Genomic DNA, 144179 nt, shown 5'->3' on the forward strand with positions numbered 1-144179 from the left:
TCCCCCTAGGAGAAATCCCTCTAGGAGAATTTCAGATGGACCACGTAGCAATATCCGTGAAAAACACTAGAGAAATAATGAACTTATGAACTAGGAAAGGAGTTTTTGAATCTGATCATCATCATCTCCAAATCAAAGCAAAACTTACACCCAACAGACAAATGAAGAGAACCAACAGACCTTTCACAACGGATCCAGAGTACCTGCAACTAAACAAGAAAGAAATAATAGAAGAAATTACGAAAATCAACAGCAACAATCGGACAGAACTGTCGGAAAAAATGAGAGAACTGATAAAACTGGGGCAACTACTGAGAAAAAGGAAACATCGATGATAGAACATGACATGCAACAGAGTCATAGAAGACAGAAAAAAATTAATAGCCATAGAACACAAGAGAAATGGGAACAGTTCAACAGGATACAGGAAAACACTTCAAAAACAATCCGCAGAGATAAAAGAGGTTACGAAAACAGCAGGTTGAAGGAGATAGAAGAGGACTTAACCATAAACAACACACGGATTTTTTACAGAATATTCCGAGAAAATATGACAGGATATCAACCTCCAAGCTTATGCTTCAAAAGACAAGATGGAACACTGGAGACAAATCCGAAGAAAAACTGTGAAATATTAGCCAGATACTTTGACACATCACTCAACTGCGATGAACCAAAACAGAGATTACAGTTTACAAAACCAGAACCTAACCAGGACTCCAAAACCCCAACATACGAAGAAATAGTGAAAATAGTAAAATCATTGAAAAATAACAGAGCACCAGGAGGAGATGGACTGATTGCAGAAATATGGAAATTGGACCATGAAAACATTACACCCAAAACACAGAATAATCAAAAACATCTGGAAAACAGAAAAGGTGCCAGAAGAATGGAAGTCAGCCCAAATACACCCCCTCCACAAGAAAGGAGACAAAACAGACCCTAGCCGGCCGCGGTGGCCGTGCGGTTCTGGCGCTGCAGTCCGGAACCGCGGGACTGCTACGGTCGCAGGTTCGAATCCTGCCTCGGGCATGGGTGTGTGTGATGTCCTTAGGTTAGTTAGTTTTAAGTAGTTCTAAGTTCTAGGGGACTTATGACCTAAGATGTTGAGTCCCATAGTGCTCAGAGCCATTTGAAAACAGACCCTATTAACTGTAGAGGAATTTCGTTACTGTCTGTGACATACAAAATTCTATCCAGAGCTCTGTTAAATTGCAGACAGATCCACATATCGGAGAGTCCCAAGCAGGGTTCAGGATGGGAAGATCGTGCAGTGAACAGATCTGGTGCCTGAGAACGATATTAACAACGAGAAAGTCCAGAAACACCACATTAACATCTTTTGATTTCAAAAAGGCCTACGATTCCATAGACAGAGAAACACTTTTCAGTACACGGGAAGAAATGAAGGTAGACAACAAGACCAGGAAACATTAACAAATAGAAAATCCGAAGTGAAGTGCATGGGAGAGATCTCAGAACCGTTTCGAAATCAAGACAGCACTGAGATAGGGAGATGGCTTGTCACCCATTTTATTTAACGCAGTTGTAGAGAAAATAATCAGGACATGGGACAAAGGAGTCAATGGGGTAAAGATGGGTAGACACAAAAATAGAACCATCAACATAAAATGTCTGGCCTTTGCCGATGATATAGTCATCATAATAAATAACAGAAAAGAGCCAAAGAAGCCCTAGAGACACTACATGAATTCGCGGCCAGACCAGGATTAAAAATTTCGTATGAAAAAACGCAGCACATGGACACAAAATCCACAGACAGAAACCCATTGGTAGCATAGTACGGAAAGAAAGCACAAGTAGAGAGTTTCAAATACCTAGGAGAGATCATACAGAAAACAGGACTAAACTGGACAGCCAAAGAAGAAAGAGTTGCAAAGCTAAAAAAAGCATACAGACATACACGGAACCATTACAACAAAAGAACTATTTCAGTTAATGCCAAATTAAGACATTACAAAACAGTAGTCTTACCAGAAGCCTTGTATGCCTCAGAAACGACAGTAATCAGGGGAAGAACGAAAATCAAGGGAATGGAAAAGCTAGAGAGGAAAATTCTGAGAAAGATCAATGGGTCATTTCAGAGACAGGGGATCTGGATAAAATGACAGATGAAATAACTATACAAGCAGACACAGACAGTTAACAGATATCAGAAAAAGAAGGGCTATATTCTATGGGCACATTTATAGGATGAACGAAAACAGGCTGACAAAGAAGATTTTTAAAATAGTGATGAGTAATACGATGAAAACTAACTGGGCATAGGAAACCATGGAAGACCTAAAGAAAATAAATATGTCCACAGGAGAAATAACGATCAGAGAAAGATGCAGAGAAAAAAATCAGGAAACAGAAATTCGAGTAAACACCAAAAAAAAAAAAAAAGAAACCAGGAAAGAAGTGGACAGAAGAGAGAAAGAACATACGCAGTGAATGTATGAGAGGTTTTTGGAAAGAGAAAATAAAGATACAAAAAAAAGTGCCATGAAAATTGATTCTGTTTTAATGCTCTCCTAAATGGGGAATTAACGACAATAATAATTACGTCATTTGAGATATGTTCGTGAACAACGTACTGTTGGAAAGAGCTAACTTCCCGCTAGGTAGCAGCAGTGTGCGCCCACTCCAGTTCTAGTAAAAATGGTTCAAATGGCTCTGAGCACTATGGGACTTAACTTCTGAGGTCATGAGTCCCCTAGAACTCAGAACTATTTAAACCTAACTAACCTAAGGACATCACACACATCCGTGCCCGAGGCAGGATTCGAACCTGCGACCGTAGCGGTCGCGCGGCTCCAGACTGCAGCGCGTAGAATCGCTCGGCCACTTCGGCCGGTAGTACATATGGCGTCGGGGCAACAGAAAGCGTTTTGTGTTCCACGTTTTGCGCAGTATGGGTCAGTAATAACTGTTCAGCGTGTCTTTGGTACTAGGTATGATGTGGATCCTCGTACAGCACAGAGCATTAGGCGATGGCACGAACAATTCCGAGAAACAGGATGTTAGGGCAAATCGCCGGGCCGTCCCCGAGTGTCTGACACGACGTCGAACGCGTCCGCCACAGTTTCACAAGGAGTCCTCAGAAACCCTTTCGCGTGCAGCTCGACGGCTCAGCATGTACCCGATGTCCGTCTGGCGCGTGTTGCGTCTACGTTTAGACGTGGAACCGCACAAAATCCAGCTACTGCAAGCTCTTGGTGAAGGTGACAAACAAGAACAACTTGTGGAGTTCTGTAATTTCGTTCTTGGCAAGATGGAGGATGACAGTTTTCTTCCACGCTTAGTGTTTAGTGACGACGCAGCATTACATTTAAATGGAAAGGTGAACCGTCATAATGTGAGAATATGAGGTACAGAACAACCCTATGAAGTTGTACAACACAAGAGGGACTCTGCAAAATGTAATGTATGTTGAGCAGTTTCACGGGAAAAGGCGTACGGTCCATCTTTCTTCGCTGACAACACTGTTACTCGAAGCACATATCTCGATATGTTTAAGAACTTTCTTTTCCCACAGTTGGAGTCCGATTCGAATAACTTCATCTAGCAACAGGATGGGGCACCGCGACGCTGTCGTCAGGAAGATGTGGTGTTTTTTCTTTTTTTTAATTATATTCTGCTCAAATTATTATTCTCTTGTGAAGATTCAGAAATATGTTGTGAGTTTTGCACCACTTATTGGCGGGAAGAGCAAAGACTTTTTAAAAAACGTAAGTACTGTAAGTGATAGTTTATATTTCACCTGAAATCGTTTGCAGAAGGCGTAGCGTTCTCAATATTAAGAACAGAGTTCGCATTGCCACTTAATTTATCATGTTCGATCACGACCGGATATGAGACACAGCAACTACGAACAGAGAAACCTAAGGGACCAGACAGAGCTGCTAATTTTCTTTGCTATACTACACCACACATTAAAAGAAGTTGGATTTAAATCACAAAGACGGTAAATAGCAATGCGCCTTCTGCCTTAACTATGACGTTTGCCGAGATGCAGTGGGTCCCTGGTAGCTGTATGGAAACTATAAACCCACCGTTATTTCTGTTGACATTAATAGGAGATGGATAGTATAGAAGTACTTTAAGTAATAAGCAGGCACTACAGCATTTGAGAGCACAATAAACCAATTTAATTACCTTAGTCAGTATTTCTAACAATAGGCTCCGTACATTTCAATTTTATATCTTGCTGGCTGTTTCTTTAAATAAAGTCCTTTAATATTTACGACATTTCATCTTAGCTGCACACATAAATTCTTACATAGCACAGCACAATAGTAATATTTTATTATAACTAGTTAGTGATTGCGGACCACCGTCCGCCGTCTTTAAATAATATCACGACTGTGTTAAAAGAAGAGGATTACAATTCTTCAGCTGTCAAAAGATAAGAAACACAAAATATCTCTAGCGATACAAATTATGAACAATTCGTATTCTGCGCCGTGGCGCGTAAGGTATTCTTTGAAATATCAGGTGGTCGCTGCTCAGCGACGATCTAAGAAACCTTTACACAGATGGGTTTTACGAACCTGCATGGTTAGATTATCGAATGTAAATTTATTTAAGTTATCGAAACAGATACTAATATTACAGTGCCTCCCATGAGGAGGGGAGGAATATCGTCCTCATGTCACTCGTAATATTAGTGGCTTTTAATACATGTCTATTGCTGAAATTGTGTGGTCATATAGTACTATACACTTGACGTTTCATAAAGTTACGATACTAGAGAAAACAGTCATTATTAAGATCATCAGTAAAAATTGTCTTTGTGCACTTATTCTGCATCTGTGTTTTGGTCACATGGTTTCTTAACATCTACAACAACATGGGAAGTATTACTATTCACAATACAGAGCTATATACATTAAGTGGACATGACAGGCATTGTCGCAGAAAAAAAATACATACACATAGAAGTACCTATATAATCCTAAAATGCAACAAACTATGAATTTGGCATGACATTTTCATTATTCTTTCACACGGTTTCCAAATTTTCAATGTGTCTACAAGCTCGATAGGCTCGTGTTTATTCCATCGTAATATTCTTTCTTATTTTACACACATTGTACATTGGTTCGTGGATCACACTGTGCCGTCGAGTTATTTGTCAAGAATCTCTCACGATGAGAGTCCCTTTTCCACCACTTCACTGAATGGAGTTTTCCATTCTCCGTCAACTCATGGAATATGGAACATAAATAGAGAATACTCTGCATTAGTATTACTTAAAATTATCGGTTTAATTACAATAGGTTCAGGATGGCTAAGGATCATTTCTTTCTTTCTTTCATTTCGCACTGATTTCTGCTCTTGTTTACGACAGCGGTTAAGGCAACTATAAATCTCGTTCTGACCGTGACCGAAATTTCTTCTAGTAGTGACCGTATTATTATTTGCTTAGTACAAATCGTTCTCTATCAGTCTCTAAAATATGATGTTTTCTATGTACATATAGAACAGTGTCCTTCAAAGTAGTATGATTATTGCCGGAGCGAGCCACGCGGACCTGGCCATTAAAGTTTCCAATATCCATTATTTCGTCAGACGCCGCTGCGCGGCGATGTTGACAGACCAACACCGGCCAGTATGGCGCGCGCAATCGTAGACTGTGTGTGTGTCGTGTTGTCCGCCGACAACGTGCTGCGTTTAAAGCACGTTGTTTGAGGGCTGCTGCTGCTGCTGTTGCGTCACCGAGGGAGCCTGCACGAAGTCATCTCGTCGTTCCACTCGCCAACTGTCTGTTAAGGACTCACAGGTAAGTGAATACAAGTTATTCTGCTGGCTTGCGTGGGCTGCATGGCGAACGATACTTATTCACTGACCGTTGCACACGTTAAAAATAAACTGATGCACACAAGGTGTGGTTTAAAGAGTCGTGACACAGACTCGCTTTTGGGCGCACAAATTTTCACTTTCACTTTCACAGGCGTTCGTGAACTAAACGTCGTCCTTCATCTCACTTTCTCTTTGCAAAAATAACACTTTCACAGAAGGATAACAAGATACCTTGCCTAACAATATTTACATAGTTTGTTTATATATACATATATATTCTTAATCTAATTGTCACGTCCGGTACAGAACTGCTGTCGATAATTCTCTTTATGGCTCTCTCTCTCGTCTACCAGTTAAAATTAACTCAGCTACCAGTTTCATTTATTCTTTACCGTCCAATTCTTATAAAAATTTTTAATTGTCTCAAAGACAAAGTAATAGACTTTCTCTTTGAGAACACGCCTCTTTTTATTACTCTTTTCATTTATGTGTCCATTAATTTGTGTTTACTGTGTTGTTTAAATTGAGGGCAGCCTCCATACAGAGAGACTGCCTCCTTTTCCATGCTGAATACTATTCGCTTCAAAATATACCGGCGCTGACGGACTAATCGCTTGTTACAAAGACAACAAACTCAACTGCATGCCAAACAAGTGGCTTCACTCTAATTTGCTTCAACAAGCAAAATTTAACTGATCTCGTCGCGAACCTACACGCTTTTCATACGAGTTTGCTTCGCCTAGTACAAGTAAACCTCTACGAGCTGATCCTTGGAATAGGATGTTTGAAGGATTATCAGGGGTCGGTATTTTGGATAAGATTTTATAAAGGAACACAAAATTCAGCCTTTAAATAATCTGGACATTATAAAAATTATCATACTAAACAAGAAACATTTGTATGCGATCGCTTATGCTGCTGCAGTTGCTTTTTGCGTGTCATTCACTTAGAAAATATAACTGATTCATTTACATGCCTCTATGGATGTGCTTGTTTGACCAATTGTTTACTTGGTTACTTGACTCTGTAGTCTTCTACAAGAAGCTGTCATCCATTCATTTTATTTTTCATTTACTTTTTTTTTTTTTTTTTTTTTTTTGACGCATCACTTTTTAAAGCATTGCGGACTGCTGTTATTAATCGCTACATTTAGTCTTGCGGCTGGCATTTCTCAAGTATAACATTTCCGTGGAACTTATAGTGTTATCTCTACCCCTTCTTTTACTTGCTACACCTTCGAATTTGCGTCAGCATAACTTATCTGCCATAGAATTTAAAACTCTGTTCCTAATTAAGTTTTCCCACATACATTACTTCTTCTAAGCATCCGATCTGACACATGATCTTTAGCATATTATAATTTACTCCCTTTCTCATTTACGTAATGTGTCGCTCTCATTACGATATCCTCTGTTATTCTTTGATTCTAGTCACGAAAAGTTATGACCCCGGCCGGCCGAAGTGGCCGTGCGGTTAAAGGCGCTGCAGTCTGGAACCGCAAGACCGCTACGGTCGCAGGTTCGAATCCTGCCTCGGGCATGGATGTTTGTGATGTCCTTAGGTTAGTTAGGTTTAACTAGTTCTAAGTTCTAGGGGACTAATGACTTCAGCAGTTGAGTCCCATAGTGCTCAGAGCCATTTGAACCATTTTTGAGTTATGACCCTTTATTTTACACAGGACTACAACTTGTCCTCCGAGAGACTTTAGTTTCTCAAAAAAAAAAAAAACACGAGCATGCATCATATACTTATGTACTAAGTTCTCTCTTTATTAACTGCTGGCTTGTCATTTTTCTTGAGTGATCATTCGACGTCGACGACTTACCTTGTTCTCTGATGATGCTTTGTAATCGCCTCGTACTAGAAATACTTGTAAATTTCTTGTGTTACCATTGTGGAATTTTCTGAAGTCACTATGGTGGAACAGACCTTTAACGGTTCCAGTGACGGGGTCGGCTAGCAAGTAGCTTCCTGTGTGCGGCTTCCCGACAATAACAGATGGGCCTTCATAAACGCGCTGCCACTTACGATTTTTATTTCGTAGCTTCGATGGTTTAAAATGAGTCCTTAGTAAGATTCTCTCACCTTCTCCATATTCAATAACCTTATTTACCTTTTTGTCAAATGCTTTCTTACGGAGGTTTGTATACGTTGTCGGTGAAATCAACGCCTGCCTGATTTTGGTGTCAGCTTCTTGTGGAGGCTAAAAACTGCTGTTTCTAGTTTTCTTAATTGTAGTGGTTATCCCTAGCGGATATCGCCCTTAACGTCTCCTCTCTTTCGTGTTGGTGTTGTGACTGTGGCACGAAGGGTGCTGGACAAGGATCTTGTCCCGTGTTCGATCCACTTTGCGCATAATAGATTTCTGTAGTCCTTTGCCGTTTAGGCTTCGGATTTCCTGCATAATCATTTGAGGGACCGGAAAAATTCATGTTTGTCGGAGGTCGAAATGTATTCTGGGCCATGTAGTGTATTGTGTTGTTATTATTAGCAAAATGTTGTTGTCTTCCACTTGTCCCATGCCATTTATGTGATTTCCACTCACGCGTCCTGTTAAAGACTGGTCCGCACTGATAATTTCCTTTGGTGGTTTGTTTCCGTACTGATTCTGTGGATAATTGTGTGTTGAGTTTCCGTACTGTGGCCGTTGTGTACTATCCACTGGATTGTACCGTTGTTTATTATTACCCTTCGGTCGAGACTGTCCACTTCCGTGCGACACCTGTTGATTTCTGCAGCCGCCGGACAGTTGGCAGTAAGCGTCGCTTCCGCGCGCTCTTCCCTCATTGCCATTGTTGGCCGCGTAAGGCCGGTATTACACTATCAAATTTCTTTGTCAAATATCTTTGTCAAAAAACTTTGTCAAAGATATTTGATGGTGTAATAGGAACTTTGTCAAATGTCGTCCAATATTTGATCAAATATAGGATCTCGCTGTAGATTTGATCAAAGAAGTCGCTTGTCTTCTGTTCACTGCAGTGTGACATGTTACCAAATGGAGCGCTAGCATCGCTGCAGCGTTCTGCCGTCTGTAGTGTTTTCATAAACATTGCCGGTAAATACAGTTGGTGTGTGCCGACAACTGCAAAATTAATAGTGATGTATGAAGCTGATGAGGCGCTTTACAACGTGAGGCACCCTGAATACAAAAATAGATTAAGAAGATTGGAGACCTGACCTGACCTGACCTGACCTGACCTAACATAACATAACATAACATAACCCTCTCCTGTAGCAAGGAATCGGAGTGTTACAGTGAGCCTGTCTTCTGCAGATGTAGCAGTTCTTAAGTGAGTATTGTGTTTTGTGATATGAGGATACACTTCACTGAGCACATCCAGAAATGTATGCTCATCCATTCTTAAGTAATTGATGTACGACTTGGCGTCTTCCACTGTAAGCTCACGTAACAAGTTTTGTTGAATGCTTTTATCGTGTCGTCGTAAAACCCACGGCTTCGCCCAGATTTTCGTTCCATAGATCCGTGCTGAGGAGATCCTCGTGGATGTGGAACATGTCAATTTTTTAAGCTGAAATAACAATACTAATAGTATGAATAAATACAATACATCATTTGTTTCTATTAAAAATTTCGTCAATGGAGTAGGAGTGGGCCACTAGTAAGTCTTTCAGGCTCCTTTTAAACTGATCTTTATTTGTAACTAAATTTTTTGTGTTTGCTGGCAAACTATTGAAGATTAGTGTTCCTGAGCAGTGGACCCCTTTTTGAACTGAAGTAAGTGCTTTTAAGTCCTTGTGCAGATCATTTTTGTTCCTGGTATTGTATGTATGAACTGAGTTGTTTGTTGGAAAAAGAAATATATTATTTAGGACAAATTTCATTAAGGAGTAAATATACTGAGAGGCAGTAGTTAGAATACCCAGTTCTTTGAAGAGGTTTCAGCAGGACGTCCGTGAGTTTACTCCACAAATAATACGTATTACACGCTTTTGGACTATGAAAACTTTTGTTTGACTTGGAGAGTTACCCCAAAATATTATACCATATGGCATAATGGTATGAAAGTAGGCAAAGTATGCAAGCTTTTTCATTTTTATGTTGCCTTTGTGTGCTAACACTCGAATTGAAAATACAGATTTGTTAAGGCGTTTCTGCAGTTCTGTGGTGTGCTCCTCCCAACTGAATTTATTATCAAGTTGTAATCCCAGGAATTTAAAACTGTCAACCTCGTATGTATGGTCCCCCCCCCCTTCTTTTCCGCATGTGCACACAATGCAATTGCGGTACGTGCAACTGCTGCAGTTAATAACAAGTTGTTGTCGGCCATCTTGAACTTTGACGAAAAATTTGATGACAGTGTAATACCCCTTCTAGCGCTTCGTCAAAGATCTTTGTCAAATATATTTGACGGAATATTTGATCACATCTTTGATCAAATCTTTGACAAAGAAATTTGACAGTGTAATACCGGTCTATTAAACTCCACTGTTTCGGCTGCTCACTTCATTCGGAGCGCTACCAACATTTGCTACCGTGTCTTTGCGAATCAAATGCAGTGAGTCCAATATGGAAAGAAATGCTTCAGTATCGTCCTCTCCCTTATAGAGATGGGCAATTTAGTTTTCAAAATCATGATCGCGTCTTTATTTGTAATTGGCGAGTCCCAGAATTTAATTTTTGCTAAATATTTTTCTAAATATCTTCTGAGGCTGCCGTGTTTCGAACCGAACATTTCGGCATTGAACACTTCTTTTCTTAAGCGCTGCTGAACACCATCACTCCAAAATTTGTTCAGAAACATCCTCTCGAATTCATTATAGGCTCTGCACTTGTCTGTCATTTCTGTTCCCCATAAGGCGGCATCTCCTGTTATATACCTCGTTACGAACTGTATTCTTTGCTTGTCTGTCCAACTGTTCGGAAATACTCCAGATCGGGTGTATGAGACGTTTTTGCGGGTGAAAGGTTGGAAATGTTTTGTTTCAATACACTTTCTTCCTGCATTTGGGTTATGAGTGTTGGTGGGCTGTTCACTTCAGTGTGGTTCTGCACTGCGTCTGTCGGACTGTGGTATGACGTGCCGTCAAGTGGAGAGCGGTAATGATTTGCCTATTGTCATTTCGGTATGGGGAGTGATTCCATGCGCTACCCATCGGATGTGAGGGACTTTCCACTTTGTTCTTTAGTGTCTGCACCTCTTCAGTGACCTGCTGCTTCCATTGAGGAAGGTCTTGTGCCAAAGTTCGCCTTATCTGTCCTAGCTCAGAGAACACGGTGTTTCACAATTTTCCTGGTTCCGCCAAAAGATCGTAAGTAACTTCCCTCACTACTTCCTACAGTTCTGTCTTTATCTTTTTTTCTATCAGATGGTCTTTGGTTTTTATCCACTCTGTGTAGTGGTCGGATAACGCTTCGGCGTGAGCCTGTACCGTAATTTTTACCTGCTCCTCTATGCCAAGGGATTCTACTTGTTTCGTCAAATCATCTGTCTCCTTTCCCATATTAATGACAACCAGTTTCACGGCGCTGACCTTCTTTGACTTGGTATCACAATTACCCTTTAATGCTATAGTTTCGTTATGGTATGCTTCTACCGTGGCATTAACCCTTTCGTGGGCGAAATTATTGAGCAATTGTTTATAATGAATGGAGAGCAGATAGTAGTTAACAGATAGGTATATTTATCATAGAGAATATCAAATTTGCTCCAACTGTGAAAGTGAGGTCACACAACAAGGTGGGAAGTATTCTTCGCACTGCCCTTCCTTGGAGTTAAATGACAAAAACAACTTTTTCAATATATGTCATATTTATTTGATAAATTTACTTCTCTTGTTACAATGCTTATTCACAATTACATGCCATGAAATTTTCTGAAACTTGGGTCTATACAAAGTAGTATTTGACAATATGTACAAACACAGCAAGTGCGCTTTTCCGCAGCTTTGGTACTACAATCATGCCACCTCCTGTAGGTTTCTCCTAAAATGGCTTGATGCTCCCCTACAGCCACATGACGAACACTTTCAGGTACTTTACCCCTTTCTGCCAGAAAGATTTTTGTCCACGCCTTTTTCGGGATGAGAAGCCAGCGATCAATTGTCTGGCTACATGGATCCTGTATGTGAGCTGATCATGCTGTCGACTTTCGCTGTTACTTATTTTCTACAGGATAAAACTGTTCACTACGGCAACGCCCACCAGGAAACAAAATATTCTGTGCCACCATTTTACAGAACGTTTGCCAGTAGCATACCTTTCTCGTAATCGATAAAACTTATCGACACCACCCATTATTTTGTTGTTTACAGCCACAACTTCAGGACAAGAAATCTCTGTACTAGTACCATCCTTGTTTTCCCTTTTCACTGTGGCTGTTGATCTTGGGTCATGAATTGAGGACAAAAAAGTAACTGGGCGGCTATCCATCCATTTTACTGCAGAAATGGCTCCTTTTGTTTCAAACTGGAATTCTCCTCGTTCCAATTTTACGTTTTCCTTCATAAATTTGGGTAAATCTTTCCTTTTGGTCTTCACTGTCATTCATCCATACACACCCTTCTTCAAAAGTGTTGACATCAATTTCACGGTGGTGAAGAATCTGTCAAATGCAACTACATTATTTTTATTATTTATTTCCTTTGTTAGATCTACTACAGCCCTTTCGCCCAATGAAAAGTCACTATCTGCCTATACTTCCCTGTGTAAACATCAAAGTTCATTATATATCCAGTGAGTGAATCTGACAAGCACCACACTTTGTAGCCTCGTTTCACCGGCTTCATTGGCATATACTGTTTCACAGATGATCGTCCTTTGAAAGGAATCATCGATTCATCCACTCACATAAATGATGAGGGCTCATAATTATTCTTACAGCTCTGCAAAAGCTTTTCAATCAATGGCAATTTATGCATTTATCATATTCTGGACGATTTCTTGGCTTTGCAGTTTCGTTGTTATTACAGTGGACATTCTCTACAATCTTTTTAAATCTTTTACTTGTCATTTCATTAGCAATTGGCTCTACTTTTAGTATAGGGTCTGAACTCCAGAAGTTAGAGAGCAAGAAGTTGGTGAATTCCCATTAGAATAAGACATCCAAGCGCTCATTTCTTGAGTAGTGTTTGATTGACATATACTACCACGATTTTGTTTTTGCATACAAGTTTGTTTCATTTACAATAAGAGTGAAAGCATCGTCATCAAAGAACTTAGAAAAATAAGTGAGCTCCCGATCATTGGCACTACAGAGAAATTTTGGTTTTCCTTCCATTCGTGTTTCAAAGTTGTTCTTTCCATTGTTGAAGTAATAACAGTCGCCGTTGCATTCTTCTTCACTTTCACTGTCCAACGTATCACTACTGGCAACAGACGGAAGCACGAATGATTCACTGTCATGTTTATCACCATAAATGTCTTGTTCCACAGAAAAATGTCTTGAATCACTGGTGACTGTATTACCTAGAACATTCAGTTCATCTGCTGCACCTTCATCTCCTTCAGGTTCTGTCATCAGGTAATGAAAATAATATATTGTAAATTTCGTTAACATGTTTAGGATTGCTGAGGTCTAGGGAATGAGACATCTGAAAGGAAGGCAATGCAAATAAATAGAGAACTGGAGAGTGTAAAAAATACTAGGACAGATTCAACGGAAGCAAGCACTTGGTTTGGTATGGTAAACTTGACATTCTTTAGTAACATAATGATCAGTGCATTATTTCTGAAACCCACTAAGTCAAAAGTGTCAAATAAATGTGGCTAAATATAGAAATATTCGTTCTAGAGACGTAAAACAATGGGCTACCAAAGAGGCGGTGGGACGGACACTTCCCACCAACAAAATCAAATATTACAAGTAAAGTCCACAAGTAATGTAAGTAAAACACATTTTACAACAAACAGGGAACAGCAGATAATAAGACACCATAGCAAAAATCAAAAGTATCACAAAATGTCACGCAAACAGCACTGAAAGGATCCTCTACAGAGCAACACTCAGCTATACTAAGCCTCTGCGCGAAGGTACAGCAAAAAAACAGTGGGAACTGTGAATCCCACGGGACTAGGAGCTAGTTCATTGTAGTGGGAAGCATGTTTCCCACGGATCACGAAAGGGTTAATTTCACCCTTGGCAGCTCCTAGTGCTGCATCAAATTTATTAGAGACAGATTATTTATTAGAGATCTCAGCCTCAACCTGTTTACAGATCTCAGTTTTTACTGCTTCGATTTGCCCACTTATTTCCGACTTGACCTTGCCCAATCGGGTATTCAGATCAGTTTTCAAGTCGGTAGTTATTTCAGTTTTTACCACTTCAAATTGTTTATTTAAATCGGTAAAAGCTCGCATTAGTTCTTTTTGTTTTCCTCCTCTCGTTCAGCTCTCTCTCTTGCTTTTCGTTCTTTTTCTAACCGCAATTGTCCCTTTTACCTATCATTATTTTCCATCCAATTTTGGATTTGAAGACGCGTAGCATTCGTATCTACAGTTGGGTTGCTACCCGCAGGAATCGTTTGAATTGTTTGGTCTTTGTTAATCGTATCACCGGCGTTAGCCCCCGCCTCCACTCGCATGCTAATTGCACGTGAGCGCAACGAATATTGAGTGCTGTTCATATTGTCATTGTCACCTGCTGTCGGGATTAATTTCTGTTTACCCTCCTCCATCTCGCGGTGTCTGTTCGTCAACAGTATTACGTCAGCTACACGCGGTCTGCTACGCGGGTCGTCTGTCCTTTGCTTGTGACGTCAGGTCACGTGCTGTCTGTCAAGTATGGGAGTTGCACTCACCTAACAAGCGACTGTGAACTGAAGCGGACAAGACAAGATGGAAGACGGGTACACTAAACAACTGAATTAGCACACAGCGCTAGCATTTTACATGTAACACGACGCCATATTTAAACATTGACATCAAGCTCAACAATGGAATTCCGACACTACGTTGCAAAACCTACTAAACTCTGACTAAAAAAATAAGTTTAAGCTGATTTTATAAATGTGCTGATGGAAATAAAAGGAAGAATGGTAATGTAGGTCGAAAGACAACTGTACTACTGAAGCGTCACAACTGCATATGAAATTTTTTCTTAATTTACGTTTGATGTCTTGGAAGTCGGCAACTGGGTATAAAATTTCTCCTTTTTCCGCCGTCGGCTCGCCTTTCCTCCTTGAAATTTACATCCACAATTTTTTAAGCGCGTAGCGTCCGCATGAAAAATAAATGTATTGTTAGATACATCTTTATTAACAGCAAAGAGGACAGATTTTCGTGATTTCAGTCAAGTCCCTGTTCGGGCGCCAAGTGTGGTGGTATTTTTTTCTTTTAAAAATATTATATTTTGATCAAATTATTATTCTCTTGTGAAGATTCAGAAATGTGAGTTTTGCATCACTTATTGGCGGGAAGAGCAAAGACTTTTGAAAAAACTTAAGTACTGTTAGTTATAGTTTATCTATATATCACCTGACATCGTTTGCAGAAGGCGTAGCGTTCTCAAGATTAAGAACACAGTTCGCATTGCCACTTAATTTATTCGTGATCATGTTCGGATATGAGACATAGCAACTACGAACAGAGAAACCTAAGGGACCAGACAGAGCTGTTAATTTTCTTTGCTATACTACACCACACGTTAAAAGTAGTTGGATTTAAATCGCAAACAAGGTAAATAGCAGTGCGCATTCTGCCTTAACTATGACGTTTGCCGAGATGCAGTGGGTCCCTGGTAGCTGTATGAAAACTATAAACGCACCGTTATTTCTGTTGCCATTAATAGGAGATGGATAGTATAGAAGTACTTTAAGTAATAAGCAGGCACTACAGCATTTGAGACCACAACAAACCAATTTAATTACCTTAGTCAGTATTTCTAACAATAGGCTCCGTACATTTCAATTTTATATCTTGCTGGCTGTTTCTTTAAATAAAGTCCTTTAATATTTACGACATTTCATCTTAGCTGCACACATAAATTCTTACATAGCACAGCACAATAGTAATATTTTATTATAACTAGTTAGTGATTGCGGACCACCGTCCGCCGTCTTTAAATAATATCACGACTGTGTTAAAAGAAGAGGATTACAATTCTTCAGCTGTCAAAAGATAAGAAACACAAAATATCTCTAGCGATACAAATTATGAACAATTCGTGTTCCGCGCCGTGGCGCGTAAGGTATTCTTTGAAATATCAGGTGGTCGCTGCTCAGCGACGATCTAAGAAACCTTTACACAGATGGGTTTTACGAACCTGCATGGTTAGATTATCGAATGTTAGTTTATTTAAGCTATCGAAACAGATACTAAAAATGGCGTCGGGGCAACAGAAAGCGTTTTGTGTTCCACGTTTTGCGCAGTATGGGTCAGTAATAACTGTTCAGCGTGTCTTTGGTACTAGGTATGGTGTGGATCCTCGTACAGCACAGAGCATTAGGCGATGGCACAAACAGTTCCGAGAAACAGGATGATAAAGCAAATCGCCGGGCCGTCCCCGAGTGTCTGACACGACGTCGAACGCGTCCGCCACAGTTTCAGGAGGAGTCCTCAGAAACCCTTTCGCGTGCAGCTCGGCAGCTCAGCATGTCCCCGATGTCCGTCTGGCGCGTGTTGCGTCTACGTTTACACGTGGAACCGCACAAAATCCAGCTACTGCAAGCTCTTGGTGAAGGTGACAAACAACAACGTGTGGAGTTCTGTAATTTCGTTCTTGGCGAGATGCAGTATGACAGTTTTCTTCCACGCTTAGTGTTTAGTGACGACGCAGCATTACATTTAAATAGAAAGGTGAACCGTCATAATGTGAGAATATGAGGTACAGAACAACCCTATGAAGTTGTACAACACAAGAGGGACTCTGCAAAATGTAATGTATGTTGAGCAGTTTCACGGGAAAAGGCGTACGGTCCATCTTTCACCGCTGACAACACTGTTACTCGAAGCACATATCTCGATATGCTTAAGAACTTTCTTTTCCCACAGTTGGAGTCCGATTCGAATAACTTCATCTAGCAACAGGATGGGGCACCGCGACGCTGTCGCGCGGAAGTGCGGGAGTCTTTAGATCAAAGGATTACTGAACGATGGATCGGCCACACTGGACCAAATGATTCAGCCTTACATTAGTGGCCTCAAATGTCACGGGACCCGACCCTATCTGAGTATGTCTTGTGGGGGCTTATAAAAAAGTGTTTATGTGCCTCCGTTACCGACAACAAGGAATGAACCGAGACATCACGTAACAGCTGCTTTGGAAGCTGTAACTCGAGGCATGCTCGCTGCAGTGTGGGAACAGTTTGAACACCGCATCTCGAGGGGGTCATATTGGACACCTATGAAAAGGTATGCGAAAAACTTTTCGAGTTTCCCGTTCATCAGAAACCAAATTCATTGTATATGTTTATTGGTTTTAGAAATATAGACGTGCGAAATCGGATGATTCTCTTTGGTACATCCTGTGTTTGGCGTCTTGCCGCTTCTGCACGACTTGTCTAGCAACGGGCCTGCAACACAGGGGTGTCCGAGCTGTGCACACGGGCTGAGCAGCAGGATATTTTCTTACTTCTATCCACACAGACCATAGCTCTGAAAGCTCCAAAACTTCGTATGAACAGATAATTATACTGTTCTTGACTGTTTCTGCGAAACTAATGAAGACGATGGGGAACAGGACAAACGTTTTGTTTAATTGCGTACATTTCCTCACAAATGATGTTCAAAACGCTCGCCGTCGACTGCAACGCACATAGCGTCTGTAGCGTCTGTTGCAGGCAGCGGCTGTGTTCCTCGCCTGAGCACACGCAAGTGAGCTACGCCTTGAAACTGTCACGCACCGCGACACTACGTAGCCTAATGTCACTTTGGTTGTTTCGCGTGTGAGTGCTTGCGATGATGCGCGTGGTACTTACACCCGTGATTTTCAAACAGCTGTATCAGATATGGTGAAGGTAAAGGGCAAATGTTCATTTGAAGCTTTTTTGTTCACGTCACCAGTACTGACACCAGTCAAAGCGTGTACCTTTCCTCCTGAGTCACCTTGTATAACAGATACAACGAGAAAAAGGAAGATTACATTTTATGGACACTTAAAAAGGATGGGTAACCAGAGGCTGCCGCCATCTTGGATTACGCCATCGCCGCCACCTTGAATAAATTTGGCAACAAAGCAGCGTGTATTGACGCATAGGTTGCCCTACTACTTATATATTGCATTGTAAAGTTCCTGTGGTCAATGTTGTGGCATGACTAGAGAGGATGACTGTGTGTCCTATTGTGAGGTACGTATGGATTCAGCACATCGATAACCGTGAGAGATTTTTTTACATGGAAAATTATGTGCGCTATAGATGCTGAGATTGGTTCCAGAAGCACAGCTGTGAATTGCAGACATTACCTATGCATGGATCTGTGTCAGACTGTAGCAGCAATGGTAATATTTAATTGTAGTTACACTGGTAATAATTTAGTTCCTGGCTTCCATTATCCTTGTGAGTCTAGTATGTATTTGATGATCTATAGACAACTTTAGGGGTTTAACTGTGAATGCACTTTAGCGATCTGTGCAAAATAATTTTACCACTGAAAGTCTCGCCTGCAGAAAGAAAAGGTGGATGGTGCTTCGATACCGACAACAGTAATTTGGTGGGTACATTCGGTTAGAGGCAATCATAGTGCTCGATTCATTCACGTCCTTTGTGCTGGGATATAGGAGCCTCTACATAGCAGTGAGAACATTTGCGTATGTTGAGAGCAGGGAGCGTAACATGTGATGGAGTGGGTAGCACGTTACATCCACGAGGAAGACTGCATTCGACATTATTCTGCGTTATTTTCGTAAACAGGTTCCGTTAGGGCAGGAATTTTTGTGCATACAGGCTGAGACATCAAGAAAGCGAGCGTTAACTATTTCTGGGGCAGTATACAATTTGTGTGAGGTCAACCCAGTTATTGTTTTTTACACAGTCACGTGATATGACTATAAGACTGAGAACATTATTAGATGCGTTTGCGAAGGTTTGTGGCTACTCTGCCATCAACAGTGAAGACAGGCGCTGCCGTGAAGTGCCCCGCAAACAGGGGCTGCGCCTTGGAGTTCTGTGACTTCAGTATAACAGCGGCTGTATACCTGAAAATAGATGCAACTTCCAACTGCATTCGGCGGTGGCTCGCGTGTGTTACAGATCGTGGGTCCCTGGCTGGTCGCACCAGCAGCAGTGTCTAGGTGAACACGTATTTGGATAGCAATTTCCCTGCTGTCAATCTCGCTTCCCACGCTCGGGTTCCCGGGTTCGATTCCCGGCGGGGTCAGGGATTTTCTCTACCTCGTGATGGCTGGGTGTTGTGTGCTGTCCTTAGGTTAGTTAGGTTTAAGTAGTTCTAAGTTCTAGGGGACTTATGACCACAGCAGTTGAGTCCCATAGTGCTCAGAGCCATTTTGAACCCTGCTGTCAAGTATGAAAGGGGCACCACCACCTCATGTGTGCGGGCCCTTATTGGGCGTCTGTGTGTGGTTTGACAGCTGATAGCTGCGTCACTTGGCAGGGGTTGTCGCTAACCTCCCGTGGGCTCTAGTGCATAGGGGGTGGCGGTGGTGCTTCTAAGTGTTGATTGCATTATTTTGCGCGTAGGGCTGTAGGCTGTGCTATGCGTTATTTGGACAGTTTATGAGTACTGAGCATGTCTACACATCACTGTGCTGCAGTTTTCAGGTCTGTACTGAAATTATTTCGGTAAATTAGGAGTTGTTTGTGTGTCTGCAGACTGTGTATTGTGACCCCAAGCACATCAGGGGGAGTGTTTTGTGTCAGTGTGATAAATATACTCCAGCCATAAATAAAATGTTCCAAAATAAACAGAGCGCACTCCTTGCTTACTCTCCCCAGCAGCCCAGCACAGCCTGAATCATTTTTGTGCCATTTTCCCCCTACAGATCACAAACTGAGATAAGGTCGCAGGAGGGATGACAGTGCCCTCTGGTGGCAGTAATGTGTACTAGGTCAGTTGGAGTCTTGATCTAGTGGTGGAGACATTGCTTGCAAAATAAAAACTTATGTCCATCATAGGCAGAGGCGTTTTCCTGCCAATTCCCCCACCATCTTGGATGGCGCCATGTGCTGTGCACATTATCACACGTTAGTGCATGTTGCACTGAGATGTCAGTCGGTTGAGGATCCTGGTGGAGAGTTTAACTATTTCCTTCCAAGTCAAGGTGGGCAAGCCACTCACGAATGTTCATTACAAGTGCACGGTAGTTCTTTCTGGTGGTGTCAATATGTACTAGGCCTCACAATCTATGCCGCCATCTTTAATAGCGGTAGTCGCATCATAAGATGACGTCATGGACGACAGCAACCTCTGGTGCAAATACTGTGTACTAAGTCAGTTAGGGTCTGCAGCTCTTGGTGAACACAATGTATGGCGCCATCTTGGATTATGTCACAGCTGACAGAGCCCTCTGGTGGGGGCGCTGTGTACTAAGTCAGTTGGAGTCTGGAGCTCTTGGTGAACACATTGTATGCGGCCATCTTGGATAATAGTACTTGCATCATCACCTGAAGTCACAGTAGCGCCCTCTGGTGCTGGTGCTGTGTACTATGTCAGTTTGAGTCCAGATCTCTTGGCGAACACACTATTTGCCGCCATCTTGGATTATGTCACAGATGAGGGCGCCCTCTGGTGGTGGCGCTGTGTACTAAGTCCGGAGCTCTTGGTAAACGCACTGGATGGCCGTACTGTATGAAAATGATTAAATAAAGACTTATGACCATGTCATTTTCCCAAGTATCTTTAAGAGGAGGTGGCAATCGGGTGACTGAGGTTAGTACAAGTGTCCTTTCTGTCACGTCATTTCCTTAGCTTAGTAGAGACACGAATTGACCTTTGTTTACCGCCAAAATTCAAACTTGGCGGCATTTCATAGGAAGAATTGACAGTCGGGAGTGGCCGAGCGGTTCTAGGCGCTACAGTTTGGAACCGCGCGACCGCTACGGTCGCAGATTCGAATCCTGCCTCAGGCATGGATGTGTGTGATGTCATTACGTTAGTTAGGTTTAAGTAGTTCTAAGTTCTAGGGGACTGAAGACCTCAGAAGTTAAGTCCCACAATGCTCAGACCCATTTGAACCATTTTTTGACTTAGTTTAGTGGAGGTGGTCCAAGTGACCTATTTTCCTGCGATTTTCTTCGGTGTCATGCACTGTCCTGTTTCTTCGTCATCTGCAGAGCTAGTTGGCATATGAACTTGTACTACTGTAGTAGGTGTGGGCTTTGTATCTATCTTGGCCACAATAATGCGTTCACTATGCTGTTTGTAGTAGCTTACCCGCATTCCTATTTTCCTATTCATTATTAAACCTACTCCTCCATTACCCCTATTTGATTTTGTGTTTATAACCCTGTAGTCACCTTACCAGAAGTCTTGTTCCTCCTGCCACCGAACTTCACTAATTCTCACTATATCTAACTTTATCCTATCCATTTCCATTTTTAAATTTTTCTAACCTACCTGCCCGATTAAGGGATCTGACATTCCACTCTCCGATCCGTAGAACGCCAGTTTTCTTTCTCCTGATAATGACATCCTCTTGAGTAGTCCCCGCCCGGAGATCAGAATGGGGGACTATTTTACCTCCGGAATATTTTACCCAAGAGGACGCCATCATCATTTAATCATACAGTAAAGCTGCATGCCCTCGGGAAAAATTACGGCTGTAGTTTCCCCTTGCTTTCAGCCGTTTGCAGTACCAGCACAGCAAGGCCATTTTGGTTGCAAGGCCAGATCAGTCAATCATCTGGGCTGTTGCCCCTGCAACTACTGAAAAGGCTGCTGCCCCTCTTCAGGAACCACACGTTTGTCTGGCCTCTCAACAGATACCCTTCCATTGTAGTTGCACCTACGGTACGGCTATCTGTATCGCTGAGGCACGCAAGCCTCCCCACCAACGGCAAGGTCCATGGTTCATGGGGGAGGGGGGGGGGGAGGGGGGGGGAGGGATTTCATATCGATTCCGTATTCCTGGATTTCCGGAAATCTTTTAACACTGTACCACACAAGCGGCTGGTTGTGAAATTGCGTGCTTATGGAATATCGTCTCAGTTATGTGATTGGATTTGTGATTTCCTGTCAGAGAGGTCACAGTTCATAGTAATTGACGGAAAGTCATCGAGTAGTGTTATAGGCCCTTTGCTGTTCCTTATCTTTATAAACGATTTTGGAGACAATCTGAGCAGCCCTCTTCGATTGTTTGCAGACGCTGTCGTTTATCGACTAATAAAGTCATCAGAAGATCAGAACAAACTGAAAAATGATTTAGAAGAAATAACGGAGTGGTGCGAAAAGTGGCAGTGGACCCTAAATAAGGAAAAGTGTGAGGTCATCCACATGAGTTCTAAAAGAAAGTCGTTAAAGTTCGGTTACACGATACATCAGTCTAATCTAAAAGCCGTAAATTCAACTAAATACCTAGGTATTACAATTATTAACAACTTAAATTGGAAGGAACACATAGAAAATGTTGTGGGGAAGGCTAACCAAAGACTGTGTTTTATTGGCAGTAAACTTAGAAAATGTAACAGACCTACTATGGAGACTGCCTACACTATGCTTGTCCGTACTCTTTTAGAATACTGCTGTGCGGTGTGGGATCCTTACCAGATGGGACTGGTGGAAAACATCGAAAAAGTTCAGAGAAAGTCAGCACGTCTTGTATGATCGCGAAATATGGGAGAGAGTGTCACAGAAATGATACAGGATTTGGGATGGACATCATTAAAAGAAAGGCGTTTTTCGTTGCGGCGGAATCTTCTCACGAAATTCCAATCACCAACTTTCTCCGCCGAATGTGAAAATATGTTATTGACACCGACTTACATACGGAGGAACGATCACCACGATAAAATAAGGGAAATCAGAGCTCGTACGGAAAGATATAGGTGTTCATTCTTTCTGCGCACTGTACAGGATTGGAATAATAGAGAATTGTGAAGGTGGTTCCATGAACCCTCTGCCAGGCACTTAATTGTGATTTGCAGAGTATCCATGTAGATGTAGAAGATGGTGCTTGAAGTGATCGCTGTAGCAAGCAGAAATCTACAGATACCAGAAATTCAGTGCTGGCACCTGGTTTGACCAGAACCGAGGTGGAATCGCCCTACACGTCAGGAGCCCGAAGATAGCGTAGTAAATCGCTGAAACTGGTAGCCAAATAAAATGTTTGGAAATTAGGCGGCTGAAAGGTGTTTGATTTGACATCCTGAACCGAACAGCCGAGTCCCGCAACCATCTCTGGAAAGATGAACATACAAAGACTCCATGCACTTCCACTTTCGGTAGTACAACTTGAATCGCAGAAATCTGCGCTCATTTCATTCTGGAATATTTTTCACCAAATGTCTCTCTTCTTTCGTTGGGCAATAATGCCAAGGCAGCTTTATAGATGTTTGTCTCGTTATTTGAAAGCCCAAAGTCGGCGAGAATGGTGTATACTTGCGAAAACTGTTTGCTACAACACTTGGACGTATCATCTGTTGACAAGTCTTATTTACTTCTTACAGCCTCTCTCCCTGCTCTTCCGGGGTAGCCGCGCGGTCTGAGGCACCTTTCACGATCCGCGCGGCTGCCCCCGTCGGAGGTTCGAGTCCTCCCTCGGCCATGAGTGTGTCTGTTGTCCTTAGCGAAGTCAGTTTAAGTAGTGTATAAGTCTAGGGACCGATGATCTCTGCAGTTTGGTCCCATAGAAGCTTACCACAAATTTCCAAAAATTTTCTCTTGTCTGTGCATCTTAGAGATGGGTAGTTCGCGAACGAACGGGTGCAAAGGAACGGTTCACCAAGATGAACGAAAGGACCGAGGAACGAATTCCAAGGAACGATCGGTTCATAGTTCACTTCGGTCGCGGCGGTCTACTTACAGTTCCCGGGAACGAGGAACGATCGGTTCATAGTTCACTAGTTCACTTCGGCCGCGGCGATCACTTGGGCAGTTCTCGTTCCAGCCTCGGTCGCGTGCTCGCCTCAGTCTCGGTCTCCCTCGGCCGCACTCGTCGTTCTTCGCATGACCACCTGTCTCAGTTCCACTGCCGACTGCTCCTAGTTAGTTCAGTATCCAGTTGCTCGTTTCGTTCACTGCGCTCGCCTATTTTACATGTGTTCCAAACTTTTCTTGCACTTGGCTCTGGCTATTCAGCGTCCACGACCGGTAATCAGAGAGTATTTTATAGTTACGTAAATTACATAAAAGTTACGTTGTATGTAATAGGTACGTCTTTTCAGGTAACAAAAGGGCATTTCAGCTCACTTCATTATATCGATGAACAGCAGAAGACATACTTATAACAAGGCAAGTTTTTTTTGTTATTCATATATTTTTTGGTTTCATCGACTTGATTTGGCAACTAACTTTCAATAATTTGCTTAATTTGTAGTGTAAGAAATTCATATAAAACGATTTTCGTGTATCTTTCATATACAAAACATTACATTTAGGAAGGCTCTAATTATTTTTAAGTTTAGTTGTTTCCAATTTGCATTACCTGCTAGTTTGGTTTCTGTGAAAAAAAAAAGTGGGTTGTGGGTCATTCTGGCTCAGTAGGAAAAGCGGTGCCTCTCCATTTGAAAAGACTCAGATTACCATAAAATCGTATTTACTTATTATCTCAAAAACAATTGTTCAGAAGGAGCTTTCAAACCAAAAACTTTATTACTGCGAACTTTATTATTATTATTATTATTATTATTATTATTATTATTGCTGCATTAACTTTAATAATGCGACATAGAAACCTAATTTTTACTAAGCGTGTGACGCAAGTATGATGAGAAAACCACATTTTATTTTATGCTTCCAAAGAGTCTGTCCTTCGCCTACGAACTCAGAGACAACGTGAAGTATACACAGCGTGTAAACGATTATTGTTTAGAACGTAGCATAGCTATGTAGCGGAAGCCGAAACGAAGAATTTTATACAAGACACTTGTGGTCTATTAAGTTGGGAAACAGCCACAAACAGGTTTACAAGACTACATGTGCTATATAGCCCATGCGCGTCGCGTGAGATTTTCATGTTCTCTTCTCCAGCTCTCTACACATCGACATCGGTTGTTTTGCAGTTGTTGCTTGCATTAGCTTGTTATTTCTTCACTGCCTAATTATTATATGTTTGTCTGTTTGTTGTATCTGTTGTATCTGCTCGTAACGGGTAACACATCGCCCGTAATTGGCGAGCAGTCTGTACTCGGGGCCGGTTTTCCGTACGCCACCCTATATTATTTCCCTGCGATCAGCCACACAACGCTACAGTTGGCTGAACGAGAGGTTCTGCACAATCATAGAAATTACTTCTAAAAGTGTGTAAGAATTCTGTAATGAATAAAAACTCTATACCCCCAGGGGGAGGCAAGTGCCCCCTCTTGGTGCCCTCCATCCTTCAGTCACCTACACTCCTAGTTTTCAGCTTTTCGTAAGGACCGTATACCAAGCACAAATGAACGGTGAACGAGTAAAAATGAACGGTTCGCAAAAAAGAACGATCAGCAGTGAACTAGTTCCCAAGAATGAACGAGTTTGCCCATCTATAGTGCATCTCTCTGATTTTCCTGCGATTTTGCCCCTGCTAATATAAAGTTCTCTTAGTTGGTTGCTGCTCATATCCTCGATTATGCAGGCAACCCAGCTCCTCTCAATATATTTTGGAAATAGAAGTCTCTCCCTTTCGTGCCCTTTTCTTTGCCTGGTTCAAAGTCTTCCTTACTTCCGACCGAGTGTCATCCAGAACTCCAGACTTCTATAATCACTGCATGGAACCTCTCCTGTGATGGCTTGTTTGTGATTTGCCAGGCCTGTTTACTGTATCCTTCGCACTCTCACATTGGTTGAAAAATGGTTCAAATGGCTCTGAGCACTATGGGACTTAACAGCTGTGGTCATCAGTCCCCTAGAACTTAGAACTATTTAAACCTAACTAACCTAAGGACATCACACATATCCATGCCCGAGGCAGGATTCGAACCTGCGACCGTAGCAGTCGCGCGGTTACTCTCACATTGACGGACAATACAGAAATTGTGTTGCTTTTGAATACTACATGCTTCAAGCCGATTTATTATCAAGTGACTTACGTGGCTACATTCACCAAATGGAACCTTTCCTGGGAAGCGAGTAGCTTGTTTCCAATGCACTACTGCCCATTTACTCTAACTCCCGCACACTCACATTGACGACGCGACATGCAGGCTTCTCTCCCAGCGACTAATGCGGCTACAGTCACCACATGCAACCTCTCCTCAGAGTTCAGTAGCTTGTTTCCGATGCACCACTGCCCGTTTACTGCAAGCCTTGGTCCCTCACATTGACGATGTGACACACAAATTGCGACGCGGTTGAGTACTCAGGCTCCACGCCGACTTCCCTGCAAGTGACTAATGCGGCTACAGTCACTGCATGGAACCTCTTCTGGGTGTCCAGTTGCTTGTTTCCGGTGGACCACTGCTTTAACCCTCGCACTCTCACGTTAACGGTGCTACACAGAAATTGCGTCGAGGTTGAATGCTACGGTTTCCATGCCGATGTTTTCTCCAAGCAACTAATGCGGCTACCGTTACCGCATGCAATCTCTCCTGGATTTCCAGTAGCTTGTTTCCGATGCACCACTGCCCATTTACTGCAACCTTCGGACGCTCACGTTGATGATGCGACACAGAAATTCATTTGCGATTGAATACTACAGGCTCCATGCCGACTTCTCTCCATCGATTAACGGGGCTACGGTCTCTTGAATGGAACCTCTCTTGGTAAGCTATTAGCCCGTTTCCGATGCACCACTGCCAATTAATGTAACCTTCGCACCCTGTGATTGACGATGCGACAAAGAAATTGCGTCGAGATTGAATACTATAGGCTCCATCCTGACTTGTTTCCAAGCACCGCATATGGTATGGCAGACCAGTATTCGATCGAGAGGACACGAGGTACTTTGTACCGCAGCCTAAAATCGGCCTCTTGCCTCATGACGATAATAGGGATGTTTGTGATGACGGGATTTAAAGTCTCCCATACTTACACTACTCACTTGTAACGAGAAAAGGGCTGGGGGGAGTGAGAGGGAGCGAGCGACAGAGAGAGAGAGAGAGAGAGAGAGAGAGAGAGAGAGAGAGAGAGAGAGAGAGAGAGAGTGCGCAGAGTAGTAGTATGACACTTTTATCATATTGTAAGTTATTTTTGTGTGTGTGTGTGTGTGTGTGTGTGTGTGTGTGTGTGTGTGTGTGTGTGGGAAAATAAAGGGTAAAATAAGAAAAAGTGAAAAATTTATATATATGCACACCATGTGTGCGAAACAAAGAATAACCATAAACAGAAAAAATATTAAAAAAGCAAAAAAAGTAGAAAAATATATTTATATAGTTGTTCATACGCAATGTTATGTCTAGCCTCAAAATATACCGGGTGATCAAAAAGTCAGTACAAATTTGAAAACTTAATAAACCACGGCATAATGTAGATAGAGAGGTAAAAATTGACACACATGCTTAGAATGACATGGGGTTTTATTACAACAAGAACAAAAAAGCAACAAAAAAAACGAAGTATTGCTAGACGCGTGGAAGATCTCTTGCGCGCGTCGTTTGGTGATGATCGTGTGCTCAGCCGTCACTTTCGTCACTCTTGGCCTGCCAGGTCCCCAGACCTCAGTCCGTGCGATTATTGGCTTTGGGGTTACCTGAAGTCGCAAGTGTATCGTGATCGACCGACATCCCTAGGGATGCTGAAAGACAACATCCGACGCCAATGCCTCACCATAACTCCGGACATGCTTTGCAGTGCTGTTCACAACATTATTCCTCGACTACAGCTATTGTTGAGAAATGATGGCGGACATATTGAGCATTTTCTGTAAAGAACATCATCTTTGCTTTGTCTTACTTTGTTATGCTAATTATTGCTATTCTGATCAGATGAAGCGCCATCTGTGGGACATTTTTTGAACTTTGTATTTTTTTTGGTTTTAATAAAACCCCACGTCATTCCAAGCACGTGTGTCAATTTGTACCTCTCTATCTACATTATTCCGTGATTTATGAAGTTTTCAAATTTATACTGACTTTTTGATCACCCGGTATATTTACTCAGCATGTGCGTGTCGTGAATAGAATAGCTTTTAGATTTTTCAACTGCCACTAGTCATTCAAGTCACAATATTTTTTGAATGTACAGTCTTAGACATAAAAAGTGACCGCAGGCCGGCCGTCACAGAGACTGAGTCCGAGTCGTTCACTTAAGGTGGAGAATAAAACCGACCGCCCCTGACAACGCTAAGTCCGGCCATCCACACAATGTGGCAACACTGTTACATGCGGAAGTGTCAGCAGAAACTGTTGTCTACTTGCGAGAGATGGTTGTGTTGGGTGAGCCCGTGGTCTAGTGGTAACCGTCACGAATTCTAATCTTACAGTCGCGTGTTCGCGTCCAGTTCTATAATTTTCTTTTTGTCTCTTTTCGGCCGTCGTCTTAAGTTTTGAGGCTGATTGAGCATCGGAGATAATTGGCTTCACATTCTACCCACAAGCAATAACTAATACTTCCAGAAACAATTCCGCAGAACAGCTCGTGGCTGCGTCGCGATCACAACAGCTTACGCTCGAGTGTTTCCCCGCGCTGCAGCGGCTACCGGCCTCCGGCCAGACGCCACCCGCCGCCTGAAGTTGGGTGCCAGTGTATGTATCAACTGCCATTTTCGAATCTGAAGTTCTAGTTATCATCTTGCAGTTAAGCATTGGATTTTGCATACTTGAAAATCATGAACTACTGTTAAGCGTTGTAAAATTGGGTCGCAAGTGGAAAAAGGTGTAACATCTGCCACACAATATTTACTTTTGGTATAATAAAGGGGTGAATGCAGAGGAGGCAGCTCGTAAGATTTGAACTGTGTGTGGAGTGACTGCTTTTGGAAAAAAATATGCCAGATAAAGAAGTTCTTGCTTCAACAAAGATCGTTGTGGCTTGAATGATTTTCCACATTAAGGAAGTCTCGACTACTGATATAAGTGATGGATTACCATTTAACCATCATGCGACATTTACGTTCAGCAGACAAAGTCCAGAAGTCTGATGTAGGTGTACCGCATGCACTAATTCGAAACAACAAAAATCAACGAAGTGCCTTTTATTGCAGTTCTGCTTGACCGTCGTCAGGTCGCTCATTGAGCATTCCTACGCAGTACTGTTACTGGTGACGAGTTATGGTGCCTTTATCGTTAACTGCCTAAGAAGAAATGAAAGGCTGAGCCCCACCAAAAGACGTAAACTCGAGCAAAGAGTAGTGTGCACAGAATGTTTTGCATCTGCTAGCTCCAAATGTGTGTTTTGCACAACGAATTCTTCATCAAGGGTTTGTCCATCACAGCTGGAATTTGGTGTTAAGAATTGAGACAACTTTTGTTCGCAGTGTAAGAAAATCGGCCGACAAAACTACATCACGTCTGATACTACATGATAATGCACTCTGTTGATTTGAGAAACAAAACTAGCCATAAGCTTGATAGGGAAGTCATCTTTTAGGCACTTGTCCCTCTGATCGTTTACTCATAACCTTTTACCTTTCCCGCTTTTGATCAATCAACCGTGAAGGCAATTCATTTCTAGACGAAAATGCTCTTCAGACTACACTGGCTTAATGACATCGTTAGATCCAGTAGGTTTCTACAGGAGTAGAATTGGTAAACTACTTTAGCATTGTCAGATTGTTTTACATATTGTGGACGAATATACTGTTGCTGATTAATTTCTCTTTGATGATTACTGTTATGTTCAATAAACTAACGTAAAACGCAATTAAATATTCACTTTACTAAAAGCAAATTGAATTCAACTTACTACAGAAACATCTCGACGCCAGTCTACCTTAATAAAGCATTAAGCACTTGTAACACGATTGTGCCTATTTTAATACGAATTAGTAGGATATTACCGACTTTTGAAGCCGAAAAGGTATGTATTTACTTCATGTCCTGTATCATACTCAAGTCTTATGAAAATGTGGCAGTTCATAATTCAAATTACGTATCCACAACAACATAATATATGTCGGCAGAAGTCAAAAGTGGAATTATGAATATTCGTAGTACCATAAGGTTTTCGCTCTGACGCTAAGGGGGTACTGAATGTAGGAAGACGACTTTTGCTCGAGAGTTGTCTTACGATTGCCTTATTGAGTTTCTACCTACCTGCTTCTAGCTCTGCTACGAACGGAATTGAAAACATGGCTTTCAGCGAATCTCGAAAGGCGAACGAAAGCAACTTGCACCTGGTAGGCAAGAACATTACCTCGCAGCTAGCGAAAATGTGCGGCAGATGTGCCTTACTTATAGGCCCAGTAGCCCCCCCCCCCCCCCCTCATGATCCGTGGACCTTGCCGCTGGTGGGGAGGCTTGCGTGCCTCAGCAATACAGATGGCCGTACCGTAGGTGCAACCACAACGGAGGGGTATCTGTTGAGAGGCCAGACAAACGTGTGGTTCCTGAAGAGAGGCAGCAGCCTTTTCAGTAGTTGCAGGGGCAACAGTCTGGATGATTGACTGATCTGGCCTTGTAACAATAACCAAAACGTCATTGCTGTTCTGGTACTGCAAACGGCTGAAAGCAAGGGGAAACTACAGCCGTAATTTTTCCCGAGGGCATGCAGCTTTACTGTATGATTAAATGATGATGGCGTCCTCTTGGGTAAAATATTCCGGAGGTAAAACAGTCCCCCATTCGGACCTCCGGGCGGGGGCTACTCAAGAGGACGTCGTTATCAGGAGAAAGAAAACTGGCGTTCTACGGATTGGAGCGTGCAATGTCAGATCCCTTAATCGGGCAGGTAGGTTAGAAAATTTAAAAAGGGAAATGGATAGGTTAAAGTTAGATATAGCGGGAATTAGTGACGTTCGGTGGCAGGAGGAACAAGAATTTTAGTCAGATGAGAACAGGGCTAAAAATACAAAAACAAATATGGGTAATGCAGGAGTAGGTTTAATAATGAACAAAAAGTAGGAGTGCGGGTAAGCTACTACAAACAGCATAGTGAACGCAGTATTGTGGCCAAGATAGACATGAAGCCCATGCCTACTACAGTAGTACAAGTTTATATGCCAACTACCTCTGCAGATGATGAAGAAATTGATGAAATGTATGATGAGATAAAAGAAATTATACAGGTAGTAAAGGGAGACGAAAATTTAATAGTGATGGGTGACTGGAATTCGAGAGTAGGAAAAGGGAGCGAAGCAAACATAGTAGGTGAATATGGATTGGGGGTAAGAAATGAAAGAGGAAGCCGTCTCGCAGAATTTTGCACATAGCATAATTTAATCATAGCTAACACTTGGTTCAAGAACCATGAAAGAAAGTTGTATACATCGAAGAATCCTGGAGATAATAGAAAGCATCAGATATATTACATAATGGTAAGACAGAGATTTAGGAACCAGGTTTTAAATTGTAAGACATTTCCAGGGGCAGATGTTGACTCTGACCACAACTATTGGTTGTGAACTGTAGTTGACTGGAATACTCTCTTTCAAATTCTGAAGGTGGCAGGGGTAAAATACAGGGAGCGAAAGGCTATTTACAATTTGTACAGAAACCAGATGGCAGTTTAAGAGTTGAGGGGCATGAAAGGGAAGCAGTGGTTGGGAAGGGAGTGAGACAGGGTTGTAGTCTCTCCCCGAAGCTATTCAATCTGTATATTGAGCAAGCAGTAAAGGAAACAAATGAAAAATTCGAAGTAGGTATTAAAATCCATGGAGAAGAAGAAGGGATCGGTTGGTAGGACATGTTATGAGGCATCAAGGGATCACAAATTTAGCATTGGAGGGCAGCGTGGAGGGTAAAAATCGTAGAGACCAAGAGATGAATACACTAAGCAGATTCAGAAGGATGTAGGTTGCAGTAGGTACTGGGAGACTTGCACAGGATAGAGTAGCATGGAGAGCTGCAGCAAACCAGTCTCAGGACTGAAGACCACAACAACAACAACAACAACAACAGTCTCTAAAATAGATAAACCGCAACACAAGAGACGAGAGTAGCTGTATTTCTCGTGTGGAACGACGTGGACTACAAAGCATCAACTGATGTCCTTTTATCACATCTCAAGAGAAAATCATTCACATTATTCAATTGAAATGTCATGATAATATCAAGTGAATGTAGCAGGATAGTTCTGTACCATCAAGGAGGTAACTCGTCGGTCACAGAGTTGCCGTACATATTCAGTTATACTTCCAGGAAGGATACCACCTGATGTGTTCTGTGGGTGACCTCGAAAGTGACCACAGGATCGCGTCAAAGCTGTGGGTGGCAAGGGCCGGAGTACCCTCATTATAAGTCAGTGAGTCTTATTCGCACTTCTCTGTCTAGGTTTAGGGGCTAGAGTGTAATTACTTGTAACACAACGATGCACTAAGTGCAAACGATACGTCATAAATTAATAGCTCCGAAATTATTTATGTTTTACTGTCTTAATCGGAACAAAACCTTGGAAGCGTATTCACCAGAAGCGATTCACAATTTCGGATCTTCTCCAGTGGTTGACTTGACAACGTATCTTTGCTATACATTATTGTTATTGAGATACCTGACATTGGCACACCCTCCAGAACACAGACGTGACCTAGCTTCTTGTTGTTAGCTTTTCTGACGGATATTCTGCCGTTGCTCGAAACGTGAAGACTTTAATTTGAATTCGAACATCCCATACGGCGAAAATATGATGTTTCTATTCTTCTAACTTTCAAAAGACAGTTACAATAAGCGGCAGAAAAGCGCCTGTGAACCAACAATTAATAAAGCGGTCATAATTAGTGGAATGTGGCCAACTGGTAACTGCGAAAAACTACTTTTTTCATCTGCTCAGCACCGCAGTATGAACTTAAGAGTTTCGTAGGATTACTACACTTTATTGCGTTGTGATCGTTTTCAATGACAGTAGAGGAGGAACAAAACCATCTGACTTGAAATATACTTTTCCAGCGGGATTTGAATCTTTAGCTGCAGTTGCAGTAGTACATCCAGTGAGGTATCATGAATGTGAGCATTCACTCATTGCTGTAGTATAGGCCGAGGCGGAAAGAAGCAGCTTTCCCACAAAGTAAACGATGAGAGACACCCTAATTATCGCATAAAGTAACCGACCCGCAAACGAAAGTTTTCCAAAACCGCTGTCACTTATTAAACACGAATTGTTCAGAAAATTACAATTATATCCAGTGAAAAGAGTAGGTTAATGCAGCTCCAGTCCGTCACTGAGTTGCCACATACTTTCCGAACACCACTTAGGATACAGGGTGGTCCACTGACAGTGACCGGGCCAAATATCTCACGAAATAAGCATCAAACGAAAAAACTAAAGAACGAAACTCGTCTAGCTTGAAGGGGGAAACCAGATGGCGCTATGGTTGGCCCGCTAGATAGGTCAAATGGATATCAACTGCGTTTTTTTTAAAATAGGAACCCTCATTTTTTATTACATATTCGTGTAGTACGTAAAGAAATATTAATGTTGTAGTTAGACCACTTTTTTTCGCTTTGTGATAGATGGCGCTGTAATAGTCACAAACGTATAAGTACGTGGTATCACGTAACATTCCGCCAGTGCGTACGGTATTTGCTTCGTGATACATTACCCTTGTTAAAATGGACCGTTTACCAATTGCGGAAAAGGTCGATATCGTGTTGATGTATGGCTATTGTGATCAAAATGCCCAACGTGCGTCTGCTATGTATGCTGCTCGGTATCCTGGACGACATCATCCAAGAGTTCGGACCGTTCGCCGGATAGTTGCGTTATTTAAGGAAACAGGAAGTGTTCAGCCACATGTGAAACGTCAACCACCACCTGCAACAAATAATGATGCCCGAGTAGGTGTTTTAGCTGCTGTCGCGGCTAATCCGTATAGAAGTCGGCATGGAGCATGTAGTAGTCAATTGCGACGGAATCTCTGTGTTACATTGTCACTGTGGTGGAGCGAGGGTTACAGTAAGCGGGGAGTGGTTCATTAGAAACAACCTACCGCTTTCCCAGGAGAGCATTCGTGCGGTCACCGTAGCACCGTCACTCGCTTGGAGAGAAATCACCATAGAAACTGTAGCATTCAAGCTCGACGTAATTTCTGTGTAGTATCATTAACGTACGTGTGCGAAGGTTAAAGAAAATGGGCAGTGGTTCATCGGAAACAAGAAACTGGACTCCCAGTAGAAGTTCCATGTAATGACTGTAGCCGCGTTAGTCGCTTGGAGTGAAATCAGCATGGAGCCTGTAGTATCAATCACGACAGAAATTCTGTGTCGGATTGTCAATGTGATGGTGTGAGGGTTACAGTTAATGGGCATTGGTGCACCGGAAACAAGCTACTAACCTCCCAGGAGAGGTTCCATTTGATGAATGTAGCCACGTAAGTCATTTGATAAGAATTCGGGATGAAGCCTGCAGTTTTGAAAATCGATACAATTTCTGTGTCGTCCGTCAATGTGAGGGTGTGAAGGATACAGTAAACGGGAGTGGCAAAACAGAAACAAGCAGCTGGCACCCCAGGAGAGGTTCCATGCGGTGACTGTAGCCGCGTTAGTCGCTCGGAGAGAAGTCGGCATGGTGCCTGTAGTTTTCAATCGAGACAGAAATTCGGTGTCGCATTGTCAATGTGATGGTGAGAGGTTTTACAGTAAATGGGCAGTGGTGCATCGGAAACAAGCTACTGGCCTCCCAGAATAAGTTCCTTGTGGTGACCGTGGTGGCATTAGTCGCTCAGAGAGAAGCCGGCATGGAGCCTGTAGTATTCAATCGCGACGCTATTTCTGTGTTGCATCGTCAATGTGATACTCCGAGGGTTACAGTAAATGGACAGTGGTGCACCAGAAACAAACCGCTGGCCTCCCAGGAGAGGTTCCATTTGGTGACCGTAGTAACGTAAGTCACATGAAGATAAGTCGTCATCAAGCCTGTAGTATTCAACGCGACGCAATTTCTGTGTCGCATCGTCAATGTGAGGGTCACAGTAAACAGACAGTAGGGCATTTGAAACAACCTACTGGTCTCCCAGGAAAGGTCCCATGCAGTGACTGTGGCCGTGTCAGACGCTCGGAGAGAAGTCAGCGTGGAGTCTGCAGTATTCAATCGTGATGGCATATCTGCATCACATTGTCAATATGAGGGTGCGAGGGTTACAATAAACGGGCAGTGGTGCATCAGAAACAGACTACTCGCTTCACTTGAAGAGAAGTCAGGATGGAACCTGCAGTACTCAATCGCATTGCAGTTTCTGCGTCGCATCATCAATATGAGGGTGCGAGGGTAACAGTAAATGGGCAGTGGTGCACCGGAGACAAGCTACTGACTCGGAAGAGAGATTCCATGCGGTGACCGTAGCCGTATTAGTCACTTGGACAGAAGTCGGCATGGAGCCTGTAGCATTCATTTGTGACAGAAATTCTGTGTTGCATCATCGATGTGAAGGTGCGAGGGTAACAACAAATGGGAAGTTGAGCATCGGAAAAAGGCTGCTGGCCTCCCATGAGAGATTCCAAGTGCTGAAGGTATCCACGTTAGTAGCTTGGAGAGCAGTCGACATGGAGCCCGTAGTATTCAAACGAGACGCAATTTCTGTGACGCATCGTCAGTGTGCCGGTGTGATGGGTTAATGTGCATGATCTGTGGTCTGTCGGAAACAAGCTACTGGACTCCGAAGAGAGGTTTCAAGCGGTGAACGTAGCTGCCTTAGTTGCTTGGAGAGAAGTCAACATTGTTTCTGTAGTAATGAAACGCGATTCTTCTCCTTACACGAGGCATCACAACAACGTTTCACCAGGCAACGCCGGCCAGCTGCTGTTTGTGTATGAGAAATCGGTTGGAAACTTTCCTCATGTCAGCACATTGTAGTTGTCGCCACCGGCGCCAACTTGTGTGAATGCTCTGAAAAGCTAATCATTTGCATATCACAGCATCTTCTTCCTGTCGCTTAAATTTCGCGTCTGTAGCACGTCATCTTCGTGGTGTAGCAATTTTAATGGCCAGTAGTGTAGTTCGCGCACGAGAAATTTGCTTTGTGCAGGACCCTGGATTCTTGTTTTGACAAATTTTAAAAGGATAGGATGATCTCCTTCACATCATAGTCCAAAGGTGGTAGGTACATTCTTTATAAATTCATTTAATGTTGACTTAGTGCCATCAAAGGCCTGAGGGATCAACTGTAACGCATCGCTTATTGAAATACTGCTCTCAGTATCGGCAGAGTTAGGGGTCGTCATGACTCGCTGTGTTTGTGATGCGAAGTGCTGAGTAGAGGCAAGCTGGCGCTGCTCCATTGTGGTACGTGCAGATGCTGCCCTTGGAGCCGAGTTGCTACCACCTGTCCAGAGCTGCGCTATCTCGGGCCGGGCGTGGTGTCGTGTAGCCCGCAGCCGCTGGAGCCGCTGGAGGCGCCTGCTGACGCCCAGGCGGTCCTCCCAGGACCGTGATACGGATTTAGGGCAGTGGTTGCCGGAAGGGCCTACCACTTTAAGCAGATTGAAGGTTACGTTGGACTTCAGGGATGGGATTATTCTGGCAGAGTTTACAGGTGGAGGAGTCAGGTAACTGGCAGAGACCTTCCGCCTTCTATTAACTGTGATTCATAACAACAGTGGTGGAAGAACCTTTGTCTGCAGGTCTACATCTACATCTACATTTATACACCGCAAGCCACCCAACGGTGTGTGGCGGAGGGCACTTTACGTGCCCCTGTCATTACCTCCCTTTCCTGTTCCCGTCGCGTATGGTTCGCGGGAAGAACGACTGCCGGAAAGCCTCCGTGCACGCTCGAATCTCTCTAATTTTACATTCGTGATCTCCTCGGGAGGTATAAGTAGGGGGAAGCAATATATTCGATACCTCATCCAGAAACGCACCCTCTCGAAACCTGGACAGCAAGCTACACCACGATGCAGAGCGCCTCTCTTGCAGTGTCTGCCACTCGAGTTTGCTAAACGTCTCCGTAACGCTATCACGCTTACCAAATAACCCCGTGACGAAACGCGCCGCACTTCTTCGGATCTTCTCTATCTCCTCTGTCAACCCGACCTGGTACGGATCCCACACTGATGAGCAATACTCAAGCATAGGTCGAACGAGTGTTTCGTAAGCCACCTCCTTTGTTGATAGACTACATTTTCTAAGGACTCTCCCAATGAATCTCAACCTGGCACCCGGCTTCCAACAATTAATTTCATATGATCATTCCACTTCAAATCGTTCCGCACGCATACTCCCAGATATTTTACAGAAGTAACTGCTACGAGTGTTTGTTCCGCTATCACATAATCATACAATAAAGGATCCTTCTTTCTATGTATTCGCAATACATTACATTTGTCTATGTTAAGGGTCAGTTGCCACTCCCTGCACCAAGTGCCTATCCGCTGCAGATCTTCCTGCATTTCGCAGGAATTTTCTAATGCTGCAACTTCTCTGTATACTACAGCATCATCCGCGAAAAGCCGCATGGAACTTCCGACACTATCTACTAGGTCATATATATATATATATATATATATATATATATATATATATATATATGTTGTGAAAGCAATGGTCCCAAAACACTCCCCTCTGCTTCCGCACCTTGGTGGGCCTGTCCTCCTTTCTCACAGCTTCAAGATAACACTGCAGTAGCAAGGAAAAATCTATATACACTACTGGCCATTAAAATTGCTGCACCACGAAGATGACGTGCTACAGACGCGAAATTTAACCGATAGGAAGAAGATGCTGTTATATGCAAATGATTAGCTTTTCAGAGCATTCAGACAAGGTTGGCGCCGGTGGCGACACCTACAACGTGCTGACATGAGGAAAGTTTCCGACCGATTTCTCATACACAAACAGCAGTTGGCCGGCGTTGCCTGGTGAAACGTTGTTGTGATGCCTCGTGTAAGGAGGAGGAATGCGTATCATCACGTTTCCGACTTTGATAAACGTCGGATTGTAGCCTATCGCGATTGCGGTTTATCGTATCGCGACATTGCTGCTCGCGTTGGTCCAGATCTAATGACTGTTAGCTCAATATAGAAGCGCCTGCGATGCTGTACTCAACGACGAACGTGGGTGCACGAATGGCAAAACGTCATTTTTTCGGATGAATCCGGGTTCTGTTTACAGCATCATGATGATGGTCGCATCCGTGTTTGGCGACATAGCGGAGAAAGCACATTGGAAACGTGTATTCGTCATCGCCATACTGGCGTATCACCCGGCGTGATGGTACGGGGTGCCATTGGTTACACGTCTCGGTCACCTCTTGTTCGCATTGACGCCACTTTGAACAGTGGACGTTACAGTTCAAATGTGTTACGACCCGTGGCTCTACCCTTCATTCGATCCCTGCGAAACCCTACATTTCAGCAGGATAATGCACTACCGCATGTTGCAGGACCTGTACGAGACTTTCTGGATACAGAAAATGTTCGACTTCTGCCCTGGCCAGCATATTCTCCAGATCTCTCACCAATTGAAAACGTCTGGTCAATGGTGGCCGAGCAACTGGCTCGTCACAATACGCTAGTCACTACTCTCGATGAACTGTGGTATTGTGTTGAAGCTGCATAGGTAGCTGTACCTGTACACGCCATCCAAGCTCTATTTGACTCAATGCCAAGGCGTATCGAGGCCGTTACTAAGGCTAGATGTGGTTGTTCTGGGTACTGATTTCTCAGGATCTATGCACCCAACTTGCGTGAAAATGTAATCACATGTCAGTTGTAGTATAATATATTTGTCCAATCAGTACCCGTTTATCATCTGCATTTCTTCTTGCTGTAGCAATTTTAATGGCCCGTAGTGTATTACATTGCTTCTGCTGAAAGGCTGGTGTTCTGAGGAAGGGACAGGTCAAGCTGGAGGTAAGGAATTCCTGGATCGTGACCAGCGGCTGGTTAGGTGGAGGGTGGAGGGGGGGGTGAGGATCATGGTTGGACAGTGCTATGAACTAGGAGAGACAGGGATCAGTGTTGGGATTACGTTGGGTCTGGTTGGAGAGACTGGTGGCAAAAGACGTGTTTCCATTTCATGAATCAGGAGAAGGAGAGTAGGTCTTTGACACATCATCAAGGTCAAGATCAGGTGTCGGGCGGAAGGTGAGGCCTCTACCTACGACCGAAACTTCTGTGGGGCTGAGGGTTTTGGAGGAAAGGTTAACAACAGTGTTAGGGGAATGTTCTGGCTCTGGATTTGGTGCAGTGTTACCAGGAAGTTTTTGGGATGTGGCAAGTTGAAAAGATCAGCTAGGCAGGGTTTGGAGCGCTGTGGGGAGGATAGGGACTGGATACTGGTTCACTGAGGTGGCAGTAGCATGTCAGCAGGTTGGATGACTTATGAAAGCGGTGCTCATAATGCCGTTCCAGGTGCTGGACAGTGTGGGATTCAGTTTCAGAGACACGACGTATACAGCTTGTCTTGGAGGGTTGCTGAGGTAGTTCTGGCATGCCTGTGCCGTACAGATGTGTATTTGCAGTACCAGTTTAGTGAGGACCAGGGACCAGCACAACCTGAGAAGATGCTCATTATGAAAGCAGGGGTGGGATCCAGAGAAAGGAATTTTTGCAGTTAGACCATTGTACGGGTGGGGGGTGTACTGTGGTTTAGGCAGCGTTTAAGAAACAGGATGTGGGACTGGGTTTTAGCCAGGGAAAGGGATACTCTTCTCAACTGGTGCAGAAAGATGGAGCGGGTACATTGTGGTAGGGACACTGTAGGTAAAACGGGAAGGACACGGAAATGGGCAAATGAAGGAGTTAGATTGTCGTGAGGGGAGCTCAATAACAGAAAAGAGGAGTAAAAAAATACGACACGCAAAAACATGCACAGATACGTTAAAAATGTACAGAAACACGCGAAAAAAGGAACCGACGAGGAACGGGATATGCGTGCGTAAGGGAAAAGTGGGGGATGGGGGATCGGTTAGACTGAGGATCAAAGTTCGTGTGGCACAGGTAGGTGTGGAGAATAAAATGTAAAAATAAGTGAGGATGAGGGATAAAATGGGATCAATAGGAATAATTATTATTTGCAGTGGGAAGAACTTGGAGCATCAGATGCTGCACCGACACCCCGTGCAGTCACGAAGCCACATTTTTAGTGGAAGAAATCGTTCGTACAGAGTTGCTCGGAAGTGTGTGCAGTTTGAAAGGCGGTGAATAAACACTGGAAAGAAGAGAGGAAATGTACAGAGAGAAGAATAATACTATAGAGAATAGTAACAAAGGAAAAATTGCAGAGTTGTGCGATTGTAGAAAACCCGTTAGGCAAAAATCAAACAATGGAAACTCCAGGTTTGAATTTCAACAGTATAAGGAAAAGATAGATCTACTAACTGTAAAGATGACACATTGGCTTGCTGACAGGCACAATGAAAAGATGCTTACACATTTAGCTTCCAGTCAAAGCCTTCAGAAAGTGAAACACACACACATTCACTCACACGAGCAACCACACCACACACACACACACACACACACACACACACACACACACACACACACACACGACCACCATCTCTGACAGGTGGGACAGGGATGTGGCTGTAATGGGGGATGGAAACAGCAATCTCTAGAGGAGGGGGGGGGGGGACAGCAGCAAATGGGTGGGGGGGGGGGGGGGGGAGAGAGAGAGGAACGCTGACTGGCGGACTGTGTAGGACCAGACTGCCGAAAGGCGCAGTGTCAGCAGGTTGTGGGGTTGGGAGGTGAGGGGAAAAGGACAGGAGTGGGGAAGGGGGAAGACGGGGGGACGCATTGGCAGAGTGTGGCACACAAAGAGGGTGAGCGGGCGAGAACGGGAAGGAGGTGACGGGACAGAGGGTGCGAAAACTGTCGGACGGAGGGTGTGGGGACTGTAGGTTGACGGGAATGGAGAAACCGAAATGATGCTATTTGAAGCTAAATCGTTAAAAGGTAACATACGATGATTAGGATGTCATAGAAGCAAAACGTATGACGTTTTTACACCTTAAATCTCCAAAAATATCTAAACTGGAAGGCACACATTGACTACTTAACAGCTTAGTATTTTCAATTTGTATTTTGGCAGGTGTGAGAAACACAGACTAGAAAGGTAGTCTATAACTTCTACTTTGAGTCAGTTATTCATTATGGCATAATCTTATGGGGAAATTCAACAAATGAGACTCCTAGTATTACAGAAGAAAATACTTAGGAACATAAGTGTTACCAAACAACAGGTGTCCTGTCAACTATTGTTAAAAGATTTCAATACACTATCTATACCCTCCCTTTACATATATGAGGTGATGTTATTCTTATATAAAAGTCAGCATACAGTAAACTCTGTTTCGTCCACAACTAAAATACTCACCACAGAGAGAATTTTAAACTCTTGAAACACTACTGAAAACTTTTTACCCAAACACCAGGGTAGAAGGGACTTAAAATTTACAATAAAATAAAAGGCAGTAATATATTTAACATGGAGTTTGGTTCATTTAAAAGATTAGTTTTTACCATTCTAGTGGAAAAGTGTTATTAGTCTATTGACGAATTCAATGGGGACAGTTTCAGAGTTTTAAGATGGTAATTATGCATTTTATTTTTGTATACTGGAAACTGCAGTATGCATTTGTGTAGCAGTATCTCAGTAGTATACATAAAATAATGTAAACTATTGCATTTCTCTTTAAAAATGTTTCTTATTTTAAATCCTGACACGTCTCCCACAAATTGTGTATTACGAGACAAATAAGAATGACGACAAGGCGCGACGGTGAGTGCGTGTTTCCACCTGCTGTGGAGGGTCGCTTATGCTTTAGACTCACAGCTTTGCAGGTCTGTCAGCAAGCAAAATCGAGAATGGTGACCACAAGATATTTATAATGTGTAAGTTGGCACACACATCAGCAGGGTGACAGATCATTCATGGAGTGGATCACCAAACCCACACTTGTGCCAATCCACAATGTGTGCTGAAACCACGACAAATGAAATAAAATGACAAAAATTGTTTTCCTAATGAGCCCTCCAATTGTGATGTTGTTAATGTTTATGTTTTATAACTTCTAATTATATGTAAATCGTGAAATATAGATTAGAAATACTGAACAATGGAATGGCAGTGAAGTGTGACTTCTGGTGACACTGACTGTGCAGCAATGTGTTTCAGAACCTCTAGAATATGAAAACTGGTCAGATCTGACAGTTGAGCTCTGGATCAGTGCAACATGGAAAGCATGTAATGTATGTATGACTGACACTTTATTAACAACATTATGAGAAGGAAAGTTGCTACTCAACATATAGCGGAAATGCCGAGTTCGTCCTGGATTTTCCATTGTTTGACACTTTATTAATTTATTTCCATTTCGTCCCAAATAAAAATCGTTGTGTCCTTTCGTTAGTGTATTACTATCTGCAGGTGACATCAAAATAGTGCACATATGAAATAACTGAAAAGTGTGAAACAGGCATCTGAAAGACATTCAGGACACATGGAGGTAGGATTGCCTGCCCATTCAGATTTAAAGGACAATTTCATCAACACAAGGATATGGCAATAAAAGGTATGAATATGACATTCACTATGGTGCCAAAAATTCCCATTTGTGTAATGATAATTGTGACAATGAGTTTCAATATGGAGGGAAATAAAATCAGTTTCAGTGTCTGACATAATGAATTCTTTTGTGAAATAAAATTTTTTTAAACACGAAAAATTGCATTTTTATTTCGGCCAACACTTTCTTGGCTCTTATACAATAATTTCATAAATCCATATTTTGTCTTTTACTTGCTTTTCAAACAGTTCACTCATCCAGGGGCTCCAATGTTACATTCTGCAGTCTGAAAACCAAAATTATTTCTCAGTACCCTATGTCAGTGTCATCATCATCATCCGTTTCGTAATCTGTTAGGAAGTCATTATCTGTCCATCGGAAAGTATTAATTATCCTGAGCCGAGGCATTTGACTCTGCATCTCAGCAAAAACATTTTTGTAGAAAACCTCATCCTCTTCCTCATACGTCACATGTAGTTCTCTGGAAAAAGAAAGAGAAAAAGTAACTGCAAAATTTGTATTTCTGTATTTTATTACACCCTATTTCTTGTAATACTACAAACCATAAACATTGATGAACTGTGTCATAAATGAAGTGCAAAGGAAATTTATCAGAATTTTTAAACTTAGGAGATACAAATTCTAGTTAATACCTATCTTCATATTAAACAGGTTTTAACTGTGGAAATATGTGGGTAGCATATGGTGTTTTGACTGATATCTCAATAAAGGACTTGGAGAAATGAAGAACCTACAAAAACAGTGAAAACTGGTCTCGACATGCAGCTGAGGTAAGTACTAAATGATTTCTATTGTGTTTTTCATTCTAATTATTTCTCGAATACATCAAATCCAATGAAATTTGGAATAATGCACTATTTTGCGACTGATGATTTTAAAGAAAGTGTTTTTTTCCTCTGTGCCTTAAATACCTGAGGACCATCCTACAAGATATTTTCAAAATTTTCCCTTTTTTCCAGTCAGTCTTCTGATTGGTTCAATACAACCCACCACAAAGTCCTCCCGTGAGCCAATCTCTTGATTTCAGTTGCATCTTGTGTCCTCAATTATTTGTTGGATGTATTACACTCTCCTTCTACACTTTTTACTCCTCACAACTCCTCCTAGTACCACGGAAGTCATTGCTCAATGTCCTAACACATATCCTATCATCCTGTTTCTCTCCTATCATCCTATCCCTCTTCTTGTCAGTGTTCTCCACACTGATTCTGCACATAACCCATCTCTCATTTCTTATAACAGCCCACCTAACTTTCAACACTCTTCTATCAATTTTCTTCTCTTCTCTTCCAGTTTTCTCATAGTCTGTGCCTCGCTTTCATACAATGCTGTACTCCAAACGTACATTATCAGAAATTTCTTCTTCTAATTAAGGTTGATGTTTGATACCAGCAGACTTCTCCTGGCCAGAAATGCCCTCTATGCCTGTGCTAATTTGCTTTATACGTATTGTTTGGTTATAATTAAAGTTCAGCCACTTACACAGGTCCAGTGTGGGCTGAATTATCATATGGCAGTGAATCTTGGTAGGTATGCTAATGTGTTAATGCAGGACCAATTTATGCTGGAAAAACAATTACTTCCAACTACGGCCACTACGAGCAAATCTGGCACAGTACACCGTTTGTACTACATCCACACTATCGTTTGACAAGCTGTAACGTGAGTGAACAGTAGTGATAATTGAGGAGAAAGACTGTGTGCTGTTAGTGAAACAGTTTCATGTGAACGGCAGCAATTCCAGTGCTGCACTGACAGAGGGGCCAGATGTCATTAAATGCTTTAAAGAAAATGACGATGAAATTTAAAAACGTGGGTGGGCTAGGTGTGGCACCTGGAAGAGGAATGCATCCTACCGCAGTGGAAGTTATTGACACAGTTATTGTTGCTGCAACTCAGTATGCAGCACGTGTCCCGGCTAATGCTAGTGTTTGTGCCCTTCCACGAGAATTGTCCATCCTGTGGTCAATGGTGTGGACAGTTTTTGTGTGGTGTCACCGCCAGACACCACACTTGCTAGGTGGTAGCCTTTAAATCGGCCACGGTCCGTTAGTATACGTTGGACCCGCGTGTCGCCACTGTCAGTGATTGCAGACCGAGCGCCGCCACACGGCAGGTCTAGTCTAGAGAGACTCCCTAGCACTCGCCGCAGTTGTACAGCCGACTCTGCTAGCGATGGTTCACTTACTACAGACACTCTCATCTGCAGAGACAACAGTTTAGCATAGCCTTCAGCTACGTCATTTGCTACGACCTAGCAAGGCGCCATATTCAGTTACTGTAACTAATTACTTCAAGACTGTATTCTGAACAAATAATATTGTGAATCATGCACCGTCAACTTTAATCAATGGATTAAAGTTAAGTATGAAAGTAATTACGTCCGCTTTCTGAATTCTCATTCCCTGTCATGTTCCAGACCTCACGTCAGCATAGTCCTTCCCTCCGCACGCCAGCCTGCGTGAGCTAAAACGCGTGCATTTAGACTGGTGCCCCTACAAGATCCGGACGGTGCAGCAACCAAATCATCATATCTGCAGCAACGTACTGAATTAGCTCTTCAGTTTTCGGACAGATAGAAGTCGATGACATGCGACCAGGCAATTTTCTATGGAGTGAAGAGGCACATTCTACACTACAGGGTACAGTAAATACACAGAACTGCCAAATTTAAGGGTACTGTTAAACTGCATGTTGTGCACCAAGAACCACTGCAGTTGCTGTATATGACTGCTTGGTGTGGAGTCACAAGCATCTTTATTCTTCGTCCGTTCTGTGAAGAGGATACATCCATAGCGCCTGTCGGGGGTGATGGGGGGGGGGGGGCCCTCTGTGATGCCTTTACGTTATGGAGACCTCCTTGTACAGCACGTGATTCCTGCTTTGGAAGAGCACAACTGTGTGGAAACCATTCTTTTCATGTAAGATGGGCCAACATTGCATGTCACTCACCCAGCGAAAGATCTGCTTAGTGCAACCTTCCTTAAAACATATTATATCGAGAGGTTTTCAGATGCATTGCCTGCAAGATGACCTGATCTGAATCCATATGACTCTCGACTCTGGGAATACCTAAAAGAATACCTTTACCAGAGGCACATTAGGTCTCTACCTGATCTGAAGGCCAGTACGCAGGAACACATAGCTTAAATTCCACCGGAACTACTGTGAGCAAGTGTTGATCACATCGTTTTACAGAAGTAGCATCTCATTCGACATCTCCAGTGCTCGTACAGAATGAATTAACCCTTTAGTGACCAAATTATTTCTGGAAGTTGTAGATTTTTTATGAACACTTTATTGGGCTAAGAAACCGTTCATAAAATCATAGTTTAAATCTTGAAATGAGAGTTTAGCCTATGAGTGTAAAAAAATTAGTGGGAACTATTGGAACTGTGGAGTAACTTCACTTGCTAATTTAAAACAAATGTATTTCCTTTATTTTTTAGTACAAAAACATGTTAAACATTACATTTATATTTGTATTAGTTCATACTGTCCTTTGAGTTCACTAAGGTGATGTACTATGGAACTTAGAGAAGCATGGTGCTACATACAAAGGTACACGACAGTTGCTACTCATTACTTTTGTTCGCTTTTCTTTGTTCTTGGTGCTACATTGGCGGCACCTTCTGTTTGTTGTACCTTTTGTAGGGAAATGAGTTCCAACTTTCTCCAGACGAACTTCATCTGGTACTCCAGACACACCTCTTATTGGTGTTTGACCTTCCTCTTCTCTTACGACTTGAGAAGCCAGAGATAAGCTGCCTTGCCAAGTGCAGTCTAAATGTTAGCTGGTCTGCTTTTGTCTTCTGTAGCTTCCACATAACGTAGGAACTGACAACTGCCAAATGCACAAGAAAGGAAAACAGTTTGTGCCACCACTTCCACGAACGACGGCCTACAGCATACCGTTGACGCAGCTGATCAAATCTATCGACTCCTCCCATTATTTTATTATACTCTGCCACAGCCAATGGGCAGAATACTTCAGTTCTGTTTCCACTAACTTACCTTGTAATATTTATGTAATTTTCAGTCAAATGCAGCAAATATCCACGAATACTATCTCCCTCATAAATACAAAAATAGATGAATACAACACAAGTCACTTCACACGCAAAAGGAAAGCACACTATCCAAAAAACGCTGTAGCGGTCGAAACAGTGGCTCGTTTTCACACGGGAACTGCGCTTCTGCAATGATTGACTCACAAGGTAGAAAAACAACAGCTTTAGCCTAACTGTTGACAATCTATACATAGTTAGCACACTCTAACAGAGATGGTAGAATAAGTTAGAAGTGGGAACACGGATTACCACTGAACTTAAAGAGAAAACAAATAAGTGGGAACTATTTGCATTCGCAGCACCAGATTCGCACCTGGTCGCCAAAATTGAAACTAATTTTTCTCCAGCGTAAAACTGTTCTGCGTTAACGCATTAGAATACAAATCGAGTTTCGCTTCCATATGATAATTACTGGACATCTGCGAGTATCTGCACTTTAATTACAGCCATTTGGTATGTCATCATTGCTTCATGCATCGTGTGTTACTTTATTTCCAATGTATCAGAACTGCATCACTTCTTCATGGACACCAGTTTTGATGTTAAATCCATAACTAATCTGATATAGCTAAAGCTCATTAATTTAATCTTTCCTGGTTTCTTTCTCAATCTGTAGTGTGTTCTCATTAGACTGTTCTTTCCATTCAACAGGTTCTGAAATTCTTCCTCCCTTTCACAAGCCAATAGGAGTATCATCAGTGAATGATATTATTAATATCCATTCTCCCTGAATTTTAATCCACTCTTCCATCTTTCTTTTGTTTCTTTCACTGCTTCTTTGATATATAAACTGGAAAGTTGGGATTGAAAGTTTATATCCCTGCCTTACACTCTCTCTAATACTAGCACTCCGTTCCCAGTCTCGTGGAAGTCATCGAGGTCGCGCGGTAGAAACGCAAAGTCATCAGAACCGGGCTCGGACGGTGAACAGAAGCAGCAGGAGCAACCTACCTGAGGTTCACGAGCCTCACAGAAAATTCTTCAAATGGCACAGCTCTGATGTGGCCGCTGTACAGGATATCGAGGCAGCGCAGTTGCTTCAAGTCCAGGACGTGCCGTAGGCTTGGCTGCAGATCTGTCAGGTCGTCAATGTACTGGAGGAGCAGCGTGCGGAGGGCCGGCAGCTGCGCCACGTGCGCCACGGCAGATCCGCCCAGCCCACTGCATCCGGAAAGATCCAGTCTAGAAGAACAAACAGAAAAATAATGTAACACTTTAAGATGTTGCTGACAACATGAAATTTGCTGTGTAATACACAGTACGACAAAAAAGAAAGGCAATGAATTATCCAAATGGGACAGAAATCAGTACATGTACAGACAAACAAATGGTTACATGTTGTATACATAGTTCCGTGTAGTCGGCGCGTACACAACTGTCCCACTAGAGCGCACCCCGCTAAGCACAGCAGCGCAGGCGCAGCGCTCGTCCGTCTCCGCACTACGAGATGGCGCTGCCTTAGAGACGGACCAAATTCTGCTTCCGTCGATCTGCGTATTAATATGTAACGCAGCCAATGAGATTGCTGCTAACGTAGAACCTTTTCTCCTCTCGGATCACACTCGCGCAGTGATACCTGAACAAGCGAGGTATTATAACGAGTGTACAGACCTCCAATTAGTCAGTCTGCATTAGTCTGTACCAGTCTATAGTCAAGTTTCAGTGTGCGCCTAATAAGATTATCATATTCCTGTACATAGCCACGAAGATAAATGTATAGACACTTTGTCAAGTATCAGAGATATGTGAGAATAAGATTAACGTACCAAGACCAAAGGAACTTCAGATTGTCAATTGTAAATAGCATCCAGAATCAAGTTACGTAATGTTTATGCTTGTTATCATTTCAATAAATGTGTGAGAAAATTAATCAAGTTCTGTTTGAAGTCGGTCACCGTCAACCTGCTACTCTAAGCGTGCAAGTGGCATATCTACCGTCCGACCTAACGGCAGAAGATAAACACGCCACAATAAGACCACGAGACATATTGCTGACACTCGCCTACTTCGTTAGATCGACAAGTCAAATAATCTGATGGTGTGTGTACCGAATGTCTTACAGTACGCACACCACATTACAATTTCAGAAAAAACTGGATGATTCATTCAGGAGAGAGAGCTCCACAAATTGAGCAAATCAATAGCGCATTGGTCCATCTCTGGCACCTGTGCAAGCTTGGCACTGATGACAGAGTTGTCGAGTGTCCTCCTGAGGAATATCGGGCCAAATTCTGTCCTATTGATCCATCAGATCGTCATAATTCTGAGACTGTTGGAGGACCCTACCCATAACGCTCCAAATGCTCTCAATTGGGAAGACATCCGGCAAACTTGTTGACCGAGGTAGGGTTTGCGAAGCACCAAGAAAAGCAGTAGAAACTCTCGCCCTGTGGAGGCAGGCATTATCTTGCCGAAACGTAAGCCAAGGACAGCTCGCCACGAACGGCGACAAAACGGGGCGTTGAGTAGCACCGACTTACTGTCGTGCCGCAAGTGTTCCGAGGACGACAACCGAAGGAGTGCTGAAAACAAATGGCACCTCAAACCGTCACTTCCGGTTGTCGCACCGTATGGCGGGTGACAGACACGTTGATATCCCTCTGCTATCCGGGGTACCTCCAGACGCGTCTTCAGTCTGGAATAAAATTGTCTTCAGTGATGAGCTCTGCTTGAAATTGAGCCACAGTGACCAGCAAAGACCTGCCTGGGGACACCCCGGAATGTAGTGGGGTACCAACCGACAGCAAAACAACCGGATCTGATAGTCTGGAGTGCCACTTGTTTTCGTAGCAGGTCACTTTCGGTTGTTATCCTCGGAAAACTTGTGGCATAGCAGTAAGTCGACACTATTTGGTTGCCATCCACAGCACCCTTACAGCACAGTGATACGTCAACGATATTCTACGCCCCTTTTGATTGCCCTTCCTGCTCTTACATTTCAGCAAGATAATGCCCGCCCGCACACTGCGAGAGTTGCTATTGCTCGTCTTCACGCTCGCCAAACTCTACCTCGGCCAGCGAGGTTGCCGGATCTCTCCCCAACTGAGAGCATTTGGAGCATTACAGGCAGGGCTTTAATGATGTCAGGATTTCGATGACAGAATTGGGCACCCAATATCCGTCAGGACGACATCCGACAACTCTGTCGATCGAAGCCGAGCCGAATAACTGCTTGCGTACAGGCCAGAGGTAGACCGACGCGTAGTCGAATTGCTCAATTTCTGAAGCTCTTTCTCTCGAATAAATCATCCAACTTTTCTGAAATTTTAATGATTTGTTTGTCTGTGCACGTACATCACATCTGCCAGTTTCCATCCCTCTGGACAATTCCTTCGTGGTGTGACGTTTTCTTGACTTAGAGCGGCATTTACACGTGAGTAATTTCCTGTGCACACTAAGTGCAGCAGCTGTTGCAAGTACATGCACGGGAACAGACTTTCACTCAGCTCTGTCCCGTGGCACAATCTTCTGGGCCTTTGCAGCTAAGGGGAAAAAGTACAGGGTCTTCATTAATGAGTGGTGCATTTTCATACATTTATTGATTTATACGGGCACATTTTACATCATAATTTTACATCACTACATGACTACGGAGAGCACAGGCTCGCTGTGTCGTTGGGACCGGAACACGGGTCCGGGAACTGCGACGGACGAGCCCGGACGCGGTCGGGGTAGTATCTGGAGCTCAGCGGGAACGTGACACGCACACCGACAGTGGCCCCAATGCCCGATGCGACGACGGTGGGCCCGGGAGCTGTGACGGGCAGTCGGCCGACGAGACGGGAGGAGACGTCTGGAGAACTGAAGACGAGATCACAGCCAGTGAAGTGGCCTGCCGGGGACAGTGTGTTAAGAGCAGATGGCAGGCAGGGTGCAAGCTGGCCGTGTCGTGTGGTGTGACGTCATTACGGTGCGGCACGGGCATTCGAAATGGACGCGGCGGCCAGCTCGCGTGACGCAGTCTGCCGGCTGCCGGAGTGCCCGTTTGGAGCACGGTCTCGGGGGCTGCCCGGCCAGGTCGGGGACGGGACGAGGTGGGTGTGGCTGCGCACTGGCAGCTGGCGGTACCCGTGCACCGCTGACGGCTAGGGGAGTGGGCTCTGCCTAACAGGTCGCACGGGGAGTGTCGTCCGTGGACAAGTCCTCCACTGAAACTTCCTAGCAGATTAAAACTGTGTGCCGGACCGAGACTCGAAGTGCTAGGAAGTTTCATATCAGCGCACACTCCGCTGCAGAGTGAAAATCTCATTCTGGGAACATCCTCCAGGCTGTGGCTGAGCCATGTCTCCGCAATATCCTTTCTTTCAGGAGTGCTAGTTCTGCAAGTTTCGCAGGAGAGCTTCTGTAAAGTTTGGAAGGTAGGAGACGAGATACTGGCAGAAGTAAAGCTGTGAGGACGGGGCGTGAATTGTGCTTGGGTAGCTCAGGGGTAGAGCACTTGCCCACGAAAGGCAAAGGTCCCGAGTTCGAATCTCGGTGCGGCACACAGTTTTAATCTGCTAGGAAGTTTCATATCAGCGCACACTCCGCTGCAGAGTGAAAATCTCTTTCTGGGAACATCCTCCTGGCTGTGGCTAAGCCATGTCTCCGCAATATCCTTTCTTTCAGGAGTGCTAGTTCTACAAGTTTCGCAGGAGAGCTTCTGTAAAGTTTGGAAGGTAGGAGACGAGATACTGGTAGAAGTAAAGCTGTGAGGACGGGGCGTGAGTCGTGCTTGGGTAGCTCAGGGGTAGAGCACTTGCCCAAGAAAGGCAAAGGTCCCGAGTTCGAATCTCGGTGCGGCACACAGTTTTAATCTGCTAGGAAGTTTCATATCAGCGCACACTCCGCTGCAGAGTGAAAATCGCATTCAAGTCCTCCACTGGTTTGAAGAACTGAACGATAATCGGAGTAGTTGAGGTGAAAGCTGTCTCAATTCTGTCCACGGAGACTTTAGTCGGCTCGCCATTACATTTGATCTGCAAAATGTTCTCGTCACGGTGATCGTGCGGTGCACTCTATGGCAGCGTAAGTGGTGGCCGTGCCACGTCTACGCACAATACCGGGTCAAAAGTATTTAATGCGACAAACTCCTGGAGGTTGTAGGGGACGTCAAAACAAATATTTTCCCCTAATGTCATTTTTACCTATGAGGATTATTTAAACTGGTGGAGGCTGTATTATGCTCGTCAGTTGTTAGACGCCGTATTGCGATCTTGAGATGTTAGAGGGTTTATTACGCTCTTCAGTTGTGGGCAACTGCTGTCCACCAGTGTAGTAGTGCATTGTCTCTGTTTACTAGTAGAGCGATACACCTGGAGTGAGTACACTGACACGGTTGGTGCGTACTACGTAGCGCACCACAACGGACGAGCTGCACAGCGGGTTTAGCAACAGCAATATCCTAATCGCCGTATCCCGCATCATACGACCTTTGCTGCTGTGTACCAACGTCTGCGTGAGACCGGGTCATTTAGCACATTACCTGGACAGGGACGCCGTCGCACGGTAAGAACACTGCAGTTTGAGGAAGCTGTCTTGTAGCATGTGGAGCCGGGTGCTTCAGTCAGCACTCGTGCAATTGCACGTGACATTGGGACTAATCAGACGAATGTAAGAACAGTCCTTCGAGAGCAATTGTTACGTCCATTTCACTTATAGCGTGTCCACAACCTGGAATCAGTTGATTATCCACCCAGAGCACAGTTTTCGCAGTGGTACCTGGAACAGTGTGAAATGCATCCTACATTTCCATCCTCTGTGTTGTTTAGCGATGAAGCAACGTTCGGGCGCGATGGAGTCTTCAACATGCACAATTCGCATGTTTGGAGTGAGGATAACCTACATGCCACAGTTACTAGCGCTCATCAAGTGCGGTTCTTCGTTAATGTGTGGGTCGGTGTTGTTGGGGACTGTTTAATTGGGCCGTATCTGCTACCTAGGCCATTAAATGGCAGGCACTATTACAGTTTTCTCGCCAGAGCATTGCCAGAATTGCTGGAAGACGTGCCGCTCCCTACAAGACAACGCATGTGGCGCCGGCACATTTCAGTGGTCGCGTGCGTCGATTCCTGGACCGACGGTTCCCAGAAACGTGGATTGGCAGAGGTGGTCCTGTACCGTGGCCTGCTCGATCCCCAGATATGTCCCCTCTGGACTTTTTTGTGTGGGGAGAGATGCGCAACCTTGTTTACGCACCTCCTGTTGCATCAGAAGAGGGTCTGGTTGCCCGGATAGTAGCAGCAGCAGGAACAGTTCAGGATACTCCTGGGGTTTTGCCCGTGTCAGACATAACATGATCCGATGGTGTAACATTTGTTTACGTGGGTCAATGGAGGCATTTCTGAAAATCTACTGTAATTGAAATTGGGTTGTGTTAATGTGTTGTCTCTTGGTCATAAAAAAATGGAAAAGTGTTTCTTGGTTTAATTAATTTGCCGCCAGAGAAATCTTCCTCTACCGGTTTAAATACTCCTCATAGGAAAAAATGACATTGGGGAAAAATATTTGTTTTGATGTCCCCTACAACCTCCCAGAGTTTGTCGGTATAAATACTTTTCACCCTGTATAATGTGGAACAGTGTAAATCGGCTCGAGCAAATACCCACTGGTACTGTGCCGTGTCGGCGCGTGCAGTCGGAGGTCGGCTGTACGACTGCGCAGATGTTCTGCCGGTGTCGGGCACCGAGGCAGCGTGTGACGGTAGTACCTCCTCCACTAATTCACCGGGAATGGCGAGCGAGTGAGCACAGGCGAGGTGTACAGGTGGAATACCGATGTCGTCCTTGGGATTATTCGCAGGCCGAGAAGTACGAGCCGAAGTGCGTCCGTCCGGGTGATGCCGTGACACGTCAGGGGTGCTTCCGGTATACAGTGGAGCCGAGCCGTTCCGGGTGGCTACGCACACGTCACGTGCACGACGACGAGTCCGCAACTGTGTCGGACTGCCGTCGCGTGCCGCCGAATGTGCAAACTACGTCTCATCTCACTGGCTCAAATGGCTCTGAGCACTATGGGACTTAACTACTGTGCTCATCAGTCCCCTAGAACTTAGAACTACTTAAACCTAACTAACCTAAGGACACCACACACATCCATGCCCGAGGCAGGATTCGAACCTGCGACCGTAGCAGTCCCGCGGTTCCGGACTGCGCGCCTAGAACCGCTAGACCACCGCGGCCGGCTCATCTCACTGGCACCGTTTGATTCGTGGACACGACAGGACGATGCAAACAGTCGGCACTCGTTCAAATCCGTCAAGGTGTCAGTGGGGCGCCACGCATTGTACTCGATCCGCGTGGTCCGTGGCTGACAGAATCGGAAATAGGCGTAACTGTCCACGAGGCGTGGAGGTCTAGCTCGCACTGGCTTTTGCTTCGCTGGGTGCTCCACCGTCGTCACAGGTTGGCCCGGCCATTAAATCTCCTCCCACAGGTAAACACTGACGTGCTGCTACCCCCGTGATTCTGTGGGATGCCTGCCACAAGTTTGGCATAAGCTACGTTTAATATTTTTTGTGGGATCTGAAATTTAAAAACTTCTCTCACACCGGCCCGATTGAGCTTCACAGATCAGGATAGTAAAAAACACGCGAATATTAAGGGAATTTTCATTCACAAAGCAGGCTTATCACATTCACACAGTTCAATGATGTCCTATCCTGATTAAATTGAGCTTAACTTAAATTCCATAAGGCAGTGAAGCAATTTCGAAGTCTCGGTGCGACGAAAATTGTCAGTCGATCTTCTGAAAACATTTGTAATAATTATTAACTTTCAGTGATCACACGGGGAAGACCGGAGATGTGCTGGTAAGACCGTGTTAGCCCATTTATTGGAAGTAATAAACTGGATATCTCGAGCGTACAAAACGGCAGGTTCGTCCAGTGTAAATCAGACGTTCCCCACTGATCCCGTGCAACACAGCGTAGTAAGCAGACACTGTCAATAATAATCAGTCAAATAATACGCGAACACACTTACTTTAGTTTAGTTCATGTATTAAATTCCTTATACAGAATCTCATCAAGATGGCTACTAGCTCAACAATACATACATATACATCTTCGTTCTTTCACGGCTAATCGGCAAGATCTCCTTCATTCTTTTCATAAGAGAAAACATAGATAGCAGAGAAGGTATTCCATGGAGTAAATGCACGCTCCAAGGAATAATAGGGCTTGAAACTACTTTGCATTGATAAAAGATAAGAAGAGATATTTCGAGATATGTACTGAGTTATATATTTTTATAATATTTCTGAAAATCGCGTAGAGACCGCCGCAAGAGACATTACATACGGTAGTGCTCCGGTGATCATTAGTGACAACGTCGGATTTCAAACAGAGTCCACAAAGTGGGTACCCCATCTTCTCACCACAGACGACAAATTTCATCACCTTGAGGCGTACAAACAGCTACTGGTACGCTACCAAATTGAAGGGGAACATTTTGTGCACCGGATTTTGATCTGTGATGAAACGTGGGTACACTGTTACGCACGGGAATCGAAAAAAGCAGCCCAAAATGGCACAAAAAAGACCAATCTACACCCACTGACGACTCTACACCCACGGAGTGCCTAAAATTGTCTCTGTGTGGGGAAGGTTATTGCGACAGTCTTTTTTTATATTAAGGAAGTTCTCATCAGTTTTGTCCAAGAATGCTGTACTGTGAGCGCCGTATACTACTGCCATTTTTTGCATAGATCGGAAAAGTTTGCGTTTACGGACCCCATACCCGATGATGAAAAATGTTCTATTTACAATTATCTATCGATCCCTCCAATTTCGAGTCGATTGCTCTTCACAACTTTTAGGGGCGATTTTCTCAAAAATGCGGGGGTGTTGACCCAAAATAACTTAGATTCCTTCGTTTTAGGTTGTACACAAGCGACCTGCCAAATTTGAGCCGAATCGGTTGGCCGTGTCTGAGGCCTTCCTCTTGTAAGCCGCACTTGAATCGAAGCCGCACCTGAAAAATGAGACTCGAAAGCAGGGAAAAAAATTTTTCCCGAATCTAAGCTGCACCTGAAATTTGAGACTCGAAATTCAAGGGGAGAGAAAAGTTTTAGGCCGCACCTCCAAATCGAAACAAAGTTGGTTCATTTTAATACGAGACACAATTTAGGTCGAATGAATGACGATACAGCTACAGTAGTTTGGTTCGAGTCGTAAGCTTAGCAATTAAGCTTTACCAGGTAGCCATTGCTATGCGTCAGGCGCTCCGTCGGTATTTATACGGGTACCCTTCCTTTTTCACGTGCTTCGTCTGGTTTGCATTGATTGCTTATATTTCTTTGATCTCGTAAGTGCCGTTCTCTTTGTTATAGGTGTTTACGTCACTCTGAGCGGAAAATGCATTAATGTACTGTGTCACGCATTGTTTGTAGCATTATGATAGTGAGTGTTTACGGCCTGTCGCCGCTCGCGGCATGGCTTGCTTATGTGCGCGCTACCGCCGCTTACAATGGCAGCGGGGGGTGGGGGGTGGGGGGGGGGGGAGGGGGAGGGGGGAGGGGGCGGGGGAAGATGTTCTGAACGAGAGTTTAGCGAAAACTTTTCTCCGTTTGAAAATCTTTGCAGACGCCTCTTTAGTACATTACATTCTGCACAGAAATTAGAGTCATCTTAGATTTAAAAATCTAGTCAATTGCCGTGCTTCATTTCTGACTTTATCACTAATAGGCATAAGAATAATACGAATAGGTCTAGCGGTTCTAGGCGCTCAGTCCGGAACCGCGCAACTGCTACAGTCGCCATGCCTCGGGCATGGATGTGTGTGATGTCCTTAGGTTAGTTAGGTTTAAGTAGTTCTAAGTTCTAGGGGACTGATGACCACAGATGTTAAGTCCCATAGTGCTCACAGCCATTTGAACCATTTAATACGAATATAAACATGACATGATATGTACATTCTTCCGCGTTTGCTGTTGTCTCACTCTAGTTTCGTAGTTTATTACGCAGACAGGATTTAAATGAGATAGCAGCAAACACGAAAGAATACATGGCAAAATGTTTATATATTAGTATTATTATATTGTGGTGAAGAGAATACCGCATGTGATTCACAATTCATAAAATTTCCTATTAGCAACCATCTCTTCTCACAGGTAGGTAAAAATTCAGAATGTAGAGTTGGCCATATTGACAAAAACCCCAAACAGTCTTGCCAGTCGGATTTTCATAGTACATTGAAATGCTGCTACATTCGAAGATGAACAATACGGTATTTGTATTTACTTCGTTGGATAATGTATGAAAATGCAGTGGTCGAAACTCGGGGCGGAGGAAAAAGCTCATCTTCCATTTTTTTTTTAATTTATTTACTGACGCAGAGGTTTTGGCACCAGTATTTATCTTTGTGCCTGCAAAGCAAGCCTGTGTAGCACTACATATATTCGACGCAGAAGTTAGTTGTGGCGGCACCTATCAACATTTTTCAGAACTTCCGCTTACTTTGCACTCAATTCTAAGCCGCAGGCGGATTTTTGGATTACAAAAACTGGAAAAAAAGTGTGGCTTAGATTCGAGTAAACACGGTACACAGGGATGGCTAGAGGACAAATGTAAGGAGGTAGAGGCTTATCTCACCAGGGGTAAGATAGATACTGCCTACAGGAAAATTAAAGAGACCTTTGGAGAAAAGAGAACCACATGTATGAATATCAAGAGCTCAGATGGAAACCCAGTTCTAAACAAAGAAGGGAAAGCAGAAAGGTGGAAGGAGTATATAGAGGGTCTATACAAGGGCGATGTTCTTGAGGACAATATTATAGAAATGGAAGAGAGTGTAGAAGAAGATGAAATAGGAGATATGATACTGCGTGAAGAGTTTGACAGAGCACTGAAAGACCTGTGTCGAAACAAGGCCCCGGGAGTGGACAACATTCCATTAAAATTACTGACAGCCTTGGGAGAGCCAGTCCTGACAAAACTCTACTATCTGGTGAGCAAGATATATGAGATAGGCGAAATACCCTCAGACTTCAAGAAGAATATAATAATTCCAATCCCAAAGAAAGCAGGTGTTGACATATGTGAAAATTACCGAACAATCAGTTTAATAAGTCACGGCTGCAAAATACTAACGCGGATTCTTTACAGACGAATGGAAAAACTAGTAGAAGCCGACCTCGGGGAGGATCAGTTTGGATTCCGTAGAAATATTGGAACACGTGAGGCAATACTGACCCTACGACTTATCTTAGAAGCTAGATTAAGGAACGTCAAACCTACGTTTCTAGCATTTGTAGACTTACAGAAAGCTTTGGACAATGTTGACTGGAATACTCTCTTTCAAATTCTGAAGGTGGCAGGGGTAAAATACAGGGATCGAAAGGCTATTTACAATTTGTACAGAAACCAGATGCCAGCTATAGGAGTTGAGGGACACGAAAGGGAAGCAGTGGTTGGGAAGGGAGTGAGACAGGATTGTAGCCTCTACCCAATGTTATTCAATCTGTATATTGAGCAGTGAAGGAAACAAAAGAAAAATTCGGAGTAGGTATTAAAATCCATGGAGAAGAAATAAAAATTTTGAGGTTCGCCGATGACATTGTAATTCTGTCAGAGACAGCAAAGGACTTGGAAGAGTAGTTGAACGGAATGGATAGTGTCTTGAAAGGAGGATATAAGATGAACATCAACAAAAGCAAAACGAGGATAGTGGAATGTAGTCGAATTAAGTCGGGTGATGCTGAGGGACTTAGATTAGGAAATGAGACAGTAAAGTAGTAAAGCAGTTTTGCTATTTGGGAAGCAAAATAACTGATGATGGTCGCAGTAGAGAAGATATAAAATGTAAACTGGCAATGGCAAGGAAAGCGTGTCTGAAGCAGAGAAATTTGTTAACATCGAGTATAGATTTGAGTGTCAGGAAGTCGTTTCTGAAAGTATTTGTATGGAGTGTAGCCATGTATGGAAGTGAAACATGGACGATAAATAGTTTGGTCAAGAAGAGAATAGAAGCTTTCGAAATGTGGTGCTACAGAAGAATGGTGAAGATTAGATGGGTAGATCACATAACTAATGAGGAGGTATTGAATAGGATTGGGGAGAAGAGAAATTTGTGCCACAACTCGACTAGAAGAAGGGATCGGTTGGTAGGACATGTTCTGAGGCATCAAGGGATCACCAATTTAGTATTGGAGGGCAGCGTGGAGGGTAAAAATCGTAGAGGGAGACCAAGAGATGAATACAGTAAGCAGATTCAGAAGGATGTAGGTTGCAGTAGTTACTGGGAGATGGAGCAGCTTGTACGGGATAGAGTAGCATGGAGAGCTGCATCAAACCAGTCTCAGGACTGAAGACCACAACAACAACAACGGTACACAGATCGCTCTGGAGCGCTGCACACGTGTGGAACTGGTAGTGAGCGGTCACGAGGCGGTGCAGTAAGGCGTGCTGAGCAGGAGACGTGGCAGAGTGGCGCAGAGGAGGTGTCTCGTCTGCAGGTGCCCGTGACCACACCGTCAGCGAAGTTGCCGCATTTATTGGGGTATCGACACAGAGCGTCTGCTGTGCCTACAGAGGCTACTGCACAACTCACAGCATAATAGAACAGAGGTCCTAACGAGATTCTAACTGACAGGGAGACGAGTGTCGCGCCTTTTCGACGATAATTTCGTACCTGACAAGAACTGCTGCATTTTCGAGATGAACATTGTAAAGAGAACTGCACGTAACGAACGAACGGTGTTTGGTGCCTCACAGAAGGCCGTCATTCAGAGCTGCACGTAAAGCTCAAAGTTGCAGCTCGAGTTACGCACTGTAATTGAGTCGACAACTTCACGAGCGGTCCGTCATTCGAGTATTATTCTCGATGACTTTTACCTCGATTGTCTTCTCACACAGTTGCCTTTCTCAAATTTTCTCGGTGCACAGGACCTGCTACACAATGCCAAATATTACAGTCTGACTTCTTCTCCGTCTACAAAATACCGAGGGCGGGAAGAGAGCTTTGTAGTATTTACACTACTAAATGATGTAACAACTCTTTGAAGAACCATTATGTTTTCGGTTGTTCTTTCTAACAATTACAACACAGTGTGAGGGTAGTGGTGTGTAGTATCTGTAAGTGGTTGTTCTTTGGTGGGCGACAATGCCCAGTGGCGCAGAGAGTCGCTAAGTAGAGGCAGTTGTCGAGAGGCTGTGGACGGTGTAGGCTGCGTGAGCCGAAGGCGGTTACGTAGCGAAGGATTTACCTCTGTGTTTAATAGTAGTGGCACAGTTTGATTAATAGTGTGTTTATGTTTGTGCAGTGTGAGAAGGGAAAAAAATTTAATTTTACCATTTCTTAATGCGTCTCCATCAGTTAGTACCACACCACTGCATGTAACAATGAACGAAATCTCGATATACACGGTCAACTAAAACAAGAGGAATGTAACATAATAATCATTAGTTAAGCCATATAATCTCCAAGGAGACGGGAGCTTATAATTGCATCTCTTGTTAATCAGAAAAACATATCCAAAAGGAATCTCAGAACAGATCAGAAGAGAATGACACCTTTCTTCAGCTCCTTTCAACCGTCCGTCTGGACGTCGTCATTCTGGGTGGCCCGTCTCATTCTCTGCCTTCTGAGACACAGCCGAGCCACGACGCAAAGCACGAGTGACGCCTACACTACAGGTGGCGACACCTGACCGCTATCGCACCCTGGTGACATTCTGTGCTAGCTTGGCTTGCTCCGACTCTGCACACTCGTGAAACCGGCACGAACACAGTGGAAAATTCTCTGCAGCCCAACCACCTAAGCAATAGTTTTACACTGACACCTTCCATCTGACCGTGAGGAAGAGGTGGAGCAACCGCGAGCTGCACACATTCGACGAGCCAAATGACACGGACTAGACAGTACCCAGTTGGAGTTGTACGGTTTGGTCCAGTGGGTCGTGATACTGCTCATTTTTGTACGACACGAGGTATCGAGTGTACTGGTGACCCAATGAGGTGTTTAATCTGCAGTATGTACCGTGACTTGAGCACTTTTGTTGAGGTTACTGTGAACATTAACAGTGTTTATTTCCACATTCTCAGTAACCAAACGTTTTCCTTCTGTGTATGTTCCTGATCAGTATGCTGTGGACCCTCCTGTCATTTGAGATGACAACAGCCATGTTCACAGGGCTGTAAGCATACATACCCAGTTTCATGAACATTCAATAGCCCTGCCACACCTTGACTTCTCCTCTATACCAGCCAGTATAAATCCCATTGGAGAATATGTGGGACTCATACAATGTAGGCTTTCACAGCCGGTGTTGTCTTCAGTTGAAACTTCCTGGCTGAGAGGCCGTGGTCGATGTATAAAATTTCCACCTGACGTTTCGTCTCCATCTGCGGGAGACGTCTTCTGAGGTCGACCGGCTACTGCCACTGAGGCACCATGTACTCTCGCATTTATAGAGCGCATAGAGGGCACCACCATTCGTCACGTGATGCCGACGGTATGCCTATCTTTGGGAGGCGTCATCATTCTCGATTAAGAGTAATTGATTGTCATTCTGCTGGCGCAACGTCGACATCCATATTTTGTCCAACTTTAAAACTTCCTCTTTTCTATTAAAGTTGTTATGGTGTTTGTGAATTTCTATTGCTTCTCTACACATGTGAGCATGATAATGGGATGTTCGTGCTAGAACGCTTGTCTCATTAAATTTAATTTCGTGATTCCCATCTCGAAAAACATGCTCAGCTACGGCCGATTTTTCGATGTGTCCTAAGCGGGTGTTTACACTTCTTTTCGTTGTTGAAATATATACTTGTCCACAACTGCATGGAATTTTGTATACCCCAGGTGTTGATAGGGGATGTCGGGCGTCTTTTGCAGTTCTTAAATATTCCTTAATCTTCTTGGTGGGTCTGAAGATTGTTTCGAACCCATACTTGGCCAGAACTTTCTCGATACGGTCCGTGACCCACCATGAAGTTTAAGGAATATTTAAGAAATGCAAAAGACGCCCGACATCCCCTAGCAACACCTGGGGTATACAAAATTCCATGCAGTTGTGGACAAGTATATATTTCAACAACGAAAAGAAGTGTAAACACCCGCTTAGCCGAACATAGAAGTAACTGTCGCTTAGGACACATCGAAAAATCGGCCGTAGCTGAGCATGTTTTTCGAGATGGGAATCACGAAATTAAATTTAATGAGACAAGCGTTCTAGCACGAACATCCCATTATCATGCTCGCATGTGTAGAGAAGCAATAGAAATTCACAAACACCATAACAACTTTAATAGAAAAGAGGAAGTTTTAAAGTTGGACAAAATATGGATGTCGACGTTGCGCCAGCAGAATGACAATCAATTACTCTTAATCGAGAATGATGACGCCTCCCAAAGATAGGCATACCGTGGGCATCACGTGACGAATGGTGGTGCCCTCTACGCGCTCTATAAATGCGAGAGTACATGGTGCCTCAGTGGCAGTAGCCGGTCGACCTCAGAAGACGTCTCCCGCAGATGGAGACGAAACGTCAGGTGGAAATTTTATACATCGACCACGGCCTCTCAGCCCAGAAGTTTCAACTGAAAAATATGTAGGACTATCTCAAATAGTGGTGGGAAGTAGCAATCGATATCCCCACATTTTTTGTAGCTCTTTGTTTTTTTTTTCTTTTCTTTCTTTTTTTTTTTTTTAATCTCATTTTGTTCGTTGCATTTGCTCGGGGCGGACGTCGTAAGACGTCCATTGAAGTTCGTTGTTGATCGATTAACTCAGTTTTTTATTACAGAGGGCAGCTAACCCTCTGGCCGAACACGCTGAGCTACCGTGCCGGCGTAGCTCTAGATGATCTGAGCATTGACGAGTGGCTCCGGCTGGGTTTGGCATACCTGAAACAGCGTCTGGACTCTCAGCCACTGTGAAGGTGTTAATGTGATGTCTTTATGGGGTGAGTAACTTTGTGTACGGTGCACTTAGAATGGCACTCTCTGCTGGCACACGCAAATGTTCACTTAGGTCGTATCAAAGCCAATCACAAACTTGTGAAACTTGAATTTCTGCTGATGTATAAGATATTCAAACAACTTGAGGGAGCACAGTCAGGAGATGTTTTAGGCAACCAATGACACGTAGCCAGGTGAACAGCCCTTCATTTTCGCAGCACAAATGCAGTAGGGCAGCATTGTGTGAGGAAGTTTAAAACCTCAATATGCAGGTCACATTCAGATAAACACTGTGATGATAGATGTCAAAAGTTATCAATAGCAAATACTAAATGGTGACGTCTCTAGAAATGGAAGTTTTTGCTTAAATTCCATTTAAAATCCAGCTCTCTCCCTCTCTCTCTCTCCTGAAACAACAGAGAGACAGAGTTAATGTTGCTTCCTCTCCTGCTGATAATTAATATTCACAATCAATAACTTCCGGTGTTCATCATCTTTGGTTGTGCAGTGGAGCTAGTATTTACTCTCTCTCTCTCTCTCTCTCTCTCTCTCTGTGTGTGTGTGTGTGTGTGTGTGTGTGTGTGTGTGTGTGTGTGTGTGTGTGTGTGTGTGTCCTTTTTGACCAGCATACCGAGGTTTTAAACTTCCTTGCACAGCACACTCTCATCTCTCATTGCATATGTGGCTCTCAAACGGTGGGGTGTGTGCCTATCGAAATATTGGCGGTTGTCAAACACGTCACCAGCTGTGTTCTAATAAGACATTTGAACAAGTACACTCTCGAATAGTACCAAATACGAGAGTCGAGGAAAAAAATATTTGGTTTTTGGTTCTCCAGCACTTTTCATTGAAGATAATTGAAGAAAACTTATTTTACAACATATTTTGGTAGCTGAGCTACTTTTCTATGTAGCTGCCACTCAAATTTAAATACCTGTCACAGACTCATTTGCCATCAAGTTGTTGAGCCAGTCACTACTGACCTCTTTCAGTTTGTTGTCATTACCATTGTGCTCTCAGCTCTCAGTTCTTCATTTTGTGAAAAATATCATAATCATTTCATGACCAGATCTGGGCTATGACGTCGCTGTTCAAAAGCTTTCCACGTAAACTGCCATGGCGACGCAGCAGAATGCGGCTGAACATTATCGTGAAGAACCACAGTGCTGCCGGAAAACAACCCATGCATCAGTTTTGATTTGCCTGGCACAGTCTCCGAAGGGTCTGACGGCAGGCTGCAGCATTTTTGGTCTCTCCTTTAACCCTACAGCCAACGAGCAGGATGCCCATTCAATCCCTAAACACTGTGGCTGTAGCCTTTCTGGTGATCAGAATTTGTTGATTTTTTTTTTTGTTTTGATGTAAATCACGAATGGTGCCATTTGAATGACACGCACTTTGTTTCTGTACTTTTACATGGAACCCACGTCTTGCAACCAGTGACAATGCGGTTACAAAAATCCCCACCATACTTGTTATGCTGTGTGAGAAATGTTGCTGCCAAATGTCAAGAATACCACCTGGTACACACTTTCTATAGCCGAAATCACCAGAATCAGTTTGATAAAATCCATGTGGTACACACTTTCTATAGCCCAAATCACCAGAATCAATTTGAAAAAACTGATCATGAAATTTCAGGAAAGTACAAGTTCAGTCCATCAAAAGTGGAACGTTTATGGCATCGAATTTTTTTCCTGGGTTTGTCAGTAGCAACTGCCAGTCTGGCTGATCGTTCTTCATCATAAATTTTCCTCTGTCTGCCACTAAATGTGATGCACAATTTTTGAACTAAAACTTCATTCAACACACTTCCATAATGTTTTGTTATGTGTTTATAAATTTCAATAGAGCAGACTTTTTGGCATTCAGAAACCACATTATGCTAAGAACCTCACACTTCATGATCATTACAAGGTGCTGTGACTATTGCCTACTTGCTGACACCATTTTCCATAGGTCAACTGCTTCCTGCGCTGGAATTTTCCTCTTTTGACTACATCCTACATTTTTATTCTACTCCTTCCCACTTTCTTCTGTGCTCTCACTGAACCTTCAAGAGCTGTTGTCAGAAATCCTTTTACTCATTTTATGTGTTCCGCTAAATCTCTTCCCCTTTTCTTAATGAAGTTTAGGAGATTTCTTTGCTTCTTTATGCTTTTCACTACCCCATTACTCCTCACTTTGCCCACTCATGTTGTTTTCTCCATTCTTCTTTCAACCTCACATCTCAAATTCTTTAAATCTCCCTCCCTCACACACACACACACACACACACACACACACACACACACACACACACACACACACTCTCTCTCTCTCTCTCTCTCTCTCTCTCTCTCTCTCTCTCTCTCTCTCTCTCTCTACATCTAGATCTACATCCACATAGATATTCTGCAAGTCGTCATATGGTGTGTGGCAGGGGGTGTTCTGTACCAATACTTGTCATTTCTGTTTCTGCTCTATTCGCAAATAGAGCAAGGGAAAAATGATTATCTACGTGCCTCCATATGAGCCCTAATTTCTCTATCTTATCTTCACGGCCCTTCACACAGAGTATATTACTGACAGTAGAATCGTTTGGCACCCTGCTTCAAATGTGGGTTCTCTACATCTTCTCAATAGTGTTTCTCGAAAATAACTTCACCTTTCCTCCAGAGATTCCCCTTTGAGTTCCTGAAACATCTCCATAACATTCACGTACAGTTCGAACCTACTGGTAACCAACCTAGCAGCCCACCTCTAAACTGCTTCGACGTCTTCCTTCAATCCGGCCTGATACAGATCCCAAACACTCGAGTAGTACTAGCTTCCTATATGCAGTCTCCTTTACAGGTGAACCACTCTTTCCTAAAATTCTCCCAATAAACTGAAGTCGACCATTCAGCTTCCCTGCCACAGTGATCACACACTCGTTCCACCTCGTATCACTTTGCAACGTTAATCCCAGATATTTAAATGACTTGACTGTGTTAAACACGACACTAGTAATACTGTATCTGAACATTACAGGTTTGATCTTCCTACTCATCCATATTAACTTACATTTTTCCACATTTTGGGCTAGCTGCTATTCATCACACCAACTAAATTTTGTCTAAGTCATCTTGCATCTTCATACAGTCACTGAACTTTGACAACTGTAGATTGCCACCCACCCTGTCCACGAAATCATTTACGTATACAGAGAACAACTGTCACACTTCACTGGGGCACTCCTGGAGAAACACTTGTCTCTGACAAACACTCACCGTCGAGGACAACATACTAGGTTCTATTATTTAAGAAGTCTTCGAGCCACTCACATATCTGTGAACTCATTCCATATGCTCGTACTTTTGTTAACAGCCTGCAAGGGGGTAGCGTGTCAAATTCTTTCTGGAAATCTGCATGTTGCCCACCATCCATAATTCTCAGTATGTCACGTGGGAAAAGGGCAAGCTGACTCACACAAGCGAAACTGTGCTGATCCGTGTACATAAGCTTCTCATTCTCAAGAAAGTTAATTATATTCTTCTTAAATTTATTATATTCTGTCTCTCTCGCCTTCAATTCCCAGCTTTCACAGCCATACAGAAAAACACTCTACACTCTCACTTGGTGGGATCATTAATTTTGTCACACGTTTAAAAATCATACAAATAAACAGTAAATGACACATGCTGTTTGTGTCATACTGGCACTGAAGACAATGAAGGTGTAAGACACAGTGGCGGGATTGGGGGTAGAATTGTGCAGCTCTCAGATCAAAACATTCTTTACTTTTTTTTGAAAGACCCTCTATTTCCCTGGATAAACTGAAAGAACCAGAGGATGTAGAGAGCTTCAGGGAAAGTATAAGGGAACAATTGACAAGAATGGGGGAAAGAAATACAGTAGAATAAGAATGGGTAGGTTTGAGAGATGAAATAGTGAAGGTAGCAGAGGATCAAGTAGGTAAAAAGACGAGGGCTAGTAGAAATCCTTGGGTAACAGAAGAGATATTAAATTTAATTGATGAAAGGAGAAAATATAAATATGCAGTAAATGATGCAGGCAAAAAGGAATAGAAACGTCTCAAAAATGAGATCAACAGGAAGTGCAAAATGGCTAAGCAGGGATGGCTAGTGGACAAATGTAAGGATGTAGAGGTGCATATCACTAGCGGTAAGATAGATACTGTCTACACGAAAATTAAAGACACCTTTCGAGAAAAGGGAAGCACTTGCATGAATATCAAGAGCTCAGATGGAAACGCAGTTCTAAGCAAAGAAGGGAAAGCATAAAGGTGGAAAGAGTATATAGAGGATATATACAAGGGCAATGTTCTTGAGGACTATATTATAGAAATGGAAGAGAATGTAGATGAAGATGAAATAGGAGATACGATAATGCATGAAGAGTTTGACAGAGCACTGAAAGACCTCAGTCGAAATAAGGTCCCGGGAATAGACAACATTCCATTAGAAATACTGACAGCCTTGGGAGAGCCAGGCCACATAAAACTCTACCATCTAGTGAGCATGATCTATGAGACAGGCGAAATACCCTCAGACTTCAAGAAGAATATAATAATTCCAATCCCATAGAAAGCAGGTGTTGACAGATGTGAAAATTACTGAAGTATACGCTTAATGAGCCCCGGCTGCAAAATACTAACACGAATTCTTTACAGACGAATGGAAAAACTGGTAGAAGCCAACCTTGGGGAAGATCAGTTTGGATTCCATAGAAATGTTGGAACACGTGAGGCAATACTGACCCTGTGACTTATCTTAGAAAACAGATTAACAAAAGGCAAACCTACGTTTCTAGCATTTGTAGACTAAGAGAGAGCTTTTGACAACGTTGACTGGAATACTCTCTTTCAAGTTCTGAAGGTGGCAGGGGTAAAATATAGGGAGCGAAAGGCTATTTACAATTTGTATAGAAACCAAATGGCAGTTATAAGAGTTGAGGGGCATGAAAGGGGAGCAGTGGTTGGGAAGGGAGTGAGACAGGATTGTAGCCTCTCCCCAATGTTATTCAATCTGTATATTGAGCAAGCAGTGAAGGAAACAAAAGAAAAATTCGGAGTAGGTATTAAAATCCATGGAGAAGAAATAAAAACTTTGAGGTTCGCCAATAACACTGTAATTCTGCCAGAGACAGCAAGGGACCTGGAAGAGCAGTTGAACGGAATGGACAGTGTCTTGAAAGCAGGATATAAGATGAACACCAACAAAAGCAAAACGAGGATAATGGAATGTAGTCGAATTAAATCGGGTGATGCTGTGGGAATGAGATTATGAAATGAGACACTTAAAGTAGCAAATGAGTTACTGATGATGGTTGAAGTAGAGAGGATATAAAATGTAGACTGGCAATGGCAAGGAAAGCGTTTCTGAAGAAGAGGAATTTGTTAACATCGAGTACAGATTTAAGCGTCAGGAAGTAGTTTCTGCAAGTATTTGTACGGAGTGTAGCCTTGTATGGAAGTGAAATGTGGACGATAAATAGTTTCGACAAGAAGAGAATAGAAGCTTTCGAAATGTGGTGCTACAGAAGTATGCTGAAGATTAGATGGGTAGATCGCATAACTAATGAGGAGGTGTTGAATAGAATTGGAGATAAGAGGAGTCTGTGGCACAACTTGACTAGAAGAAGGGATCGGTTGGTAGGGCATATTCTGAGACATCAAGGGATCACCAATTTAGTACTGGAGGGCAGCGTGGAGGGTAAAAATTGTAGAGGGAGACCAAGAGATGAATATACTAAGCAGATTCAGAAGGATGTAGGTTGCAGTAAGTACTGGGAGATGAAGAAGGTTGCACAGGATAGAGTAGCATGGAGAGCTGCATAAAACCAGTCTCTGGACTGAAGAGCACAACAACAACAGTAAAGTGGAAAAGTGAAGGGACACATACAGCACAAAAGCGTACAGGCTGACCTCGTCTGTTGACTGACAAAGACTGCTGACAGTTGAAGAGGGTCGTAATGTGTAATAGGCAGATATCTATCCAAACCATCACACAGGAATTCCCAACTGCATTATGATCCACTGCAAGTACTATGACAGTTAGGCAGGAGGTGAGAAAACTTGGAATTCATGGTGATAAGCCGCACATCACACCGGTAAATGGCAAACAACGCCTTGCTCGGTGTAAGGAGCATAAACATACAATGGACGATTGAACAGTGGAAAAACATTGTGTGGAGTGACAAATCACAGTATGCAATGTGGCGATCCGATGGCAGGGTGTGGGTATGGTGAATGCCCAGTGAACGTCATCTACCAGCGTGTGTAGTGGCAACAGTAAAATTTATAGCTCGTGGTGTTATAGTGTGGACGTGTTTTTCATGGAATGGACTTGCACCCCTTGTTGTTTTGAGTGGCACTATCACAGTACAGGCCTACATTGACGTTTTAAGCACCTTCTTCCTGCCCACTGTTGAAGAGCAATTCAAGGATGGCGATTTTATCTTTCGACATGATCGAGCAACTGTTCATAATGCACCGCCTATGGCAAAGTGGTTACATGACAATAACATCCCTGTAATGGACTGGCCTGCACAGAGTCCTGACCTGAATCCTATAGAACACCTATGGGATGTTTTGGAGCACTGACTTCATGCCAGGCCTTACTACTGCCATCGATACCTCTTCTCAGTGCAGTGCTCTGTGGTGAAGAATGGGCTGTCATTCCCCAAGAAACCTTCCAGCACCTGATTGGACGTTTGCCTGCAAGAGTGGATGGTGTCATCAAGACTAAGGGTGGGCCAACAACAAAGTGAATGCCAGAATTACCGATGGAGGGTTCCACAAACTTGTAAGTCATTTTTAGTCAGGTGTCCAGATACATTTGATCACATAGTCTGTCTTACAACCTGCCTCATAACTGCTTGACAGAAAGTCACCTCAATTTTCTGCTCGGTCTATGTGACTAAATAATCTTAATCGGGGGCCAGTAAGCTCTATCTCACACAGCAATCCACACCTTTTATTTCTTCGCTTATGCTGTTATTATCAATTATCGGCACTTCTGAGCACTAGACTTTCTCTCATCTCTCACAGTTGGTCCCGTTCAACTCGATGTATTTCTCTTTAACAGCAGCATTTCTCCTGGAAGCAAAGAAGTACTGAGTTTTGATGTCGTCTACTCAAATGCTCAACTCTTCTGCTTTCTTTTCTAGTCTGCCAAATACTTGTTCCAGTTCTTTCAATTTTCTGGACAACATGCAATCATCATAGGGATATGCTCGGTTTTGGTTCACATGGTTAAACAGAGTACCACATGGGTTATTGATCTTTCCCCTTCTCATCACTTTCTCCAACACTATGTTGAAAGGTAGTGCAGATAGTAGATCCCCCTGTCGTAACTCTTGGTTAACTTCAAATTTTTAGAAGAATTTCTTTCTATTTGCACTTGGCATTTCATGCTGGTGAGGACCAATTGTACCAATCTCATTAGTTTATAATGAAATTTCATACCCATTACAATCTGATATAGCTTCTTCCTTTTAAAGCTATTGTAAGCCTTTTTGAAACCTACAATGAGCTGATGTACATCCACATTATGTTCATAGTGCTTCTCCATTATTTGCCTTATAGTAAATATACAGTCAGTCACTGATCTGCCCTGTCAGAAATCACACTGATGGTCTCCAAGTATCTCTTCTGCAAATGGAATGAGTCTCACAGGAATGACTTTGGCTAAGACTTTGTACACAACATCAAATAAGGCGATACCACAGTAATTTTCACAATCTGCTTTCTCCTTCTTCTTATAAATCGGGCAAATAATGGCCAAGTTCCACTGGTCTGACATCACTTCTTTTTCTCATATTTCAAAGATCAGCTGGTGGACAGGGTGTGTCAGATGTTCACCACCACCTTCAGTCATCTCTGCTGAAATGTTATTGTTCTCCGAGACCCCATTATTCTTCAGGCTTTTAACTGGCAACCTAATTTTCTCTACTATTGTTGTGGGTGCAAATATTTCATCCTAGCTACCACTGTGCATGGCCGACTGTGCCCTGTTTCATTTTCTTCCAGTATTACTACAGTGAAATCTCTCTATGATATTTTTTTTCAAGGGAACACGAATTCTCAACACTGCATCGAGGTAAACACTGTAAAGGTGAAGACTTCTAATTGATGATTATAAAAGTTGAGTCAAATTTTACTGAGGTTATACTACATAAGAAGACAGTAAATAGTAAAAATTAAAAAAGAATTAGCTACAAATAATTACTTTAATAATGAACTTGTAAAATACAACTTGTCAGACTTTCGCAAAAATCTATGAACTGACACAAATTGAACATCCTGTACCCAGGGTTCTTTGAAGTAATCAAGCAAACATGTTTGCTTCCTATTTCCTCTGGGCTGTATTAGAACCATTTCTTGCTCCAAATGAGAAAGTTGTGCTATTGTTGTACCCGAGGGGTCATCATAAATCTTCTGAATGTTTTGAATGTTTCAAATCCTTCAGCCACCTTTGTATAAATGGATCTTCAGGCCCCAGATTCCTTCTTCCCATCCAGGGTGAACCCAAAAACGTTTGTTTTTTTCATCACAGTCATTGACATCATCATCCTGCCCTCATCCTAATGGTTACAGGCACTGCCAGGGAAATATTCGAAAAACGGCTACGTCTACCGTGTGTAAATTTATGGCCTGTGTGGTTGTGTGTACTACTGCTGGAAGAAGAGTAAATGCTCAAAAGCTAGGATGAATGTTGTTGCTTTTAAGTGTTTCTATGTTCCACATACCAATCTGTTAGACCGTAGGTAATTGCCTTTCCCTTATTTTACGTATTGCTCCATCCTGGAATTTCCATTATTGTTATAAATTTAGATAAAGTGTCCTTGAGCAAACAACCATTATAATACAAAACAGTTGGGTCATAATTCAGAACAGTAATAAAATAATTTTGTGCTAGCTACGTAACAGAACAACAATTACTTTAAAAAATAGGAACCTCAAGGTCACACCTGTCAGAAATTTTTAATTCAAATGAATTATGTTACGAAAAATCACTAATTCTCCTTCCATTTTCACATTTTATTCCATCTAGTGTAAACACGCAGATTCGTGCCAGGGATACCCTGTGTGTACTGTGTAATTGGTTGACGTGAACCAATCTGCAGTTCCAAACACGTATGCCTGCAGTGCACCTCAGGTGTATAGTGTAATTGAGGTGGAGTGTTAAACACACCGTACAGCTGTTCACCATTTGCTCACACGAAAAACAAAAAAAACAGTGCCGACGAGACAAACGACAAGCACAATGTGTGTCACATCTCACATCACGCGGGCACTGACGCTGACGTGTGGCTCACGCCCAGTGTGACCTTTCAGAGCTTGTGCAAGTACACAGGACGGGAAATGAAGCACCTCCACCAAAGGCTTAAATGCTATGAGGAGAGAAATAATTGGTTAGGGTTCCAAAAATATGAATGTTACATGGAGGAAAGTGTTGTACAGAGTAAACATACTAAAGAGGAAACTTTAGCAGTGGGCAAACGGGCTTTTCGTCGGGACTGGAAAAGAAAGACAGAACACGGGTGAAACATTATCTGAGGGAAAGTTATAAAGAGGTTTCCGTATATCTCTGATCAGCAGTTTACTAAAATATTCAGCCCACCATTCTAGAATCTGTTCTTCTCCTCCTATAAAATTTCCTCCTTTAGCACTGCAGAATACAGTACACGAATAAAAGCCTTTATTTAGTTCACGAACCCTTTCATAGAATTTTCTTACTTCTTCGCCGTTACATTTTTATTCTAGCTCCATACTTCGTGTCTTCTCTGATTTTCATTTCTTTCTTCTGTTGATTCTGTTTACTTCCTCCCTTTCCTTTGTGAAATCTTCCGTATTAGATTTTGTTGCCCTGTTTATCATTTTCTTTCTTGCCTCATTTCCCTCTGTCATTTTCTTTTTACAGTCTTCTTCAAACCATCCTGACACTTAACAGAGTTGGTACGAGGGTGAATCAAATACAAATGGGATTTTTGTTCCTGAGCACCAACAGTTGGTAGGACCGGACCTGTGCTGCTAGTATTGTCGGGTGGTTCCGTGAGGAGCAGGGAGAGCCGGCTATCGCATACCTCCGACAGCTCCGTCCGTAATGCGCAAGATATCTGAGTGACAGGTCTACCTCTCCACTGCGCGATGCATAATTATTACAAAAATTCTTGCTCGTGAAAGAGTTAGAGTGATAGAAATCTTCCAGAGACTGATTGCACAGTTCGGTGATCAAATACTGTCAAGGATGCGTGTGTTTGCTGGCATAAAGATTTTGAGGAAGAATGGGAACGTGTGGAAAATCAGCAATACGATCATCATCCTCGGACCAGTATTACAAACTGAGACATTTGTGCAGTTCGATACATTCTCGAAGGCGACCGATAGGTGAGAGTATCAGAAATAAGTTACGGGAGCTTTCGAGTGATCGTCACAAATTACCTACAGCTCCGGAAAGTTTGTTCCACATGGGTACCTCACCTTTTGATCAAAAATCAGAAGCTGACACATTCGGAGGTCTGTCAAAGTCTTACAGCAAGGTTTGAGAAATAAAGTGATGCACTTTTCAGTCGGATCGTCAGCTGTGACCTGTGTGTCGGTCCACCACTGCACTCGCACATCCAGACGGGCCAGTAAGGAGTGTTGGAGGAAGGGGGAGGAAGCCCCAGGGAAAGACAGGGCTCAGCTGTCAGCTGGCGTGGTTCTTTCCACCATTTTTCATTTTTACCGGTAAGCCATTTTGCTCACTGCATTTTTACACGAGCAATGCACAATCGGTGCTGCACGCTACTGTGAGCTGCCGAAGAAGGTGAGGGCTGCGTATCGCTTCAAAAGACGAGGTCGACCGCTTTGACAGATCGTCGTCCTCTGTGACAGTGCTGGACCCGATACTGCAGCTCTGGTGATCTCCAAATTACAGAAAATGCACTGGACTTAACTTAGTCGTCCTCCTTACAGCCCGCACCTATCACAATGTGATTTCAATTTATTTAGACAGCTTGAAAAAAGCTCTAGGAGAGCACCAATTTGAAGATGACGGGGGTGTGGAGGAATCCGTGCGCAGTTGGCTTCTGACGTGACCAGCTGCATTCTATAATGCTGCAATAAAGAAACCTTCCTTCTCCCTGGGAAAAATGTACTTCTAAAGCAGGGAATTATGTGGAAAAATAAATTGTAACTGCCTTTTTTTCAATAAATGAATTTTTTAAAAATAAAATCTGATTTATATCGACTCAGCCTTGTACCTATAAATAGTGAGGAATGACTTACTGGAAGGCGAGAGAGATGAGGCGAGGCCGGTGCGGGCAGAGCTGGTTGCAGTGCAGTTCACACAGGTTGTGCAGCTCTCCGAGATCTGCAAACGTCGTGGCCTCCTCCTCGGGTGCCACGTCAAAGAGGCGCAGCTGCAGTTTCTCGAGAGAGCTGGCGGCCTCTTTCAGCACGGGAACCACACATCTGTCAGCAAGTGACACACTTTAAGCTTTTTAAAAATTTTTATTATACGGGATGTACAGAAATACCAAAATTTCCAATACCGGCTGTATTAGAGTGGAAAACATATTTTAGGTATTTATTAAGTGGACAACCTTACACTGTGTGTGCCCTAATTTTACGTCTGTGCAGATGAACTGTAAATAATGTCAGCTCCAGACATCAGCAAGGCACGACGGTGAATAAAACACTCCACCTGCCGTGGCAGAGCACTTTTTCTTTGGGATGTCGCAGCTCAGTGGTGGCTTGAAGGACGAGGAGTGAAAAGAAGTGTGCAAGAAAGTCAACAGAGAAATCAAATGATGAAAGTTGTTAGAACTGTCACTCAGTCATTGGCTAATATCAAAGCAAGACTTATGTATGTTGAGACTTCCTGAGATCTGTTCACCTAGAGTGTCACTGAAGTTGTACACAGAGAAGAAGTGAACATATAATACAGAAGATTTAACGATACACTGTTTACATCTTTGTGTAAATAGTTGACGTACATCTGCACTCTCTTACAGACTGAGTAATTTTTCCTCCTATCTATGTAATTATGTAGTTATGTAGTTCTCAATTCGTTCAAGCAATCAGTCATTCATAATAGGAAACACAATCATATCTCAGTCACTCAAATGATTCAGAAATTTTACTTGTTAGAATGAAATCAGGCGATGATTCTTCTTCTCTGCAGGCTCGTGCTTTGTGGCAGTCTGCTAATCTGTACAAATAAAATGCCTCGTAATTTTGGGAGCGTTGTATAATCAGTCGGGAAACCGCAGATTATGCGGATATTTGGCTTTGATGAAGTTTAACCTTCTGAAGAAGTAATGGAGCTCTTGGATTATTAAATGCAGGTTCGTATCCAGTCTTTCGGAAGGTCCCTTCTGATTAACAACTACGCAATATATTGATGGATATCATTAATTCTCAAATGTCAAATACACACCTTTTGTATAAAGGAGCAATATATATATATATATATATATATATCCCTTTTAATCGTACAATTTCGTATCAGTTATCTTTTGTCATAAATTTCAATATTCAGATTACAATTCTTCAAACAAAGCTCAGGCTAATCGGCACGAAGACAATCTCGGAAGCTTTTTCTGACAACCACCAGAGAGAGTACTACAAAGATTAATTATGTGCTCATGGCATAGCTATTGTATGAAACTACTTTGCGCATGGATTCTGGAAGTATGAAGATAGAAAGTTAGTAAACATCATTCAAGGGTAGAATTGTATCAGAATAATTCATCGAATATAAAGAGGTATTACAACCTCGACCTTCTGCAGGAGGAGTCGAAGTCACACGGCCAGAAGTAGTGGCACTGTGCAGCATTTCCACAGCGTCGAGAGAGCTACGAGAAGGCAAGCATCGGGCTCAAATGAGACAAAGGTGATCGCGTGAAGCATCAGAATGACAGACAGAACTATAAACAAGGACTCGGTTACTACCGACAACCGGAGACCATTTTATTTCACTTCAGAACATGAAACTAACATGACGCTTGAGAATTATAGATTTTTGGGCAGGGAGAAACAAAATTAAAAGACATTCCTAAAATAAACACATTCTTGAGCAAAGTATTATGGAATGATCAATGTACAGTTGAAATGTTAGTGTGGTTGGGCACTGGTGAAGTCAATGAATGTGAATGGAAGAAAATGATCACAGTACACAAGGATCTGTAGTGTAGCTATAAGCCTAGGCTACTTTGGAATGTCACAGTTTGGTTGCAAGATGGTGAAGCCAACAAATGTGAATCAAAGAAAACTCACTGTGATGACAAACACATATGTAGCATAGCCTGAAGTTTATGTTAATGTGGAATGTTTAATTAATTGTCAGTTGGGGAAGCCATCAAATGTGAATGGAAGAAAACTGGCTGCCGCGGCAGACTGATCTGTAGTGTAGCCCAAAGTCTAAGTCACATCTGAATGTGGGAGTTTAAATAATAATCTCAAAAACGTAGCGTGGTTTTTGTTTTGTTTTGGAATGCTCCATTTTCCAAGGTCGTGATTTCGCAGGAGCCTAAAAGAACAGCTTAAATATTACACAGCATTAAATTTCATATGTCAGCATTCTGCACACCTATATTTCATTATACCGCCCTGTATTTTCAGTTACTCACCATGATTACATTTATCATACGCTTTTGTCTCACTGGTTCCCATATTTGATCTATTTCTCTTAAAAGATACTTTTCAGTGCACTGCTTAGCAATTTTGGTGATTTATATAAAATGACGTACTTCTTACAATATAGCAGAGATGCTGAGTTGCAGATAGGCACAACAAAAAGACTGTCACAAAATAAGGCCTTTGTAAAAATAGACAGACACACACACACACACACACACACACACACACACACACACACACACACATGCACGCACGCACGTGTCCACAGTCTCTTCAGCTTCCTGGATTTTTCATTGTTCGATGTACTTCTTACCTACATGTCAGTGCCTAAAATCTGATTTTGATATATGACAATCTCTTTTAATTGGATTCAGATATATTCTTAAGTTTTATCACACTGCCCCACACACTCTCTCTCTCTCTCTCTCTCTCTCTCTCTCTCTCTCTCTCTCTCTCTCTCTCACACACACACACACACACACACACACACACACACACACATCTTTCCCTGCTAATGAAGTTCGTGTGTGTGTGTGTGTGTGTGTGTGTGTGTGTGTGTGTGTGTGTGTGTGTGTGTGTGTGTGTGTGTGTGTGTGTGTGTGTGTGTGTGTGCACGTGCGCGTGTGAAGGGGGATTTTGCTTGGTAAGTATATTTTTAATTTTTTGCGTTTTAAGAAGAATGTCGTGGATTTATTTGATATAGCAGAATGTGATTCAGTTGTATACCTAAATATATGAGTGTCAGGGCCAGTGAATGCTGTGTGTCTGATGCTCATAGGTTGGCAATGTGTCAGTTATGCATGTACATCAAGTGATGTTTTCAGTAACAGTTTTTGCAGCATGTTTTGCTTTCTTGGTACTGAGGACAGAATTCTAGTTATATAGGTCAAGTGGAGGTTTCAGTGCCAATTTTTGTAGCAAGTTTTGCTTCCTTAGTATCGTGGACTTCTTTCTAGCTATGTGGTCAATTGAAGTTTCCAATACGAGAATTTGTAGTGAGGTTTGGATTTTTGGTTAGACTTTTTTGATACATTTTCTTACAGATTTACTCATTAATTGGTATTATAAAGCTCGGTTTACCTAAACAGGTTAATAAAAAATGACAATACCAAATTGTGTGGGTTTTTGTGGCCTTCATGCAATGTAGATGTTATTGATTCCTGTGTATTATTTTGCTTGGGTATGTGAGTTAACACAGAAAGTCATTTGTTTTGTTTATCACTACCCAAAATCCCCTAATTCCTACGTGTTTCCTGTTACTTTCATGTTATTCTTTAAATTACTATAATCAAATTTTGTATTTGTTTTTGTTTTGTTAATTTACTGAGTTTGTCAATGTGGTGGACAGAGGTAATATGGCTAAGTATGCTATATTCGTGACTTCTTGGATCAAAGGTGACAGCCAGTAATGTCTCGACATTTCCACTGTCCACATTTCTCGTAAATTTTAACGACTATAACTCTGAAAGTAAGTTTCATGAAATTAGTAATTTTTGTCCCAGGTTGCTTTATGGAAATACTGTTTTGTATGCTTATTGCTTCAGCACTTAAAGGTAATTAGTAATACTTTTAGCTTAACAAATCCAGAAATTAAAAGAGAATCAGCAGACTTATTTTAAAGTTATTTGTTGCTGTTTAGTAAAACATTGCACCCGCCACAACGGAGCCTCACTGTGAAGGCTGTTCTCAAACATGGGATGAGATAGATGGAAATTGCCTAACTATTGTCAAACAATTGGAAACTGCTTTGAATATGTGTGTTGGGAGAGCTCCCCAGAGTTTTGTACCAGAGGTAACAAAGTTACCTCCAGCACTATCCTCTCCTGTCTCCTCTACAGAAGACTATTCATCCACTCGGCTGTGGGTGACGTGTCAGTGGGAGGGCTAGGCAACATTTCCAGGGGAGAAAGGAACCAGGAAGAACTCCGTGTGTTAGACCCATCTCAATAACAGACAAGTTCAAAATGCTGACTTCCCCTGAAACTACACTCAGCCAGTGAGACTCACTTTCACTGTCGGAAACCTGTTCTGTCTCAGGTCAAGAGAAGGGAAATGTGAAAGTGTACAGTCTATCACTAATTTGTAGTTCAAATGTATGGCAAATAATGGTACCTGTTAGGGAAATGTCAGCTAGGGATGTAAAGGAAGATAAGATTCACCTGCCTGGGGGGTCTCATTCAGCATACCGAAGAGGCTAGTCTGGCAGCCGTTGACAAAATGAGGTACAACCGAGAACCGGTTGTGGTGGGTGTTGGAACAAATGATGCCTGTCATCTTGGCTCCGAGGTCATACTCAAATTATCCCAAGCAGATGGCAGGAAAGGCTGAGGAGACCATCCTTGTTCAAAGGTCACGGTTTACAGCACTGACCCCAGAACTTACTGTGGCACCACAGTTCTGAATGGAGTGGAAGGGTCGAATGACAGGCTTCAAAGGTTCTGAAACTTTCTGGAATAGCAAGATAACATCGAGAACTGTACGGTCCCCCTAAATGGATAAGAAATGCACTACATATCAGAGGCTGCTACCCAGGTAGCTGAATGTGTATTGAGTGCACCCAAGGGCTTTTTAGATTAGGTAACCCAATATTCACTCCAGACAATGACAGATGTAGGGGACGCAGAAGTGTCCGTATAAGATTCAAAGAAATGCCTCGTACAGGTGAGAGTCTTAAAATCCTACTGATTAATTGCAGCAGGATTCAGATGAGAGTGACTCACATAATGCTAGGTGCAGAAATCCGGTTAAAACCGGAAACTGATGGCAGTGAGATTTTTGTGAAAACTTTAAATGCGTATTGAAAGAGTAGGCTAATGTAAATGGATGTAGTGTATTTCTCATAGTAGATGAGAAGAATACAGTTTTATAAGTGGTGGGCATGGCAGGGTACCCTGCAAAACATTATTAAACCACCTACTTCATACTGTCTGGAAGACCAGTCACGATAGAAATATATTGGATATAACAATAATAAATAAACCTGAGCTCTTTGAGGATTTACACATAGGCCAGTATCAGTGACTGAGGCAGCTGTAGTAACAATGATTAGCAAAATACAAAAAGCACCAAAATGAGTAGAAACATTCACAAATTCAGTAAACTAGATAGAGATGACGTAGTGCCATATCTCAGTAAGGAACTCAAAACATTGAGCTCTAGTGAGAATACTGCAGACAAACTGTGGCTTAGGTTTAAAAAAATAATTGCCCATAAATTTGACAGATATGTACCTAGTAGAGCAGTTCATTTTCTTTAAACATTGGGCTACGGACAGAGAGGCGCTACAAATTTGGCTGCCAAGAGAGCAATGACTACCGTCACAGAAATTTATCGAAGGCCTGTCGAGAAACCAAAAGAAATTCAGATCGCGAGTAAAGGCTGTTGCTGGTATGTCTCCAGACACTCGTGGGCACGACAGGGACTGAGACTGAGAGTAGCAAAGCAAAAGCAGAAATGCTTAACTTGATTTTCAAATGTTCTTTTACAAAGGAAAATCTACGGGTGCTGACTCAATTTAATTCTTGCACCACTGCAAAGATAAGCAATATAGATTTCAGTGTCAGTGGTGTTGAAAAATAACTGAAATCACTAGAACTGAACAAATCTACAGGGCCTGACGGAATCTCCATCAAATTCCATATCAGACCTGTGGCTAATTTACAATAATCTATCGCAGATCACTCAAACAAAAACCTGTGCCCTTAGTTGGGAGAAAGCACAGGACACACACTTCCACAAGAAGGATGGCAGAAGTGATCTACAAAACTACCATCCAATATATTTAGCATCCATCTGCTGTAGAATCTTAGAATATATTCTGAGTACAAATGTAATGCTGTATGTTGAACAGAATGACCTCCTCCATCCCAACCAGCATGGATTTTGAAATCATTGATCGTGTGGATCCCAACTCATACTTTTCTCACAGGAAATCTTAAAAGCCACAGATCGAGGCAGTCACGGAGATGCAACATTTCTCAATTTCCAAAAAGCGTCTGACTCAGTACCGTAGCTATCCTTATTACTGAAAGGATCATTGTATGGGCTGTGAAGTGAAAGTTGTGAGCAGGCTGAGGAATTCTCGGGAGGGAGGACACAGTGTGCTATCTTGATGGAGAGTCACTGTCAGGTGTTGCAGTAACTCAGGGTGTGCCCCACAGAAGTGTGTCCAGACACTTCTGTTCATGTTGTATATTAATGACCTTGAAGACAATATTAACTGTAATCTCAGACTTTTTGCAAGTGATGCAGTTATCTATAATGAAATACTATCTGAAAGAAGCTGCATAAATAATCAGTAAGCTCTTGACAAAATTTCAAAGTGGTACAAAGATTGGCAACTTGCTCTAAATGTTCAGAAATGTAAAATAGTGGACTTCGAAAAACAGAAAAAATGTAGTATCCTATGACGAAAATATCAATGAGTCACTGTTGGAATCGGCCAAATCATACAAATACCTGGGTGTAACACTTTATAGGGATACGAAATTGAATGATCACATAGGCTCAGTAATGAGTAAAGAAAGCAGGCAGTAGAGTTCAGTTTATTGGTAGATTACTGGGGAAGTGCAATCAGTCTATAAAGGAGATTGCTTACAAATCATTTGTGCGACCTATTCTAGAATATCGCTCAAGTGTGTGGGACCTGTACTACGTAGGATTAACACGAGATGCTGAACGTATACGGAGAAGGGCAGAATGAATGGTCACAGGTTTGTTTGAGCCGTAGCAAGAGACTGTCACAGAGATGTTGAAAGAAGTGAACTGGCAGGCTCTTGAAGTGAGACATAAACCATACCAGGAAAGTCTACTGAAGTTCTAAGAACTGGCTTTAAATGCTGACTCTAAGAATATACTACAATGCCTTACATATCACTCACACAGGAAGATTTTCACTGTACAGCGGAGTGTGCGCTGATATGAAGCTTCCTGGCAGATTAAAAAGGTGTGCCGGACCGAGACTCAAACTCGGGACCTTTGCCTTTTGCGGGCAAATGCTCTACCAACTGAGCTACCCAAGCACGACTCACGCCCCGTCCTCACAGCTTTACTTCTGCCAGTACCTTGTCTCCTACCTTCCAAACTTTACAGAAGCTCTCCTGCAAACCATGCAGAACTAGCATGGAGTGTGTGCTGATATGAGACTTCCTGGCAGATTACAATGGTTCAAATGGCTCTGAGCACTATGGGACTCAACTGCTGAGGTCATTAGTCCCCTAGAACTTAGAACTAGTTAAACCTAACTAACCTAAGGACATCACAAACATCCATGCCGGAGGCAGGATTCGAACCTGCGACCGTAGCGGTCTTGCGGTTCCAGACTGCAGCGCCTTTAACCGCACGGCCACTTCGGCCGGCTGCAAAAGGCAAAGGTCCCGAGTTTGAGTCTCGGTCTGGCACACCATTTTAACCTGCCAGGAAGTTGCAAGATCAGAATAATTACAGCATGCACAGAGGCATTAACAATCATTCTTCCTGCACTCTGTACAAGAGTGGAACAGGAAGAAACCCTAATAACAGGTACAGTGGGAGGTACCCTCTGCCAAGCACCTCACAGTGATTAGTGAAATCTTGATTAGATGTAGATGTACGTTAGTGATGCTAAAAGTGCTGGGCACTATCTGGATTCTGACTGCCTCTGAACTGAGAATTTAAATTCAAAACAGTTGTGTGTGCGTGCGCAAACTACTGCAAGACCGCCTTACATTGATTTCGAGTCTGGACAATGGCTAGATTGCAGAGATGAAATTAGCTTCCACACTGCCACAGAGAGGAGAGGGACAGATATAGAAGAGATAAAAGGTTTCACACTTTATGCAACACCATCCATAACTTATCAAGCACCTCTCGTCGAGCTTGTAGTCGACACTGGAATGTATGTGCCAGCCAGCTAACTAATGGGCTGCTTCAAGTACAGACTACACAAACCTGCAAAGCTCAGATCCAGCAAAAATGTCTATTGGCACAGCTTTACCTTTCTTAGTAGATATGACACAGCTGATGAGGTAAGCTCTGTTGCCTCATCTCTGAGACAACTACATGCTCTCATTAATACAAGGGTTGCCCAGAAAATAATGCAAAGCATTTTATTTTTTCAGCCAGAAACAATGCTACAAATGCAAAACATTACATACGTATTATTTGAAGTCTCCCGAGAGAGTGTGCCAAGTTTCAGTCACTTCCGACAGATAGCGTAGCTTCGGGACAGTTTCAGAATGGCGTCTGTAGGTGACAGACGTTACGAGTGATGTGCCATCATCGAATGACTCGCTGCAGGAAAAGAAATTGTGGGGAATACTCAAAAACGCTTGTCCAGAGTTTAAGGAGCACCTGCTGTTGACAGAAGTACAGTCAGTTGTTGGGCACTGAGGGTGAAGTGACACGAAGGCAGTTCGGCAGAGCTCCACGATTTTCAGCGGTCGGGGAGACCGTTGACAGCTCTCGCACCTGACCTAGCCCCCTCGCACTTCCACTTGTTTGGGCCATTAAAGGATGCAATTCGTGGAAGACATTTTGAGGGCAATGAGGAGACGATTCAGACAGTGAAGCACTGGCTCTGGCCCCAGAACAAGGATCGGTACCGACAGGGCACACACGCCCTCGTCTCGTGCCGGAGGAAGGCTGTAGAACAGGATGGAGATTACATAGAAAAATAGGGTGTGTAGATTAAGGAAAGGCAAACCTACGTTTCTAGCATTTGTAGACTTACAGAAAGCTTTTGACAATGTTGACTGGAATACTCTCTTTCAAATTCTGAAGGTGGCAGGGGTAAAATATAGGGAGTGAAAGGCTATTTACAATTTGTATAGAAACCAAATGGCAGTTATAAGAGTTGAGGGGCATGAAAGGGAAGCAGTGGTTGGGAAGGGAGTGAGACAGGGTTGTAGCCTCTCCCTGATGTTATTCAATCTGTATATTGAGCAAGCAGTGAAGGAAACAAAAGAAAAATTCGGAGTAGGAATTAAAATCCATGGAGAAGAAATAAAACGTTTGAGGTTCGCCGATGACATTGTAATTCTGTGAGAGACAGCAAAGGACTTGGAAGAGCAGTTGAACGGAATGGACAGTGTCTTGAAAGGAGGATATAAGATGAACATCAACAAAAGTAAAACGAGGATAATGGAATGTAGTTGAATTAAGTTGTGTGATGCTGAGGCAATTAGATTAGGAACTGAGACACTTAAAGTAGTAAAGGAGTTTTGGTATTTGGGGAGCAAAATAACTGATGATGGTCGAAGTACAGGGGATATAAAATGTAGACTGGCAATGGTAAGGAAAGCATTTCTCAAGAAGAGAAATTTGTTAACATCGAGTATAGATTTAAGTGTCAGGAAGTCGTTTCTGAAAGTATTCGTATGGAGTGTAGCCATGTATAGAAGTGAAACATGGACGATAACTAGTTTGGACAAGAAGAGAATAGAAGCTTTCGAAATGTGGTGCTACAGAAGAATGCTGAAGATTGGATGGGTAGATCACATAACTGATGAGGAGGTATTGAATAGGATTGGGGAGAAGCGAAATTTGTGGCACAACTTGACCAGAAGAAGGGATCGGTTGGTAGGACATGTTCTGAGGCATCAAGGGATCACCAATTTAGTATTGGAGGGAAGCGTGGAGGGTAAAAATCGTAGAGGGAGACCAAGAGATGAATACACTAAGCAGATTCAGAAGGATGTAGGCTGCAGTAGGTACTGGGAGATGAAGAAGCTCGCACAGGATAGAGTAGCATGGAGAGCTGCATCAAACCAGTCTCAGGACTGAAGACCACAACAACAGCAACAGATGAAACACCATTATTTTTTGTGTGTAATTCTCATTACGTTCAATAAAGAGTTGTTGAAGAAAAAAAAATGTGGTGCATTACTTTCTGGGCAACCCTCGTAAGTCGACGTGGAAGGAATCGTGCAATAGAAGGCAGGACCCGACCTAAAAATAGTACAAATCAATGCAGTCCAACCAGTTTTATTCCAAATACCTTAGTATGGGGGTATGCTGGAATGGTAGAGTGGTGATTCTGAAGTTTAACGATGTTGCTTACTTAGCCTCATAATTGTGTGACACACTACTGATCCTCGTGTTAGCACATTGACGAGATATCTCTGAGGAAGACGGAGGTGAAAAATTGGCTCAGTCAGTCATCCAACACTCCCTATTCCAGTGCTGTCACCCTATCAGGGGCCAGGCCTTCTGTGAAAGCAGCCACGCCATTTACCAGCTCTGTTGCAACCACTCCACAGCTTCTCATATCAGTACGACTACCAGCCAGCTGTCCACCGGGAGGAACGGCCACTGCCAAACTGTGGCCGAGAGCGAAGTGGACCGCCCTGGGGCACGGCGTGCAGCTGAACATAATTTGCTCGATTTCGACGCCTGCATCATTACCTGGGGCATCTGGGTCCTCCCATTCACTACCAGCCTTTCCGAACTGTGCTCCTGTAACTATCCCAAACTCAACCTACAGTAACATACTGTTCCTGCACTCTGTATCCGACAGTTTCCACTCCCCTACATTCTGTTATCTCCTCTCCATTCCCATCTCCCACCCTCCTTGTTTGCTATTCTCTGCCATTACACCTGCCCACGTTTCCTCGCTCCTCTCCTCGTTTGCTCCTTGTTTTCCCTACCTACCTGTCCCACGACCTCCTAACGCCGCACTCGTCAGCATTCGAGTCCCCACTCACTCCGCTAGGCAGCGTTCGTCTCTCTCTGCACTCGTACACTACCGCCCCTTCCACTTCCTTGCCCCTCCAGATTGTCGCTCGTATCCCACATCGCAGTCGCATTCCGGCCCGAGAAACTGAAGTCGGTGGTCGTGTCTGCGTGAGGTATGCTTTCTTGTACGTACGAATGGCATGTGTCTCTCCTTTACTGATGATGGCTGTGGCTGAAAGCTTTATATAAATGTCTTTAAATTGTGCTCGTCTGTAACTTAATATGTCTTCTTTACGGTAAGTAGCAATCTGTCTTTTCCTACATTGTCGATATTCCTACCCTGAGTTTCCACTACAACAAATCTTCTCGAGAGAGAAAAGCTCGTATCCAAAAATCGATAGGGATCTAGATATCACCATTCCGGTGAAACTCGGCTCGTCCTCTTCTCACACGATGTCCTGCAAACTGTAAATCGAGGGCAACAGGCAAACTGCAAATTCCTAGATCTGCAGGAAGCATTCGACACGGTGCCAAACAGCAGACCATTAATGAAGGTTCGAGCTCGTAGAATAGGTTCTCAGATAAGTAAGCATCTCTAAGAGTGTTTACGTAATAGAAAAGTTAGTTAGTTCATTTCGTGTTCCACGGATCATTTTTGCATGATAAATCGTAATCGTCAAACGAGTCTTATTTGATGTTCGCACTGCAAATTAATTTGTAAATATGGCTATATGCTGAACATTTATAAGTTTTTTTTATTATGTATTAAATATACAGATGTGAGTTAGTAACTCTTACCCACAACATTTTACATGTTACAATAATGGAAATTCTTGTACAGAACAGGAGTTGTCAAGTAGAAAGTTTTTTAATTTCTTTTCAAATTTTACTTGGCTGCCTGTCAGACATTTTATGTCCTTGTGTAAGTGATCAAAAATGTTAGTTGCAGCACTGTGCACGCCTTTTTGTGCAAAAGACAACCTTAATGTGGAGTGATGAATGTCATTTCTCCTTCTCCTATTGTAATTTTGTACATCATTGCTCCTTTCGAACTGTAGTGGATTATTTACAACAAACTTCATGAGGGGATAAATACACTGGGAAGCAGTAGTCAGAACTCCTTAAACAGATGTCTACAAGTTGATCACAGGTGAGCAACACATATTATTCTTACAGCCCTTTTTGAGTTATGAAGACTTTATTTTTTAAAGATGAGTTATCCCAGAAAATTATTTCATATGACGTTATAGAATTAAAAGATACAAAATGTCAGCTTACTGTTTTGTCTTTCCGTGGGATTTTCAATGTTTCTAAGCGCAAATGTGGGTGAACTAAGTTGTTTCAGGAATTCCAAAATTTGTTTTTTCCAATTTAAATCCTCATCAATGAGGACAGTGAATGTTCCTCACAGAGAAAGTAACCATCAGGATTTCCCCAGGGAAGTGTGCTAGGACCACTCTTGTCCTCTGTACATCTATATACACAAATTACCAGACAGATAGGGTGAACAGCAACAATTTTCTGACAATCTCAGTCGGTCCGTTGCAATTAGGGGACATCGGCTAGTATGTACTTTTCAATGTCAATAAACCTTACCGACAGCTGTACACTTTAAGATATTTTATTTTATTTTGAAAGCAACCAGTTTCGGCAATTTGTGTTCGTGTTGCCATCTTCAGGCCCCGTACACTATACAATAAGTTCTGCACGGTTCACAGAAGAGTTTCTGTGAAGTCTGGAAGGTAGGAGATGAGGTAATGGCAGAACTGAGGCTGTGAGGATGGCTCATGAGTCGTGCTCGGGTAGCTCAGACGGTAGAGCACTTGCCCGAGTTCGTGTCTCTGTCTGGCACACAGTTTTAATCTGCCAGGAAGTTTCATACAATAAGTTCATTGACACTGAAAATTTTCTGATGCTGTAGTTTATGGAAAGTGTCATCTTTGAGTGATTGTAGGAAGATTCAGGACGTCTTAGACAGAGTTTCTATTTTATGAGATGGATGGCAGCTTGCTCTAAATGTGGGGAAATGTAAGTTAATAAAAATGACTACGAAAAACAATTCTGTAATGTCTGAATACAGTATTAGTGGTGTGTGACCTGACAGAACATCTAGGCATAATGTAGCAAAGTGATAGGAAATGGAATGAGTGTGTAAAGAGAAGGCAAGTGGTTGACTTTAGTTTTTTGGGAGAATTTTATGGAAATGTAGCTTAGCTATAAAGAAGTCTGCAAATAGAATACTTGTGTTTTGAATGCTGCTCAAGTGTTTGGAATCCGTACCAGATTGGATTAAAGGAATACATGCAATTATTTCAGATTTGAAATCTGTTACAGGTTTGATCAACGCGTATTGCAGAAATACTCTGAGAACTGAAATCCGAATGCCTGTAGGGAAGAAAATATCATTTTTGTGAAGCACTATTGAGAATATTTAGATAACTGGCATTTGTGACAGACTGCAGAATGATTCTACAGCAAGCGACATACGTATCACGTAATGACCACAAAGGTAAGGTAAGAGAAATCGGCACTGGTACAGAGGAGAACAGATAGCCACTTTTCAGCTTGCTCCATTTACAAGTGTAGCAGGAAAGATAGTGACTAGAGGTGGTAAAAGGTATCCTCCGCCACGCACCATACACTGGCTCGTGGAGTATTTTACGTCTGTGTGAATTTAGGTGACGTACCAGAACGCGGAGAAAGATGCCGACAGGCTCACCTCTTCCCCGCCATGGTCCAGCGCACGGTGGCAGAAGTGAGTGTGTCCCTCTTGGCCTTCACGAAGTACTCGACGTCCTCCAGTGGGTGGTAGTCACAGCTGAGGTTTATCTCCCGCAACTTCGAGCAGGTGTCTGCCAGGAAGCGCAGCAGCACGGGCCCCGCACCTCTCCGATTCTCGAACACTTCCAGGCTCTGCAAGTGTTCCAGGCGTGACACCAACTCCGCGTACTGTCGGTCGGCCAGTAAGTTGTTGGCGATTATCAGCTTCTCTATCTTCGGACACTTCTCAAATATGTACTTCAGGAGCTGCAGGGAGAACAAATTGCAGTGTATTTGTTAGTACATCAGTATTTTCCATAGATTACATCTCATTATGGGGTGTAACTATTCCTTTACTATTGTCATATTTCATACACTGAAACCAACCTTCTCAATACTAGTATTGCTATTAATATTCTCTACGGATTTATACAGCTGCATTCTCGTTAATGTGAAAATGAGTGTAAGAACACCATCTACATCCACACTCAGCAAACCGCAGTGAAGTTGGAGCGCGCCGGGACATGTATCGTGTATTAGTGCCACTTAAAGTTCATGTCACAACTGGATGAACCGGTTTTGAAACATTTCCTCACCCAGTAGATAGTGCGCAGTGTTCTCGACCTACCTTGCTTTGCTTATTCAATATTGTCTTCCCGGTAGCTGCGTCTGTCTCACCTAAATCACACTGAAATTAAGAAGCCAGGATCCTAGGTTAAGTTTTCCAAAATCAAAAGTCAAGATCGTATTCACTGTTGAACATTTATGTCAACCACAGTGCGATTTATTTGTTATCACTCGCAAACACAATATTCATGTGACCAGGCCTCTTACACTTAATCGTCAAGTTAATATATCATACTTTATAATTTCCCAGGGTTAAAATGATCCTTTCTAATTGGTTTTGAAGTTAACTATAGGGTTTTATTACTTAAATAACATGAGTGAGCTGTATCAATTTAAATACAGGGAACTAACTTATGCATCCGCCGTGGGAATTCCCGACTTATAACCATGGCACGTCTTGAACAATAATTTTTACATATTCAAATTTACTTAATTCTTAATTAATGCACTTACAAAGTTGAGACTGGAGTCATTTAACGAAGAAAATATAGGTAGCAAAAGTATCAAAACAGATCTCGGAATTATACAGTAGTTTGGTCCCAATTGGCACTTAAAGTCATACAGGCTGCAGATTTCAAGTCTTAATATCTATTTAATTAATAGACTTTAGGTTAATTTAAACACTTTGCTGGAATCAGTAAAATTTAGGCTTTCTTTTGGATGCAGTCTTCTAGCTGAATTCGATCTATTAGCTCACTCAAATTTTATTTAATATGTATTGCACAATATATGTCATTGTTCATAACTGTTAATATGATGCATTTCCAATAAAACTAATTAGCTCATTACTTTCAGAATGGACATTAGAATGTACTGAAATAATAGATTTTACAAGGGGAATTTTATTTAAACTATTTCTGAATTCTGTACGATGAGGCTGAACGTCACAGAATCTGTAGTCGGAATCTGAGTAGTGAAAATGAAAAAAAATACAAGTTCATTGCTTAACTAAGTTACTAAAGCAGTGTAAAACCAAAACAGGATATCAGTGGGCAACCCTGCTTCATTACAAAGTGAGTGGAAGAGGGGATGACCCACTGTGTCATCTATTAGGGTTTCTTTCCATTCCATTCATGTACGGAGCACAGGAAGAATGATTGTTTGAATGCCCCTCTGCATGCTGTAAATAACCTACTCTTGTTCTCACAATCCTTATGTGAGCAATATATATAAGGGGATGTAGTATATTTATAGAATTATCATTACAAGCATGTTCTTGAAGCTTTTAACAGGCTTTCTCAAGATATATGTAAACTATACGAGTTGGTCGACGTTCAGAAGCAGTCGGAAATTACCACGACTACTGACAAACGATTGACAGCTGCTGCGAATTGGTGTGTCGGAAGAACTCCCGAGAGTCGTGTACCTGTGATACCTCTACCAGAGGTACCTCTACCAGAGGTACCTCTTCTCCTGTGGATCCTGCCTCCTCTGCAGAAAGTACAGGATCTGTCATTACCTGTCCAACTGACTTTGCGTGGCTTGTACAGGGCGGACGGTGACCAAGGAGGACTCAGGCTGTCGTACCGATCCCCCTAACCGACAAGTTCGAAGTGCCGTCTTTCACTGAAACTGAGCCAGTGGGACCCACTACACCTGTTGTGGGGAAACCTGTTTTGTCCAGTGTCGGGAGGAAGCAAACGCAAAAGGGTAGGGGTCAATTAATCGTCAGCACTTTGAATGTACGGTGAATGGTGGTACCCCTCAGGGAAATGGCAGCAAGGGACGGGAAAGAACATCAGGTGCACTCAGTGCCTGGGGGGGGGGGGGGGGGGGGCCTCATTCAACATGTTGAACGGGCTGTTCCAGGAGTCATTGAAAGAATAAGTTGCAGCCAACTACAGACTGTGGCACACATTGGAACAAATGATGTCTGTCGTCTGGGCTCTGAAATCATTCTTGTGTCATTCCGACAACTGGCAGAGAAGGTTGAGAGGACCAGCATTGTGCGTGGAGTTTCAATGAAGCTCACAATTTGCAGCATTGTCCCCGGAAGTGATGGTGGCCCTTTGGTTATGAGTAGAGTGGAAGGACTGAACCAGAGAATTCAAAAGTTGTGTGACAAACTAGGCTACAACTTCCTGGACTTGCACCATAGGGTTGAGAACTGTAGGGACTCCCTAAGTAGGTCAGGCATGCACTACACATCAGAGGTAACTCACTGTGTGTGGGATTCACACAAGGGTTTCTCAGGTTAGGCGACTCTCCATCCAATCCAAATAACAATAGATGTAGGAAACCCAGAAGTATCAGTGTAAGATCGAAAGAAATGTCTCCCACAGGTGAGAGTATTGAAATCCTAATGGTTAACTGTACAATACAAGAAGAATGGGCAGCTTTGAGAGATGAAATAGTGGAGGCAGCAGAGGATCAAGTAGGTAAAAATATGAGGGCTAGCAGAAATCCTTGGGTAACTCAGCAGTTATTGAATTTAACTGATGAAAGAAGAAAATATAAAAATGCCATAAATGAAGCAGGCAAAAAGAAATACAAACATCTCAAAAATGAGATCGACAGGGAGGGCAAAATGCTTATGCAGGGATGGCTAGAGGTCAACTGTAAAGATGAGCGCAGATGGAAAACCAGCCCTAAGCAAAGAAGGAAATGCAGAAAGGTGGAAGGAGTATATTGAGGGTCTATACAAGGGTAATGTACTTGAGGGTAATATTATGGAAATGCAAGATGACGTAGATGAAAATGAAATGGGAGATATGATACGGCTGAAGAATTTGACAGAGCATTGAAAGACCTAAGTCAAAACAAGGCCTGGGAAGTAGACAACACTCCACAACACTCAGCCATGTGAGAGCCTGTCATGGCAAAACTCTTCCATCTGGTGAGAAAGATGTACGAGGCAGGTGAAATACCCTTAGACTTCAAGAAGAATACAATAATTTCAATCCCAAAGAAAGCAGGTGTTGATAGATGTGAAAATTATCAAACTATTGGTTTAATACGTCACGGTTGCAAAATACTAACACGAATTTTTTGCAGACGAATGGAAGAACTGGTAGAAGCTGAGTCACCGAAGATCAATTTGGATTCTGTAGAAATGTTGAAAAATGTGAGGCAATGCTGGCCCTACAACTTGGAAGATGGGTTAAGGAAAGGCAAACCTATGTTTCTAGCATTTGAAAACTCAGAAAAAGCTTTTGACAATGTTGACTGGAATAATCTTGTTCAAATACTGAAGGTAGCAGGTGTTATTTACAGGGAGCGAAAAACTATTTACAACTTGTACAGAAACCAGATTGCAATTATAAGAGTCAAAGGGCATGAAAGGGAAGCAGCAGTTGAGAAGGGAGTGAGACAGGGTTGTAGCCTATCCCTGATATTATTCAATCTGTATATTGAGCAAGCAGTAAAGGAAACAAAAGAAAATTTGGAGAAAGAATTAAAATTTATGGAGAAGAAATAAAACCTTTGAGGTTTGCCGATGACTTTGTAATTCTCTCAAAGACAGCAAAGGACCTGGAAGAGCAGCTGAACAGAATGGACAATGTCTTGAAAGAAGGAAATGAGATTAATGTTGTAAGGGATCTGTGATCCCACGAACACAGATACTAGTATCCGACGCCCAGGTCAATAGTAGACAGGAGTCGATTGTCGAGCACTGCAGGAGGCAGTGAGAGGAGTGTCGAGTGAGCGGCAGTACTGAGAAGACGGGCAAGAAGGGTGGTCGAGCCGAGTATGGTGTCAATGGCGGATGTGCCGAATGAGGAGTAAATTGTAAATTCACGGAAGTGTAACAAATGAGCGCGTCCCCATTATCGTTGTGGGGTTGACCCTCATCAATACCGATTTGTGAGTGATATAAAACCGAAAGTGACAAGTGCCGAATTTTGTGTTTCGCATGAACCGCGTCTGCCAGTAACGACCATCGATTGCAGTGAGGATTGTTGTGAATGTTAACCATCATCATTGTGTGTGACAAAGTACTTAAAAATCAGCAACCAATAACAGATATAACCGTAATTAAGCGTGTAAGGCGAAGGTAGCCACTGCCTCAGAATTTGCACGCAGGTTGCAGGCTGAGCTGTCTATTTGTAGCATCGTACCCAGGGTCGATCGTGGTCCTCCGGTTTGGAGCAGAGTGGAAGATCTAAACCAGAGGCTCAGACGACTCTGTGGCAGTATCGGATGCAAATTTCACGACCTCCACTATCGGGTGCAGAATTTTAAGGTTCCCATTAATAGGTCAGGCGTGCACTAAAGTGCGCATCATTTACGACGGCGGGCAAGTTTAGGTTCTTTCTGCGCATCTGACGTCACAAAACACAGTCAGCCGATGAACAGAGAACGACGTTGCCAGAACTCGACTGCAGTGCAGAGCACGGACGAGTGTCTTAAGTTTTAGAAACGTTCAGTCATAAATAAAGTAATCGAACAAAAGCAAAGTCTTGATAGCAGACTTTTTTTTATAGAAAGTTTGGAAAAAGCATTCTTTATACCAACTGCTTCATATTATATTAATTAATTAAGCCAAACAAGCAATAAGCCTCCTAATTCAGGTGATAGCAAGGAAAGGTGTTTCTATCATTCTCACGAACCGCTTTTTTGCAATAAAGAAAAGCGGTAATACCAACAGTGTTTGTCGGTATTTTGCTTGATATTTTAGAGTACTCCAGGACTTTTGTTAAACGGAATGCGGGGAGCACGTCTCTTAGCAGCGAAAGGGTTAGTGCGGCCGTGGTGGCTTTACTTCATAAACTGCGCGCTCCCGCCTAAACGTAAGTTGGCGCTGCTTCTCTTGGCGTGTACGTCGTTTGCAACTGGCAATGCAGCAATCTCCCGCATCTGGGCGGGCATGCGCAAGCCGCCAAGATAAAAGAATTGAACTATAAATGCAGGATGCGGCTACTACAGTAGTGGAGTACGTGTGGTGTGCACACGGAGCTGTTTCAGGTTAGAGAACTCCTCCCTTGGGAGCAAAGATGATTTGCATGTCAAATCAACCACAGCAACCACGGAGATTCTTGGTCCTCGCAGATCAGAGATAGAAAGATTAATATGATTTTAGTAAACTGCAGGAGCATCCCAGGAAAGGTCCAAGAATTAGTATCGCTTACTGAAGGTGGCATTGCACAGTTAGTATTGGGAACAGAAAGCTGGTTGAAACCAGACATCAGTGACAATGAAATCCTAAGTTCAGACTGGAATGTTTATCCTAGGGATAGGTTAGTCGCCAATGGTGGCAGCGTGCATATTGCAGTAAAAAATTCGATAATATCTAGTGAGGTTACCACGGACTCCGAATGTGAATTAATCTGGGTGAAATTGAGTATCAAATAACGGTCAACAATGGTTATCCAATGCTTTCATAGACCACCTGGGTCAGGATCTGTAGTTGTAGAATGCTTCGGACAGAACTTGCACAATATCATTAGTAATTTTTCTGATTGTGCCGCTGTAATAGGGGGTGACTTCAACTTGCCAGGTATAGATTGGAAGTGTTATGCCATCAAAAGTGGTGCCAGAGACAGAGAATCATGAGCCATTGTCCTGGATGTCTTGCCCTAAAATTACTTTGAGTAGATAGTTAGAGAACCAACTCGAGAGGATAACGTTTTAGACCTCCTGGCAACAAACATACCTGAACTTATAAAATCAGTTAACGCAGAGAAAGGTATCAGTAATCACAAGGCTGTGACAGAATCTATGATGACGGGTCCTACAAGGAATGTTAAGAAAGGTAGGAAGACATATTTGCTCAGCAAGGGTGACAGGATATAAATTTCAGAATATCTCAGCAGTTAGTATCAAATATTCGGTGATGAGGACAAAGATGTGGAGAACAAATGGAAAAAATTCAAAGGCATCGTTCAATATGCCCTACACAAGTATGTTATGAGTAATGTTTTAAGAGATGGAAAAGATCCACCATGGTGTAATAGTCATGTTAGAAAAGCACTACATAAACAAAGAGCACTTCAACTCAGATTCAAGAGAAGTAAAAACCTAGGTGACAAACAAAAGCTGAACAAAGCAAAAATGAGTGTAAGGAGAGCAATGAGAGAAGCGTTCAATGATTTTGAAAGTAAGACATTGTCAACAAATCTGAGAAAAAACCCTAAGAGAGGCTGTGTCGCCTGGCCACCAAGAGCTGTTGCACAATGATTTGAATCACGGATCCAGTTATATGGCTCCCTCCGTGTATAGCAATTTTACGACTATGACGTGTGGGGCCTGAAGATGGCATCAATGTAATGGCGAAACTGATAGCACATAGAATTTCATAAAATAAAATAAATTTCTACAATACATACGGCTGTTGGTAAATTATCGCATCAGGAAGTTCATGCCAGCGTCCATAATGGATCAACGAAGACTACGAGATTTTGGTTGTATGTAAAATCAGTAAGTGGGTCAAAATCATTTATTCATTCTCTTGGTGACCACACTGGCACCAAAATGGAAGATAACAAAGAGAAGGCCAAAATACTGAATTCGGTCTTCTGAAGTTGCTTCACCGTGGACTTTCAACCATCGTACGAACATCGAAGTGGCAGATATTGAGATAACTGATCACGGAACTGAAAAGCAGCTACAATAGCTTAATAGTGGAAAGGTTTGAGACCCAGATGAGATACCTATAAGATTCTATAAAGATTATGCAAAAGAACTTGCTCCCCTTCTAGCAGTAATTTATTGCAGATCGCTTGAGCAATGAAAAATACCTAACAACTGGAAAAAAGGCAGGTCATTCCCGTTTTTAAGAAAGGCCGTAAGACAGATCCAGACAGTTACAGACGTATATCATTGATGTCAATCTGTTGTAGAATTATGGAACATGTTTTATGCTCAAGAATTATGACATTTTTGGAAAATGAACATCTCCTTTATAAAAATCAACATGGATTCCACAAATAGGAATCCTGTGAAACTCAGCCCACTCTATTCCTCCATGAGATCCACAGCACAGTGGACAATGGTGCTCAGGTTGACGCCGTGTTCCTTGATTTCAGTAAGGCATTTGACACCGTCCCTCATTGCCATTTAATGAAAAAAATATGTGGTTACGGAGTATCACAGCAGACCTGCAATTGGATTCAAGACATTCTTGCAGACAGAACTCAACATGTTGCTCTTAATGGAACTAAATCGACAGGTGTAAAGGTAATATTCGGAGTACCACAGGGAAGTGTGATAGGACCGTTGCTGTTAACAATATACATAAATGATTTAGAAGAAAGCATCGGATGCTCTTAAGGCTATTCGCAGATGACACAGTTGTCTATACCAAAGTAGCAACATCAGAAGATAATAAGAATTTGCAGAACAACCTGTAGAGAATTGATGAATGGAACAGACTCTGGCAGTTGACCCTGAACATAAATAAATGTAACATATTGCGCATACATAGAAAAAGAAATCCACTACTGTACAGCTACACTATTGATGACAAACATATTGAGACAGTGTCTGCCATAAAATATCCAAGTGTAACTATCCAGAGTGACCTTAAGTGGAATGACCATATAAAACAGATACTGGGAAAAGCAGACACAAGACTCAGATTCATCGGAAGAATCTTAAGGAAATATAACTCATTCACAAAAGAAGTGGCTTATAAGGCACTTGTTCATCTGATTCTTGAGTATTGTTCATCTATCTGGGATCCCTATCAGGTAGAACTGGTAGAGAAGATAAAGAAGATCCAACAAAGAGCAGCACATTTCATCACGGGATCTTTTAGCTGGCGAGAGAGCATTACAGAGATGTTATACAAACTCCACTGGTAGATGTTACAACAGAGGCATTGTGCATCACGGAGAGATTTCCTATTGAAATTTCAGGACAGCACTTTTCAGGAGGAGTCCGACAACATATTACTTCGCCCCGACATACATCCCGTGTATTAACCACGAGGAGAAAATTCAAGAAATTAGAGCCAATACAGAGACTTACCGACAATCAATCTTCCCACACACTATTCAGGAGTGGAACAGGGTTGCAGGGTCAAAAAGTGGTAGTGAAAGTACCCTCCACCACATATCATTAGGTGGCTTGCAGAGTATGATGTAGATGTAGATGAAAGGGTGAAATGCTTAACTCAATTTTCAAATGTTCCTTTACAAAGGAAAACCCAGGAGAATTGCTCCAATTTAATCCTCAAACCACTGGAAAGATGAATTAAATAAGTGTTAGTGTCAATGGTACTGAGAAACAGCTGAAATTGTTAAAACTAAACAAAGCTCCAGGGCCCAATGGAGTTCCTGTCAGATTCTCTGCTGAATTTGCAGCCAAGTTAACCCCTCTCCTCACTACAATCTATCGTAGATCCTCGAACAAAAAGCCATGCCAAATTTTTGAAAAAATGGCACAGGTCACACTCATCTACAAGAAGCGTTGTAGAAGTGATGCACGGTTTTTTAAAAAATTGATCATGTGAAAATCCCAATTTGCACTTTTCTCACATGTCATACTGAAAGCTTTGGATCAAGGCAACCAGGTAGACGCAGTGTTTCTCGATTTCCAAAAAGCATTTGTCTTAGTACTGCAATGTCAAAAGTTTGATCATATGGGTATCAAATGAAATTTGTGACTGGGTTGGAGACTTTTTGGTAGGGAGAGTGCAGCCTGTTATCTCGGATGGAGAGCCATCATCAGATGTAGAAGTAACTTTGGCTGTGCACCAGGGACCATTGCTGTTCATGTTGTATATTAATGACTTGTAGGCAATATGAATAGTAAAACCAGTCTTTTTGCAGATGATTCAGCTATCTATAATGAAGTACTAATTGAGAGAAACCGCATAAATATTCAGTCAGATCTTGATAAGATTTCAACATGATGCAGAGTATGGCAACTGGCTCTAAATGTTCAGAAATGTAAAATTTTGCACTTCACAAAATGAAAAAAATGTAGTAACCTATGACCAAAATACCAATGAGTCACTGCTGGAATCAGCCATCTCTACAACCAGGTGCTTGTATATGCTTTGTAGGTACATGAAATGGAATAATCACATAGGTTCAGTCATGGATAAAGCACGTAGTAGACTTCAGTTTATTGGTAGAATCTAGGGAAGTGCTATCAGTTTACAACAGAGATTGTTTACAAATCACTCGTGTGACCTATCCTAAAATATTGCTCCAGTGGGTAGGAGCCGTACCAGATAGGACTGACAGGGGATATTAATGTATACAGAGAAGGGGAACACTAATGGTCACAGGTTTTTTTAATCTGTGGGAGACTGTCACAAAGATACTGAAGGAACTGAACCAGAAGACTCTTGGAGATAAATGTAAACTATCCCAACAAACTCTGTTAATGATCCCTCAAGAGCTGGCTTTAGATAATTACTCTAGGAATGTACTACAACTCCCTACGTATTGCTCACAGAGGTGGCGCGATGGTACGATTAGAATAATTACTGCACACACAGAGGCATTTAAACAATCATTCTTCCCATGCTCCATACACGAATGTCACAGGAAGAAACCCCAGTAACTGGTAAAACAGGACATACTCTCCGCCGTGTAGCTCACCGTGGTTTGCAGAGTATAGATGCAGATGTAGATGTAGATGAGTCTGTCAATTCAGTATCCGCAGTATATCTGTGACACTCTCTCACGGGTCAGACAAGCCTGTGATCATTTGGGCTGCCTTTCTTTCTATCCTCTGAATATTCCCTATCAGTCTTGTCTGGTATGGGTCTCACACACCTGAGCATTATTCTAGAATGGATTGCAGAAGTGTTTTGCAAGCAATCTCTTTTGTGCACTCATTCTATTTTCTTAGTGTTCTACCAATGAACCAAAGTCTGCCACCTGTTTACCTATGGCAGAGGCTACAAAACAGTTCAGTTCAATTTCCCTACAAATTCTTACATCCAGAGATTTGTATGAGTTGCCTAGTTTGATGCAGCTGTCTGCCTCTTCATCTCTGAATAACCACTCAGCCTACACTTGTTTGAATGTCTTTCCTTCTTTCCTGTAATTAAGTTCTGGTCTGCCTCTAAAATATGTAGTCTTACTAACATTCCCTGCCCAAATGACATCAGGCAAACATTCATAATTTTATACTTCACAGCATTTACGTTAGCTTCATCTCAATACATTTGGCAGTGGCCTTGCCATAGTGGTAACATCTGTTCCCACCAGATTACCGAAGTTAAGCACTGTCGGGCCGGGCTAGCACTCGGACAGGTCACCATCCGATCTGCCGACCGCTGTCGGCAAACGGGGTGCCCTCGGCCCTCGCGAGGCAAACTGAGGAGCTACTCAATCGAGAAGTGGCAGCTCCGGTCTCTTAAACGTACGTACGGCCGGGAGAGCAGTGTGCTGACCACGTCCCCCTCTGTATCCGGTGACACCTGTGGGCTGAGGACGGCACGGCAGCCGGTCGGTACCGTTGTGCCTTCACGGCCTGTTCGGGCGTAGTTTAGTTTAGTTTCTTTTCGATACATTTACTCAAATGTTTTCTCATTCTCCATTTCGTGTGGAGTTTACAATACTGACAGTGTGGTATCATCTTTCTCATCTGATGCAACACCAGGCACCACGATTTTTTAGCTGACAGTCAGCAAAGGTGAGAACACGGCAGCTGTATAGTCAATAAAAAAAAGGTGACGGCTCTGTAACTGTACCGTGTAATTTATATTAAGAAAATGTTCAGTTATTGCCTATTGCCAGTAGAATTATTTTCCACCTGTTCATCATAGGAAATGATTTGTGAATGTATAATGTAGATTCATAGTGAGTAGTGAGAGGAATTATCACAATTATCACAATTCACAATATCACATTATCTGTAGTGAGAGGAATTATTCACAATTTAAAAAAATTTGCAACTGGGTATTTTTATTTATTTTGCACAGAGTTTGGGAAGTTATATGGAAAAGAAGCATTAAAGACCCATTTAGCCCAAATGGAAGATTGCAATTAGAAACTCAGAGAATGTAATAAGCCTTTTATTACAGCAATGAGTGGTAGTTGTCTTTGACTTAAAAATAAGAACAAATTATTTTACTAAATCCAAGAAAACTGATCTACTAATAGTTTTCTACACTGAGGTGGGTAAACAAAAGAAGGAAGTATTACAACAAAACTATTATATTATTGCGATGAAATGGAGATTTATTATGGTGTACAGAGTTTCCTCATATTCCTTCAAAGTCCGCTTCATATAGCAGGCACCAGTAACTGAAAAGTATTTTGAACTTCAGTCCAAGTAAAGCATTATAATCAAATATACTTCCCTTCACCACCAAATTAATTACTCCTCAATGCCGCAGATTGTGCTGTATCGAGCTACTCCTTCCTTTAGCCATATTGTGCCAGGGAGTTATTTTCCCCCCAATTTATTTATTTATTTATTATCATCCCAATGATCACACTTGTGATATAGGATTTGTCAGGATACATTTCAACAACTATATAATATCTTAACAAAATGTTTTTCTATGCTGAATTCATATGAATCTATCTTATGTTTAATACAATATACAACTAATAAGTGTTTTTATAACATAATTTCTTATGTGCTTAACAGACCTATTCCTTGATGTTGTGATTTCATTTGTCACATTTATGATATCATATATTCTTATACAGTTGAGCAGAGCTATTCACTTATCCTGTAGTGACATTTGTCAAGCATGTGGTTCTTTATATTCTAATACAGTTGAGCCTAGAAATTCACTTACACTGTATCAACATTTGTCAAGCATGTGACTCTTTACAACAGTTTTAAATTTATCTTCATTTTCCAGCTCTTTGATATGTTTTGGTAGTGCATTAAAAAAGTTTGATGCCTTGATTACAAACATGTTTCTGACTTCGGGTCCTTGTTACAGCTTGTAAGGGGAGATCTTTACATTGCTGTGTATCGCAATTATGATAGTCTGTATTGGTTTTAATTTTGTCCTGATTTCTTTTGATCATCAACAGAAATTTCAGAATGTATAATTATGGAATTGTTAAAATTTTCAATGCTTTAAAAAGGGGCCTACAATGTGTTTGAGGTGGGCTCTGGCTCATTATCCGAATAGCGCATTTTTGCAATTTGAAAGTCTCATTTAGACGACAATTTATTTTTTCCCAGAATACTATCCCATAGGACACAATGGACTGAAAATAGCCAAAATATACTAATCTGGAACAGTCATTACTACAAACTCTTGAAATTATTCTACGTACAAAACATGCTGAATTTAGTTTTAGTGCTAAGCTCACCAAATGGTCCTTCCAGTTTATCTTCTCATCACTGTGCATACCGAGGAATTTTGCACACTGTACTCAAGTTGTTTGTCCTCCATGGTGGCATTTAGGTCATCATGTTCACTTATTTTTCCATATTGCACATAATTAGTTTTTTTTTTTCATTCACTGTTAGCTTGTTTGCACTAAACCATTTTTGTATATCTTGTAAGACATGGTCCACAGCACTGTGCAATGACTGCTTCATATCACTAACTATTAAACGTATCATCAGCAAATAACACGATTCTAGCTTTTCTCTCTGACACCCGGATATCACTAATGTAAATGAGGAATAGCAAAGGGCCTAATACACTTCCTTGGGGTACTCCTACAGTGACCTCCCTTGGACCTGACCTTAGTTTAATTTTTTGGTTAATATTTGGTGCTGTAATTTCAACTACCTGCCTCCTCTTTTCCAGATACGACTCAAACCACTTTTTTACCGGTCCTCTAATACCTATAGCTTCACGTTTTTCCAAAAGTATGCTGTGGTCAACAGTGTCAAAGGTTTTTGACAGATCTAGATTTAATCCAACTACACTTTTTCCCTCTCTCAATTTACTGATTATTTCTTTTGTGTATTCCAGTACAGCTGTTTTGGTACTTCTCCCAGCTTGAAAACTGTGCTGATTACTGTTTACCAGATTGTGGATATTAAGATTAAGGTTTTACAGATACAAATGAAATATAGAGTCACACATGTAGTTTTCTATTTTAAGCTTAATTCTCTTTTTCAACAGGGGGACGACTTTAGAAATTTTCAGTTTCTGTGGAAACACTCCCTCAGCCATTGACACGTTTGCTACGTGCACCAATGGTTTCACTATTTGATTAGCTGTTTTCTTTGCTATTATTATTGACACCTCAACTACTCCAGCTGACATCTTGGACTTGAGACTTTTAATCATTTTTAAAACTTCCTTTTCATATGTTGGGACTGCCATCATACTGCTGGGTGCCTTGGGTGCTGCTCTCCTCATCTGCTCCCCAAAATTCCTGCTTAATGTCTGGGGTGTATTTAAAAAGTAATTATTTATATAACTGGGCATGGCATATTTATCTAACATTTTATTCTCCTCATCTTTTAGAATAATTTCCTTATCTTTGATAGGTACCCCAGTTTCTTTTCTCACAATTTCCCATGCTATTTTAGTTTTATTTCTGGACTGTTTTATTTCCATGTCATTACTTATTAACTTTGCATTTGCAATTACTCTGCAGTATATTTTCCTATACGTTTTGACATATTCTATAAAATCAGTATCTGCACACTCCCTCAACTCTGAATTGAGTTTTTTCATTTTTTCACACGATTTATTAATGCCAAGAGTCATCCGAGAACCTGACTTTATGTGTCCATTAGACTTGATTCTGGTCAGTTTCTTTGGGAAACACATATCAAAGTTCATCAGATAATTCGATGAAAATACACTATATGCCTCATCTGTACTTGTTTGTTTCATAACATCTAACCAGTTTTTCTTTTCTAAGATACTTATGAACAGATGACAGCTGTCCACAGAGAAGTTTCTTTTGTAAATATTATTTATACCTTTACCGTCGTTTGACCTTAAAGGGATTTCAATGGTGAGAGCATTGTCGTCAGACAATCCTAAATCTATGTTACCTCTATTTCACAGAGTACCTCTTTGTCAGTTACTCATCTAACCTTCAGCTTTCTTCTGTAGCACCATATTTCAAAAGGATCTGTTTTACTGTTGTCTGAATTGCTTATCAATCACGTTCCAATTACATACAAGTGTAGACTCCACACAAGTGCCTTCAGGAAAGGTCTCCTAACATAAACGTAAACACCGCTCACGGATTAGGCCTCAGGCCTGTTCTGGCTGGCCAACTGCTGCCTAAAAGGCACTACGAGGAGCGGTCTACGACGGTGGAACGTGTGATCGGCATGCTGACAATTGCTCCAGCCGTTGTAGCCACCAGATGAATCCTGATGATGCTGTTGCTTCTTAATTTGACCTCACAAGGGCTGAGTGAATACCGTACCATATCTCCCTATCTCAAAAGATATCTGAAGAGGTACCAGGAATTGAACCTGCGACCTCCACACTGAAGGCAGCAACATTAATCGTTTGGTTGCAGAGGTGGACTTTCTGACACTTAAGTTTGAATTTGATGTTAACAGAGTCCTCTTTTTCAGAAATGCTTTTCTTGTTATTGATAACCTGCATTTTATACATCCTCTCTAATTCAGCAATTATGTTATTTTGCTACTCAGATAACATAACTCCTCCACTACTTTTAGTGTCCAATTTCCCAATCTAATTCTCTCGCCACAGCCTGTTTTAATTCGACTATATTCTGCTACCCTGTCTTGCTTTTGTCGATGTTCGTCTAATATCCTCCTTTCGAGACATTATCCGTTCTGTTCACCTACTCTTCCGAGCCCTCTCCCGACACTAACAGAAATTACAGAGTCATCAGGAAACCTCAAGCTTTTAATTTCTTCTTCCTGAACTTTAATTCCATTTTCAAATTTATTCCCAGTTTCCTTTACTGCTCGCTCAGTGAACAGACTGAACGACACCTGGTTTAGGCTACAACCCCATCTTCCTCGCTTTGCAGCACTGCTTCCCTTTCGTCGGATCCGCACGTGGCGGGTGTCATGGAATAGCGGGTGCTTAGACAGAGAGCAGATACGATTAGAAGTATGCACAATCACAGTGGCACTGCTGTTTACGTAAATTCGTACAGCATGTCCAAGAGATTCCATTAGACAGAGCCTAATCATTATAAATGATCAAAATACAGAAATGCCACTATAACCTTCACTCATAGACTACTAGTTGGCTCATTGCAGTGTCTTCTTATCCAGTTCAGCAGTGGTGCTACATACGTGTATGACCAGAGATGTGGCTTCAAGACGGCAGCGGATGCGTTCTGCCTGGCACGGTATCGATACTGTACGGCACTGCAACTTTCGTGCCCTTAAACTCTTACATCTGCAGTCTACTTTCTGTACGTGCCATAAATATCCTTTCACTCCCCGTATTTTATGCCAGCTAACTTCAGGGGCAGTATTGCCCTGTGTGTTTCTACATTTCTCTGGAACCCAAACTGACCTTCCTCCAGGCCAGCTTCTACTAGTTTTCCCGTACCTCTGTAAGCATGATGGCGTGTCAATAAATAAGTTGCAAAACAGGCTAGAGACAATAAAAATCGAAGTAACTTCCTGAAATTTGTTTCACTTTGCTACATATTCACACTGTACATTCAGACACTTATCCCACCTTTTTACAAGCCTTCAATAACTGGCAGCAAAGAAGTCTTCCGAGGGTAAGTTGGGACCGTAGGGCAACTGTTCAAAGCATTCCCAATTAAATATCGGTAACAGGTCCCGTATTTGTCTTTCTGTACGAGGGCAGGCACTGTCATCTAGAGGAATCACTACATTTGTGGTGAATGGTGTGTCAAGAGTTCCCACACACTGGTGCAGTATGACACGGCATTCGGTGCCTCACCGTGAGGCCGGAATTTCACCAGTACAGCCCTCACGTGTCCCAAAACGTGGTGAGCAGAATCTTGCAGGCTGATGGAATGGCCTTCAGTGTTTTTATTGTCGAGGAGGTAGAATGCTTCCGTTCCGTGGATGGTCGTTTGGTCTCTGGTTGAAAGTGGTGAATCCAAAACTTGACCCCTGCAACAATTTGTGCCACTAAATCCTCTCCTTCCCTCCTTCCTTCCCCAGAGCATCGAATGAGGTGCTGTTGAGAAAAGCCCATTATATTCATTTTGTGCTCCTCAGTCGCCATGCTAGGCAACCACTGTGCACAAACTTTATGAAACTTCAGCTGCTCACCCATTATAGTGTAAGCTGTTTGACACGAACAGCCTACAGCACGTGCTACGTCACTGATCACCACATACCACTCGTTACGAATTATCTGCTCCACACACTGCTTCTCGGTTTCAGTTGCAACCACTGCAGGACAGCAAGCACGCTCCCAATCTCTGACGCTTTGCCTTCCCTTTATAAACTCCTGATCCGAGTGAACGCAGATTTCTGTGATAAACAGTTGTCAACATACACGGGACCCATTTCACGATACACTTCCCCTGTGAACAGCCCTTCCACCCACAAGAAATGCACGACCACATACTATTCTACTTGTGTACACTTCCCTGCAGCCTCTAAATGTGTACACGTGCCACTATCTGCTGGCAAAGTATGTATGCGCGATTTAAACACAGTATAAGGTAAACTGATATTTGTGACTTATTCGTTGACTTGTCCTCACGGTGTCAGTATTTTGCAACAATGGTTTAGTAAACCGTTGGTCCAGTAGAATACACAACCGTAAGTACAGCAACTGCCTTCTCTGGAATTGGAATCGTGACACCCTCCTTGAACTCGGAGAGTATTTTGCCTGTTTCATACACCTTACGAGGTCTGTTGAAATAATTCTAGAACTTTGTCCAAAAAATTTGTCTATGCTTACCTTCTATTTCTACACGCTCTCTTTCGAAATACTCTCCACCACAATTGATAACACCGCTCGCAATGTCGTTTCTACATGTGGAAGCAGTCCTGGTACGCCTCTAGACGGATTACGCAAAACGCTGTTTTAAAATCTTCTTTTACATCGTCTATCATTGCAGATCTTCGTCCTTTCAAAAGGGATTTCAACTTCGAAAATAAAAAAAGTCCACAGAGGCCAGGTGTGGAGAGTACGGAGCATCAGGCAGCACAGTCATTTCATTTTTTGTGCTACAGTCGTGCAGCAACAGGGAGAGATGTGTGGACGCGTTATCGTGAAGCGAGAGCCGTGAACTGTCTCGCCACTTTTCAGGCTGTTTCCTTCTCACATTTTATTGGGCTTCGTAACACGTCCCAATCCTACCATCGGTTAACAGTTTGTCCCTGTGGAACAAATTCGTGATGAAGATGAACTAATCATTCAAAGTCAAAGAAAACTGTCCGCGTCGCTTTGACATTTGATCTGACCTGATGAGCTAGTTTTGGTGTCGGAGAATCCTTCCTGATCCATTGTGAAGATTGAACCTGAGTCTCAGCATCATAACGTAGACCCACATCTCATCACCCGTTATGATACTCTTAAGGACCATCTCATTCTCATTTGTGCGATGCGAGAGCCCTTCACAGGTTGCATGGCGAAGATCTTTCTGGTCTCAACTCACGAGCTGTGGGACGAATTTGCTGGCAACACATAGCACTCCAATATGCTGTGTCAAGATTTCATGACACGGTCCAATTGAAATGTTACATTCTTCCGAAATCTCTCGGACAGTCAGTCTGTGACTGGATCGCACAATTTTGTCGATGTTACCGACACGAGTGTCGGTGGTAGACGTCGGAGGGTGTCCCGAATGAGGGTCATCTCTAACTTCTGTCCAGCCATTTTTAAACTGTGTCAGCCATTTGTAACACAGAGTACGACTTAATCACTCATCACCGTAGGCTTCCTGCATCGTTTGGAGTGTCTCTGCAGATTTTCTTGAGTTTCGTGCACAATTTAATGCAGATGCATTGCTCCTCTAGCTCTTCCATCTCGAAATTCACAAACTGTGCAACACAACATTCTACTAAATGCAGCACTCAACAATAACTAACAGAAATACAACAATGAAACACATTAAACATAAGCATACGCAGATGCCAACCACATTTCACTCTAAATTACAAATGTTCTGGAATATTTTGAACAGACCTTGTACACACACAATGGAATAGTTCTGTCATGGCTGACTCTCCCAAGGATCTCAATAATTCTGAGGGAATGTCATTTTCTCTAGGGGCCTTATTTCAACCTTCAGTGCTCCAACAAATGCTTCTCGCACAATAAGATCCCCCGTCTCATTTTCATTTACGTCATCATCCCTTTGCTTTCAAGTTGATTTCCATTGTAAAGTCCTTCTACACACTCCTTCCACCGTTCAGCTTTCTATTCTTTGCGTAGTACTGGCGAGCCACTTGAGCTCTTTATATTTGTACAGCTGTTTCTCTTTTCTCCGAAAGTCATTTTAATGCTCCTCTACATGGCATCTATCTTTCCCCACAGTAATGCGTGCTCCTGTAGCCTTGCATTCATCCATTAGCCATTCCTGCTTAGCAATTTTGCACTTTCTGTACAACTGACACACACACACACACACACACACACACACACACACACACACACACACACACACACACACACACACTAAGAACCACAAGGGCCTCAAGCAAACCATCATCAAACCGAATATCAGAGAAGCCAGTGAGATAGCTTTTCGTGACTGTTCATACATACAATGTGGATCTAGAGCACAGACAAACGTGACACAGCCTAAGATTGATGGATGTCAGAAGCATAAATAAATGCTACAGTCTCAATCAATGATGATACGCTTTGGCCTCTTATGGTTCTCAGTGGCTCATATAATTTATGGTTGTATAATTTTATCAAGCAGTGTAATATAATTAACACAAATTTCCTTATGTCTCTCAGTAATTCACATACATTTGTAAATTGATTAAACATGTCCTATTTTTTATGTGTAATTTATGCAGTATACTCCTGATTACATGTTCACATGCAAAATTAAATAATTAAATACAAGTACATTCTAAATTATTGAAAATTAGATAAAAATTTAAGAATTTTTTAAATTAAGGAACTTAGTACTGTAGAGCAGTACAGGTCATTGTCCTAGGAAGTATTATTATTGATGCTGAAATTTATTGACTGCACGGTACTATGAAATATCAAAAATCAGGTTGTTCTGCAAAATAAAATTTCGTCACAAACACTGACTGTCTATCCTAGCATTTACCCCATCATAAGGCACTACTATTTAACACGATTTGGCAGATTTTGTTTTTATTTTAAATTTGAGGCCAGATACCCTTCCTGGTGCCACAGTCACCAGTTAACGTCAGGGAGGAGAGCTGTGGCTGCCACACGACTATGGAACGTGTAAACTTTGTCCTTTGTGTAACCGTATATTACAGATATTTGTACCGAGTGGAGATTGGGGACCAGCCCAGCATTTCCCTACACGAGTGCAGGAAACCGCCTAAAAGCCACACTCGGGCTGACCGAAGTACCAGACCACCGGTTCCCAACCCCTCACGGGACTCGCCACTCTTCGTCGGGTCCGTGCTCGGCTACCGTGAGGCCGCTGCCTTTGCAGCACGGTTTCCCTTCGGTGCTGCACGTATATCCTCACACTGTTCTATTTCTTCTCCCTCGGGGAACGTGTCCGGAATGTTTCTGGAAAGGTGTTTTGCATTTTCAGTGGCCAATATCAGAACAGTCTCTGCACTGTTTTTATTTCTTTTTTCTTTCCTTGTTCCCCTTCTCCTATCCTTCCTCCGTTTCGGCGTTCGAGGTCCTCCTTTTTTCTTCTTCCTCCCCTCGTAGAGGCCGGGCCTGAGGAGAGATGATTGCCCGAGCTGCTAGCTTCTCAAATTGCCAATTGGAACGTCTTTTAGGTGTTCGTGAGGTGCAATCTGAAGTGTGAACAATTGTCTGAGGCAAGTGTGTCCCCTTCTGACGTGTGCCCCCCAGTAGTAAGGAGCACGCCGTCGGAGATGCCGAAAATCATTGGGGATTTTCTCGCAACGAGCCAATCGTCTTCACCTTCAACGTCTACAAAACATAAACGGAATGAGGCCAATGATTCAAAAGACCCTCCCAGCTGCACCACGGTTCCACGTGGTTTCACATATTGAAGACGGTCAGTCACTACGCTAAATCCGTATATTACCTGGAAAGGTGTCGATGCAACTGCTGGCCCTGTGAACTCCTGCTCTCATTTACACAATGTCACTTTGCTTTCAAAGGCTACTTCTGACTCGCAGGCGCGACACTATTCGCAGCTCCGCTCCTTCGCGGCTATCCCGTCGGTGTCGAGGCCCGCCGAATGCGGAATTCTTCCTGCGGTGTTATTTACACTACACCGCTCGACGGTCTGACTGAGGCAGAAATCCGAACATACCTCTCCGATCGGAGTGCCATCGCAGTCTATCGTGTGATGAAAAAGGTAGATGCCTCCTCAGTGCCCGCACGCACTCTGTTTCTCACTTTTGACAGAGTGGTTCTTCCGTCAAAGATCAAAGCAGGTGATGAAGTTATCACAGTCAGACTGTATATTCCAAACCCGACGCACTGCTACCGGTGTCACCGTTACGACCACACCTGAGAGTCCTGTCGACTCCCGGCCAGATGTGTAACCTGCGGTAGTGACGCTCACGAGGGCGAGTGCCCACCTCCTTCTCCCTGCTGCAACGACAGCGCTGACGACCGTGCCAAATCCTCCCGCGATTATCCCGCGTATCTCGACGAGTCGGCTGTCCGGGAGATATGAGTGAAGGAAAAACTGCATTACCCGGCTGCTCGTAAGTTGTCGGCTACTCGTAAACACCACGTCCTACCGCCTGGCACCTACAGTATCGTTCTCGCTCTACGGAGGAACCGGCCGTGCAGACGTCCAACCTAATATTTAGCACCGCGATTGTGAAATTGCTCGGTGTCCCGGTAGCGTCCCCGTCTCCTCCTCCAGCTGTGCGACAAACTTTCGCCTCCCAGGGTTAAGCCACCTGCTACACAACCGGCAGGCATAAAGGACAGAAGGAACACTCCTACAAAGACTTTGTACATCCCTCCAGCCAGCCGACATCAGAGTCTTCCTCTGCCAACCGGAAAGGCTCCGAGAAGTGGAACGGAGGCGGCCGGTCTCCCCTGTGACGCTGTCGCCACGTGATACCCTCACCTGGCCGAAGTCTGTGTCGCCGGTGTGCACTCTCGGCTGTTTTTCTGCCCTGGAATACGCAGGCCAACAGACGGAGAATGCCGACACTCCTGTAGACTTCACGGAGTGGGATGTTCCCGCTTCCGTGTCCCGTAGTGACAGGTATACGTAGGCCGGCACTTGGCAGCCGCCGAGGTGACACCCCTCCGTGTTTTCCTCGTCGTGACTCTCCTCTGGTGGAACGTTTGCGTTCTTCGATCCGACGACGACAATTTATGGGTGGTCTTAGAATCACAGTGTCCACTCGTCCTCTGCCTCCGGGAAAACAATATTGCATCCTCACGACCACTTTGAGCTCTCGCATTTCTTTCCAGTCTGTTTTGACCTCCTCCCCCTCGTGGAGGAGCCTTGTAGCTCGTACGGGATGATGTTTACAGTCGATCCACCTCTCCGATTACCCATCTCCAAGCTGTTGCAGTTTGCCTTTTCTTTCCTCACTTGACCTTTTCCTTCTGTACCATTTATGTCCCTCCGTCATTTGATATCGCCGGGGCAGACTTTCTAGAGTTTATTGGGCAGCTACCTCACCCCATTCTGCTGCTCAGTGACTTTAATGTGCATCAGCCCCTTTGGGGTTCTACCAGAATGTGTCGGAGAGGTGACCTCTCGGCTGACCTTCTCAATCAAATTAACCTCCTCTGCCTTAATGTAGGAGCACCCATGTTCCTTTCAGACTTCACGCACACCTATTCCCATTTGGAGCTATCCTTCTTCACTGACTAGCTCGCCCACTGTCTGAGGCGTACGTTCTCTGACACGTAATCGAGTGACCGTTTTTCCCGTGTAATATCCATTTGCTGACTCCTATCCCATCTACGTGCACACCCAAATGGCAGCTTACTAAGTCTGACTGGAGGCTCTACTCCTCTCTGGTGACCTTCGACAAACATTGTGCTGACCAGGTAGAGTATCTTACAGATGTTATCATTACTGTGACACAACATTCCATTCCTTACACTTTCTCTTCACCACGCTGCGGCCCCCGGTCCCTCGGTGGACCGAGGCGTGCCGCGACGCAATTTGTGTGTGGACACGTGCTCTCTGCATTTTTAACCGTAATCCTACAATGGCAAACTGCATTCATTGTAAACAGTTGTGTGCACAGTGTCATCACCTTCTTCAGGACAGCAAACAATCTAGTTCGGTTTCATTCATTAGCTCTTTTAACATTCCATCCCTCGCCCACCATGTGGGCCAATCTCTGACAGATCTCTGGGATTTTCGGTCCTGACAGTAGCAGACAATGTCACAGTGGACCCTACTGCTATCTCCGACACCTTGGGCTGCCATTTTCCTGCCTTCTCATCCGTCGGAAATGAGTGGAGGAGGCTCGGGCAGGGCAAGCACTTTCTGCTTAACATGTACGACCGCATCTGGGCAGAGGGCACATTTCCCACAACGGCTCTCGATCTTCCACCATAATCGAGTCCGTCAACACGAGGTGGCGAAGATGAGGTAGCCGAGGAGGTGGAAACGTGGGTTCAACTATGCCAAGACTGCTCGGTAGCTACAACAGGAAAACACAATTAATTAGCAGGAGTACAAAATAAGAAAGAAGTTATTACTTAACTTTGCTGCAGTCCACGATCAGTTGGTCATCAATTATAGAAGGTGCGACTAGACTAAGCGTCTGTAGAATGACATAATATACATGTCAAAAATCGTGCAGTGATGACTTAATGTCTTGTAATCTCAAATGTCGAATCCGGTGAATTTGAAGACTAACTTGGAATGAAGCAACAAAGACTCGATGGCAGCAATACTGAGCTGCAGATGATGACTAACGTCGGCACTGGCTGACCACTGAGCGCGGCTACGAACTGTGGACTGGCACAACTGCATTACTGTCCTGCTGCACACGAAATGGCCCAGCAGTGCCTCGTGGCAAGCGTAAGTACTGTGACTGGCTGTGTACTCTTTGGCTAACACAGCCATTCTTCTGTTCCATTTATTGAGAGAATCACATCCGGCGGATCGGTGTCTCAGGCGGTGGTGTGGTCGTATGACTGATGACATCACATCCCCGATTCTGGCATGAAGCCACTGTCATACCCATATCTAAGGCCAGTAAGGACAAACACCTCCCTTCTAGCTACTGCCCCATTTCTCTCACCAGCTGTGTTTGCAAGGTGACGGAACATATGATTCTCGCAATTTACTAAACATTGCACACTGTGGATTTAGTTGCTGTCGACCATCTCTTCATTTTGTCCACCCATCTCATGAACGGTTTGCTGCGGAACTCCCAGATTGTGGCCATGTTTTTCGATTTGGAGAAAGCCTACGACCACTGCTGGAGGACCGGTATCCTCTGTCCTCTCTACAGGTGGGGCTTCGGTAGCCGCATATCCCATTTCCTTCAGGAATTTTTAAAAGACCGAGTTTTCAAAGTACGTGAGGGTTCTGCCTTGTCAGACACCTTTATCCGGGAAAACAGTGTGCCTCAAGGTTCCATCCCAAGTGTCGTCCTCTTCGCTATCGCCATTAGTCCCATAATAGCCTGACTCCCACTGGACATCTTTGGCTCCCTTTTTTTCGACGATTTTGCATCTATTCCAGTTCTCCACTGACTCGGCTCATCGAGCAGCATTTTCAGCGATGTCTCGATCATCTCTACTTGTAGAGCACGGACAGTGGCTTTTGTTCTTCTGTTGACAAAACTGTTTGTACATATTTCTTGTGGCGCAACCGGTTTCTTCCGCCATCTTTGCACCTCAGACCTGTACCTCTTCAGTTTGTTGAAACTATGAAATTCTTGGGTCTCACGCTCGATAGGAAACTTTCTCGGTCCTCTCACGTGTCTTACCTAACAGCCCACTGTATGCAGTCCCTCAATGTTGTACGTGTCCTCAGTGGTACTTCCTGGGGAGCAGATCGAACCACCCTCCACTGTTTGTACCGGTCCGTTTTCCATTCAAAACTAGACTAGGGGTGTTTCGTTTTTGCATCTGCACATCTGTCCCTCTTATCCTGTTTCAATACTATTCACCACTGTAGTATCTGTTTGGTCACTGGCACCTATTCACTGGACCAGCTGAGAGTCTGTATGCTGAAGCTGCCAAACTACCGCTATCCTACTTTCTCCTCAGCAGGTAAGCACACCGTTTGTCTGCCGTGCAGGCCACCCACCCTATGCCTCCTTCTTCAATGACTCCTTTGATCGCCAGCATGGGGCACGTCCCTTTTCTCTGTTACCTCCCGGAGTTCACTTTCGGCTCTTCCTCCGACAGCTTAACTTCACAATACCTGCCACTTTCCTGACGCGTGTGAACCCTTCACCAGCTCGACTTCACGCAGCGGCCCGTGTTCGCCTCAGCCTCCATTCGCTTCCTAAAGTCACTACCTCCAGCCTTGCTCTATCGCCTTCAGTTTCACGACCTTCACACGGAAATTCACAATAGTACCTTTGCATTACTGACAGCTCTCGAACTGACCGTGATGTCAGGGGTGCCTTCGTCATTGGCACCGACATTCTACATTTCTGACACGGGTGCGTACGACCCTGCACCCTGAAACAAAAACAGAAGACCTGGTCATTAATCTGCTGCACAGAGCTGATCCGTGTCTGGTTTCCCTCACTGTCATCCGAGGTAGCACGCTGCAGCTAAGCTGTACGAGAAGCTGCTTCCTCGACAAGACTAATTACACTCTACCGTAATGATAAAAAATTACAGCTGAGAACATGACATCTGTCTTCAGAGTGAGACTCCAGATGAGGAGAGAAGCCAGTATCAAGTAGTATCTGTCCCAGACAGCAACAGGCATCACACAACAGAGCTTGGCACAGGCTCCTCCATCATCTGGGGTCTCAGTCTGAAGTCAGTTTAATGACTGAAACCAATTACTGACACCAGATATAAAACAAATTTGTGATCCCGGTTGCTACTTTTTATTATTCTATTAACCGTGATTGCCGAGTTTGGTCATTGCATCAAAAATTCTCACACTACAGAAATAAGCAAATTGTCAATTGCATCTTAATCAATTTCACCCAAATTTGGAAGACATGCTGCTTGCTGTATCACATTCAGCACTATGGCAGTTAGAACTTCCTAGCTTCCACAGGAGTGGTTATATGGGCACAAAAGGGTTTCCTACCACTGACATGTAGGCTGCCCTGCATGACTGGCATGTCATGTGAGTAGTATCTGCACGACTTGCAGTGGCACAGCTGAGCAAGGTGGGGTGGGGGCACAGGAGAGACTGACGGTGAGAAAGGGAGGAGGAGGAAGCTGAGAGAGAAAAGGGGAGGAAGAGATGGGCAGAGAGAGAGAGTAGGGAAGAGGTGGGAGTAGGGAAGAGGTGGGAGGATGAGGGAGACAGGGAGAGGAAGAAGTGGACACAGCGAGCGAGAGGAGGACGTGTGTGTAAAATATGTGTCAAAAGTGTATGTGACCGAAGCCACAGGGAAAAGGCTAGTTAACGATAATACGAGAAATGTAACCTACAATATAATTTTAACAGGTAACTGTAGTCCAAAACTAAATTAAAAAATGAAAAAAAAGAAACATACCATGTATAAACTCTAAGAGTGATCTCAAAGCAAGATGAGAGGTCCCACATTGCTACATTTTGAATCACGTGCACTTTCTGTTTCTCAGAAGCACACGTATCTTTTAACCCGTCCAATCCCTCACTATAAAGTACAGAAAACAGGAATTGTCCATCTGGTTAAAAACAGTACTCGCACAAGTGGGCCCTCATTTATATCTCACACTATAGCTGAAGGTTCAACTTACCGAGTAGTTCATCTTCTGACAGCCGTGAAGCTGCAAAGTTCCTGCAGATCTTACGTAAGATGCGAGCTCTGGTACCGCGCATCATCGTAAGTGTCCGGAGTTGTGGCATCATACCGGCTGTCCGTAAGACCTCTCTGTCCGTCTTCTCACACCTGCAGTGGGCGCACTCGGAGCAGGTGACACCGCAGCAGCTCCTCCCATTCTGTGCCCTGCAGTGTGAGAGGCGCACAATGAGAAACACATAATGATCGAATTCTTATACTTTGACGTAAGTGTCGTGTGTAAAACTACTCTCGTTAACTGTGTAGTCCATTTATAGTGAATTAATCCACAAGATCTTGAAAGCAGCAAATACTGGTGCCCAGGTTGACGTTCCTCGACTTTTGGAAGATGTCTGACAGGGTTCCACACTGTAGCCTAATAAACAAAAGATGAGCGTACGGAATATTGGACCAGTTTTGTGACTGAACAGAAGAGCTCCTAACAAATGGAACATAGTATGCCATTCTTAGTAAAGACAAACCTTCAGACATATTAGTAACCTCTGAAATATCCCAAGGGAGTTCTTAAAAGATGTCATTTTCACTTTTAGCTGTAACTGTTTTTATTGTGCTATTGCAATTTTGGATTATAAGCCACTGTCTTGTAACAAGAACCGACACGACTTCACTGTGCCAGTACTGCAAACAGTTAAATGCGGCAGGAAAATACAGCTGTTAGTTTTCCTGGGGGCGTGCTGCCTCTACTGTGTAGTTAAACGATGATGGCATTCTCTTGGGTAAAATATTCTGGAGGTAAAATAGTTCCCCATTCGGGCCTCCACGTGGGTCCGATAAGGAGGATGTCGTCATCGTGAAAAACCAAACATACAATCTACAGGTGAGGTCATAGACTGCTAGATCCCTTAATTGGGCAGGTAGGTTAGAAAATTTAAAAAGGGAACTGGATGATTTGAAGTTGGATATTGTGGGAATTAGTGAAGTTCTGTGGCAAGTGGAAAAGGAGTTTCAGTCAGGTGAGTACAGGACCATAAATACAAATCAAATAGGGTAGTGCAAGAGTAGGTTTAATAATGCATACAAAATAGGAGTCCATGCAGGCCAAAAACAGATATGAAGCCAACATTCACCACAGTAGTACAGGTTTATATACCAACTAGCTCCACAGATGATGAAATAAAAGAAATTGTTCAGACACATAGTTAAGGTACAGAAAAATTTAGTTGTGACAGGGTACTAATTCCTGCTGTCGATGTGCACTAAGGTCGTAAGCTGAAGCGAAGACTTGTTACTTTTCATATATCAAACAATCGAAACTCGAGGTACGAACACCAACAATGTAGGAAGAGACGGACTGCTAGTTACCATAAAGAAGACACATCAGGTTGCGGTCAGATGAGATTAAAAGGCGCTCACACATATAGCTTTTGGCCACAGCCTGTGTCAGTAAAGACACACACACACACACACACACACACACACACACACACACACACACACACACACCATGCACACATGACCACCAATCCAGCATCTTGGGCTGGAATGCACATCACATTGATCACATTGGTTGCAGCAGCTATTTGGAGACGTAGGGGCTTGCACAGGAAAGAGTGGCAGGGGGAAGTGCATCACACGAATCTTTGGAATGAAAATCAGAACAATAACAACAATACGGCACTGAATCTTAAGTGTGACAAAGGCATGTAAGCCAAAATTGCAATAGCATTATAACAAAGGAAGTTGATACCCCAAAGGAGTGCTGTAGGACCGTAACTATCCACAGAGTGTATAAATGACCTTGTGGAGAACATCAAGAGGCCCGTCAGTCAGTTTGCAGATGATGACTGCAGAGGACTGACACTTGGTGCAGTGACTGTTAGTTGACCCCCAAAGTAAACAAATTAACATATTGTGCATAAATAAACAGAAAGACCCATTACTGGACAATTACACAATTGCCAAACAATCCCTGGAAGCAGCCATATTTATTATGTTGGAATATGTGCACAGAGCATTTTAAAATAGAATATCCTTGTAAAACTAAGTGTAGGAAAACGTTGATGCCACACTGAGATTAGCTGACCACCCACAAAGGAGCTAGTCCAAAAGTCCTCGTTCAGCCAATACAGTGGAACCTCACTTAATAAGCAGCTCCCACAATGTGCAATTCACATAATGAGCTAAACAAATTATTAAAAACAGACACGCATAACAAGCACGAGTCATGACGATTTAGTGCAACATCACCAGCCGTATGCACGCGGTGGGGGAAACGGTTGCCAATATGAGCAACTTTCATTGTCAGCAGCAGCATATCAATAATGTCTTTAGTACATACCACAGTTCGGGCTTAGCGCTCTTTCTGCTACCCACCTTACTGCAGCTTGCAATCACACATTTTTTCTAAAATAGTGTTCCCACAGTGTTTTTTATGCACAAATTTTAATAAGCTTCTTAAAAATGTCCCAGAAGCTAAAGCTGCAAGAATATGACCGTAAGAGTAAGAAAATGACCTTAGAAATGAAACGTAAAATAATTGAAAAATGCAGACGTGATGTGAGCATTGCTGATTTAGCATCACCTATTTGCACTATCCTCAAGAACCGGGACAAGATTAAGGAGATAGAGGCTGCAAAGCGAGTGACATGAACATCCAAACAATGGTTTCGTATTCTGGACGATACTGACAGGTTGTTCCTTATACGGATAAAATGGATAAATGAAAAGCAATTGCAAAACACTATTAATGAGAACGTAATATGTGAAAAGGTGAGAATGATTCACTGAAGTGTTTAAGGGAAGCGGTGGGTGGTCCGAGAAGTTTAAGAGAAGAACTAGCGTCCACTGCATGGCGGACACAGAGGCAGCAGAGAGCTTTCATCAGAAACTTCAAAATGCTCGTAGATTCTGAGCGTTATCTGCCACAGCAGGTTTTTAATTGTGATGAGACAGGTCTGTTCTGGAAAAATACACTGAAGCATACCTTTGTAAGAGCAGGGGAGAATGCATTACCCAGGTGTGAGACAACCAAAGCCGATCTCACACTGCTATTCTGTGCCAATGCGAGAGATTATTTGAAAATTAAACCTCTCCCTGTTTACCATTCAGAAACTCTTCAAGCCTTCAAAAAGTGTAAAGGGCACAAGAGCAGGTTAAATGTGATGTGGAGATCCGACAACAAGGCTCGGGTGACACACGATCATTTTTGTGATCAGATCGACGAAGTGTTCGGTCCTTCGATGAAAAAATATTCTCTCGAGATTAATCTACCACTCTGTATCTTGCTCATTATGGACAACGCTCCTGCCTATTCTCCAATCCTCCAGGCCTACAAGACCACTTCCTTGAAGAATTTCAATTCATCAAAATCCGTTACTCCAGCCTATGGACCAGTAAATTATTTCTAATTTTAAGAAGCCCTACACTAAGGCACTCTTCAGGCATTTCTTTGAGTCGACTGAAGTTACCAATCTCACTCTCGGAGAGTTTTGGAAATATCACTTACACACGATTACCTGTGTCAAGATCACCAAAAAGGTGTGGGATGGGATTACCGAGAGAACTCTCACTTCTACTCAGAAGAAACTTTGGCCAGAGTGCACTGTCGAATGTGACTCGGAGGCAATAGAGTCAGTACCTGTGGAGCCTGTAGTCAATGAGATTGTGTCTTTGTTAAGAGCACGGGACTAAAAGTGGACAACAGTGATATCAATCAGCTTGTGGAAGATTACAGCCAAGAAATGAGCACCGAAGAGCTTATAGAGTTGCAGTGTGTTTCACGGCAGGGAGTTGTGGAGAGGAGTTCTTCAAAGGAGGAGGAAGAGGAGAAAGAGGAGGCGGCAGTAACAGCAAAGCAGCAATCTTCTGGTCCAATACGAGAAATGCTGAAAGTGTGGGAATTGGTTGCATCGTCCACTGAAAATCGTCACCCCAAAAAAAGTCAGTCCATAAGTTTAAGTAAACGCAGTCAACAATACAACATAAGAATCAGCTTAATTTTTCAAGGAACTCCACAACAGAATACAAGAAGTGACCCGTGAGGAAACTCTTCAGTTTCGATTTGAAAGTGCGTGGATTACTGCTAAGATTTTTGAATTCTTGTGGTAGCTTATTGAAAATGGATGCAGCAGTATACTGCACACCTTTTTGCCTACGAGTCAAGGAAGTACGATACAAAGGCAGGTTGGATTTATGCTGAGGATTAACTGAGTGAAAGCTGCTTATTCTTGCGAATAAGCTGATATTGCGAATAATCTGACATTGCTAACAAGAAACAGCAGTAAAGAATATATATATTGAGAAGCCAATGTCAAAATACCCAGACTAGTGAACAGGGGCAGACAAGAGGTTCGCAAACTTACACCACTTATTGCCCAAACCACCCATTTCTGAGCCAAAAATATCCTTTTAGAATGAGAAGAGTTACCCCAAAATATAATACCGTATGACATAAGTGAATTGAAATCAGCAAAGTAGACTAATTTTCATGTCGAACCATCAGTTACTTCAGATACCATTCGGGAAGAGATGGGCAACATATTACTACCGCCCACATATATCTCGCGTAATGATCACAACGAAAAGATCCGAGAAATTAGAGCAAATACGGAGACTTACAAGCAGTCGTTCTTTCCACGCACAATTCGTGAATGGAACAGGGAAGGGGGGATCAGATAGTGGTACAATAAGTACCCTCCGCCACACACCGTAAGGTGGCTCGCGGAGTATAGATGTAGATGTAGATGTAGAATAGTACAAATGGCAGCATTAAGTCTTTGAACGAGATCCTGAACGTGGGCTTTTCCACATCAGTTTACTATCTATCTGAACACCCAGAAATTTGAACTGTTCAGTTTCACTAATCATAAGCCCATTCTGTGAAATTAAAATGTCAGGTTTTGTTGAATTACGTGTAGAAACTCTAAAAATGAGTCTTACTGTGATTTAGTGTTAGTTTATTTCCCAGAAGCCATGAACTTGGGTCATGAACTGCACTATTTGAAACCAAGCCATTGTTGCACACAACATCCCTTATTACCAAGCTAGTGTCGTCAGCAAACAGAAATATTTTAGAATTACCCATAATACTAGAGGGCATATCATTTACATAAATAAGGAACAGGAGCGGCCCCAACACTGATCCCTGGGGCAACCCCCCATTTGACAGTACCCCACTCAGATCCCACATCACAGACATTCTCAACATTGTGAGTAATGACCTTTTGCTATCTGTTTCTAAAGTAAGAGATGAACCAATTGAGCTACTCTCCCTATTCTGTAATGGACCAACTTATGGAGCTATAGTCGGTGATCAAAACAATCAAACATCTTAGTTAAATCAAAAAATATGCCTAGCATTCAAACCCTTTTGTTTAACCCATCCAGTACCTCACAGAGAAAAGAGAATATAGCATTTTCAGCTGTTAAATGATTTCTAAAGCCGAACTGTACATTTGATAGCAAATCGTGTGACATAAAATGATCAATTATCCTTACATAAGCAGCCTTTTCAATAACTTTAGCAAACACTGATGGCATAGAAATAGGTCTAAAACTGTCTACATTATCCCTTTCTATAAAGCAGCTTTACTTCTGACAAGGGAACCTCCCCATTGCACCCCCCTCAGATTTAGTTAAAAGTTGGCACAGTGGATAGGCCTTGAAAAGCTGAACACAGATCAATCGAGAAAAGAGGAAGAAGTTGTGTGAAACTATGAAAAAAATAAGCAAAATATACAAACTGAGTAGTCCACGTGCAAGATAGGCAACATCAAGGATAGTGTGACCTCAGGAGCGCCGTGGTCCCGTGGTTAGCGTGAGCAGCTGCAGAACGAGAGGTCCTTGGTGCAAGTCTTCCCTCCAGTGTAAAGTTTAATTTTTTATTTTCAGACAATTATCAAAGTTCAGGCACTTACACATAACCAACTTCGCTCTCCAAAATTCCAGAACATGTTCAGATTTGCTTGGACATATGCAGGATTTGACAGTCTGCACACGGAAAAATTTGAAAATGTTAAAAACATATGTTTTGACAGAGCACAGGAAAACAGTGTGACTGTGAAACCGTTGCATTCATTTGTTGCAGTTTATGAGACAAACTCTTATGTTTTCATCACTTTTTTGGGAGTGATTATCACATCCACAAGAAAACCTAAATCGGGCAAGGTAGAATCTTTTTACCCATTCGCCAAGTGCACAAGTTAGGTGGATCGACAACATACTCTTGCCATGTGATGCACATGGCGTCACCAGTGTCATATAGAATATATCGGACGTGTTTTCCTGTGGAGGAATTGGTTGACCTATGACCTTGCGATCAAATGTTTTCGGTTCCCATTGGAGAGACACATCCTTTCGTCTACAGTGCGGTCGCAAAACACAGACACTAAACTTATTACAGTGAACAGAGACGTCAATGAACGAATGGACAGATCATAACTTTGCGAAAATAAAGAAAAAAAACTTTTCACTCGAGGGAAGAACTGAACCAAGGACCTCTCGTTCCACAGCTGCTCACGCTAACCATGGGACCACGGCGCTCCTGAGCTCACACTAGCCTTGATGTTGCATATCTTCCACATGGACTACCCAGTTTGTATATTTTGCTTATTTTTTTGATAGTTCCACACAACTTCTTCCTGTTTTCTCAATTGTTTTGTGTTCAGTTTTTCAAGGCCTATCCACTGCGCCAACTTATAACTAAATCTCAGGGGAGTGCGATGTGGAGGTTCCCTTGTGAGTATTTTAATTGTTCAGGAAACTGACCATACCTAAAGGAAAAATTACAAATATGGCTAAGTACAGGGCTTACATGTGCATCACTGTACTTTAATACTCTGCAAGGAACTCCATCATATCCATGAGAATCCTTAGTCTTCAGTGATTTAATTATTGACTACATCTCCCCCTTGTCAGTATCACAGAGGAGTATTTCAGACATCAGCATTGGAAAGGCATTTTCTAAGAGAATTATATGATTCCCTGTAGAAATTAAATTTTTATTTAATTCACCAGCAATGCTCAGACAATGATTGTTAAATACTGTACATATATCTGATTTAATAGTAACAGAAATATTTTTACTACGAACTGACTTTATATTGTCAACCTTCAGACACTTCCTTCACAACTGACCATATGGTCTTAATTTTATCCTGTGAATTAGCTATTCTATTTGCGCACCACATACTCTTGCCTTCCTAGTAATATTTTTAAGCACCATACAATACAGCTTGCAATGGGCAACTGTAGCTTGTTTGTGACTACTTCTAACATTTTGATATAATTCCCACTTTGTTCTACATGATATCCTTACCCCAGTAGTCAGCCACCCAGGCTGCCTTTTACTGCTAGTACTCCATGTAGAACGTTCTAATGGAAAGCAGCTCTGAAAGAGCAGGAGCAATGTGTTAAGGAAAGCGTTATATTCATCATCTATGTTATTGGCACTATAAACATCCTGACACTCTCGTTCCTTGACGAGTTTTAAAAAACTCTCGATTGCCCTTGTATTAACTTTTCTACACAGTTTGTAATTATATGTGACATTCGTTTGAGTACACAAGCCTTTTAGAGCTAAAATTTGTGCATCATGGTCTGAAAGGACATTCACCCTTTTACTAACAGAATGCCCATCTGGTAATGAAGAATGAATAAAAATATTGTCTATGGCTGTGCTACCGTTCCCCTGCACCCTAGTAGGAAAAAACACAGTCTGTATCAGATCACACGAATTTAGGAGATCTACCAACACCATTTTTCTTGCACAATCATATACAAAATTAACACTGAAGTCACCATGTATAACTAATTTCTGGTACTTATTATAAAGTGAATCGTGAAACCTCACTAGCTTGAGCAGAAATGCTCTGAAGTCGGAGTTGGGGGACCTATAAGCAAGAAAAAATACAAGTTTAGTTTCATTAAATTCAACTGCCCCTGCACAACATTCAAATATCTGTTCAGTGCAGTGCCGTGATATGTCTATGGACTCGAATGGAATACTATTTTTTACATACATAGCCACTCCCCCATCCTGCAAGGAACTGCTTGAAAAACAGCCAGCTAATCTGTATCCTGGTAAAAGAAGCCTCTGAATTGTCAAATTATTTATGTGGTGCTCTCATATACCAATAATTTCAGAGTCAACATCTATAAGCAGTTCACTAACTTTATCTCTAATACCTCTTACATTTTGATGAAATACGCTAATTCCTTCTCTACTCGGGAACATGACGTCCTCTGATGGTGATTCCTTAGTTAGAGGGGCTTCCTTTAAGCAGGTATACCTATCAGCTGACTTCAATCTAAAAAAGGTGCAGCTCTAACACCAACTACTACAGGAATTTTTCCACGAGTGATCCCACCACCCCCTCCCACTACACTGTCACCTATAAGCTTTGCCAGCCTCCCCTCCCTATATCTTTTGAGGTGCAGGCCATGCCTAGTGAAACCTGATCTACTGATAAGACTGTACTGGCACAATTGCAATGTGACCCATCCCCTCTGCCACCAGTGCCTTCTCCAGCACCATGTTAACGTGCCTAACAGCCGCATTAAGATGAGGCCAATTGTGATGCTGAAACGCTGCACGAAATGCACATAGTGTTATGTTTGGGTAGCTATCTTTACCAGGTCACCACCTACTTCACATTCCCTGACCCTATCACGTACGTAATACTGTATGCATAATTTTCTTTGAACAAATGGCACAAGGAAGATAAAACTTTTAGTACTTTTTCTGCACGGAACGCATTATCATATTTTACATCACTTTATACAGGATAAATTATTTCCCTTAAAGAGTGTTTTGCACTAAGAGTAAGATTCCGGAACGAATTGTGCTCACTGTGCGAGGTTTCACTGTATTTGAATACTGCTCGTGAGTCTGGGATCTGTAACAAATAGGACTGATAGAAGAAACAGACAATACCCAAAAGTAGAGCAGAACATTTTGTCATATAATAATAAAGATTTTATTGTCTTTAGGCCATTACAGCAATTGACAACGTCAAATGAAGTTACAATTTATAATACAGTGTGATAAGGTATTGACTACTGAAATATTTTAGCTTATATTACAATAAATGTACAGTGGGTCATCTGTTGGATTACTGCATTTTACAGTTGAAGAATTCATTGATATCATAGAACGGGTGGGCAATAAACCATTCATGCAGTCTTTCTTTGAATGTATGTTCAGGAAGATCCTGTATAGCATGTGGGAGCTTATTAAATAGTTTGTGCCCTGTGACTTCATAGCTATTTATTGATTTTGATAGTCTGTGGTAAGGCGTGTATATGTGTTTGATGCTTCTTGTGTTGCAACAATGTACATTTTCTCTACGTTTCACATCTTGTAGGTTCTTCTTCGTAAAGGTTCATTTAGTAAGTGCGAAAGCATCGAGGAGATGTCCTGTCAACTCAAATGGTAAACACTGCGAGAGGAGTGTCGTGTACCACAGAATAGCTTACTTTTAAAATTACGAGTGCGTACGTTCCCAGAAGTCAACCTCCCGGAAGTCCACCAGTATATCGATCCTTCCTTCGTACAGCATATCCCAACAGGAACAGTCAATATTCGGAGGTACGACAGGAATGATCGATTGAAGCAAAAAATTTTGTAGGAATGGGCTGTAAAATGTGCCTGTGGTCATACCTTAAAAGCTATGACCACTGGTTCATCTTTGCTATTTTGAAAAACATCTCTTCTACTGAATAAATGTTTGTAGCTCTTAAGCTATGCACTTAAGAGCCCCTGCTTACTGGAAATTTTTTCTTTGTTTTGATCCATACCACCACCTCTCAAAATGCGGAAAGCAGAGAGCTTGCAGTACAAGGGACTTGTTACACAATATACAGGGTGTATTCATAGCTCTTATGGTATGTACTTTAGAGCCCATGCTTATGTGACGTTTTTTGTTTACAATGATCGTTTGTCACGTTCCCAAATCCTGGGACACTCTGTAGATGCAGATGTGGATATAGGATAATGCTAGAATATTGCATACTTTTTACTTGCTTTCGGTCGGTACAACATTGAAGGTTTTTTCTTACCTCAAAAATAAGATGTGTACTGAAATTACTTAATTCTATTATTAGATACTGTGTGAATGTCACCCTAAATAGTTTATAACACTGGTTTGGTGCAAGTGGATTACAACTGAACAGGAAAAGAACTAAATACTACAGTTTAAAAAACGAAAATCAACGGACTTCCAAATTATCCATAAAAACGAGGAACTTGGAGAAGCAGAATCTGTCAAATTCCTTGGGGTATTTTTAGAAAAAAAAATTATCCCGGTCTTCTCATATAAGCCTATCTCAATGACAATACTGTTCTATGCAAGTGACACGGACACTAGGAAAGTTCTCCGAATGACATTTTCACTATGCAGCGGAGTGTGCGCTGACATGAAACTTCCTGGAAGATTAAAACTGTGTGCTGAACCGAGACTCGAACTTGGGACCTTTGCCTTTTGCGGGCAAGTGCTCTACCAACTGAGCTACCCAAGCACGACTCACGTCCCATCCCCACAGCTTCAATTCTGCCAGTACCTCATTTCCTCTCTTCTAAACTTCACAGAAAAGCTTCTGTGAAGTTTGAGTCTCGGTCTGGCACACAGTTTTAATCTGCTAGGAAGTTTCACTAGGAATGTTGTTTACCACAACTCTTTTGAATCTATTATAAGATATAGTATAATCTTTTGGGAGGGGGGGGGGGGGGGAAGAAGTAGTGTAAATAGAATATTATTAGTTTGAAAAGTATTAGTATAAATATATGAACTATTGATTCTACAGCGTCATGCCGACCTTTATTCAAAGGTCTAAAAATTTTAACTACTTCATGTATTTACATTTATGAACTGTTTGTCTTTGCCCATATCAATCCAGAATTATTTATGGGAAACCATTTTCAATTTATATATGGCACAAGAAACGAAGATAATTTTCTGTTGCTATATCATAGGCTAAATCTCTACTCCCAGGCTCCTCAATAAACAGCTATAAAAATTTATGATAAATTAAAAATGAAAAACTTTCTCAGTATGGAACTAGGTTCACTGAAGATAAAATTATGCACCATCCTAGTGCAAAAATGTTATTGTTCATGCATGGAATTTCTGAATGACAGGGAAGATTCCTTTTGTAGAATAATGAAACAAATTTGTAATGATTTTTATAGATTAGGTTTCTTTCTACATTGTATGTACCTCTGGTACATTATTTACAATTACAAGCATCCTCTACTTTAAATCAATTATGTATGTCATGAGACAATAAAATTGTGATTCTGACACACACACACACACACACACACACACACACACACACACACACACACACACACACACACACACACACACACACAGACATACACTTTCAGTGACTAGTCTCCTTTAATCTAAAAAGAGTTTAAATTCTATCAAAACTTTGCTAGAATATTATAAACAGCTTGATTCATGCAAGGCACACCCCCTTCAGCTTCAAGATACTGACACGAGGTTTTCAGCAATTGGTAGTAAGCACAGGGGCATCTAAATTTGTTATGGAGTGAACACAGTTAACCCTTTTCCCAATCATAATTTGTTTTAATGGAACAGCATTCATTTTAATGGCAATCAAAACCTCTTTTTTTTAAATGGCAATCAAAATATCTCAAAAAGACGAGTATGGCGTTATACCACTCATAAATACTGGTGTTGAAATTTTTCATAAAAATATCTGTCAAATATGCTGGAGTTGAGAGGCAAGGTGGACAGATACTGATACTGGGATGTAAACACAGTCAAATTGGGCTCTTGTGCAAGAGAGTGTATTGTGTGCAGTGAGAAGAAGGACTGAGGCTGATAAAATGAAACATATTTCCTCTTCGTTTTGGCACTACAGGTCTCGGTGGACCTCGAGCTCCTCAATACTCTTCCTCCATACGTATCTGTTCTCTGTTTTTCTCCTCCATCAGATCTCTATCTCAGTAAGGTCAGTGGATACAGTATCCCGCCATCTAGCTCTCGGTCAGCCCTTCCATCTGGTGGAACACAACCTGTCTTTCATTATTCATTTGGGCATCTTGTCATCTGCATCTTCCCCACAAATCCCAACCAGAGTATGCTTTCAGAGTTAACAATATTAGGGAAGGAAAGTTGCTACTCACTATATAGCAGAGATGCTGAGTTGTGATAGGCACAACAAAAAGATTCACACAATTATAGCTTTCGGCCATTAAGGCCTTTGTCAGCAATAGACATGTGTACGCATACGCATACACACACACACACACACACACACACACACACACACACACACACACACACACACAAATGCAACTTGCACTCACATCTGGCATCTCAGACAAATGAAATCATACTGTGGCACCTACTGCACCTAATATGAAAGACATACGTTTCTAGGGGTGTCTGTATACTTTTGATCACAGTGTATGTTCAATTCAAAATCAAAATGAAAAACCTAAGCAAGTGAATTCTTATGAAATGGAGTAAACGAATTTCAGTTTACAATTTAATTGTGCCAACCATGTTGAAGAATAATTCAACTGTTTCACTTTAACAGCAAACTTTCCAATTAAAAGAAAATAATGCAAATAAGTTATGTTGATAATAAAGTAGTACTATGCTGTCTACTTAATGACACACTCATTTCATTAATTTACACAGCAATTGTGAATCACAACATAAAACTTGTCACAGCAAAGCACAGCAAAACAAAGAGAGCTCTGGCACCAGCTGCCGATTAAAAACTGTACATCTCGACACGACTATCACTTGTCGGTTCAGAAGCATGACGAAGAGGAACTTCTTACTTACTTCGCTACACAGTATTTTGCACTCGGGCATTAGGCGGTGTGAGAGAGAAACAACCAAAGCATGCAAAGTATAAAAGCTGTACATTCAGAAGTTCATAACTGTATACTATCAGAATTGTGGCCCAAACTTTAGTGCAGGCTCGATTGCTGAGCGACTACAATTTGTGACCACACTGAGGACTTCTCAGTGAGGAGAATGAAGCATTTTATCTCAGATGGAGTGCCGTCGGCAGGTGTAGAAGTAACTTCAAGTGTGACTGAGGGAAGTGCGTTAATGAACTGGCACACAATAGTAACAGTAGCCTGTAATGGGCTTAACACTACACAGAAGTGAGACATATCCCTACGTCTTCTTACCAACAAATGATACTCTAAATAAAAGTAATTTATAATAACAGAACATACAATAATACACTGAGGCCACGAAAGTCATAGGATACCCTTTAAATTGCTGACGGACCTCCTTTTACCCGGCACAGTGCAGCAAGTTGACATGCACTCGACAAGTCACTGGAGTCCTCTACATCTACATCTACATCTACATCTACATCCATACTCCGCAAGCCACCTGACGGTGTGTGGTGGAGGGTACCCTGAGTACCTCTATTGGTTCTCCCTTCTATTCCAGTCTCGTATTGTTCGTGGAAAGAAGGAGTGTCAGTATGCCTTTGTGTGGGCTCTAATTTTATTCTCAGGGGCTCTTTGCATGATAAACGTAGGAGGGAGCAATATACTGCTTGACTCCTCAGTTAAGGTATGTACTCGAAACTTCAACAACAGCCCCTACCGAGCTACTGAGCGTCTCACCTGCAGAGTCTTCCACTCGAGTTTATTTATCATCTCCGTAATGCTTTCGCGATTACTAAATGATCCTGTAACGAAGCGCGCTGCTCTCTGTTGGATCTTCTCTATCTCTTCTATCAACCCTAACTGATACGGATCCCACACTGCTGAGCAGTATTCGAGCAATGGGCGAACAAGCATACTATAACCTACTTCCTTTGCTTTCGGATTGCATTTCCTTAGGATTCTTCCAATGAATCTCAGTCTGGCATCTGCTTTACCGACGATCAACTTTATATGATCATTCCATTTTAAATCACTCCTAATGCGTACTCCCAGATAATTTATGGAATTAACTGCTTCCAGTTGCTGACCTGCTATTTTGTAGCTAAATGATAAGGGATCTATCTTTCTATGTATTCACAGCACATTACACTTGTCTACATTGAGATTCAATTGCAATTCCCTGCACCGTGCGTCAATTCGCTGCAGATCCTCCTGCATTTCAGTACAATTTTCCGTTGTTACAACCTCTCGATACACCACAGCATCATCCGCAAAAAGCCTCAGTGGACTTCCGATGTCACCCACAAGGTCATTTACGTACATTTCCTCTGCGGAAGTACTGAGCCGCGCTGCCTCTGTAGCTGTTTACACAGTAGTTGCAAAAGCGTTGCCACAGCACAGTACTGTGCACAGCCCGACCTCTCGATTACGTCCCACAAATGTTCAACGAGATTTGCATTACAGGCATTCCGGGTGGCCGAATTGTTCACTCGAGTTGTCCGGAATGCGGTCCAGTGATATGGTACATTGCCATCCATAAAAATTCCATCACTGTTTGCAAAAAAGAAGTCAATGAATGGCTGTAAATTGTCTCCTAGTAGCCAAACAGAACTGCTCCAATGGACCAGTTTGGTTCCGTGTGAAGACAGCCCACACCATTGTGGAGCCACCACCAGCTCGCACAACACACTGTTGACAACTCGGGTCCGCAACTACATGGGCTACGTGCCACACTCAGACCCTACCGTCAGCTCTTACCGACTTAAATCGGGACTCGTCTGGCCGGGCCACAGTTTTCAAATAATCTAACATTCGACCGATACGCTCACGAGCCCAGGAGAGGCACTGCAGACAGTCTCGTACTGTTAGCAAAGGCACCCGCATCGGTCGTCTGCTGCCGTGGCCCCTTAACGCCAAATTTCCCTAACGGACACGTCTGTCGTACGTCCCCAGTTCATTTCTCCAGTTATTTCACGAAGTGTCGCTCGTGAGTAAGCAATGACAACTCTAAGCAAATGCCACTGCTCTCAGTCATTAAGTGAAGGCTATTGGACACTGTGTTGTCCACGGTGAGAGTTAATGCCCTAAATCCGGTATTCTCGCCACACTCCAGACACTACCGATCTCAGAATTTTGAATTCCCTAACAATTTCTGAAACGGAATGTCCGACGCGTCTAGCTCTGACTACTGTTCCACATTAAAAGTCCGTTAACTTCTGTCGTACGGCCATAATCACGTCGGAAACCTTTTGGCAGGAATCGGCTGAGTATTAATGACAGCTCACCGATGCACTGCCCTTTTATACCCCACCTGTATACGTGCACATTGCTATTCCGTGAGTTTTGTCACCTCAGTGTAAGTCTAATATAAACAGGCACATATTGTGTGCTGGTTTTATTTTTATTGCACATTTGGTGGGCCATATCTACATCTACGTCTACACAGATATTCCACAAGCCACTGTACAGAAACAGAGGATGACTCGCGTAAAGCTGAAATACTAAACACCTTTTTCCAAAGCTGTTTCACAGAGGAAGACCGCACTGCAGTTCCTTCTCTAAATCCTCGCACAAACGAAAAAATGGCTGACATCGAAATAAGTGTCCAAGGAATAGAAAAGCAACTGGAATCACTCAATAGAGGAAAGTCCACTGGACCTGACGGGATACCAATTCGATTCTACACAGAGTACGCGAAAGAACTAGCCCCCCTTCTAACAGCCGTGTACCGCAAGTCTCTAGAGGAACGGAGGGTTCCAAATGATTGGAAAAGAGCACAGATAGTCCCAGTCTTCAAGAAGGGTCGTCGAGCAGATGCGCAAAACTATAGACCTATATCTCTTACGTCGATCTCTTGTAGAATTTTAGAACATGTTTTTTGCTCGCGTATCATGTCATTTCTGGAAACCCAGAATCTACTATGTAGGAATCAACATGGATTCCGGAAACAGTGATCGTGTGAGACCCAACTCGCCTTATTTGTTCATGAGACCCAGAAAATATTAGATACAGGCTCCCAGGTAGATGCTATTTTTCTTGACTTCCGGAAGGCGTTCGATACAGTTCCGCACTGTCGCCTGATAAACAAAGTAAGAGCCTACGGAATATCAGACCAGCTGTGTGGCTGGATTGAAGAGTTTTTAGCAAACAGAACACAGCATGTTGTTATCAATGGAGAGACGTCTACAGACGTTAAAGTAACCTCTGGCGTGCCACAGGGGAGTGTTATGGGACCATTGCTTTTCACAATATATATAAATGACTTAGTAGATAGTGTCGGAAGTTCCATGCGGCTTTTCGCGGATGATGCTGTAGTATACAGAGAAGTTGCTGCATTAGAAAATTGTAGCGAAATACAGGAAGATCTGCAGCGGATAGGCACTTGGTGCAGGGAGTGGCAACTGACCCTTAACATAGACAAATGTAATGTATTGCGAATACATAGAAAGAAGGATCCTTTATTGTATGATTATATGATAGCGGAACAAACACTGGTAGCAGTTACTTCTGTAAAATATCTGGGAGTATGCGTACGGAACGATTTGAAGTGGAATGATCATATAAAACTAATTGTTGGTAAGGCGGGTACCAGGTTGAGATTCATTGGGAGAGTGCTTAGAAAATGTAGTCCATCAACAAAGGAGGTGGCTTACAAAACACTCGTTCGACCTATACTTGAGTATTGCTCATCAGTGTGGGATCCGTACCAGGTCGGGTTGACGGAGGAGATAGAGAAGATCCAAAGAAGAGCGGCGCGTTTCGTCACTGGGTTATTTGGTAACCGTGATAGCGTTACGGAGATGTTTAATAAACTCAAGTGGCAGACTCTGCAAGAGAGGCGCTCTGCATCGCGGTGTAGCTTGCTCGCCAGGTTTCGAGAGGGTGCGTTTCTGGATGAGGTATCGAATATATTGCTTCCCCCTACTTATACTTCCCGAGGAGATCACGAATGTAAAATTAGAGAGATTAGAGCGCGCACGGAGGCTTTCAGACAGTCGTTCTTCCCGCGAACCATACGCGACTGGAACAGGAAAGGGAGGTAATGACAGTGGCACGTAAAGTGCCCTCCGCCACACACCGTTGGGTGGCTTGCGGAGTATCAATGTAGATGTAGATGTACAGTATGTGGTGGAGGGCACTGTGTACCACTACTTGTTATTTCCTTTCCTGCTCCACTCACAAATAGGGCGAGGGAAAAACGACTGTCGATACCCCTCCTTGTGAGCTCTAATTTCTTCTATCTTATCTTCGTGGCCCTTACGCACAATGTATGTTGGCGGCAGTACAATCGTTTGGCAGTCAGCTTCAAATGCAGGTTCTCTAAATTTCCTCAATAGTGTTTCTCAAAAATGACATTGGCTTTCCTCCAGGAATTCCCATTTGAGTTCCCAAAGCATCTCCATAACACTCGCACATTGTCTGAACCTACTGGCAACAAATCTAGCGGCCCACCTCTGAATTGCTCCGACGTCTTCCTTCGGTCCGACCCAGTACGGATCTCGACCACTAGAGCAGCACTCGAGATGAGGTCGCACCGGTGTCCTATATGCAGTCTCCTTTACGTTCGAACCACTCTTTCCTAAAATTCTCCCAATGAATCAAAGTTAGCCGTTCACGTTCCTTACCACAGTTCTCACACGCTCGTTCCAGCTCGTACCGGTATGCGATGTCACGCTCAGATATTTAAATGACTCGACTGTGTCGACCAGGACACTAGTAATACTGTATCTGAACACCACGGGTTCGATCTTTCTACTCTGTACTCTGCCAGATCTCTCGCTAAAGTATCACGTCGGTAGTTGTTGTATGCTTCGCGTGTAGATCTCACAGACACACGAATCTCTACTGACCTTCACTTGTCGTCAATTATGCACTCGCTTTTGAACCGAGAGTGCAACAGCCTCTACTTCCACAGCATCCGACGAATTTTGTTATTAAACCGTGGTGGGTCTTTCCCATTGTTTTCTGCTTACGAGGCATGTAACTCTCCAGACCACGATTTACAATAGGCTTATACTTTGGCCATAATTCCTCAACATCCATGGTACTGGAAGTAAATGATGCCAATAAACAGTCTAAGTGAGATGTTAATAACTGCCCATATGCTCTATCGAGCAGAAACTCTCTCCTAGTCTTCTTCACTGAATTAATAACTTTCGTACTCATAATTGCTACAATGACATCACGATCGCTAATCCTTGTTTCTGTACTGTCTCTGTCAATAAGGTCAAGACTGTTTATTGCTACAAGGTCTAAGATATTTCCACTGCATGCGGGCTGCCGAGCTAGCTGCTCGAGACAATTTTCAGAAAACATGTTCACAAGTGTTTCGCATGACTGGATGTCTGTATATTCCCACAATGAATCGACAGACATCCCAGTCTATTCTCGGTAGGTTAAAATCACCTTCAGTTAGTACTACACGATCTGAGTATTTATGCATGAAGGTACATTTTCTTCTAATGACTCTTAGAAGTGTCACAGCAGAATTGGGTGGACAGTAAAAACATCCAACAATTAACTTGGTTTCACCTACACCTGTTATATGTGACTTCTTTGTCACACCCACTTCGACCTCAGAGACAACATTTTTGTCAACTGCAACGAATACTTCCCCTCCTATGACCTCTAATCTGTCTTTCCAATATACACTCCACAGCTAGCTAAATATCTCTTAACTTTACTCTTCACGTTTCAGCTACCTCTCAGCCCAAGAATAATTTGAGAGTGAGAACTTTCCTGGAGGGCAGTACATTCAGGTACGTTATTACGAAGACTTCGACAGTTTACTCATAAAATTGACAGGCAAAATGTCTTTATTCTGAACGCCGTTTGACTCCCCTCGATGCTTATTGAATGGTGAGTGTCCGTCAGAGCACCTCAAACTACTGCCTAGCCAAAAAAATCCCATGTGCACTCCAGAATTACTCTGCTACCTTAGTAGCTGTTTCCTTGTGTGGTGCAAATTGTGTAGTGGATACTGAGAGATGACATGCATCTTCGGCATGGGACTGCAGTTGCAGCAACTTTGTGAGAGGAAACAGCTGCTCGGACATGGCAGTAAGCATTTCGTGGGTCGCCATCCTGCCCTGGAGATGTGCAATGTTCTCAAGAACTGTTACATCGACAATAAAAATCGTGAACTGGAAGGGAGATGCATTTCTGAATTTGATATTAATCTTTTATGAGCAACGATAAAAACATTTGAATAGTACAAGTTATCAATGTACATAAAGTATAGGAATATATATCGCATCTTCAGTTGCAAATTGTGTGAAAAGTTTAAAATTTAAAAAATGTTTTCTGTTCTACATCACATTTTACAATTAAAGTAATTATTACAATATCACTGACAAAGTCTGGGAGATTAACATGGGAAGTACAAGGACGAACTAATGCTATGCAGGTGTAATTGAGAAGTTCATAATAGTTTTTAAAAAAATTTTACCTTGCACTGATACTGAATGGTGGCCATTTTTATTTGTAATCACATGATGGTTTTTCAATTTGGAGACCAGGAAGTAACAGCTACATCAAGAATCTCAGACTTTTTGCAGATTACGCAGTCATCGAATTGAGTGCTATCCAAAAACAATCCAGTCAGATACCTATATACGATTTCAAATTGTTGCACAAATTGGCAGCTTACTTTAGGGCCAGTCCTAATGAAGTGATCCAATAAAAATTAAGTCAGTTGCTTGACCATTTTTAAATATTTTGATTTTTTATGGGTGATTACCCTGTAATTGAAAAGTTCAAAATAGTTTTTAAAACAAATTTTAACTTGCACCGTTACCGAATGGCAGCCATTTTTGTTTGTAAGCACATGGTGGTTTTTCAATTTGGAGACATTAGGTTAATTTTAATATCACTGCACTGTGTTAAGTTACAACACTGCAACTGACATGATTGTTTTTAGAAAAGTCTCCTCTACAACATTGTTTATTACCCAAAATATCCTAAATTCAAAAATAACCAGTCAAAATAACCTCCAAAGTTTGGTATTGAAAATTTAGAAAAGCCACTTTTTAGGCCCATAAATGACAACCAAGAAACAATTTTTTTTCTAGTTAGACATCATAAACTACTAGCCTTATATAGAGCCTTATACAGAACAAGAACACTGACAAATGTTTCCTTAATTTTTATAAATATTTGAAATTTGAAAATCTTAATTTTTTGTAAAGTGTGGGACTAGTTATCCTTGGTGGGACTGATTGAGTTTTGCACATTTTGTGCACCTATATGGTAGCAAAGTACTGTAAAAAACTCAACATTGACATTTGACTGTGAACATAGATACGAATTTTTGAAAATGAGGAAATAATTCCCATCACATTACAATTGATCTTATGGCTGTTGCCTAATTCATGTGTGATATTGGCTGGACGTAATCAAATTGAAGTTAAGGTACTGAATTATATGCATAAACTCTAAAGTACGTTAACTGAAAATATTTATTTAAAATTTTTCAACATAATACAAATGTTGAGTTCAGTAATTTTTCAAGATGTGGTGCTTCTGAATCCTAGTAGTTTCTGTTAAGACCACTTATTTCTTCAGACAGCTTGAGGGATATAGAATAAGACCTCCCAGTTGTTGTGGCAAGTTCAAGAACTGAAATCATCATGATCATCATCATCATCATTTAAGACTGATTATGCCTTTCAGCGTTCAGTCTGGAGCATAGCCCCCTTTATAAAATTCCTCCATGATCCCCTATTCCGTGCTAACATTGGTGCCTCTTCTGATGTTAAGCCTATTACTTCAAAATCATTCGTAACCGAATCCAGGTACCTTCTCCTCGGTCTGCCCCGACTCCTCCTACCCTCTACTGCTGAACCCATGAGTCTCTTGGGTAACCTTGCTTCTCCCATGCGTGTAACATGACCCCACCATCTAAGCCTGTTCGTAACCTCAACCTTGTGATAAGGTAACCTGAATCCACCCAGCTTTCGCTCCCATACAACAAAGTCGGTCGAAAGATTGAACGGTGCACAGATAACTTAGTCTCGGTACTGACTTCCTTCTTGCAGAAGAGAGTAGATCGAAGCTGAGCGCTCACTGCATTAGCTTTGCTACACCTCACTTCCAGTTCTTTCACTGTGTTGCCATCCTGTGAGAATATGCATCCCAAGTACTTGAAACTGTCCACCTGTTCTAACTTTGTTCCTCCTATTTGGCACTCAATCCGTTTATATCTCTTTCCCACTGACATTACTTTCGTTTCGGAGATGCTAATCTTCATACCATAGTCCTTACATTTCTGATCTAGCTCTGAAATATTACTTTGCAAACTTTCAATCGAATCTGCCATCACAACTAAGTCATCCGCATATGCAAGACTGCTTATTTTGTGTTCACACATCTTAATCTCACCCAGCCAGTCTATTGTTTTCAACATATGATCCATATATAATACGAACAACAGTGGAGACAGGTTGCAGCCTTGTCTTACCCCTGAAACTACTCTGAACCGTGAACTCAATTTACTGTCAACTCTAACTGCTGCCTGACTATCCATGTAAAGACCTTTAATTGCTTGCAAAAGTTTGCCTCCTATTCCATAATCTCGTAGAACAGACAATAACTTCCTCCTAGGAACCCGGTCATATGCCTTTTCTAGATCTATAAAGCATAGATACAATTCCCTGTTCCACTCATAACACTTCTCCATTATTTGCCGTAAGCTAAAGATCTGGTCCTGACAACCTCTAAGAGGCCTAAACCCACACTGATTTCCATCCAATTGGTCCTCAACTAATAGTCGCACTTTCCTTTCAACAATACCTGAGAAGATTTTACCCACAATGCTGATTAAAGAGATACCTCTGTAGTTGTTACAATCTTTTCTGTTTCCATGTTTAAAGATTGGTGTGATTACTGCTTTTGTCCAGTCTAATGGAACCTGTCCCGACTCCCAGGCCATTTCAATTATCCTGTGTAGCCATTTAAGACCTGACATTCCACTGAATTTGACGAGTTCCGACTTAATTTCATCCACCCCAGCTGCTTTATTGCACTGCAATCTATTGACCATTTTCACCACTTCCTGAAATGTGATCCTATTTCCATCATCATTCCTATCCCATTGTACATCGAAATCTGAAACATTACTGATTGTATTTTCACCTACATTGAGCAACTCTCCAAAATATTTCCTCCATCTGCCCAAGGAATCCACAGGATTCACAAGCAGTTTTCCTGACCTGTCCAAAATACTTGTCATTTCCTTCTTACCTCCCTTTCGAAGACTGCTAATTACACTCCAGAATGGTTTTCCAGCAGCTTGACCCAAAGTCTCCAACCTGTTTCCAAAGTCTTCCCAAGATTTCTTCTTGGATGCTGCAATTATCTGTTTGCCTTTGTTTCTTTCTTCAACATAACTTTCTCTGTCTACCTGAGTTCTAGTATGTAGCCATTTTTGATACGCCTTCTTTTTCCTTTTACAGGCTGCCTTGACTGTGTCGTTCCACCAAGCTGTTTGCTTCATCCTACCTTTACACACTACTGTTCCAAGACATTCTTTAGCCGCTTCTAGTACTGTGTCCCTGTACCTTGTCCATTCCTTTTCCAATGTCTGTAATTGACTACATTCAACTAACTGGTACCTTTCTGAGATCGCTGTTATGTACTTGTGCCTGATTTCCTTATCCTGAAGTTTCTCCACTCTTATCCTCCTACATATGGACCTGAACTCCCGCACTTTCGGCCTCGCAATCCCAATTTCACCGCAGATTAAATAATGATCAGTGTTGTCAAGGAATCCCCTGAATACACGTGTGTCCCTCACAGCCTTCCTGCCTTCCTGAAGTCCTTAAAAACTTTGTCACTATTCGATTTCTTGAATGGTGTTATTGGGCCAGCAGGGTGGTAAAAATGCACAGAAACATAATTATTTTCCAAACTTATGACTTTCAACCTCTGCATGTCACCATTGTCTATCACACACACATGCTCCTGTGTCATTCAGTGTTAAAGACAGAGAAGTACTTTTACTGACACAATGATCCTGGTAAATTTTGGTATCTGATGTTATGTAACATCGAACTTAGTATTCTGCAATTCCAAGGAACCTAGATTAGATTAGTACTTGTTCCATAGATTGTGAATACGACACTTCGTAATAATGTGGAATGTGTCATAGATATGACATTACATAAAATATTACATGACACTCAATATTTTTAATTTTTTTTAAGGGGGGGGGGGGGGGGGGAGGGGGCGGGGGGAGAATGACCCACTTACTATATCCAAAAATTCATCTAATGAGTAGAAGGAGTTGCCATTAAGAAATTCTTTTAATTTCCTTTCAAATGCTATATGGCTATCTGTCAGACTTTTGATGCTATTAGGTAAGCGACCAAAGACTTTTGTGGCAGCATAATTTGCCCCCTTCTGAGCCAAAGTTAGATTTAACCTTGAGTAGTGAAGATCATCCTTCCTCCTAGTGTTGTAGCCATGTACACTGCTATTACTTTTGAATTCATTCGGATTATTAATAACAAATTTCATAAGTGAATATATGTATTGTGAGGCTATAGTGAAGATCCCTAGCTCTTTAAATAAGTGTCTGCAGGATGATCTTGGATCAGCTCCAGCAATTATTCTGATTACACGCTTTTGTGCAATGAACGCTCTTTTACTCAATGATGAGTTACCCCAGAATATGATGTCATACAAAAGCAGAGAATGAAAACAGGCGCGTTAAGCTAATTTACTGAGATGTATATCACCAAAATTTGCAATGACCCTAATAGCATAAGTAGCTGAACTCAAACGTTTCAGCAGATCCTCAGTGTGTTTTTTCCAGTTCAACCCCTCATCAATGCATATACCTAGAAATTTTGAATATTCCACCTTAGCTACCGATTTTTGATTGAAGTCTATATTTATTAATGGTGTCATTCCATTTACTGTGTGGAACTGTATATACTGTGTTTTGTCAAAGTTTAGTGAGAGCCCATTTGCAGAGAACCACTTAATGATTTTCTAAAAAACATCATTTACAATTTCACCAGTTAATTCTTGTCTGTTGGGTGTGATAGCTATACTTGTATCACCGGCAAAACGTACCAGCTTTGCATCTTCGTGAATATAGAATGGCAAGTCATTAATATATATTAGGAACAGCAGAGAACCCAAGACCGAACCTTGCGGCACCGCATTCTTGATTGTTCCCCAGTTTGAGAAATCGCCAGTTTTTTGCATATTATGTGAACTGTGTATTTCAACTTTCTGCACTCTTCCAGTTAGGTATGATTTAAACCATTTGAGCACTGTCCCATTCATACCACAGTACTTGAGCTTATCTAGAAGTATTCCATGATTTACACAATCAAAAGCCTTTGATAGGTCACAAAAAATCCCAACGGGTGACTTCCAGTTACCCAGCCATTTAATATTTCATTAGTGAAAGTGGAATTGCATTGTTCCTTTAATTGCTATACAGTTTTCAGATCTGATTTGAAGTGTTGTTTCTATATGAAGCACTATCTCTTCTTTCTTGATGGGAAAATAGGTGATATCTTTAATATTATGCTTGCAAAAGGCATACATATCCTCTTCTGTAAGAAATTTGTCTGTGGTCTTTCTTTGTATGCTGGATTTACTCACTTCACATTTTGTTGTACCTCCTACTTCAATGTTCGGTCTCCAACCCAAAATCTACTTTGCGGTTGCAAAGATTTGAAAATTGTTTTTGTTCTTGTATTGACTACCACTTCTATCTCAAAAGTGTATGAGCTTCTCAGCCTTGGACAACTTTTCTTTTATGTAATTTGTTACATACACATGGAAAACCAAAGTGCTGTGCTCCAAGCAGTTACTTAGAATGCAAATTGATGAACTGCAAATTTCGTCCTCATTTTTAAAGCACAGAACAAATGGATGCACTGTCACCTGGTCATTGACCCAGTGGTACCCTTGTATTGCATCATGAACCACAAACGTAAAGTAAAAACTTAGTTTGGTATTTAGAAACATAGTGGTGACTTTGTGATTCTCTAAGTTATCAATTAAATATTCAAAGTACTCTTCCTGAGATTTAATCACTTAAGCATTTCAGCACTGCAGTTGTGACCCACTGTCTCAAGGTAGCACTGTCGGGCATTTCCTCCTCAGATTCGCTAAACAATTCAAGAGCAGTTTCATTATTGTAGCATTTATCATACAAAATCATCATGCAGTCATCATTGTTAGTGTCACAGCCTGTTAAATCTAGTAACTTTTTGTAGATAACATCATTGGGTTTTGCACCCATAGTCACCAGTCTGACGTTTTGATGACATAAACATGGCTCTAAGTCTTTTCTAATATTGTCTGAAATTCATTGTACCTTGCTTTCAATAGCTGCTTTTATTTTTCTGCAACTCAGTTTTCTTATTTTTGAGGCACAAGATATTTCTACATCAGGAAAAACAAAATCCAATTTGCTAATAGCTTTTTCATTAGGAACCAAGATGTCATTTACAAGATTACACAGTTTTGGTCCTGGATTCATCACAAATATTTTTGAATAACAATTTGGGCATGGGGAATTTCCAGGATTTACGTTAAGTTTCATTTGGGTAGCTGTTTTACTCTCACTTAGCAAGGACAAATGTTCAAATTTTATTTCCCTCGAACCTTTAGTAACTGGCTTTTTATAAACTTTGAATGGATCAGAGCATTTTTTTTTTCCAGAAATGTGATTGTATGTCAGAACATATTTTCCATTAAGATACTCAGAAACTGGTGATACAGAAGACCCTACTTGTTATTTTAGACAAAGTTTGTCTATCTTCGTCAAAGTCACTAACATATTTTACATTTTTTGAAACTGAACCATACACTGTTTTGTGACACACTTAACTTAGAGCACTGTTCATCCATTTTATTGCATTCCAATTAGGCTATCAAATTTATTTATTATTAAATTTTAAAATTATTTTAGTTGATTTCAAATTACACTAAAAACAAAAGTACATAAAATATTCTATGCTCTCAAAAGAATGGCACCAGAAAGAACGGCAAAGAAAATCCTGGAATACATGGAAAGCAGAAAGACACAAATTAACTGGCTGAAAGAAGTAAAAGAAGACATTGCAGAAATGAACATTATACCAGAGACAGTTTACAACAGAATGGAATATAGGAATGCCATCAACAAAATACAGGGATTCAAAGACCGAACGCAATCAAAGAAGACGGGAACAACCTGGTCGCAAGAACGTAAAGAAGCCCACTCAGAAAAAATGAAGAAGTACTGGGAAGAACGCAAGAAAAAGCACAAGAAATGACTGATGCTTAGCGTAGTCCAAAGTTGACTGTAACGAATAATAATAATAATAATAATTCTATGCTCTCAATGAAGTATGTAGATCCATACTAACAGAGGTTTCTGGACAGACCGGCTAAAACAATACCATACCCAGCAAATGTAGTGGGGGAACACAGTTTATGTCACCGACTACTGGGCTGCAGTACAGACTTGTAACTCTGGCTACCAAGCCCCTGTACACACTTGTCATGCACAAAATAGTAGACTTACCAACAATAGGGAAATTTTTCATGTTTATTATTTTACTTTTATCATTTTGAACTTGTAATAATGTGCTACTTTTTTTGAGAATAAACCTAGGTGTAAATGGGCAATTTTTTTTAACATAGAACCAAAGCAAAAGCTCCTATTGTTGAATATTTTGTTATTAAAATAAATAATAATAACTAAATATAGGATGACGGTGTTAACTTAATATATTAAACTAAACTCCACCCCGAACAGGCCACGGAGGCCCGAGGGTACTGACCGTGAGCCGTGTCATCCTCAGCTCACAGGCAACGTCATCAGATGCGGATACGGAGGGGCACGCGGTCGGCACACCGCTCTCCTGGCCGAATGTCAGTTTCCGAGACCGGAGCTACTACTTCTCAATCGAGTAGCTCCTCAGTTTGCTTCGCGAGGGCCGAGTGCACCCCACTTGCCGACAGCACTCGGACGAGTGACCTTTCGGTCTGCCGAATGCTGTCGGCAGACCGAAAGGTCACTCGTCCGAGTGCTAGCTCGGTCCGACAGCATTCGGCAGACCGAAAGGTCACTCGTCCGAGTGCTAGCTCGGTCCGACAGCACTTAACTTCGGTGATCTGATGGGAACCGGTGTTACCACTGTGGCAACTAAATTTTATTACAATGGAACAATAAACCATTTAAACGGGCACAATATCAACTATTTCATCGTATTCAAAAATTCATATCTTTGTTCATAGTCAAATATCAATGTTGAAATTTTTACAGTACTTTGCTATCATATAAGTGTACAATAAGTGAACAAAACAAATTTTTATATTCAGTCTCACCAGAGATAAATAGTTCCAAACCTTACAAAAAAATAATGATATTCAAATTTCAAAAATTTATAAAAATTTAAGGAAACCTTTGTCAGTGTTCTTGCTCTATTTAAGGCTAGGAGTTTATGATATCTAACTAGAGAAAAAAAATACACTCTGATAATCACTCCTTGGTTGTTATTTTTGGGTCTAAAAAGTGGATTTTCTGAGTTTTCAATACCAAACTTTGGAAGTAATTTTGACTGGTTATTTTTTAATTTAGGGTGTTTTGGGTAATAAACGATGTTGCAGAGGACATTTTTCTAAAAACAGTCATGTCAGTTGCAATGTTGTAACTTAGTCTAGTGCAGAGATATTAAAATTAATGCTAGTGTCTCCAAATTGAAAAACCGTTGTGCACTCACAAATAAAAATGGGTGCCATTCAGTAAGGGTGCAAGGTAAATCTTTTTAAAAAACTGTTTTGAACTTTTAAATTAAGGTTAATCACATGAAAAAAAAACAACAAAATATTTAAAAAAATATTTAAAAATGGTCAAGCAACTCTCATTACATCTTTTCATATGGACTGATCCTTACAACATAAAACAAAGGTAATGAAGTGCAATCTGATCAAGTCAGGTGATGCTGGAGGGAATTGGATTAAAAAAATTAGTTTCTATATGTTGTAGATACATTTACTATCTGGACTGGAAAGTAATTTAAGTCATCAGAAATAAAGAGGGTATAAAATTAGTACTGCCAAAAGAAGGAAATGTGTCTCTGAAAAAGTGAGTATGTTATCATCTAATCTAAGTATATGTGTTAGCTAGCATTTTGTTATGCATTCATTTGGAGAGTAGTCTTCCATGGATAATAAATAGTATAGATGAGGCAAAGATAATAGTTTTTGAAATCTGGTTCTACAGGTGAATGATGAAAATGGAATGGGTACATCAGATAATACACTTAAACTAATAAACAAAAATAATCAGTTTTTGAAAATATAACAAAAAAATACACTCTGATAATCACACCGAGGTCACCACTTCGACGCTGTAGAGCACTCTCTGGAACAGGATAGTGCGTGTTGCCGGTGTGCACCCTCTGCCTATGCGTATTCACCTTAACTGATAACTTGGTGGTAGTTGTGCCAATGTAAAAGGCCGAACAGTGTTTAAATAACAGCTGGTGCATGATGTGTGTCATTTCACAGGTGGCTCTCTCTTTGACTGTACATGTTCTGCCAGTTACAGGGCTAGTACAGGTGGTGGTAGGAGGGTGCAAGTCTTACAGTGAAGACAACCACAGGGGTAGGAGAAATAGCATAGGGAGAGAGGTGCAGAAGGAGAATGAGGTCTGAAAGTATATTGCAGAGATTGCGAGGGTGGCAGGCAAAATGTCACACAGAATGAACCCCATTTCAGGGCACAATTTAGGGAAGTCAAAGCCTTGTCAGAGTAGTTAACTGTATTTAATTGGGACAAACTGACAAAAAGAAGGGACAGGTTGTTAAGACATTCTGAGGCATCAAGGAATGGAGGAAAGTGTGGTGAATGGGTAAAAGTCATACAGAAGACCAAACTTGAATACAATGAGCAAATTCAAATGTACAAGGGTAATCCCAAAAGTAAGGTCTCCTATTTTTTTTTTGTAAGTACATAGACCTGTTTATTTCTACAATCGTTTACATCAGTTTACAGCTTGAACATTTAGCTATTTTTCGACATAAACACCATTTCTATCAATGCATTTTTGTAGACGCTGTGGCAGTTTTTGTATGCCCACATCATACCAGCTCGCCACCGTGCTGTTCAGAAAGTTATGAACCTCTCCTTTCACCTCGTGGTCAGAGCTGGGACCACAGTTAGCACTGACAGGTACTGTTAGACTCTGAAAAAACTTGAATGGGCAATTCAGAACCAGAGAAGAGCAATGTCAAGCAAGGGCGTACACATTCTCCGTGACAATGCTCGCCCACACGTTGCTCGGCAAACCTTTGCTCTCCTGCAACAGTTTCAGTGGAACATAATCACCCACCCACCCTGTGGTCCTGACTTGGCGGCCAGTGACTATCAACTGTTCCCTAGGTTAAAAGAACATTTGGCAGAAAAGTGATTCAGCTCCAATGGTGAGGTGTAAGAAGAGGTTCATAATTTTCTGAAAAGCGTGGCAGTGAGCTGGTATGATGTGGGCATACAAAAACTGCCACAGCATCTACAAAAATGCATCGTCAGAAATGGTGATTATGTTGAAAAATAGCTAAATGTTCAAGCTGTAAACTGATGTAAACCATTGTAGAAATAAACAGGTCTATGTACTTATAAAAAAAATAGGAGACCTTACTTTTGGGATTACCCTCGTATGTAGGTTTTTGTGTTTATATAAATGTGAAGAGACTTCTACCCCTACATCTACACTCCACAAAACACCATGAGGTTCATGGCAGAGGGTAAATTCCAGTGTACCAGTTATTAGGGTTTCTTCCTGTTCCATTCACATATGGAATGCGGGAAGAATGATTGTTTGAGGGCCTCTGTGCATGCAGTAATTAGTCTAATTTTATCTTCACCATCCCTATGTGAGTGATACATAAGGGGTTGTAGTCTCTTGCTAGAGTAATCATTTAAAGCCAGTTCTTGAACTTTGTTAGTAGACTTTCTCGGGATAATTTACGCCTGTATCTCTGTGACACTCTGCCACTGACCAAACAAACCTGTGACCAGTCATGCTGTTCTTCTCTCTATTCATTCAATATCCTCTGTTAGTCCTATTTGGTATGGGTCCCACACCCTTGAGGAATATTCTAGAATCAGTCACACAAGTGACTTGTAAGCGATCTCCTTTTTAGACTGATTGCACTTCCCCCACTATTCTACCAATAACCCATGAGCTCACAGGAAGAAATTATCAAAATCCTACGGAGCAACATTCACACTTTAAAAGCAGAACTATCAGTGCAGAAGCAAAAAAAATTGGGACCTGAAAGGGGAAGAAAATGTTTTTGTGAAATAGCTGTGGCAATTGACGAAAATAACATCAAAAACACGCGGACTATTACATCTGTTCAAAACAATGCACCTGCAACACCTACAGAAGAAACTAGCACAGAAATCACAAAAACTCCAATTTAATGTAAATGGGCAAGTGTAACATGCAGAAAAAAGAACTCAAAGCACCTCAGTAATGTAAAACAGAACGAAAACAGTGATTTCCTTGTTATGGGCAATTCTCTGCTCAAAAATGTGGCAGTGCCAAATTCCACAATAGACATTCGCCCAGGTTTCAAGACCCATCAA

The 144179-nt window shown here is 42.3% G+C and overlaps 1 protein-coding gene across 1 annotated transcript; it reads right to left on the reverse strand.

Annotated features, from left to right (window-relative positions):
* Nucleotides 1-42517: 42517 nt before the first annotated feature.
* LOC124619757 lies at nt 42518-113710 on the reverse strand. Its single transcript, XM_047146336.1, has 5 exons — nt 113681-113710; nt 87290-87597; nt 73564-73749; nt 47381-47611; nt 42518-42819 (listed from the first exon to the last, which is right to left on the reverse strand). Exons 1-5 carry the CDS (start codon nt 113690-113692, stop codon nt 42645-42647), a joined length of 912 nt encoding a protein of 303 aa, XP_047002292.1. The 5' UTR covers nt 113693-113710; the 3' UTR covers nt 42518-42644.
* Nucleotides 113711-144179: the final 30469 nt, after the last annotated feature.

This window comes from Schistocerca americana, chromosome 6, assembly GCF_021461395.2.
Source record: "Schistocerca americana isolate TAMUIC-IGC-003095 chromosome 6, iqSchAmer2.1, whole genome shotgun sequence".
Taxonomy (NCBI): Eukaryota; Metazoa; Arthropoda; class Insecta; order Orthoptera; family Acrididae; genus Schistocerca; species Schistocerca americana.

What these genes read in the sequence shown, in the direction of transcription:
- LOC124619757 (XM_047146336.1), bottom strand. An exon ending in TGGACCATGGCGGGGAAGAG is followed by an intron (nt 73,750 to 87,289) that starts GTGAGCCTGTCG and finishes ACTTGCTGACAG; the next exon opens with ATGTGTGGTTCCCGTGCTGA. An exon ending in GTGAGGCTCGTGAACCTCAG is followed by an intron (nt 42,820 to 47,380) that starts GTAGGTTGCTCC and finishes TTCTTTTTCCAG; the next exon opens with AGAACTACATGTGACGTATG.